Genomic DNA, 144179 nt, shown 5'->3' on the forward strand with positions numbered 1-144179 from the left:
CGATAAATTCAACTACCCGATGCAGCTGTTGCTCCGTCCCTCTTCCCTCCCGGAAACCAAACTGCTCTGGCGGGAGGATTCCTTTGTCTTCAGTGGTTTTTGAAAATATTGGCAGAATTAATCTTTCCAATATTTTCCCGAGACCACAGAGGAGTGAAATTGGTCGATACTTTTCAGCCGTTAATGGGCCTTTTCCTGGTTTCGGAATACATACTATAGCTGACTTCTTCCATGGTTTCGGGAAATGACTGTCTTACTGATGACGTGGCAATTGCAGCGAGATAACTTCCTGCGGCGTTGGGTAGGCGTTTGAGGATCTCTTTCGTTATGTTGTCATTCCCAGTGGCTTTTCTGAGCGGCAATCTTCTTATTACTGCCGCTACTTCGTCAATTTTTATTTCTGGGAAATCGTCATCCATGATTGTTTCTGGAATGCTGTTTTCTTCGTCGTCATCCTGTAAGTTTGGGGTTGTGAACACATTTTCTAGATATGCTGCCATATGATTGGCTTTCTCTTCGGCAGTAGTCAACTTCTTGTCTGGCGCTCTAAGGGTAGTAAATTTTTCTCTTCCGGATGCATTTAATTTGGCTTCTCGGACTATTTTCCATAAGCTGCCATCCTGCATATTTAAAGAGGCTAGTTTATTCTCCCATCTATTCCGCCTAAGCTCTCTTATGTCGTCTCTCACCTGGTGCCTTATTTTGTTATATTGTCGTCTCAGGATACTGGTTCCATATCGCAAGTACTGTTTCCTGAGACGATTTCTCTCTCTGATCATTTTGATTGTGTCGTGTTAGGGAGAGAAAGTCTGGGTTTCTTTTAGTTCCTCGGGGGACCGTGTCTTCTATTCCTTTCTGTATGGCGGTCGTAATAGTATCCGCCATCGCCAGCGTCTAATTCATCGGGGGTTTCCGGTTTGTCGATTTGCTCTGGAAGTATGTTTGCTACTCTTTTCCGGAAGAGATCCCAGTTAGTTATTCCATAAATCAATCTGTTAGTCGCAGGGGGTGGCATAACTGGTCCCTTCCTAGTTGCAGGATGACAGGAAGGTGGTCACTAGGAAGTGCAGTGACTGTGTAGGCCTTAGCCCTTAATACAAGGTCTTGAAGAATGGCTATATCTATGACATCACCACCTCCATTTTTTGTAGGCCTTGTACTATTTGTTGGTGCTATTATTCTTGCCCCGTTGTCCCTAGACCAAAGTCTGAGCTTCCTTCCCCTACTGTTTTCTGTCCTACAATGCCAGTCGGGGCTTTTGGCGTTAAAGTCTCCCGCTGCAATTGTAGGCTCACCGGTAAATATTTCTTTTAGGTCATTTGTCTGCAATGTTTTTGAAGGCGGAAGGTAACAGCTGTGTACCCTGCAGCCCGCAACTTTAACTCCTACGGTTTCCGTGGTCTTCGTATTTGGTTGCTCAATGTAGTCAAACTCTATTCCCTTTTTTATCAGGATGGCAACACCACCACCTTTTTCCCCTCGTCATCTCGGTCTTTTCTGATTATAGACCAGTCTGGAATGCTAAAACTGTCGGAAGCTTTGAGATGTGTTTCACTCAAGAGGCAAATTGTGCTCTTTGTTATTTAAGAAGTGTAGCAATTCTTCAATCTTGTCCATTAAACCACCGTTAGCATTCCAGATGGTCACCGTCATTGCACTATTCATTGTGGGTGTACAATCCATAATTAGTTCGTGGGTAGTAGTCTCATCAGTAGGGAAGTGATGGCAGTCATTTGTGTCTGCATCATCCGGACTAGTTCAGTTAGGGCCGTCATCATTGCCCTTAATTCCTCATTTCCCTTGTCCGTTGTTTGTCCAGGTTTTTCTGGAGTCGTCGATGCGGGTTCATTTTCTAATTCCCTCTCCCTGTTCTGGGTTTCTAAAAGTATGCTTGGTTTTTTAGTCCAAGCATTTGTTACCGGCGGTGGTGCTTCTTCGTATACGGGTATCGCCTTTGGCATTTTTGCTGCTTGATATGCTCTTATTTTTTCTTGTCTCAATGAATGAACGCACTACCAGTCATTGGCGCCCTCGATGATAAAGGGCGTGTTTAGACCGTACCGGTGAGAAAGACTCACCCTTACCGGTCAATTTACAAGAGTATTTAAAAAATGGCATTTAAGGAACATGGCGGCTGTGTGTATATGTTTGCGAGAAAGAGAAACTTAAAAACTACCCTGGGAAAGTATTTCCCCAGCTAAAGTTAATAGAGATGACTAAGACTACACATAACAGCTAAAATCCTTTTTTTTCCCTTTTGAGGAATATTTTCTTTTGTTTATTTATTATTTTTTATTTATTTTTGTTGTATTATATATTTTTTTGTTTATTTTTTCAATTTTCTTATTTTATATATATATATATATATGTTTTTTTTCTTTTTAACCGAAAAGGGTAAATGTTTTTTCATTTTTTTTGTATATATATAGTTATATTTTGTTATACTTCTATTGCTACCATTATCATTGTTTACTTAGATTCTAATTAATGGTAATTGGAAAAAGTTGCGTGAAGCGCGCCGGTAGATGACCTGGCTATCGTACCGGTTTGGAGCATATGAGCGGGAAGTTGTGAATACGATTACGCCGTGAGGCGGCACGCTAAGTAAGGGGAAAATTAGAGTTTTTATGAACAATTGTAAAAAAACAGAGGCACTGTTCAGTCGCCGCGGAAGGCTGTGAAGCGGCCTTCCCGAAATGGCGGGAGAAAGTGAGATCGGGGCGGAGAAATACTGATTTCTTAATCTACAAATGCACAAGGCCGTGAAGCGGTTACAGCTAGGATGAAACATGATATTTAAAATTAACAGACATATGATAGACTCATAGAAGAGTAATATCTTTAGGCAGTGTGTACTTTTTTTCGTGGGGGGATAATCCCAGATATTTCTTAGGAGGGGGTTACCTTTGTTCAGTAAGCGTGCGCGAAATGACGTCACTTGCTTGCGGATAAAATCCGCGACGGAAGGGAGTTTGTGGGCGCGACGGACATCGGCCATCCGGTTCAGTTTGCTGATGCGTAACATGGCCCGGATGGATTTATTCAGGAAAATTTCCAACTGGGTCCAAATCGACTTGCGGACGGCGAAAACCTCGCAGCCATAGAGGAGCTGCGGGCGGATAATCGCCGTGTATAAACGGATTCGTTGTACTGGTGAGAGGGAGGAACCACTGGCGGTAAGGCAGCCGAGTTGGTTCCTCGCTACTATTGCTTTGCGGCGGCAAAATTCAATGTGAGGCGAGAAAGAGAGCTTTGAATCTAGTACGATACCCAAAAAGCGATGCGAAGAGGCTCGTGGAATTCTGTTTGTTGAAGAGAAACGGGACGTGCGAGGGCCCCCCTGCGGGTAGGGGGTTAGAGAATACTCCCGCAGTATCCCTGCTTGTCGTAAGAGGCGACTAAAAGGGCGGGGAGAAAACCCCGAAAACAAACCCCAAGCCAGCAAGGGATGCGTCCGGACAGTGCTGTGGATCCACTGTCTGTGAGCGGCCATACCATCTGGCCTGCGATCCGCCCAGGTGTTTGCCGTGCCTGGAGACCCGTAAGGGAGAAAAGGGGATCCTGGAGGGTGAGCTTTCTGTTTCCCAGCAGGGTGTCGGATGCCCTGTATGGACCGGGGAGTGATACCCCTCTTCGGCCCCGGATTTCGTGTAAACGGGAGGCCGGGAGCTAGCCACTCCCGGTCAATCGGCTTCCGTCGCGTTTTCGCTCCGGTGGCGAGTGCCAAGGTTGTGGGGGTCTGCGTAGGGAGGTCGGAGATGTAAGGGTTTTGGTGGGCCCTTGCACCGAAGATCCACCCCGAAACAGACAACCACTCCTGAAGCGCTATATCCCTCGAGTTAGCCCTGGCGACCGCTCCGGTTTGGCGGAGTGGCGTCCCAAATGTGTGGCTCCGTGGTGGGTGGGGAGGCCGAGGGACGAATCACTTATTATTATGGAGGAAAAACCCTTTCCACCACTAAAAAGATCCCGTCCGGACACCGGCGGGGGAGAAAAGTGCATTGGCGCATGTAAGCGCTATTTAATTATGTCGTGCATAAAGGAAGGTGAAACCTTGAAAAAGGTTTCTCCTTTCTTAATTCGCAGAGTTTTGTCACAGATTGTGCCTGGGGACCCAAAGAGCGTGAAGAAGCTCAGGGATGGTACACTTCTTATAGAGACCCTGAACGATACACAAAGCGATAAACTGCTTGCTATGGGAATGCTCCATGACATTCCGATTAAGGTGGAGGTGCACCGCACTCTTAACACCTCTCCGACGCTCAGTGCGGCTTTCGGCGTGGCAGGTCCACGACAGACCATCTGGTTCGCACTGAGAACTTCATCCAGGAAGCCTTTCTCCACCGTCAACACGTCATAGCAGTCTTTTTCGACCTGGAGAAGGCCTATGATAGTGTGTGGCGATGGAGAATCCTCAACACGCTCCACAAGTGGGGATTTAGAGGCAACATGGCCCTATTTATCAGAAATTTTTTAACTAACCGCCTTTTTAAAGTAAGGACTGGGAAGCACTTATCCCGATCTTTTACACAGGAGAACGGGGTACCCCAGGGCTCAGTACTGAGCGTGACGTTATTTGCCATCGCCATCAACGACGTGGTGGAATGCATCAATGCCCCGGTGATGGCATCGCTCTATGTGGACGACTTAGCCATATTTTGCCGGTCGACACGACTGCCAAACGCTTCCAGGCAAGCCCAGGTGACTCTAAACAAACTGGGAGAGTGGTCGCGAAAGAACGGATTTCGTTTCTCCATGGAGAAAACGAAATGCGTGCACTTTCACCGTCTTCGCGGTTACCACGTTACCCCGACCCTAACCCTGTTGGGTAGGATTCTTCCATTTGTGGAGTCCGTCCGCTTTCTCGGCATGATCCTGGACCAAAAGCTGAACTGGCGGGAGCATATCCGCGTGTTACGCGAGAGGTGTCGCCAAACCCTCAACGTTTTAAAGTTTTTAACTCACTCCACTTGGGGAGCAGACCGCACCACCATGCTTTTATTGTACAGAGGCTTGGTGCGATCCAAACTGGACTATGGTTCCATAGTGTATTCCTCAGCACGAGAGTCTTACTTGAGACCACTCACATGTGTCCACAATGCTGGGATACGGTTGGCCACCGGGGCATTTAGAACAAGCCCAGTCCCAAGCTTACTTGCAGACGCAGGGGAGCCTCCGTTGGAAACCCGCAGGATGATTTTAATGGGCAACTATGCCTGTAAAATTTTGTCAGAGACAATCCACCCTTGTTTTAACAAAGTTTTTAACCAACGGTTTTTAGACTTATTTAACAGGCGGAGAAGGGCAACTAGGCCCTTTGCCGTTCGTTTTAATGATTTTATTAATGAGGTAAATTTTACATTTCCTCAAATATGCCCCGTCTCCTATGCTAAGTATCCGCCTTGGTTAACACCAATGCCGGATATTAAACTCATTGCCTGTGCACGCCGCAAAGCCAAAACGACCGATTCCGAATACCAGCAGCTCTTCAGTGCCGTCCTCAGCTCACTTTCTGACTTCGTCCCAGTCTTCACCGACGGGTCAAAGTCAGAATCTGCATGTGCCTATGCGGTCGTGTCCCACTACCATGGAGTCGTGAGGAAAAAACTGCACACTTCTTGCAGCATTTTCACAGCCGAGCTGTCAGCCATAAGGACGGCCCTAGGAGAAATAAAAGAAAGTAATGGCTCTTTCCTCATCTGCACCGACTCGTTGAGCGCCCTAAAATCTTTATCGGTCTTTGCACCTGTGCACCCGATAGTCCAGGAGATCCATTATACCCTGTTGTCCCTTCAGAGAAAGGGGAACAGGGTCTCCTTTATATGGACTCCTGGTCACGTCGGCATAAGAGGCAACGAAAAAGCTGACCAGGCAGCGAAGGATGCCCTTCGACAACCCGAGACCGACTCCACCTTGGTTCCAATGGAGGACGTAAAGGCCGCCTTGCGGAACTCGGTCCTGCATCAGTGGAAGGAGACTTGGCAGTCTCTGCAAAATAATAAACTCAGGGCAATAAAACCGGTCGTTTCCCCATGGTCCTCTTCCATCCGGAGCATTCGGAGGGAAGAGGTCATGATTACGCGCCTGAGAATAGGACACTCTGCCCTCACTCATTCGTACCTCTTTGCGGAGGTAAAAGAACAGCCCCGCTGCAATGAGTGCCTCCAACCCCTGACGATAAACCATATCCTGACGGAATGTACAACATACCAAAGGGCCAGAGACATGTTGAAGATAAGGGGAGACTTAAGAAATATTTTAGGGGATGACTCTGGGTCTATAAACCGAGTCTTAAGTTTTTTAAGGTCAACCGGTTTAATGGGGCAGCTTTAGCTTTGGAGCTCATAATTTTAATGCTTTTGATTTTAGCATTTTCCTTTTTTATCTGTTTTTTTTTGTTTATTTTATTTATTTATATATTTATTCGTATTTATTTGTTTACTTATTCCTAGTTTAAAAGGAACATAAGTTTTACGTAATGACAGTGGTGCAAAATGACCATAGCTGTCGACGCACCCTACAAACCCCTAAAACTACTACTACTACTACGTGCGAGGGAAGTTTACGAGAGCGTTCGAAGTGAACGTGTGTACTTTTTTCCGCGTTGATTTTTATTTTCCATGTTTTCGTCCATGTATGTATTTTTCGGAGTTGCGCGTTTAATTTCGTTATGTTTGTATAGTATTGTCGGGATGAAGCTGCGATCGCGGTATCGTCAGCGTACATATGAATGGATGTGAGTGGAGTAAACGGTAAATCATTCACGTAAATATTGAACAGAAGGGGGCTGAGGAGAGAGCCTTGTGGCACTCCCGCCCCCGCTTGTCGCGTCGAAGAGAGAAAGTCGCCCGATGTCACGACGAATTGCCGACTCCAAAGGAAGCTTTGGACGAGAAGGAGGGGGGGGAGGGAAAGCGGGAGAGGTGGAGTTTGTAAAGGAGGCCTTCGTGCCAGACACGGTCAAAGGCTCTGGCGACGTCTAGAAACAGCGTCTGTGACCATTTTCTGGTTGAAACCGTGCGAGATTTTTTCACAAAGGCGGAGGACTTGGTGGTTGGCCGACACGTGTTCACGAAAGCCCAGCTGTTCGGGGCGGAGGATGTTATTTTCCGAGGCGTGTTTTTGGAGACGTTCGAGAAGGATTTTTTCAAAAATATTTGAAATGTTTGAAAGTAATGTGATCGGACGGCTATTACCGGGAATGGTGGTGTCTTTTCCGGGTTTGGGCAAAAGGAAGATTTTGCCAAGTTTCCAAGGAGAAGGAAAGTAGGAACAGATACAGCAATGATTAAAGAGGTCGGAAAGGATGAGCGGGAAGGACGGGATGTTGGAAGCGAGTTTTAGTTCTCGGTTTCAAACGTCCAACCCGGGAGCTTTTCTCGCGGAAAGGGAAGAGAGGATAGACGAAATCTCCTTTGCCGAAGTGATCGGCTCGAGAGAAGACGAATTGGGAGGAATGGAATTTAGAAACTGGCGGATTTCTGGATCGAGGGGAGAAGGATCCACAGACATGGTGGACTCGAGGTGATCAGCCTGGATGTCTGCCTTGCGCTGTGGATCGAAGATAAATGTATCGCGGAATTTAATCGGGGGATTGGTTGCTTTAGGGCGGCGACGAAGAGCTTTCGACAACCGCCATAAGGAATTGTCGGCGAAGGAAAGGGATTCAATATGAGTAAGCCATTCCTGAGCGGAGTAGGCTGAAATTTTTTTTTTTTATGTTTTTATTTGCCATTAAGGGATACAACATCAAGAAATACAATACAGATATGAAAGCACATGGCAAATACCCGTTATAGGCCGGAGCCTCTTCGGGTATGAGATGGAAGACTTTTGAAGACATAAAATTGATGCGGTTGCAGAATTACAATTACAGGGTTGATCTATGTTGAAGGTGCTTATTGCATGGCATATCCGGGGTGGCGATTGGCCTGGTATTCACCCGAGGGAGTGAGGAAACCCGGAGAAACCTCACTCAGGCCGCCTTGAGTTGAACTGCATTGAATTAAGACAAAGTACCGTGAGGCGGTAAAAAGAGGGAGCCAAAACGTGAAGCGTCAGAATTATAAGTACATTGATTGGCATTTGGCGTTCCCTCGTTGTGTCCGTGAAGCGGCAAGTTTTCCTTTTTATTAAAACAAGACAGGGCAGTTGTGCATTTTTACATAAAACATAGAAATACATTCAGAAAGCGTCAGAAGTAACAAATACAGATTTAGAGTTAAGACAACAAATACAGTTTGAGTTAATAACAAATAAAATTGAAAATATGTAACAGAAGGGTTCGATCCGTGAAGCGGCAAAAGGAGCAAAATGAGTCTTTTTCTTAGATTTTCTCTTGATTTTCGGCGAAAGATCTCAGGAGACTGTCTTCTCTTGATTATCGTAGATTTTGAAGAAGATTGGTGAATTGCTGGAGGTTCTTAGTTGGTGTTTTCACAGGCGGAATGGCTGGCATGACGGGTGTTAGGCGCAGGAGCAACTGGGTCTGATGTTACTTGGAGCAAGATCTAGAAAGGAAAGAGAGAAAATGTCTTAAAAGGTGGAATATAGAGCTAAAGAAGGGGAGTGGCAAGAAGAATTTTTAGGAAATTCTCATAGTTCTGTCACAAATGGAAGGACCGTGTTCCTAGAGAACAGGCAACGGACGCTACGCTTCAGGATGTCGCTTGAAGCGGCATCCAGAAGCGAAACGACCGTCTCCCTCTGAGCCGGGTGCAAGTTGACAAGGAGGAGGGACAGCAACTTCAGGAGGTCATCCTTCGTTACGACCTCCTCCCTGCTCACCGCAGCCGAGCCTTCGGGACCTTCCTCGGGGGCCAATGAATCCTCGGGGGTTGCAGGGGGGGCGAGGACGATGGGAGCCGTTGTCGGGAGAGATGTTGGCTCCTTTGGTCGCTGAGGACAACGGTGATCCCCGGCGTGGTGGTCTCCCCCGCAGTTGGCGCAACGGAGTGTCTCAATGCTGCACTCGGCGGCCCCGTGTGCCCCTCCGCAGCGCGAGCACTTTGGAGGAGCTCGACAATTTCCCGCCACGTGCGAGAAACCTTGGCAGCGGTGACACTGCAGTGGCTGGGGGACGGGTGGTCGTGATGGCTCCACGGCGTATGTTTTCCCGTCCGCCCGTAGTCCTTCTCTCAGGAGTTCGGCCGCAGTCTCCTCGCTGTCAGTCACGAGGCGGAGGATGGTCGTCGGCTGCTGGGTGGCACGTGAGGTGATGCGCCAAATTCTAACATAAGGGAGGTCTATTTCTTTAAGGGCCTCCTCTATTTCTGACAAAGGCGTTCCTCTGTCGACTCCCTTAATTACAACTGAGTACGTTGCCTTTTTTCTGGGGCGACGTTCGGCCGGGGGTGTCGGTCTTTTAATTTTTACCATAACAGGGCCCCCTAGACGTGCCTCCAACTCCTTCTCTCCCCTCCCCTCAAATATTTTCGTCTCCGCGGAAGGGATGAAGATTTTTGCGCACTGCTGCTCAGAAAAAACAGACAGCTCAGCGCTGCACAGGTAGGCGCTAAAAGACAGGAGGATTTTAAAGAGGGAACGTTGGGTGACTCCCTTGGGCAGCATCGAGAGGAAAACCGTGGTGTCGTTATGACAGGACGTCCTCGGGGTCCGGGTAGGGGAGGAAGGGGGAGGGGGACCGGGAGACGAAACATCCTCGGGGACAGGGGATCCAAGGATCGGCGCCACGACTCGTGCCTTTCTCCCTTTTCTTTGGCGCATCCACTCAACGCCCTCGAAGTCATTGTCGCGTTCTGCCGAAGCAGAGCGCGTCAACCTTCTTGGTTCCTCCGCCATCGTTTCTCGGATCGTTTTTCCCCGGATGGGGCGATCCCTTCGGCCGCCGGGTGCACAAGGGGGTTACCGCTGGTGGGGCCCTTACTTATGTTCCGGCGACCTGTCCCTACTCCTGAAAAAAATATATATGGTCCTAAAAAGGGCCGTGAAAGAGTTCCCTCGTTGGTTCTCTTCCGATGTGCGGATCGTATTTCCCCGGCTGGGGCGATCCCTTAGGCGCAAGAGTGCGCAAGAGAGGTTACCACGGGTGGGGCCTCTCAAGCGTTTCCTACGCCCGTCCCTATCGCTCCGAGAACAGCCTTCACAAAGGCTTATTCAGGGGTTGATCCGTCCCGCGATGCTCCGGCTTTCCCTCGATGAAGGTCCCTCGGTGGCTGCTCCTCTGCTGGTCCCTCGGTGGCTGCTCCTCTGCTGATCCGCTCCCGTTGAGGTCCGAACTGCTTCTGTCCATCGACGATACAAGTTCAAGTTCAAAAGTTGTTTATTTATCCAAGTAGTTGTACAAAACAGTAACAATAATCAGTAATAACAATAATATAACAGATAATATAGGTAACAGTACAACTAACAAGGAAGCCCTGTTATAGGCACATGCCTCTTCAGGGACTAGAACCGCTGTGGAAAATGTCTTTGATCAGCGGTTGCAGAAAAGAAAAAAACACAAAATCCGGAACTCTTTTCTTCGGGGTAGCATAGGCCTGGCATTCGCCCGAGGCGAAGGGGAAACCCGAAAAACCCTCCGCAGGCCGCCAGAAGGACAGATTACAAGAAGAAGTGTGAACAACAATAACAATAATTGTCTAATGACAATAACAAAGTATAACAATAATTGTCTTATAGTCTTAGTTTTAGACGCACGTATCATATCACTGGCACTTGTTGTGAAAGAGCTTGAGGGTCCACATCTTTGTTCTTTTTCTTTCTTCGAGTCTTCTTCTCGAAGAGGGGGTAGTCTTCGCTGGGGCGTAGCGTAACCGGAACCGGCAGGAGTCTCCGTTGAGGTGGAAGTTCTGCCTCCGGGTAGTACAGACGAAGTTGCTGTCGGATGATGCATGCTGGCGAGAGAAGTTTCTGTATGGGGCGTTTCCATAGCACAGAAGGGGTGCACTGCAGAATGTCTTCCAGTAGGTCAGGATTGTACATGGCCATTCTGTTTGCAGTCCGTGCCCGAAGGCGGCATAACCTGTGGAGAGGTTCAGTATTAGCTATTTTGTGGATTTCTGAGCTGGGAGACATGGGTGGCAGAAGGTGCAGCTGCCTCAGTATCCTCCTCTCCAGGGCGGCCCAGACGTTGAGGCTGTTATTATAAGGTAAGATCGCGAGTGCGGCGTACTCCATGACAGGGCGTATAAAGGCCCTGTACAGGATCAAGCCACACTCGATTGAGACCCCTTTACCCCTTGCCCGAACCGCCCGCAAGAGGCCACTTCGACGGCTGCATCTCGCCCACACGTCTTGTATGTGTGTGTTAAATGTTAGATGTTTATCTAGGGTGACCCCTAGATATTTTACAGAAACAGATGGTTGGATCCGGTGCTGCCAAAGCTCAATTGAGGGTTGTGGCAGCCCGCGCATCCTGTGGTCCTGGTAACTTTTGAAAATGAGAAAGGTGGACTTGTTTGGGTTCGGTCTCAATCTCCATTTTTGGAACCAATCTTCTAGAAGCCTGGCCTGTTTTTGCAAGCAGGCCACCGCCCTTCCTTGGTTTCCGGCTGTCGTCCAGATAGCGGTGTCGTCTGCATATTGAGCTGTGGTGATTGTTCGCCGTTGTGCCGTATCCGATGGCATGTCCCAGCAGTATGCCGAGAAGAGCAGGGGAGACAATACAGTGCCTTGGGGCACACCAGCTGTTGGGTGGAACGGGGTGGAAGTAGATTGGCCAACTTTGACCCTGGCAATTCGATCTGAAAGAAAAGAGTTGATCAGTTGGATCAGGGATGGCGAGATCCCTGGCATCTGCGATAGCTTGTACAAAAGCCCTCTGTGCCAGACGTGGTCAAAGGCCCTTTCTATATCCAGAAAGAGGGCCGCCACGTGCTTTCTCTGGTTAATTGCCTCCGAAGCTTCCGTGGTAAGAAGTGCAAGGGGATCGATGGTGGACCTTCCAGGGCGGAAACCGTGCTGGTGCTGCGGCAGGATACCCTTGCTTTCGAAGGAGGTGGTCATTCTTCTCACTAGGATCCGCTCAAACCACTTGCCTAGGTTACTTGTTAGGCTTATGGGTCTATAATTTTCTGCCTTCTTGTGGTCCTTTCCCGCTTTCGGTAGCATGACGATGGTCATTCTTCTCCATTTTTTGGGATAGTAACCCATGGTCACCATGCCGTTGAATATCCTCAGCAATGCTGGATAGCAGGATGGGGCATGTTTTAGTTGCCGACTGGTGATCCCGTCTTCACCTGGAGCAGTGTTCTTCCATGGCCTAGCAAGTGTTAGGTCGTCGGAGTCAATGGTTCCCATTATATCATCCAGCTGTTGGTCATTGTTGAATGTGGGATGCAATGGGTAGGGTAAGGAATCCAGATGATCTTCCACCTTCCGGGCATGATCCTCGTCGAATAGGTTGTCTTCCATTGGTCGGTAAATGGTTTTCAGGACTCGGCGGAATTCTTTGGCCCTCTCTTCGGGAAGTGCAATGGGCGTTCCATCCGGTCCGATGAGGCTGACTGCTTCCCTTCTTTTTTGGCCTGATAGTACCTTGAATTTGTCCCAGAATTTTCCGCCGTCCCTGTAGTCAAGGGAATTGCATGTATTTTCCCACGCAACCTCTTTGAATTCGATGATCTTCCTCCGGATGATGGCGTTGGTCCTGTTCCACTCCGTTTTTAATGCGGGGTCCTTGGTTTTCACCCAGTCCCGATAGAGTTTGCGTTTATCTTTTATTAGTCCCACTATGTGCCGTGGTAGTGGTGGTCGTGCAGGGTTAATCTTCTTTATGGGGAAATCCTTTCTCGCCACCCTGAAGGCCTCTTCCACCGTATCTACGGCGCATCGACGATACGAAACGCGCCGGCTTATATAGCCGAAGCTATAGGCCTGCTCGCTCCTGATTGGCTCTCGCCTCGCTGGCACACTCGGCGGACGAAGACACCTCGTGCGCGATGCTCTCCTTTGCCGTTGGGTCTCGAAGCTTCTGCCTGGATGATCGGGTGCTGCTGCGCTGCTCCTACTCTGCTGCTGCTCTGCTGCCTCGTCCTCTCTCGTCGTCCTTCGTCGTCCCATCGGCCACGTGACTGTGTATTTTGGGATTACCGCCCTTGTGGCATATCCCAATGCGGGTGTTTTCGACGAGCAGTTCAGTTCAGTTCAAAAGTTGTTTATTTATCCAGGTTGTTGTACATAACATTTATAAGCAACAGATAACAGGTAACAATAGATAACAGTAAATAAAAGTGTACAACAAACAAGGAAGCCCTGTTTTAGGCTGTGCGCCTCTTCAGGGTCTAAAAGCTGTTTTATAATGTCTTTTGTTCAGCTATTGCATGTATCATTTCGCGGGGTAGCATTGGCCTGGCATTTATCCTAGGCGAAGGGGAAACCCGAAAAACCCTTCGCAGGCCGCCATAAAATAAGTCCATAACAATTGAAGTCCATTGAAACAGATAAATAAATAAATATATATGAATATAAAATATAAGTATACATAAATAATTGTCTTTGTTTGAAAACACTCTTTTCACTGGCACTTTTATCACTACTCTGTCGTTCGCAATTGCAGCTCTTCTTCAATCCCTTGTTGTTTTCTTCGTTTCTTTTTCTTTCGGAAGAGTGGGTACTCCTCGATGGGGCGTAGACTCTCGGGAACTGGTAGAAGGCTGCCAAGTCCATAAGGTTGTAGGTGTGTCTCTTCGTAATACAGGTGTAGAGTGTCGCTTATTATTCTTGCTGGGGAAATTAATTTTTTCTTTGGTCGTTTCCCCAGTACTGCGCTGGCACTCTGCATTATTTCCCCTAGGAGTGTTTCGTTGTAGGTGGCAATCCGGTTTGCAGCTCGTGCGCGGAGACGGCATAACCTGTGGAGGATAGGTTCAGTATTAGAAATTAAATATACTTCAGTACTAGGATGCATGGGTGACAAAAGATGCAGCTGTCTGAGTACTCTCCTTTCCAGGGCGGCCCATATGTTCATATGAGTGTTGTTGAAGCGAAGGATTGCTAGCGCGGCGTATTCCATAACAGGGCGAACAAAGGCCTTGTATAGGAGCAGGCCGCACTCCGCAGAGACCCCCTTCCCTCTCGCCCGGACTGCTCTCAGTAGACCACTCCGACGACTGCATCTCGACCGTACATCCCTGATATGTGCATAAAATGTAAGGTGGCTGTCCAAAGTGACCCCTAGGTATTTGACGGAGTTGGACGTCGGGATCCGTTGCTGCCAGAGCCCAAGTGTGGGTTGTCGCAGTCCCACCATCCTTCGGTCTGAGTGACTCCTAAACATGATAAGGGTGGATTTTTTGGGGTTAGGTCGTAGTCGCCACTTTCGGAACCAATCTTCCAGGTTTTTAGCTTGTTTCTGGAGGTGTGCCATTGCCGATTCTGGGGTCCGTGCCGGCGCCCAGATGGCCGTGTCATCCGCATATTGGGCAGTTGTTACGACCCGATTCCTCTTGGCATCTATTGGCATGTCCCAGCAGTAGGCTGCAAAGAGCAGCGGGGACAAGACTGTCTTGAGGCACTCCAGCTGAAGGAAAAATGGGGGTAGAAAATGTATTGCCCACTTTCGCTCTGGCTACCCTATTCGACAAAAAAGTATTAATAATTATTATTAGTGAGGGAGAAACTTCTGGCATCGTTGAGTTTGCAGAGGAGTCCGTTGTGCCATGCGTGGTCGAACGATTGATGGATTTCGATGTCCAGGAAGAGTGCTGCCATAAATTTCCTCTGATTGATGGCCTCCGCGGTCTCTGGGGTGAGGGGTGCGAGGGGGTCCACTGTGGATCTCACCGGGCGGAAACCATACTGGTGTTGTGGTAGTATGTCTTTGTTTTCGAAGACTTCATTCTGGCGACCAGTATTTTTTCGAACCATTTGCTCAGGTTGCTAGTGAGATATATGGGTCTATAGTTCTCCGCTTTCTTGGTGTCCTTTCCTGGTTTGGGCAGCATTATTGTCGTCATCTTCCGCCACTGTAGTGGGTAGTAGCCAAATGTTATTATTCCGTTGAATATTTTCATCATGGCGGCATAGCATGATGGCGCATTCTTGATATGCCGGCTGGTGATTCCATCTTCCCCTGGGGCGGTGTTTTTCCATGGGCGGGCGTAAAGTACATCGTCTTCGTCAATCTTTCCTGTGATATCTTCCTGGTCGGCGACGGGGGTTGGTTGCAAGGAGTACGGCAGGTTGGCCAGATGTGTTTCCACCATGTGTACGTTGTCTTCACGGAAAAGGTTGTCCTCCAAAGGTTGGTTAACGCCGTCAAGTACTCGGCGGAATTCTTCTGCCTTCTCCATTGGCGTGGCTATTGGTGTCCCGTCGGGTCCAATGAGGCTGGCCGTTTCCCTCCTTTTTTGTGCGGTCAGCACCTTGAACTTGTGCCAAAATTTTCCACCGTCCCTGTAATTCAAGGTTTTGCACGCGTTCTCCCAGGCCGTTTCCTTGTATTGTCTGGTAGCCCTGCGAATAATGGCGTTTGTTCTATTCCACTCGGTTTTTAGTGATGGATCCTTTGTTCTGATCCAATCGCGGTATAGTTTCCTCTTCCCTTTGATGAGGGTAACTATGTGTTGTGGCAGTGGGGGGCGTGTGGGGTTTATGGTTTTGGTGGGGAAGTCCTTCCTTGCCTCCCGAAAGGCATCTGTCACCGTGTCGACAGCAGCGTCGATGTCCTCTGTGGATGTTGGCTCCGAGATGTTTGCTGTTGCCCGGCCGATGCATTCGTCGAAGGACTTCCAAACCACCTTGGAGTAGTCTGTTCTGGTGAATGTGTGTCTTTGTGCTCTTTTCGAGAGTAAAAACGGGAAGGAAAATGGCAAGTGGTCTGATGTTATGCAGTCATCTATCGTGATGTCGCCGAGGAGGTTAAGGATGTCGCATGAGACAATTGCGTGGTCCGGGAAGGATGATCCGCGGCCGATGAAAGTCGGTGTTTGTATGTCAAGTCGGATCATATTATGTTGTTGTATGAAGTGCTCTAGCTCCTGTCCTTTCGCGGTAGTGATGGAGTCTCGGAACGACTGGCTTCTGGCATTTAAGTCCCCAAGGGTTATGTATGGTTTCTGTTGTGATGTTATGTATTTGAGGGCCTTGATTGGTAGATGATTGTGCGTTCTTGACTACAGGACCCCCACGATGATGTTTCTTTTGTCTATAGTGATTTCGGTGATGACTCCTTCGTTTTTGCCTTCCAATGGCTCTGGGTATTGCAGTCCCTTTGCTGGTATGTCATCTCTAATGAGGACAGTCACTCCGCCAGATCTGGGTTGTATTCTCGGGGTGCCGAATTCCTGAAACATGGGAATGTTGCATTTTGAGTTAGGTTTCAGGTAAGTCTCCACCAGCCCCATGATGGAGACTCCCTTAGACCTTATATGTTCTTTAAGAAGCGGCATTTTCTGCCGCACAGCACCATGTATGTTAATAAAGGACACCGTTGAATACTTAACACATGGCGTGTCACGGCGGCTTAGGAGACGCTTGGGAAGACCCTGTTCCTGGAGTACATTGGAGTGACTGTAACTCCCAGGATCGCTTCTGCAGCCTCCCGGATGATGCGGGCTGTTAGGTCTCTGTTTTCGGGATGCAGGTTGGCGTTGATCACCGTCAGCATCCTCAGGAGGTCCCCGCGCGTGACCGGTCTCTGGACTTCCTCGTCGTCTGTCACGGATCCTAGGGTGTAAGAATCGGCGTAAATTGGGGCTGTGGTTGCGAGTGGCGAAGGGAGTGCCAGTCTTTTCGGGCAAACCCAGGCACTCGCGTGGTGGCCACCTCGACAGTTGGCACAGCGCAAGGCCTCTGCGCTGCAGTCGGCGGCGCTGTGACTCCCACCGCATCGCCCGCATCTCGCATCAGCCCTGCACTGGCCCACTGTGTGGCCGAAGTCTTGGCAGCGAGGACACTGCCTCGGTTGGGCCGGAGGGGGATGGGATGGTTCGCAATGATACCAGTTACCGTTCGCCTCTACTCCCTTAAGGGCCAGGATGGTCCGTGCCGCGTGGGCGTCTTCGGTGAGGACCCGTATCACAGTTGATGGACCCCCTGCTGGTAGAGGGGTAGAGAATACTCCCGCAGTATCCCTGCTTGTCGTAAGAGGCGACTAAAAGGGCGGGGAGAAAACCCCGAAAACAAACCCCAAGCCAGCAAGGGATGCGTCCGGACAGTGCTGTGGATCCACTGTCTGTGAGCGGCCATACCATCTGGCCTGCGATCCGCCCAGGTGTTTGCCGTGCCTGGAGACCCGTAAGGGAGAGAAGGGGATCCTGGAGGGTGAGCTTTCTGGTTCCCAGCAGGGTGTCGGATGCCCTGCATGGACCGGGGAGTGATACCCCTCTTCGGCCCCGGATTTCGTGTAAACGGGAGGCCGGGAGCTAGCCACTCCCGGTCAATCGGCTTCCGTCGCGTTTTCGCTCCGGTGGCGAGTGCCAAGGTTGTGGGGGTCTGCGTAGGGAGGTCGGAGATGTAAGGGTTTTGGTGGGCCCTTGCACCGAAGATCCACCCCGAAACAGACAACCACTCCATAAGCGCTATATCCCTCGAGTTAGCCCTGGCGACCACTCCGGTTTGGCGGAGTGGCGTCCCAAATGTGTGGCTCCGTGGCGGGTGGGGAGGCCGAGGGACGAATCATTTCTTATTATGGAGGAAAAACCCTTTCCACCACTAAAAAGATCCCGTCCGGACACCGGCGGGGGAGAAAAGTGCATTGGCGCATGTAAGCGCTATTTAATTATGTCTTGTGCAAAGGAAGGTGAGACCTTGAAAAAGGTTTCTCCCTTCTTAATTCGCAGAGTGTTATCACAGATTGTGCCTGGGGACCCAAAGAGCGTGAAGAAGCTCAGGGATGGTACACTACTTATAGAGACCCTGAACGACACACAGAGCGAAAAACTACTTGCTATGGGAACGCTCCATGACATTCCGATTAAGGTGGAGGTGCACCGCACTCTTAACACCTGTCGGGGAGTTATCAGTCACTACGACCTTCTATACGTGGACATCGAAGAAATCAAGAGAGAAATGTTTTCTCAGGGAGTGACTGATTGTCGTCGACTCACCACAAGGCGCAACGGAGAAAACGTAAACAGCACCTCCGTGATCTTGACGTTTGCGCGTGATAGACTACCAGACAAGGTGTTTGTGGGCTATGAATGGGTACCAGTGAGGCCATTCATCCCAAATCCCGTGCGTTGTTTCAAATGCCAACGGTTCGGCCATGTCGCGTCGCGCTGCGAGGGCAAGGCCACCTGCCCGCGCTGTGGCAAAGACGCGCACGAGGATAAAGAGTGCTCTTCGGAAACTCTTTGTGTGAATTGCGAGGGTACAAACCCAGTGTACTCTCGTGATTGCCCGAAGATGAAAGAAGAGAGGAAAGTCATGGAGATAAAAAAAACTGGAAAAAATCCCATATGCGGAAGCGAGGAGAAAATACAGGGCGCTAATCGCTCCAACTTTCTCCCGGTCCTTTGCTTCCGTTGCAACCACGCAATGTGTAAAGTGTACCATCGCCACGCAGACAGAGATCCCGAAAGAATCCCCAATAGAAACCACGCAAGTGCCTAAACCAAAAAGGGTGAAGGATGGAAATAGTAAGGTGGACAAGGAGCCACCTACTCCTGTGGGCCCTTCAAAGAACCCCCCTGCGGGTAGGGGGTTAGAGAATACTCCCGCAGTATCCCTGCTTGTCGTAAGAGGCGACTAAAAGGGCGGGGAGAAAACCCCGAAAACAAACCCCAAGCCAGCAAGGGATGCGTCCGGACAGTGCTGTGGATCCACTGTCTGTGAGCGGCCATACCATCTGGCCTGCGATCCGCCCAGGTGTTTGCCGTGCCTGGAGACCCGTAAGGGAGAGAAGGGGATCCTGGAGGGTGAGCTTTCTGGTTCCCAGCAGGGTGTCGGATGCCCTGCCTGGACCGGGGAGTGATACCCCTCTTCGGCCCCGGATTTCGTGTAAACGGGAGGCCGGGAGCTAGCCACTCCCGGTCAATCGGCTTCCGTCGCGTTTTCGCTCCGGTGGCGAGTGCCAAGGTTGTGGGGGTCTGCGTAGGGAGGTCGGAGATGTAAGGGTTTTGGTGGGCCCTTGCACCGAAGATCCACCCCGAAACAGACAACCACTCCAGAAGCGCTATATCCCTCGAGTTAGCCCTGGCGACCACTCCGGTTTGGCGGAGTGGCGTCCCAAATGTGAGGCTCCGTGGCGGGTGGGGAGGCCAAGGGACGAATCACTTATTATTATGGAGGAAAAACCCTTTCCACCACTAAAAAGATCCCGTCCGGACACCGGCGGGGGAGAAAAGTGTATCGGCGCATGTAAGCTTTATTTAATTATGTCTTGTGCAAAGGAAGGTGAGACCTTGAAAAAGGTTTCTCCCTTCTTAATTCGCAGAGTGTTATCACAGATTGTGCCTGGGGACCCAAAGAGCGTGAAGAAGCTCAGGGATGGTACACTACTTATAGAGACCCTGAACGACACACAGAGCGAAAAACTACTTGCTATGGGAACGCTCCATGACATTCCGATTAAGGTGGAGGTGCACCGCACTCTTAACACCTGTCGGGGAGTCATCAGTCACTACGACCTTCTATACGTGGACATCGAAGAAATCAAGAGAGAAATGTTCTCTCAGGGAGTGACTGATTGTCGTCGACTCACCACAAGGCGCAACGGAGAAAACGTAAACAGCACCTCCGTGATCTTGACGTTTGCGCGTGATAGACTACCCGACAAGGTGTTTGTGGGCTATGAATCGGTACCAGTGAGGCCATTCATCCCAAATCCCGTGCGTTGTTTCAAATGCCAACGGTTCGCCCATGTCGCGTCGCGCTGCGAGGGCAAGGCCACCTGCCCGCGCTGTGGCAAAGACGCGCACGAGGATAAAGAGTGCTCTTCGGAACCTCTTTGTGTGAATTGCGAGGGTACACACCCAGTGTACTCTCGTGATTGCCCGAAGATGAAAGAAGAGAGGAAAGTCATGGAGATAAAAACACTGGAAAAAATCCCATATTCGGAAGCGAGGAGAAAATACAGGGCGCTAATCGCTCCAACTTTCTCCCGGTCCTTTGCTTCCGTTGCAACCACGCAATGTGTAAAGTGTACCATCGCCACGCAGACAGAGATCCCGAAAGAATCCCCAATAGAAACCACGCAAGTGCCTAAACCAAAAAGGGTGAAGGATGGAAAGAGTAAGGTGGACAAGGAGCCACCTACTCCTGTGGGCCCTTCAAAGAAGAGCCAACTAAAAACCACCAAGGGGAACACGCCAAAAGGGCGTGAGAATACACCTTCCCCGCCGCCTCCAGTGAAGCCAAAGAAGCCGGAGGTAATTGAAGAGGACCAGAGTATCTCTGATACTGAGGTCTTCGCAAACGAGTGGAAGAGGAAACATCGCTTCAAGCGATAACCTCAATAGAGTTGGTCATCTCCCTTTTTAGTCATCTCTTTTATTTATATATTTATTTATTTATTTTAATTTAACACTTTAAATGTGTTCCATTCTGCAGTGGAACTGCAATGGTTTTTATCGGCACAAGGAGGAGCTGGCCATTTTAATCCAAGATTTTAAACCATCTTGTATTTGTCTCCAAGAGACCCATTTTAAGGCTGAAGATAAGGGTATTCTGAAGGGGTTCACTGTTTTTAGAATGGATGACCTAAGTGGCCAACGAGCCCAAGGGGGAGTAGCAGTTGCGGCCCGTGAGGCCCTTTACACCTCGCGAGTCCAACTGAACTCTCCATTCCAGGCCGTCGCTGTCACGGTGCACACCCCTGAGAGGATGACGTTATGCAACGTGTATCTGCCAGAGGGTGCACCGGTGACCCGCCTGAACCTTGAAGCCCTTGTCCACCAGCTTCCTCAGCCGTTCATTTTGATGGGAGATTTTAATGCCCATGATCCTCTCTGGGGAGGGCCAGAAACCCAAAGCAATAGGAGAGGTCGAATTTTATCCAACTTTATTGAGGATTTTAACCTGTTTTCATTAAATAGCGGCGAAAAAACCCGGTTTAACAGCTTCAATGGGGAATTCTCAGCAATAGATCTTTGTCTATGCTCGAGAAGTCTAGCCCCAAAGCTGAAAATGTCCACCCACAACGATATCTGAGGGAGTGACCATTTTCCTCTTCTACTCGTTAAAGAAGACTCTTCGCCCACCATTTCAAAACCTCCGGAAAAGTGGCGTATTAACCGTGCGGACTGGCCACTTTTCAAGCGTACGTTTACATATAAACACGACGCAAGTTTCGACGCGTTGCACAACGTCGATAAACTAAGTTCAACGCTGTTGGCGGCAGCTACCAAAAGTATCCCTCGTACATCCGGGAACATTAATCGAGCTTCCTGTCCCTTGGTGGAACGGGGAATGCGACCGGGCGATTCGGGCGAGGAAAAAAGCATTGAATATTTTTAGAAAATATCCCACGGCAACTAATCTGGCATCGTACCGCCGCCTGAGAGCGCGAGCTCGAAGGGCCGTGAAGGAGGCCAAGAGGGCTCCCTTGATAGAATACGTCTCTACCATCAACCATCGCACGCCGCTTGGTCAGGTATGGGACAAAGTGAAGAAAATCTCCGGGTCCAAGGGCTCATTTGTCATCTCGCCATTGCTTGTTGCTGGCCGGGTGGTTAATTCACCTGCCGAAATAAGCAACATATTTGCCAGTCAGTTCGCGGCCAATAGCAGTGACGAGGGCTATGCCGCGGTCTTTGCGAACCTGAAGAGGCGATGCGAGAGCGTCCCTCTCAATTTCGGTGCAGGTCCTACAAGCGAATATTACAATGAGCCTTTCACGTCCTGGGAGCTTAAATCCGCCATCGAAGACTCCCATTACACCTCGCCAGGGGCGGACGAAATCCACAACGCATTTCTCCGGAACATTCCGGAAACTGCGATTGGGGAGGTCCTAAATACCCTCAACCAACTTTGGAACGAGGGCAGTTTTCCAAATGCCTGGCGAGAGTCCATCGTGATACCAATCCCAAAACAGGGCAAGGACAAAAATGACCCTAAAACTACCGTCCCATATCTCTCACCAGCTCCCCCCCGCGGGTAGGGGGATAGAGAATACTCCCGCAGTATCCCTGCTTGTCGTAAGAGGCGACTAAAAGGGCGGGGAGAAAACCCCGAAAACAAACCCCAAGCCAGCAAGGGATGCGTCCGGACAGTGCTGTGGATCCACTGTCTGTGAGCGGCCATACCATCTGGCCTGCGATCCGCCCAGGTGTTTGCCGTGCCTGGAGACCCGTAAGGGAGAAAAGGGGATCCTGGAGGGTGAGCTTTCTGGTTCCCAGCAGGGTGTCGGATGCCCTGTATGGACCGGGGAGTGATACCCCTCTTCGGCCCCGGATTTCGTGTAAACGGGAGGCCGGGAGCTAGCCACTCCCGGTCAATCGGCTTCCGTCGCGTTTTCGCTCCGGTGGCGAGTGCCAAGGTTGTGGGGGTCTGCGTAGGGAGGTCGGAGATGTAAGGGTTTTGGTGGGCCCTTGCACCGAAGATCCACCCCGAAACAGACAACCACTCCAGAAGCGCTATATCCCTCGAGTTAGCCCTGGCGACCGCTCCGGTTTGGCGGAGCGGCGTCCCAAATGTGTGGCTCCGTGGCGGGTGGGGAGGCCGAGGGACGAATTATTTATTATTATGGAGGAAAAACCCTTTCCACCACTAAAAAGATCCCGTCCGGACACCGGCGGGGGAGAAAAGTGCATAGGCGCATGTAAGCGCTATTTAATTATGTCGTGCATAAAGGAAGGTGAAACCTTGAAAAAGGTTTCTCCTTTCTTAATTCGCAGAGTTTTGTCACAGATTGTGCCTGGGGACCCAAAGAGCGTGAAGAAGCTCCGGGATGGTACACTTCTTATAGAGACCCTGAACGATACACAAAGCGATAAACTGCTTGCTATGGGAATGCTCCATGACATTCCGATTAAGGTGGAGGTGCACCGCACTCTTAACACCTGTCGGGGAGTCATCAGTCACTACGACCTCCTATACGTGGACATGGAAGAAATCAAGAGAGAAATGTTCTCTCAGGGAGTGACTGATTGTCGTCGACTCACCACAAGGCGCAACGGAGAAAACGTAAACAGCACCTCCGTGATCTTGACGTTTGCGCGTGATAGACTACCCGACAAGGTGTTTGTGGGCTATGAATCGGTACCAGTGAGGCCATTCATCCCAAATCCCGTGCGTTGTTTCAAATGCCAACGGTTCGGCCATGTCGCGTCGCGCTGCGAGGGTAAGGCCACCTGCCCGCGCTGTGGCAAAGACGCGCACGAGGATAAAGAGTGCTCTTCGGAACCTCTTTGTGTCAATTGCGAGGGTACACACCCAGTGTACTCTCGTGATTGCCCGAAGATGAAAGAAGAGAGGAAAGTCATGGAGATAAAAACCCTTGAAAAAATCCCATATGCGGAAGCGAGGAGAAAATACAGGGCGCTAATCGCTCCAACTTTCTCCCGGTCCTTTGCTTCCGTTGCAACCACGCAATGTGTAAAGTGTACCATCGCCACGCAGACGGAGATACCGAAAGAATCCCCAGTTGAAAACACGCAAGTGCCTAAACCCAAAAGGGTGAAGGATGGGAAGAGTAAGGTGGACAAGGAGCCACCTACTCCTGTGGGCCCTTCAAAGAAGAGCCCACAGAAAACCACCAAGGGGAACACGCCAAAAGGGCGTGAGAATACACCTTCCCCACCGCCTCCAGTGAAGCCAAAGAAGCCGGAGGTAATTGAAGAGGACCAGAGTATCTCCGATACTGAGGTCTTCGCAAACGAGTGGAAGAGGAAACATCGCTTCAAGCGATAACCTCAATAGAGTTGGTCATCTCCCTTTTTAGTCATCTTATTTATTTATATATTTATTTATTTATTTTAACTGAACACTTTAAATGTGTTCCATTCTGCAGTGGAACTGCAATGGCTTTTATCGGCACAAGGAGGAGCTGGCCATTTTAATCCAAGATTTTAAACCCTCTTGTATTTGTCTCCAAGAGACCCATTTTAAGGCTGAAGATAAGGGTATTTTGAAGGGGTTCACTGTTTTTAGAACGGATGACCTAAGTGGCCAACGAGCCCAAGGGGGAGTAGCAGTTGCGGCCCGTGAGGCCCTTTACACCTCGCGAGTCCAACTGAACTCTCCATTCCAGGCCGTCGCTGTCACGGTGCACACCCCTGAGAGGATGACGTTATGCAACGTGTATCTGCCAGAGGGTGCACCGGTGACCCGCCTGAACCTTGAAGCCCTTGTCCACCAGCTTCCTCAGCCGTTCATTTTGATGGGAGATTTTAATGCCCATGATCCTCTCTGGGGAGGGCCAGAAACCCAAAGCAATAGGAGAGGTCGAATTTTATCCAACTTTATTGAGGATTTTAACCTGTTTTTATTAAATAGCGGCGAAAAAACCCGCTTTAACAGCTTTAATGGGGAATTCTCAGCAATAGATCTTTGTCTATGCTCGAGAAGTCTAGCCCCAAAGCTGAAAATGTCCACCCACAACGATCTCTGTGGGAGTGACCATTTTCCTCTTCTACTCGTTAAAGAAGACTCTTCGCCCACCATTTCAAAACCTCCGGAAAAGTGGCGTATTAACCGTGCGGACTGGCCACTTTTCAAGCGTACGTTTACATATAAACACGACGCAAGTTTCGACGCGTTGCACAACGTCGATAAACTAAGTTCAACGCTGTTGGCGGCAGCTACGAAAAGTATCCCTCGTACGTCCGGGAACATTAATCGAGCTCCTGTCCCTTGGTGGAACGGGGAATGCGACCGGGCGATTCGGGCGAGGAAAAAAGCACTGCATATTTTTAGAAAATATCCCACGGCAACTAATCTGGCATCGTACCGCCGCCTGAGAGCGCGAGCTCGAAGGGCCGTGAAGGAGGCCAAGAGGGCTTCCTGGATAGAATACGTCTCTACCATCAACCATCGCACGCCACTTGGTCAGGTATGGGACAAAGTGAAGAAAATCTCCGGGTCAAAGGGCTCATTTGTCATCTCGCCATTGCTTGTTGCTGGCCGGGTGGTTAATTCACCTGCCGAAATAAGCAACATATTTGCCAGTCAGTTCGCGGCCAATAGCAGTGACGTGGGCTATACCGCGGACTTTGTGTACAGGAAGAGGCGATGCGAGAGAGTCCCTCTCAAATTTGGTGCAGGTCCTACACGGGAATATTACAATGAGCCTTTCACGTCCTGGGAGCTTAAATCCGCCATCGAAGACTCCCATTACACCTCGCCAGGGGCGGACGAAATCCACAACGCATTTCTCCGGAACATTCCGGAAACTGCGATTGGGGAGGTCCTAAATACCCTCAACCAACTTTGGAACGAGGGCAGTTTTCCAAATGCCTGGCGAGAGTCCATCGTGATACCAATCCCAAAACAGGGCAAGGACCAAAATGACCCGAACAACTACCGTCCCATATCTCTCACCAGCTGCCTGTGCAAGGTGATGGAACGGATGGTAAACCGACGTCTCATGTGGTGCTTGGAGAGTCGACACCTGCTCTCCGACGCTCAGTGCGGCTTTCGGCGTGGCAGGTCCACGACAGACCATCTGGTGCGCACTGAGAACTTCATCCAGGAAGCCTTTCTCCACCGTCAACACGTCATAGCAGTCTTCTTCGACCTGGAGAAGGCCTATGATAGTGTGTGGCGATGGAGAATCCTCAACACGCTCCACAAGTGGGGATTTAGAGGCAACATGGCCCTATTTATCAGAAATTTTTTAACTAGCCGCCTTTTTAAAGTAAGGACTGGGAAGCACTTATCCCGATCTTTTACACAGGAGAACGGGGTACCCCAGGGTTCAGTACTGAGCGTGACGTTATTTGCCATCGCCATCAACGACGTGGTGGAATGCATCAATGCCCCGGTGATGGCATCGCTCTATGTGGACGACCTAGCCATATTTTGCCGGTCGACACGACTGCCAAACGCTTCCAGGCAAGCCCAGGTGACTCTAAACAAACTGGGAGAGTGGTCGCGAAAGAACGGATTTCGTTTCTCCATGGAGAAAACGAAATGCGTGCACTTTCACCGTCTTCGCGGTTACCACGTTACCCCGACCCTAACCCTGTTGGGTAGGATTCTTCCATTTGTGGAGTCCGTCCGCTTTCTCGGCATGATCCTGGACCAAAAGCTGAACTGGCGGGAGCATATCCGCGTGTTACGCGAGAGGTGTCGCCAAACCCTCAACGTTTTAAAGTTTTTAACTCACTCCACTTGGGGAGCAGACCGCACCACCATGCTTTTATTGTACAGAGGCTTGGTGCGATCCAAATTGGACTATGGTTCCATAGTTTATTCCTCAGGACGAGAGTCTTACTTGAGACCACTCACATGTGTCCACAATGCTGGGATACGGTTGGCCACCGGGGCATTTAGAACAAGCCCAGTCCCAAGCCTACTTGCAGACGCAGGGGAGCCTCCGTTGGAAACCCGCAGGATGATTTTAATGGGCAACTATGCCTGTAAAATTTTATCAGAGACAATCCACCCTTGTTTTAACATAGTTTTTAACCAACGGTTTTTAGACTTATTTAACAGGCGGAGAAGGGCAACCAGACCCTTTGCCGTTCGTTTTAATGATTTTATTAATGAGGTAAATTTTACATTTCCTCAAATATGCCCCGTCTCCTATGCTAAGTATCCGCCTTGGTTAACACCAATGCCGGATATTAAACTCATTGCCAGTGCACGCCGCAAAGCCAAAACGACCGATTCCGAATACCAGCAGCTCTTCAGTGCCGTCCTCAGCTCACTTTCTGACTTTGTCCCAGTCTACACCGACGGGTCAAAGTCAGAATCTGCGTGTGCCTATGCAGTCGTGTCCCACTACCATGGAGTCGTGAGGAAAAAACTGCACACTTCTTGCAGCATTTTTACAGCCGAGCTGTCAGCCATAAGGACGGCCCTAGGAGAAATAAAAGAAAGCAATGGCTCTTTCCTCATCTGCACCGACTCGTTGAGCGCCCTAAAATCTTTATCGGTCTTTGCACCTGTGCACCCGATAGTCCAGGAGATCCATTATACCCTGTTGTCCCTTCAGAGAAAGGGGAACAGTGTCTCCTTTATATGGACTCCTGGTCACGTCGGCATAAGAGGCAACGAAAAAGCTGACCAGGCAGCGAAGGATGCCCTTCGACAACCCGAGACCGACTCCACCTTGGTCCCAATGGAGGACGTGAAGGCCGCCTTGCGGAACTCGGTCCTGCATCAGTGGAAGGAGACTTGGCAGTCTCTGCAAAATAATAAACTCAGGGCAATAAAACCGGTCGTTTCACCATGGTCCTCTTCCATCCGGAACATTCGGAGGGAAGAGGTCATGATTACGCGCCTGAGAATAGGACACTCTGCCCTCACTCATTCGTACCTCTTTGCGGAGGTAAAAGAACAGCCCCGCTGCAATGAGTGTTTCCAACCCCTTACGATAAAACATATCCTGACGGAATGTACAAGATACCAAAGGGCCAGAGACATGTTGAAGATAAGGGGAGACTTAAAAAATATTTTAGGGGATGACTCTGGGTCTATTAACCGAGTCCTAAGTTTTTTAAGGTCAACCGGTTTAATGGGGCAGCTTTAGCTTTGGAGCTCATAATTTTAATGCTTTTGATTTTAACAATTATTTATTTATTTATATTTAACCGTATTTATTTATTTATTATTCCTAAGTAAAAAGGAATTTTAGTTTTATATGTAATGAGTGGTGCAAAATGACCTTAGCTGTCGACGCACCCTAAAACCCAAAACTACTACTACATGTTGAAGATAAGGGGAGACTTAAGTTATATTTTAGGGGATGACTCTGATTTCATAAATCGAGTCTTAACTTTTTTAAGGGCAACTGGTTTAATGAGGAAGATATAGTTTTTGATCTCATAATTTTAATGCCTTTTGATTTTAACAATTATTTATTTATTTATATATTTAATCGTATTTATTTATTCCTAATTAAAAAGGAATTTTAGTTTTAATTTTAATGAGTGGTGCAAAATGACCTTAGCTGTCGACGCACCCTAAAACTCTCAAAACTACTACTACTCTCACCAGCTGCCTGTGCAAGGTGATGGAACGGATGGTAAACCGACGTCTCATGTGGTGCTTGGAGAGTCGACACCTGCTCTCCGACGCTCAGTGCGGCTTTCGGCGTGGCAGGTCCACGACAGACCATCTGGTTCGCACTGAGAACTTCATCCAGGAAGCCTTTCTCCACCGTCAACACGTCATTGCAGTCTTTTTCGACCTGGAGAAGGCCTATGATAGTGTGTGGCGATGGAGAATCCTCAACACGCTCCACAAGTGGGGATTTAGAGGCAACATGGCCCTATTTATCAGAAATTTTTTAACTAACCGCCTTTTTAAAGTAAGGACTGGGAAGCACTTTTCCCGATCTTTTACACAGGAGAACGGGGTACCCCAGGGTTCAGTACTGAGCGTGACGTTATTTGCCATCGCCATCAACGACGTGGTGGAATGCATCAATGCCCCGGTGATGGCATCGCTCTATGTGGACGACCTAGCCATATTTTGCCGGTCGACACGACTGCCAAACGCTTCCAGGCAAGCCCAGGTGACTCTAAACAAACTGGGAGAGTGGTCGCGAAGGAACGGATTTCGTTTCTCCATGGAGAAAACGAAATGCGTGCACTTTCCCCCCCTGCGGGTAGGGGGTTAGAGAATACTCCCGCAGTATCCCTGCTTGTCGTAAGAGGCGACTAAAAGGGCGGGGAGAAAACCCCGAAAACAAACCCCAAGCCAGCAAGGGATGCGTCCGGACAGTGCTGTGGATCCACTGTCTGTGAGCGGCCATACCATCTGGCCTGCGATCCGCCCAGGTGTTTGCCGTGCCTGGAGACCCGTAAGGGAGAAAAGGGGATCCTGGAGGGTGAGCTTTCTGGTTCCCAGCAGGGTGTCGGATGCCCTGTATGGACCGGGGAGTGATACCCCTCTTCGGCCCCGGATTTCGTGTAAACGGGAGGCCGGGAGCTAGCCACTCCCGGTCAATCGGCTTCCGTCGCGTTTTCGCTCCGGTGGCGAGTGCCAAGGTTGTGGGGGTCTGCGTAGGGAGGTCGGAGATGTAAGGGTTTTGGTGGGCCCTTGCACCGAAGATCCACCCCGAAACAGACAACCACTCCTGAAGCGCTATATCCCTCGAGTTAGCCCTGGCGACCGCTCCGGTTTGGCGGAGTGGCGTCCCAAATGTGTGGCTCCGTGGCGGGTGGGGAGGCCGAGGGACGAATAATTAATTATTATGGAGGAAAAACCCTTTCCACCACTAAAAAGATCCCGTCCGGACACCGGCGGGGGAGAAAAGTGCATAGGCGCATGTAAGCGCTATTTAATTATGTCGTGCATAAAGGAAGGTGAAACCTTGAAAAAGGTTTCTCCTTTCTTAATTCGCAGAGTTTTGTCACAGATTGTGCCTGGGGACCCAAAGAGCGTGAAGAAGCTCCGGGATGGTACACTTCTTATAGAGACCCTGAACGATACACAAAGCGATAAACTGCTTGCTATGGGAATGCTCCATGACATTCCGATCAAGGTGGAGGTGCACCGCACTCTTAACACCTGTCGGGGAGTCATCAGTCACTACGACCTCCTATACGTCGACATCGAAGAAATCAAGAGAGAAATGTTCTCTCAGGGAGTGACTGATTGTCGTCGACTCACCACGAGGCGCAACGGAGAAAACGTAAACAGCACCTCCGTGATCTTGACGTTTGCGCGTGATAGACTACCCGACAAGGTGTTTGTGGGCTATGAATCGGTACCAGTGAGGCCATTCATCCCAAATCCCGTGCGTTGTTTCAAATGCCAACGGTTCGGCCATGTCGCGTCGCGTTGCGAGGGTAAGGCCACCTGCCCGCGCTGTGGCAAAGACGCACACGAGGATAAAGAGTGCTCTTCGGAACCTCTTTGTGTCAATTGCGAGGGTACACACCCAGTGTACTCTCGTGATTGCCCGAAGATGAAAGAAGAGAGGAAAGTCATGGAGATAAAAACCCTTGAAAAAATCCCATATGCGGAAGCGAGGAGAAAATACAGGGCGCTAATCGCTCCAACTTTCTCCCGGTCCTTTGCTTCCGTTGCAACCACGCAATGTGTAAAGTGTACCATCGCCACGCAGACGGAGATACCGAAAGAATCCCCAGTTGAAAACACGCAAGTGCCTAAACCCAAAAGGGTGAAGGATGGGAAGAGTAAGGTGGACAAGGAGCCACCTACTCCTGTGGGCCCTTCAAAGAAGAGCCCACAGAAAACCACCAAGGGGAACACGCCAAAAGGGCGTGAGAATACACCTTCCCCGCCGCCTCCAGTGAAGCCAAAGAGGCCGGAGGTAATTGAAGAGGACCAGAGTATCTCTGATACTGAGGTCTTCGCAAACGAGTGGAAGAGGAAACATCGCTTCAAGCGATAACCTCAATAGAGTTGGTCATCTCCCTTTTTAGTCATCTTATTTATTTATATATATATTTATTTATTTTAATTTAACACTTTAAATGTGTTACATTCTGCAGTGGAACTGCAATGGCTTTTATCGGCACAAGGAGGAGCTGGCCATTTTAATCCAAGATTTTAAACCCTCTTGTATTTGTCTCCAAGAGACCCATTTTAAGGCTGAAGATAAGGGTATTCTGAAGGGATTCACTGTTTTTAGAACGGATGACCTAAGTGGCCAACGAGCCCAAGGGGGAGTAGCAGTTGCGGCCCGTGAGGCCCTTTACACCTCGCGAGTCCAACTGAACTCTCCATTCCAGGCCGTCGCTGTCACGGTGCACACCCCTGAGAGGATGACGTTATGCAACGTGTATCTGCCAGAGGGTGCACCGGTGACCCGTCTGAACCTTGAAGCCCTTGTCCACCAGCTTCCTCAGCCGTTCATTTTGATGGGAGATTTTAATGCCCATGATCCTCTCTGGGGAGGGCCAGAAACCCAAAGCAATAGGAGAGGTCGAATTTTATCCAACTTTATTGAGGATTTTAACCTGTTTTTATTAAATAGCGGCGAAAAAACCCGCTTTAACAGCTTCAATGGGGAATTCTCAGCAATAGATCTTTGTCTATGCTCGAGAAGTCTAGCCCCAAAGCTGAAAATGTCCACCCACAACGATCTCTGTGGGAGTGACCATTTTCCTCTTCTACTCGTTAAGGAAGACTCTTCGCCCACCATTTCAAAACCTCCGGAAAAGTGGCGTATTAACCGTGCGGACTGGCCACTTTTTAAGCGTACGTTTACATATAAACACGACGCAAGTTTCGACGCGTTGCACAACGTCGATAAACTAAGTTCAACGCTGTTGGCGGCAGCTACCAAAAGTATCCCTCGTACGTCCGGGAACATTAATCGAGCTCCTGTCCCTTGGTGGAACGGGGAATGCGACCGGGCGATTCGGGCGAGGAAAAAAGCATTAAATATTTTTAGAAAATATCCCACGGCAACTAATCTGGCATCGTACCGCCGCCTGAGAGCGCGAGCTCGAAGGGCCGTGAAGGAGGCCAAGAGGGCTTCCTGGATAGAATACGTCTCTACCATCAACCATCGCACGCCGCTTGGTCAGGTATGGGACAAAGTGAAGAAAATCTCCGGGTCCAAGGGCTCATTTGTCATCTCGCCATTGCTTGTTGCTGGCCGGGTGGTTAATTCACCTGCCGAAATAAGCAACATATTTGCCAGTCAGTTCGCGGCCAATAGCAGTGACGAGGGCTATGCCGCGGACTTTGCGAACCTGAAGAGGCGATGCGAGAGAGTCCCTCTCAATTTTGGTGCAGGTCCTACAAGTGAATATTACAATGAGCCTTTCACGTCCTGGGAGCTTAAATCCGCCATCGAAGACTCCCATTACACCTCGCCAGGGGCGGACGAAATCCACAACGCATTTCTCCGGAACATTCCGGAAACTGCGATTGGGGAGGTCCTAAATACCCTCAACCAACTTTGGAACGAGGGCAGTTTTCCAAATGCCTGGCGAGAGTCCATCGTGATACCAATCCCAAAACAGGGCAAGGACAAAAATGACCCGAACAACTACCGTCCCATATCTCTCACCAGCTGCCTGTGCAAGGTGATGGAACGGATGGTAAACCGACGTCTCATGTGGTGCTTGGAGAGTCGACACCTGCTCTCCGACGCTCAGTGCGGCTTTCGGCGTGGCAGGTCCACGACAGACCATCTGGTGCGCACTGAGAACTTCATCCAGGAAGCCTTTCTCCACCGTCAACACGTCATAGCAGTCTTTTTCGACCTGGAGAAGGCCTATGATAGTGTGTGGCGATGGAGAATCCTCAACACGCTCCACAAGTGGGGATTTAGAGGCAACATGGCCCTATTTATCAGAAATTTTTTAACTAACCGCCTTTTTAAAGTAAGGACTGGGAAGCACTTATCCCGATCTTTTACACAGGAGAACGGGGTACCCCAGGGTTCAGTACTGAGCGTGACGTTATTTGCCATCGCCATCAACGACGTGGTGGAATGCATCAATGCCCCGGTGATGGCATCGCTCTATGTGGACGACTTAGCCATATTTTGCCGGTCGACACGACTGCCAAACGCTTCCAGGCAAGCCCAGGTGACTCTAAACAAACTGGGAGAGTGGTCGCGAAAGAACGGATTTCGTTTCTCCATGGAGAAAACGAAATGCGTGCACTTTCACCGTCTTCGCGGTTACCACGTTACCCCGACCCTAACCCTGTTGGGTAGGATTCTTCCATTTGTGGAGTCCGTCCGCTTTCTCGGCATGATCCTGGACCAAAAGCTGAACTGGCGGGAGCATATCCGCGTGTTACGCGAGAGGTGTCGCCAAACCCTCAACGTTTTAAAGTTTTTAACTCACTCCACTTGGGGAGCAGACCGCTCCACCATGCTTTTATTGTACAGAGGCTTGGTGCGATCCAAACTGGACTATGGTTCCATAGTGTATTCCTCAGGACGAGAGTCTTACTTGAGACCACTCACATGTGTCCACAATGCTGGGATACGGTTGGCCACCGGGGCATTTAGAACAAGCCCAGTCCCAAGCTTACTTGCAGACGCAGGGGAGCCTCCGTTGGAAACCCGCAGGATGATTTTAATGGGCAACTATGCCTGTAAAATTTTATCAGAGACAATCCACCCTTGTTTTAACATAGTTTTTAACCAACGGTTTTTAGACTTATTTAACAGGCGGAGAAGGGCAACTAGGCCCTTTGCCGTTCGTTTTAATGATTTTATTAATGAGGTAAATTTTACATTTCCTCAAATATGCCCCGTCTCCTATGCTAAGTATCCGCCTTGGTTAACACCAATGCCGGATATTAAACTCATTGCCAGTGCACGCCGCAAAGCCAAAACGACCGATTCCGAATACCAGCAGCTCTTCAGTGCCGTCCTCAGCTCACTTTCTGACTTTGTCCCAGTCTACACCGACGGGTCAAAGTCAGAATCTGCATGTGCCTATGCGGTCGTGTCCCACTACCATGGAGTCGTGAGGAAAAAACTGCACACTTCTTGCAGCATTTTCACAGCCGAGCTGTCAGCCATAAGGACGGCCCTAGGAGAAATAAAAGAAAGCAATGGCTCTTTCCTCATCTGCACCGACTCGTTGAGCGCCCTAAAATCTTTATCGGCCTTTGCACCTGTGCACCCGATAGTCCAGGAGATCCATTATACCCTGTTGTCCCTTCAGAGAAAGGGGAACAGGGTCTCCTTTATATGGACTCCTGGTCACGTCGGCATAAGAGGCAACGAAAAAGCTGACCAGGCAGCGAATGATGCCCTTCGACAACCCGAGACCGACTCCACCTTGGTTCCAATGGAGGACGTGAAGGCCGCCTTGCGGAACTCGGTCCTGCATCAGTGGAAGGAGACTTGGCAGTCTCTTCAAAATAATAAACTCAGGGAAATAAAACCGGTCGTTTCACCATGGTCCTCTTCCATCCGGAACATTCGGAGGGAAGAGGTCATGATTACGCGCCTGAGAATAGGACACTCTGCCCTCACTCATTCGTACCTCTTTGCGGAGGTAAAAGAACAGCCCCGCTGCAATGAGTGTTTCCAACCCCTGACCATAAAACATATCCTGACGGAATGTACAACATACCAAAGGGCCAGAGACATGTTGAAGATAAGGGGAGACTTAAAAAATATTTTAGGGGATGACTCTGGGTCTATAAATCGAGTCTTAACTTTTTTAAGGGCAACCGGTTTAATGGGGCAGCTTTAGCTTCGGAGCGCATAATTTTAATGCTTTTGATTTTAGCACTTTCCTTTTTTTTTTGTTTATTTTATTTATTTATATATTTATTCGTATTTATCTGTTTACTTATTCCTAGTTTAAAAGGAACATAAGTTTTACGTAATGACAGTGGTGCAAAATGACCATAGCTGTCGACGCACCCTACAAACCCCTAAAACTACTACTACTGCGTGCACTTTCACCGTCTTCGCGGTTACCACGTTACCCCGACCCTAACCCTGTTGGGTAGGATTCTTCCATTTGTGGAGTCCGTCCGCTTTCTCGGCATGATCCTGGACCAAAAGCTCCCCCCCGCGGGTAGGGGGATAGAGAATACTCCCGCAGTATCCCTGCTTGTCGTAAGAGGCGACTAAAAGGGCGGGGAGAAAACCCCGAAAACAAACCCCAAGCCAGCAAGGGATGCGTCCGGACAGTTCTGTGGATCCACTTTCTGTGAGCGGCCATACCATCTGGCCTGCGATCCGCCCAGGTGTTTGCCGTGCCTGGAGACCCGTAAGGGAGAGAAGGGGATTCTGGAGGGCGATCTCTCTGGTTCCCAGCAGGGTGTCGGATGCCCTGTATGGACCGGGGAGTGATACCCCTCTTCGGCCCCGGATTTCGTGTAAACGGGTGGCCGGGAGCTAGCCACTCCCGGTCAATCGGCATCGTTGAGTTTGCAGAGGAGTCCGTTGTGCCATGCGTGGTCGAACGATTGATGGATTTCGATGTCCAGGAAGAGTGCTGCCATAAATTTCCTCTGATTGATGGCCTCCGCGGTCTCTGGGGTGAGGGGTGCGAGGGGGTCCACTGTGGATCTCACCGGGCGGAAACCATACTGGTGTTGTGGTAGTATGTCTTTGTTTTCGAAGACTTCATTCTGGCGACCAGTATTTTTTCGAACCATTTGCTCAGGTTGCTAGTGAGATATATGGGTCTATAGTTCTCCGCTTTCTTGGTGTCCTTTCCTGGTTTGGGCAGCATTATTGTCGTCATCTTCCGCCACTGTAGTGGGTAGTAGCCAAATGTTATTATTCCGTTGAATATTTTCATCATGGCGGCATAGCATGATGGCGCATTCTTGATATGCCGGCTGGTGATTCCATCTTCCCCTGGGGCGGTGTTTTTCCATGGGCGGGCGTAAAGTACATCGTCTTCGTCAATCTTTCCTGTGATATCTTCCTGGTCGGCGACGGGGGTTGGTTGCAAGGAGTACGGCAGGTTGGCCAGATGTGTTTCCACCATGTGTACGTTGTCTTCACGGAAAAGGTTGTCCTCCAAAGGTTGGTTAACGCCGTCAAGTACTCGGCGGAATTCTTCTGCCTTCTCCATTGGCGTGGCTATTGGTGTCCCGTCGGGTCCAATGAGGCTGGCCGTTTCCCTCCTTTTTTGTGCGGTCAGCACCTTGAACTTGTGCCAAAATTTTCCACCGTCCCTGTAATTCAAGGTTTTGCACGCGTTCTCCCAGGCCGTTTCCTTGTATTGTCTGGTAGCCCTGCGAATAATGGCGTTTGTTCTATTCCACTCGGTTTTTAGTGATGGATCCTTTGTTCTGATCCAATCGCGGTATAGTTTCCTCTTCCCTTTGATGAGGGTAACTATGTGTTGTGGCAGTGGGGGGCGTGTGGGGTTTATGGTTTTGGTGGGGAAGTCCTTCCTTGCCTCCCGAAAGGCATCTGTCACCGTGTCGACAGCAGCGTCGATGTCCTCTGTGGATGTTGGCTCCGAGATGTTTGCTGTTGCCCGGCCGATGCATTCGTCGAAGGACTTCCAAACCACCTTGGAGTAGTCTGTTCTGGTGAATGTGTGTCTTTGTGCTCTTTTCGAGAGTAAAAACGGGAAGGAAAATGGCAAGTGGTCTGATGTTATGCAGTCATCTATCGTGATGTCGCCGAGGAGGTTAAGGATGTCGCATGAGACAATTGCGTGGTCCGGGAAGGATGATCCGCGGCCGATGAAAGTCGGTGTTTGTATGTCAAGTCGGATCATATTATGTTGTTGTATGAAGTGCTCTAGCTCCTGTCCTTTCGCGGTAGTGATGGAGTCTCGGAACGACTGGCTTCTGGCATTTAAGTCCCCAAGGGTTATGTATGGTTTCTGTTGTGATGTTATGTATTTGAGGGCCTTGATTGGTAGATGATTGTGCGTTCTTGACTACAGGACCCCCACGATGATGTTTCTTTTGTCTATAGTGATTTCGGTGATGACTCCTTCGTTTTTGCCTTCCAATGGCTCTGGGTATTGCAGTCCCTTTGCTGGTATGTCATCTCTAATGAGGACAGTCACTCCGCCAGATCTGGGTTGTATTCTCGGGGTGCCGAATTCCTGAAACATGGGAATGTTGCATTTTGAGTTAGGTTTCAGGTAAGTCTCCACCAGCCCCATGATGGAGACTCCCTTAGACCTTATATGTTCTTTAAGAAGCGGCATTTTCTGCCGCACAGCACCATGTATGTTAATAAAGGACACCGTTGAATACTTAACACATGGCGTGTCACGGCGGCTTAGGAGACGCTTGGGAAGACCCTGTTCCTGGAGTACATTGGAGTGACTGTAACTCCCAGGATCGCTTCTGCAGCCTCCCGGATGATGCGGGCTGTTAGGTCTCTGTTTTCGGGATGCAGGTTGGCGTTGATCACCGTCAGCATCCTCAGGAGGTCCCCGCGCGTGACCGGTCTCTGGACTTCCTCGTCGTCTGTCACGGATCCTAGGGTGTAAGAATCGGCGTAAATTGGGGCTGTGGTTGCGAGTGGCGAAGGGAGTGCCAGTCTTTTCGGGCAAACCCAGGCACTCGCGTGGTGGCCACCTCGACAGTTGGCACAGCGCAAGGCCTCTGCGCTGCAGTCGGCGGCGCTGTGACTCCCACCGCATCGCCCGCATCTCGCATCAGCCCTGCACTGGCCCACTGTGTGGCCGAAGTCTTGGCAGCGAGGACACTGCCTCGGTTGGGCCGGAGGGGGATGGGATGGTTCGCAATGATACCAGTTACCGTTCGCCTCTACTCCCTTAAGGGCCAGGATGGTCCGTGCCGCGTGGGCGTCTTCGGTGAGGACCCGTATCACAGTTGATGGACCCCCTGCTGGTAGAGGGGTAGAGAATACTCCCGCAGTATCCCTGCTTGTCGTAAGAGGCGACTAAAAGGGCGGGGAGAAAACCCCGAAAACAAACCCCAAGCCAGCAAGGGATGCGTCCGGACAGTGCTGTGGATCCACTGTCTGTGAGCGGCCATACCATCTGGCCTGCGATCCGCCCAGGTGTTTGCCGTGCCTGGAGACCCGTAAGGGAGAGAAGGGGATCCTGGAGGGTGAGCTTTCTGGTTCCCAGCAGGGTGTCGGATGCCCTGCATGGACCGGGGAGTGATACCCCTCTTCGGCCCCGGATTTCGTGTAAACGGGAGGCCGGGAGCTAGCCACTCCCGGTCAATCGGCTTCCGTCGCGTTTTCGCTCCGGTGGCGAGTGCCAAGGTTGTGGGGGTCTGCGTAGGGAGGTCGGAGATGTAAGGGTTTTGGTGGGCCCTTGCACCGAAGATCCACCCCGAAACAGACAACCACTCCATAAGCGCTATATCCCTCGAGTTAGCCCTGGCGACCACTCCGGTTTGGCGGAGTGGCGTCCCAAATGTGTGGCTCCGTGGCGGGTGGGGAGGCCGAGGGACGAATCATTTCTTATTATGGAGGAAAAACCCTTTCCACCACTAAAAAGATCCCGTCCGGACACCGGCGGGGGAGAAAAGTGCATTGGCGCATGTAAGCGCTATTTAATTATGTCTTGTGCAAAGGAAGGTGAGACCTTGAAAAAGGTTTCTCCCTTCTTAATTCGCAGAGTGTTATCACAGATTGTGCCTGGGGACCCAAAGAGCGTGAAGAAGCTCAGGGATGGTACACTACTTATAGAGACCCTGAACGACACACAGAGCGAAAAACTACTTGCTATGGGAACGCTCCATGACATTCCGATTAAGGTGGAGGTGCACCGCACTCTTAACACCTGTCGGGGAGTTATCAGTCACTACGACCTTCTATACGTGGACATCGAAGAAATCAAGAGAGAAATGTTTTCTCAGGGAGTGACTGATTGTCGTCGACTCACCACAAGGCGCAACGGAGAAAACGTAAACAGCACCTCCGTGATCTTGACGTTTGCGCGTGATAGACTACCAGACAAGGTGTTTGTGGGCTATGAATGGGTACCAGTGAGGCCATTCATCCCAAATCCCGTGCGTTGTTTCAAATGCCAACGGTTCGGCCATGTCGCGTCGCGCTGCGAGGGCAAGGCCACCTGCCCGCGCTGTGGCAAAGACGCGCACGAGGATAAAGAGTGCTCTTCGGAAACTCTTTGTGTGAATTGCGAGGGTACAAACCCAGTGTACTCTCGTGATTGCCCGAAGATGAAAGAAGAGAGGAAAGTCATGGAGATAAAAAAAACTGGAAAAAATCCCATATGCGGAAGCGAGGAGAAAATACAGGGCGCTAATCGCTCCAACTTTCTCCCGGTCCTTTGCTTCCGTTGCAACCACGCAATGTGTAAAGTGTACCATCGCCACGCAGACAGAGATCCCGAAAGAATCCCCAATAGAAACCACGCAAGTGCCTAAACCAAAAAGGGTGAAGGATGGAAATAGTAAGGTGGACAAGGAGCCACCTACTCCTGTGGGCCCTTCAAAGAACCCCCCTGCGGGTAGGGGGTTAGAGAATACTCCCGCAGTATCCCTGCTTGTCGTAAGAGGCGACTAAAAGGGCGGGGAGAAAACCCCGAAAACAAACCCCAAGCCAGCAAGGGATGCGTCCGGACAGTGCTGTGGATCCACTGTCTGTGAGCGGCCATACCATCTGGCCTGCGATCCGCCCAGGTGTTTGCCGTGCCTGGAGACCCGTAAGGGAGAGAAGGGGATCCTGGAGGGTGAGCTTTCTGGTTCCCAGCAGGGTGTCGGATGCCCTGCCTGGACCGGGGAGTGATACCCCTCTTCGGCCCCGGATTTCGTGTAAACGGGAGGCCGGGAGCTAGCCACTCCCGGTCAATCGGCTTCCGTCGCGTTTTCGCTCCGGTGGCGAGTGCCAAGGTTGTGGGGGTCTGCGTAGGGAGGTCGGAGATGTAAGGGTTTTGGTGGGCCCTTGCACCGAAGATCCACCCCGAAACAGACAACCACTCCAGAAGCGCTATATCCCTCGAGTTAGCCCTGGCGACCACTCCGGTTTGGCGGAGTGGCGTCCCAAATGTGAGGCTCCGTGGCGGGTGGGGAGGCCAAGGGACGAATCACTTATTATTATGGAGGAAAAACCCTTTCCACCACTAAAAAGATCCCGTCCGGACACCGGCGGGGGAGAAAAGTGTATCGGCGCATGTAAGCTTTATTTAATTATGTCTTGTGCAAAGGAAGGTGAGACCTTGAAAAAGGTTTCTCCCTTCTTAATTCGCAGAGTGTTATCACAGATTGTGCCTGGGGACCCAAAGAGCGTGAAGAAGCTCAGGGATGGTACACTACTTATAGAGACCCTGAACGACACACAGAGCGAAAAACTACTTGCTATGGGAACGCTCCATGACATTCCGATTAAGGTGGAGGTGCACCGCACTCTTAACACCTGTCGGGGAGTCATCAGTCACTACGACCTTCTATACGTGGACATCGAAGAAATCAAGAGAGAAATGTTCTCTCAGGGAGTGACTGATTGTCGTCGACTCACCACAAGGCGCAACGGAGAAAACGTAAACAGCACCTCCGTGATCTTGACGTTTGCGCGTGATAGACTACCCGACAAGGTGTTTGTGGGCTATGAATCGGTACCAGTGAGGCCATTCATCCCAAATCCCGTGCGTTGTTTCAAATGCCAACGGTTCGCCCATGTCGCGTCGCGCTGCGAGGGCAAGGCCACCTGCCCGCGCTGTGGCAAAGACGCGCACGAGGATAAAGAGTGCTCTTCGGAACCTCTTTGTGTGAATTGCGAGGGTACACACCCAGTGTACTCTCGTGATTGCCCGAAGATGAAAGAAGAGAGGAAAGTCATGGAGATAAAAACACTGGAAAAAATCCCATATGCGGAAGCGAGGAGAAAATACAGGGCGCTAATCGCTCCAACTTTCTCCCGGTCCTTTGCTTCCGTTGCAACCACGCAATGTGTAAAGTGTACCATCGCCACGCAGACAGAGATCCCGAAAGAATCCCCAATAGAAACCACGCAAGTGCCTAAACCAAAAAGGGTGAAGGATGGAAAGAGTAAGGTGGACAAGGAGCCACCTACTCCTGTGGGCCCTTCAAAGAAGAGCCAACTAAAAACCACCAAGGGGAACACGCCAAAAGGGCGTGAGAATACACCTTCCCCGCCGCCTCCAGTGAAGCCAAAGAAGCCGGAGGTAATTGAAGAGGACCAGAGTATCTCTGATACTGAGGTCTTCGCAAACGAGTGGAAGAGGAAACATCGCTTCAAGCGATAACCTCAATAGAGTTGGTCATCTCCCTTTTTAGTCATCTCTTTTATTTATATATTTATTTATTTATTTTAATTTAACACTTTAAATGTGTTCCATTCTGCAGTGGAACTGCAATGGTTTTTATCGGCACAAGGAGGAGCTGGCCATTTTAATCCAAGATTTTAAACCATCTTGTATTTGTCTCCAAGAGACCCATTTTAAGGCTGAAGATAAGGGTATTCTGAAGGGGTTCACTGTTTTTAGAATGGATGACCTAAGTGGCCAACGAGCCCAAGGGGGAGTAGCAGTTGCGGCCCGTGAGGCCCTTTACACCTCGCGAGTCCAACTGAACTCTCCATTCCAGGCCGTCGCTGTCACGGTGCACACCCCTGAGAGGATGACGTTATGCAACGTGTATCTGCCAGAGGGTGCACCGGTGACCCGCCTGAACCTTGAAGCCCTTGTCCACCAGCTTCCTCAGCCGTTCATTTTGATGGGAGATTTTAATGCCCATGATCCTCTCTGGGGAGGGCCAGAAACCCAAAGCAATAGGAGAGGTCGAATTTTATCCAACTTTATTGAGGATTTTAACCTGTTTTCATTAAATAGCGGCGAAAAAACCCGGTTTAACAGCTTCAATGGGGAATTCTCAGCAATAGATCTTTGTCTATGCTCGAGAAGTCTAGCCCCAAAGCTGAAAATGTCCACCCACAACGATATCTGAGGGAGTGACCATTTTCCTCTTCTACTCGTTAAAGAAGACTCTTCGCCCACCATTTCAAAACCTCCGGAAAAGTGGCGTATTAACCGTGCGGACTGGCCACTTTTCAAGCGTACGTTTACATATAAACACGACGCAAGTTTCGACGCGTTGCACAACGTCGATAAACTAAGTTCAACGCTGTTGGCGGCAGCTACCAAAAGTATCCCTCGTACATCCGGGAACATTAATCGAGCTTCCTGTCCCTTGGTGGAACGGGGAATGCGACCGGGCGATTCGGGCGAGGAAAAAAGCATTGAATATTTTTAGAAAATATCCCACGGCAACTAATCTGGCATCGTACCGCCGCCTGAGAGCGCGAGCTCGAAGGGCCGTGAAGGAGGCCAAGAGGGCTCCCTTGATAGAATACGTCTCTACCATCAACCATCGCACGCCGCTTGGTCAGGTATGGGACAAAGTGAAGAAAATCTCCGGGTCCAAGGGCTCATTTGTCATCTCGCCATTGCTTGTTGCTGGCCGGGTGGTTAATTCACCTGCCGAAATAAGCAACATATTTGCCAGTCAGTTCGCGGCCAATAGCAGTGACGAGGGCTATGCCGCGGTCTTTGCGAACCTGAAGAGGCGATGCGAGAGCGTCCCTCTCAATTTCGGTGCAGGTCCTACAAGCGAATATTACAATGAGCCTTTCACGTCCTGGGAGCTTAAATCCGCCATCGAAGACTCCCATTACACCTCGCCAGGGGCGGACGAAATCCACAACGCATTTCTCCGGAACATTCCGGAAACTGCGATTGGGGAGGTCCTAAATACCCTCAACCAACTTTGGAACGAGGGCAGTTTTCCAAATGCCTGGCGAGAGTCCATCGTGATACCAATCCCAAAACAGGGCAAGGACAAAAATGACCCTAAAACTACCGTCCCATATCTCTCACCAGCTGCCTGTGCAAGGTGATGGAACGGATGGTAAACCGACGTCTCATGTGGTGCTTGGAGAGTCGACACCTGCTCTCCGACGCTCAGTGCGGCTTTCGGCGTGGCAGGTCCACGACAGACCATCTGGTTCGCACTGAGAACTTCATCCAGGAAGCCTTTCTCCACCGTCAACACGTCATTGCAGTCTTTTTCGACCTGGAGAAGGCCTATGATAGTGTGTGGCGATGGAGAATCCTCAACACGCTCCACAAGTGGGGATTTAGAGGCAACATGGCCCTATTTATCAGAAATTTTTTAACTAACCGCCTTTTTAAAGTAAGGACTGGGAAGCACTTTTCCCGATCTTTTACACAGGAGAACGGGGTACCCCAGGGTTCAGTACTGAGCGTGACGTTATTTGCCATCGCCATCAACGACGTGGTGGAATGCATCAATGCCCCGGTGATGGCATCGCTCTATGTGGACGACCTAGCCATATTTTGCCGGTCGACACGACTGCCAAACGCTTCCAGGCAAGCCCAGGTGACTCTAAACAAACTGGGAGAGTGGTCGCGAAAGAACGGATTTCGTTTCTCCATGGAGAAAACGAAATGCGTGCACTTTCCCCCCCTGCGGGTAGGGGGTTAGAGAATACTCCCGCAGTATCCCTGCTTGTCGTAAGAGGCGACTAAAAGGGCGGGGAGAAAACCCCGAAAACAAACCCCAAGCCAGCAAGGGATGCGTCCGGACAGTGCTGTGGATCCACTGTCTGTGAGCGGCCATACCATCTGGCCTGCGATCCGCCCAGGTGTTTGCCGTGCCTGGAGACCCGTAAGGGAGAAAAGGGGATCCTGGAGGGTGAGCTTTCTGGTTCCCAGCAGGGTGTCGGATGCCCTGTATGGACCGGGGAGTGATACCCCTCTTCGGCCCCGGATTTCGTGTAAACGGGAGGCCGGGAGCTAGCCACTCCCGGTCAATCGGCTTCCGTCGCGTTTTCGCTCCGGTGGCGAGTGCCAAGGTTGTGGGGGTCTGCGTAGGGAGGTCGGAGATGTAAGGGTTTTGGTGGGCCCTTGCACCGAAGATCCACCCCGAAACAGACAACCACTCCTGAAGCGCTATATCCCTCGAGTTAGCCCTGGCGACCGCTCCGGTTTGGCGGAGTGGCGTCCCAAATGTGTGGCTCCGTGGCGGGTGGGGAGGCCGAGGGACGAATAATTAATTATTATGGAGGAAAAACCCTTTCCACCACTAAAAAGATCCCGTCCGGACACCGGCGGGGGAGAAAAGTGCATAGGCGCATGTAAGCGCTATTTAATTATGTCGTGCATAAAGGAAGGTGAAACCTTGAAAAAGGTTTCTCCTTTCTTAATTCGCAGAGTTTTGTCACAGATTGTGCCTGGGGACCCAAAGAGCGTGAAGAAGCTCCGGGATGGTACACTTCTTATAGAGACCCTGAACGATACACAAAGCGATAAACTGCTTGCTATGGGAATGCTCCATGACATTCCGATCAAGGTGGAGGTGCACCGCACTCTTAACACCTGTCGGGGAGTCATCAGTCACTACGACCTCCTATACGTCGACATCGAAGAAATCAAGAGAGAAATGTTCTCTCAGGGAGTGACTGATTGTCGTCGACTCACCACGAGGCGCAACGGAGAAAACGTAAACAGCACCTCCGTGATCTTGACGTTTGCGCGTGATAGACTACCCGACAAGGTGTTTGTGGGCTATGAATCGGTACCAGTGAGGCCATTCATCCCAAATCCCGTGCGTTGTTTCAAATGCCAACGGTTCGGCCATGTCGCGTCGCGTTGCGAGGGTAAGGCCACCTGCCCGCGCTGTGGCAAAGACGCGCACGAGGATAAAGAGTGCTCTTCGGAACCTCTTTGTGTCAATTGCGAGGGTACACACCCAGTGTACTCTCGTGATTGCCCGAAGATGAAAGAAGAGAGGAAAGTCATGGAGATAAAAACCCTTGAAAAAATCCCATATGCGGAAGCGAGGAGAAAATACAGGGCGCTAATCGCTCCAACTTTCTCCCGGTCCTTTGCTTCCGTTGCAACCACGCAATGTGTAAAGTGTACCATCGCCACGCAGACGGAGATACCGAAAGAATCCCCAGTTGAAAACACGCAAGTGCCTAAACCCAAAAGGGTGAAGGATGGGAAGAGTAAGGTGGACAAGGAGCCACCTACTCCTGTGGGCCCTTCAAAGAAGAGCCCACAGAAAACCACCAAGGGGAACACGCCAAAAGGGCGTGAGAATACACCTTCCCCGCCGCCTCCAGTGAAGCCAAAGAGGCCGGAGGTAATTGAAGAGGACCAGAGTATCTCTGATACTGAGGTCTTCGCAAACGAGTGGAAGAGGAAACATCGCTTCAAGCGATAACCTCAATAGAGTTGGTCATCTCCCTTTTTAGTCATCTTATTTATTTATATATATATTTATTTATTTTAATTTAACACTTTAAATGTGTTACATTCTGCAGTGGAACTGCAATGGCTTTTATCGGCACAAGGAGGAGCTGGCCATTTTAATCCAAGATTTTAAACCCTCTTGTATTTGTCTCCAAGAGACCCATTTTAAGGCTGAAGATAAGGGTATTCTGAAGGGATTCACTGTTTTTAGAACGGATGACCTAAGTGGCCAACGAGCCCAAGGGGGAGTAGCAGTTGCGGCCCGTGAGGCCCTTTACACCTCGCGAGTCCAACTGAACTCTCCATTCCAGGCCGTCGCTGTCACGGTGCACACCCCTGAGAGGATGACGTTATGCAACGTGTATCTGCCAGAGGGTGCACCGGTGACCCGCCTGAACCTTGAAGCCCTTGTCCACCAGCTTCCTCAGCCGTTCATTTTGATGGGAGATTTTAATGCCCATGATCCTCTCTGGGGAGGGCCAGAAACCCAAAGCAATAGGAGAGGTCGAATTTTATCCAACTTTATTGAGGATTTTAACCTGTTTTTATTAAATAGCGGCGAAAAAACCCGCTTTAACAGCTTCAATGGGGAATTCTCAGCAATAGATCTTTGTCTATGCTCGAGAAGTCTAGCCCCAAAGCTGAAAATGTCCACCCACAACGATCTCTGTGGGAGTGACCATTTTCCTCTTCTACTCGTTAAGGAACTCTTCGCCCACCATTTCAAAACCTCCGGAAAAGTGGCGTATTAACCGTGCGGACTGGCCACTTTTTAAGCGTACGTTTACATATAAACACGACGCAAGTTTCGACGCGTTGCACAACGTCGATAAACTAAGTTCAACGCTGTTGGCGGCAGCTACCAAAAGTATCCCTCGTACGTCCGGGAACATTAATCGAGCTCCTGTCCCTTGGTGGAACGGGGAATGCGACCGGGCGATTCGGGCGAGGAAAAAAGCATTAAATATTTTTAGAAAATATCCCACGGCAACTAATCTGGCATCGTACCGCCGCCTGAGAGCGCGAGCTCGAAGGGCCGTGAAGGAGGCCAAGAGGGCTTCCTGGATAGAATACGTCTCTACCATCAACCATCGCACGCCGCTTGGTCAGGTATGGGACAAAGTGAAGAAAATCTCCGGGTCCAAGGGCTCATTTGTCATCTCGCCATTGCTTGTTGCTGGCCGGGTGGTTAATTCACCTGCCGAAATAAGCAACATATTTGCCAGTCAGTTCGCGGCCAATAGCAGTGACGAGGGCTATGCCGCGGACTTTGCGAACCTGAAGAGGCGATGCGAGAGAGTCCCTCTCAATTTTGGTGCAGGTCCTACAAGTGAATATTACAATGAGCCTTTCACGTCCTGGGAGCTTAAATCCGCCATCGAAGACTCCCATTACACCTCGCCAGGGGCGGACGAAATCCACAACGCATTTCTCCGGAACATTCCGGAAACTGCGATTGGGGAGGTCCTAAATACCCTCAACCAACTTTGGAACGAGGGCAGTTTTCCAAATGCCTGGCGAGAGTCCATCGTGATACCAATCCCAAAACAGGGCAAGGACAAAAATGACCCGAACAACTACCGTCCCATATCTCTCACCAGCTGCCTGTGCAAGGTGATGGAACGGATGGTAAACCGACGTCTCATGTGGTGCTTGGAGAGTCGACACCTGCTCTCCGACGCTCAGTGCGGCTTTCGGCGTGGCAGGTCCACGACAGACCATCTGGTGCGCACTGAGAACTTCATCCAGGAAGCCTTTCTCCACCGTCAACACGTCATAGCAGTCTTTTTCGACCTGGAGAAGGCCTATGATAGTGTGTGGCGATGGAGAATCCTCAACACGCTCCACAAGTGGGGATTTAGAGGCAACATGGCCCTATTTATCAGAAATTTTTTAACTAACCGCCTTTTTAAAGTAAGGACTGGGAAGCACTTATCCCGATCTTTTACACAGGAGAACGGGGTACCCCAGGGTTCAGTACTGAGCGTGACGTTATTTGCCATCGCCATCAACGACGTGGTGGAATGCATCAATGCCCCGGTGATGGCATCGCTCTATGTGGACGACTTAGCCATATTTTGCCGGTCGACACGACTGCCAAACGCTTCCAGGCAAGCCCAGGTGACTCTAAACAAACTGGGAGAGTGGTCGCGAAAGAACGGATTTCGTTTCTCCATGGAGAAAACGAAATGCGTGCACTTTCACCGTCTTCGCGGTTACCACGTTACCCCGACCCTAACCCTGTTGGGTAGGATTCTTCCATTTGTGGAGTCCGTCCGCTTTCTCGGCATGATCCTGGACCAAAAGCTGAACTGGCGGGAGCATATCCGCGTGTTACGCGAGAGGTGTCGCCAAACCCTCAACGTTTTAAAGTTTTTAACTCACTCCACTTGGGGAGCAGACCGCTCCACCATGCTTTTATTGTACAGAGGCTTGGTGCGATCCAAACTGGACTATGGTTCCATAGTGTATTCCTCAGGACGAGAGTCTTACTTGAGACCACTCACATGTGTCCACAATGCTGGGATACGGTTGGCCACCGGGGCATTTAGAACAAGCCCAGTCCCAAGCTTACTTGCAGACGCAGGGGAGCCTCCGTTGGAAACCCGCAGGATGATTTTAATGGGCAACTATGCCTGTAAAATTTTATCAGAGACAATCCACCCTTGTTTTAACATAGTTTTTAACCAACGGTTTTTAGACTTATTTAACAGGCGGAGAAGGGCAACTAGGCCCTTTGCCGTTCGTTTTAATGATTTTATTAATGAGGTAAATTTTACATTTCCTCAAATATGCCCCGTCTCCTATGCTAAGTATCCGCCTTGGTTAACACCAATGCCGGATATTAAACTCATTGCCAGTGCACGCCGCAAAGCCAAAACGACCGATTCCGAATACCAGCAGCTCTTCAGTGCCGTCCTCAGCTCACTTTCTGACTTTGTCCCAGTCTACACCGACGGGTCAAAGTCAGAATCTGCATGTGCCTATGCGGTCGTGTCCCACTACCATGGAGTCGTGAGGAAAAAACTGCACACTTCTTGCAGCATTTTCACAGCCGAGCTGTCAGCCATAAGGACGGCCCTAGGAGAAATAAAAGAAAGCAATGGCTCTTTCCTCATCTGCACCGACTCGTTGAGCGCCCTAAAATCTTTATCGGCCTTTGCACCTGTGCACCCGATAGTCCAGGAGATCCATTATACCCTGTTGTCCCTTCAGAGAAAGGGGAACAGGGTCTCCTTTATATGGACTCCTGGTCACGTCGGCATAAGAGGCAACGAAAAAGCTGACCAGGCAGCGAATGATGCCCTTCGACAACCCGAGACCGACTCCACCTTGGTTCCAATGGAGGACGTGAAGGCCGCCTTGCGGAACTCGGTCCTGCATCAGTGGAAGGAGACTTGGCAGTCTCTTCAAAATAATAAACTCAGGGAAATAAAACCGGTCGTTTCACCATGGTCCTCTTCCATCCGGAACATTCGGAGGGAAGAGGTCATGATTACGCGCCTGAGAATAGGACACTCTGCCCTCACTCATTCGTACCTCTTTGCGGAGGTAAAAGAACAGCCCCGCTGCAATGAGTGTTTCCAACCCCTGACCATAAAACATATCCTGACGGAATGTACAACATACCAAAGGGCCAGAGACATGTTGAAGATAAGGGGAGACTTAAAAAATATTTTAGGGGATGACTCTGGGTCTATAAATCGAGTCTTAACTTTTTTAAGGGCAACCGGTTTAATGGGGCAGCTTTAGCTTCGGAGCGCATAATTTTAATGCTTTTGATTTTAGCACTTTCCTTTTTTTTTTGTTTATTTTATTTATTTATATATTTATTCGTATTTATCTGTTTACTTATTCCTAGTTTAAAAGGAACATAAGTTTTACGTAATGACAGTGGTGCAAAATGACCATAGCTGTCGACGCACCCTACAAACCCCTAAAACTACTACTACTGCGTGCACTTTCACCGTCTTCGCGGTTACCACGTTACCCCGACCCTAACCCTGTTGGGTAGGATTCTTCCATTTGTGGAGTCCGTCCGCTTTCTCGGCATGATCCTGGACCAAAAGCTCCCCCCCGCGGGTAGGGGGATAGAGAATACTCCCGCAGTATCCCTGCTTGTCGTAAGAGGCGACTAAAAGGGCGGGGAGAAAACCCCGAAAACAAACCCCAAGCCAGCAAGGGATGCGTCCGGACAGTTCTGTGGATCCACTTTCTGTGAGCGGCCATACCATCTGGCCTGCGATCCGCCCAGGTGTTTGCCGTGCCTGGAGACCCGTAAGGGAGAGAAGGGGATTCTGGAGGGCGATCTCTCTGGTTCCCAGCAGGGTGTCGGATGCCCTGTATGGACCGGGGAGTGATACCCCTCTTCGGCCCCGGATTTCGTGTAAACGGGTGGCCGGGAGCTAGCCACTCCCGGTCAATCGGCTTCCGTCGCGTTTTCGCTCCGGTGGCGAGTGCCAAGGTTGTGGGGGTCTGCGTAGGGAGGTCGGAGATGTAAGGGTTTTGGTGGGCCCTTGCACCGAAGATCCACCCCGAAACAGACAACCACTCCAGAAGCGCTATATCCCTCGAGTTAGCCCTGGCGACCGCTCCGGTTTGGCGGAGTGGCGTCCCAAATGTGTTGCTCCGTGGTGGGTGGGGAGGCCGAGGGACGAATCACTTACTATTATGGAGGAAAAACCCTTTCCACCACTAAAAAGATCCCGTCCGGACACCGGCGGGGGAGAAAAGTGTATTGGCGCATGTAAGCGCTATTTAATTATGTCGTGCATAAAGGAAGATGAAACCTTGAAAAAGGTTTCTCCTTTCTTAATTCGCAGAGTGTTGTCACAGATTGTGCCTGGGGACCCAAAGAGCGTGAAGAAGCTCCGGGATGGTACACTTCTTATAGAGACCCTGAACGATACACAAAGTGAAAAACTGCTTGCCATGGGAATGCTCCATGACATTCCGATTAAGGTGGAGGTGCACCGCCCCCCCCGCGGGTAGGGGGGTAGAGAATACTCCCGCAGTATCCCTGCTTGTCGTAAGAGGCGACTAAAAGGGCGGGGAGAAAACCCCGAAAACAAACCCCAAGCCAGCAAGGGATGCGTCCGGACAGTGCTGTGGATCCACTGTCTGTGAGCGGCCATACCATCTGGCCTGCGATCCGCCCAGGTGTTTGCCGTGCCTGGAGACCCGTAAGGGAGAAAAGGGGATCCTGGAGGGTGAGCTTTCTGGTTCCCGCAGGGTGTCGGATGCCCTGTATGGACCGGGGAGTGATACCCCTCTTCGGCCCCGGATTTCGTGTAAACGGGAGGCCGGGAGCTAGCCACTCCCGGTCAATCGGCTTCCGTCGCGTTTTCGCTCCGGTGGCGAGTGCCAAGGTTGTGGGGGTCTGCGTAGGGAGGTCGGAGATGTAAGGGTTTTGGTGGGCCCTTGCACCGAAGATCCACCCCGAAACAGACAACCACTCCAGAAGCGCTATATCCCTCGAGTTAGCCCTGGCGACCGCTCCGGTTTGGCGGAGTGGCGTCCCAAATGTGTGGCTCCGTGGCGGGTGGGGAGGCCGAGGGACGAATCATTTCTTATTATGGAGGAAAAACCCTTTCCACCACTAAAAAGATCCCGTCCGGACACCGGCGGGGGAGAAAAGTGCATTGGCGCATGTAAGCGCTATTTAATTATGTCGTGCATAAAGGAAGGTGAAACCTTGAAAAAGGTTTCTCCTTTCTTAATTCGCAGAGTTTTGTCACAGATTGTGCCTGGGGACCCAAAGAGCGTGAAGAAGCTCCGGGATGGTACACTTCTTATAGAGACCCTGAACGATACACAAAGCGATAAACTGCTTGCTATGGGAATGCTCCATGACATTCCGATTAAGGTGGAGGTGCACCGCACTCTTAACACCTGTCGGGGAGTCATCAGTCACTACGACCTCCTATACGTGGACATCGAAGAAATCAAGAGAGAAATGTTCTCTCAGGGAGTGACTGATTGTCGTCGACTCACCACGAGGCGCAACGGAGAAAACGTAAACAGCACCTCCGTGATCTTGACGTTTGCGCGTGATAGACTACCCGACAAGGTGTTTGTGGGCTATGAATCGGTACCAGTGAGGCCATTCATCCCAAATCCCGTGCGTTGTTTCAAATGCCAACGGTTCGGCCATGTCGCGTCGCGTTGCGAGGGTAAGGCCACCTGCCCGCGCTGTGGCAAAGACGCGCACGAGGATAAAGAGTGCTCTTCGGAACCTCTTTGTGTCAATTGCGAGGGTACACACCCAGTGTACTCTCGTGATTGCCCGAAGATGAAAGAAGAGAGGAAAGTCATGGAGATAAAAACCCTTGAAAAAATCCCATATGCGGAAGCGAGGAGAAAATACAGGGCGCTAATCGCTCCAACTTTCTCCCGGTCCTTTGCTTCCGTTGCAACCACGCAATGTGTAAAGTGTACCATCGCCACGCAGACGGAGATACCGAAAGAATCCCCAGTTGAAAACACGCAAGTGCCTAAACCCAAAAGGGTGAAGGATGGGAAGAGTAAGGTGGACAAGGAGCCACCTACTCCTGTGGGCCCTTCAAAGAAGAGCCCACAGAAAACCACCAAGGGGAACACGCCAAAAGGGCGTGAGAATACACCTTCCCCGCCGCCTCCAGTGAAGCCAAAGAGGCCGGAGGTAATTGAAGAGGACCAGAGTATCTCTGATACTGAGGTCTTCGCAAACGAGTGGAAGAGGAAACATCGCTTCAAGCGATAACCTCAATAGAGTTGGTCATCTCCCTTTTTAGTCATCTTATTTATTTATATATTTATTTATTTATTTTAATTTAACACTTTAAATGTGTTCCATTCTGCAGTGGAACTGCAATGGCTTTTATCGGCACAAGGAGGAGCTGGCCATTTTAATCCAAGATTTTAAACCCTCTTGTATTTGTCTCCAAGAGACCCATTTTAAGGCTGAAGATAAGGGTATTCTGAAGGGATTCACTGTTTTTAGAACGGATGACCTAAGTGGCCAACGAGCCCAAGGGGGAGTAGCAGTTGCGGCCCGTGAGGCCCTTTACACCTCGCGAGTCCAACTGAACTCTCCATTCCAGGCCGTCGCTGTCACGGTGCACACCCCTGAGAGGATGACGTTATGCAACGTGTATCTGCCAGAGGGTGCACCGGTGACCCGCCTGAACCTTGAAGCCCTTGTCCACCAGCTTCCTCAGCCGTTCATTTTGATGGGAGATTTTAATGCCCATGATCCTCTCTGGGGAGGGCCAGAAACCCAAAGCAATAGGAGAGGTCGAATTTTATCCAACTTTATTGAGGATTTTAACCTGTTTTTATTAAATAGCGGCGAAAAAACCCGCTTTAACAGCTTCAATGGGGAATTCTCAGCAATAGATCTTTGTCTATGCTCGAGAAGTCTAGCCCCAAAGCTGAAAATGTCCACCCACAACGATCTCTGTGGGAGTGACCATTTTCCTCTTCTACTCGTTAAGGAAGACTCTTCGCCCACCATTTCAAAACCTCCGGAAAAGTGGCGTATTAACCGTGCGGACTGGCCACTTTTTAAGCGTACGTTTACATATAAACACGACGCAAGTTTCGACGCGTTGCACAACGTCGATAAACTAAGTTCAACGCTGTTGGCGGCAGCTACCAAAAGTATCCCTCGTACGTCCGGGAACATTAATCGAGCTCCTGTCCCTTGGTGGAACGGGGAATGCGACCGGGCGATTCGGGCGAGGAAAAAAGCATTAAATATTTTTAGAAAATATCCCACGGCAACTAATCTGGCATCGTACCGCCGCCTGAGAGCGCGAGCTCGAAGGGCCGTGAAGGAGGCCAAGAGGGCTTCCTGGATAGAATACGTCTCTACCATCAACCATCGCACGCCGCTTGGTCAGGTATGGGACAAAGTGAAGAAAATCTCCGGGTCCAAGGGCTCATTTGTCATCTCGCCATTGCTTGTTGCTGGCCGGGTGGTTAATTCACCTGCCGAAATAAGCAACATATTTGCCAGTCAGTTCGCGGCCAATAGCAGTGACGAGGGCTATGCCGCGGACTTTGCGAACCTGAAGAGGCGATGCGAGAGAGTCCCTCTCAATTTTGGTGCAGGTCCTACAAGTGAATATTACAATGAGCCTTTCACGTCCTGGGAGCTTAAATCCGCCATCGAAGACTCCCATTACACCTCGCCAGGGGCGGACGAAATCCACAACGCATTTCTCCGGAACATTCCGGAAACTGCGATTGGGGAGGTCCTAAATACCCTCAACCAACTTTGGAACGAGGGCAGTTTTCCAAATGCCTGGCGAGAGTCCATCGTGATACCAATCCCAAAACAGGGCAAGGACAAAAATGACCCGAACAACTACCGTCCCATATCTCTCACCAGCTGCCTGTGCAAGGTGATGGAACGGATGGTAAACCGACGTCTCATGTGGTGCTTGGAGAGTCGACACCTGCTCTCTGACGCTCAGTGCGGCTTTCGGCGTGGCAGGTCCACGACAGACCATCTGGTGCGCACTGAGAACTTCATCCAGGAAGCCTTTCTCCACCGTCAACACGTCATAGCAGTCTTTTTCGACCTGGAGAAGGCCTATGATAGTGTGTGGCGATGGAGAATCCTCAACACGCTCCACAAGTGGGGATTTAGAGGCAACATGGCCCTATTTATCAGAAATTTTTTAACTAACCGCCTTTTTAAAGTAAGGACTGGGAAGCACTTATCCCGATCTTTTACACAGGAGAACGGGGTACCCCAGGGTTCAGTACTGAGCGTGACGTTATTTGCCATCGCCATCAACGACGTGGTGGAATGCATCAATGGCCCGGTGATGGCATCGCTCTATGTGGACGACTTAGCCATATTTTGCCGGTCGACACGACTGCCAAACGCTTCCAGGCAAGCCCAGGTGACTCTAAACAAACTGGGAGAGTGGTCGCGAAAGAACGGATTTCGTTTCTCCATGGAGAAAACGAAATGCGTGCACTTTCACCGTCTTCGCGGTTACCACGTTACCCCGACCCTAACCCTGTTGGGTAGGATTCTTCCATTTGTGGAGTCCGTCCGCTTTCTCGGCATGATCCTGGACCAAAAGCTGAACTGGCGGGAGCATATCCGCGTGTTACGCGAGAGGTGTCGCCAAACCCTCAACGTTTTAAAGTTTTTAACTCACTCCACTTGGGGAGCAGACCGCTCCACCATGCTTTTATTGTACAGAGGCTTGGTGCGATCCAAACTGGACTATGGTTCCATAGTGTATTCCTCAGGACGAGAGTCTTACTTGAGACCACTCACATGTGTCCACAATGCTGGGATACGGTTGGCCACCGGGGCATTTAGAACAAGCCCAGTCCCAAGCTTACTTGCAGACGCAGGGGAGCCTCCGTTGGAAACCCGCAGGATGATTTTAATGGGCAACTATGCCTGTAAAATTTTATCAGAGACAATCCACCCTTGTTTTAACATAGTTTTTAACCAACGGTTTTTAGACTTATTTAACAGGCGGAGAAGGGCAACTAGGCCCTTTGCCGTTCGTTTTAATGATTTTATTAATGAGGTAAATTTTACATTTCCTCAAATATGCCCCGTCTCCTATGCTAAGTATCCGCCTTGGTTAACACCAATGCCGGATATTAAACTCATTGCCAGTGCACGCCGCAAAGCCAAAACGACCGATTCCGAATACCAGCAGCTCTTCAGTGCCGTCCTCAGCTCACTTACTGACTTTGTCCCAGTCTACACCGACGGGTCAAAGTCAGAATCTGCATGTGCCTATGCGGTCGTGTCCCACTACCATGGAGTCGTGAGGAAAAAACTGCACACTTCTTGCAGCATTTTCACAGCCGAGCTGTCAGCCATAAGGACGGCCCTAGGAGAAATAAAAGAAAGCAATGGCTCTTTCCTCATCTGCACCGACTCGTTGAGCGCCCTAAAATCTTTATCGGCCTTTGCACCTGTGCACCCGATAGTCCAGGAGATCCATTATACCCTGTTGTCCCTTCAGAGAAAGGGGAACAGGGTCTCCTTTATATGGACTCCTGGTCACGTCGGCATAAGAGGCAACGAAAAAGCTGACCAGGCAGCGAAGGATGCCCTTCGACAACCCGAGACCGACTCCACCTTGGTTCCAATGGAGGACGTGAAGGCCGCCTTGCGGAACTCGGTCCTGCATCAGTGGAAGGAGACTTGGCAGTCTCTTCAAAATAATAAACTCAGGGCAATAAAACCGGTCGTTTCACCATGGTCCTCTTCCATCCGGAAAATTCGGAGGGAAGAAGTCATGATTACGCGCCTGAGAATAGGACACTCTGCCCTCACTCATTCGTACCTCTTTGCGGAGGTAAAAGAACAGCCCCGCTGCAATGAGTGTTTCCAACCCCTGACGATAAAACATATCCTGACGGAATGTACAACATACCAAAGGGCCAGAGACATGTTGAAGATAAGGGGAGACTTAAAAAATATTTTAGGGGATGACTCTGGGTCTATAAATCGAGTCTTAACTTTTTTAAGGGCAACCGGTTTAATGGGGCAGCTTTAGCTTCGGAGCGCATAATTTTAATGCTTTTGATTTTAGCATTTTCCTTTTTTTTTTTTTTTTTTTGTTTTTTTTATTTATTTATATATTTATTCGTATTTATCTGTTTACTTATTCCTAGTTTAAAAGGAACATAAGTTTTACGTAATGACAGTGGTGCAAAATGACCATAGCTGTCGACGCACCCTACAAACCCCTAAAACTACTACTATATTTTGCCGGTCGACACGACTGCCAAACGCTTCCAGGCAAGCCCAGGTGACTCTAAACAAACTGGGAGAGTGGTCGCGAAAGAACGGATTTCGTTTCTCCATGGAGAAAACGAAATGCGTGCACTTTCCCCCCCTGCGGGTAGGGGGTTAGAGAATACTCCCGCAGTATCCCTGCTTGTCGTAAGAGGCGACTAAAAGGGCGGGGAGAAAACCCCGAAAACAAACCCCAAGCCAGCAAGGGATGCGTCCGGACAGTGCTGTGGATCCACTGTCTGTGAGCGGCCATACCATCTGGCCTGCGATCCGCCCAGGTGTTTGCCGTGCCTGGAGACCCGTAAGGGAGAAAAGGGGATCCTGGAGGGTGAGCTTTCTGGTTCCCAGCAGGGTGTCGGATGCCCTGTATGGACCGGGGAGTGATACCCCTCTTCGGCCCCGGATTTCGTGTAAACGGGAGGCCGGGAGCTAGCCACTCCCGGTCAATCGGCTTCCGTCGCGTTTTCGCTCCGGTGGCGAGTGCCAAGGTTGTGGGGGTCTGCGTAGGGAGGTCGGAGATGTAAGGGTTTTGGTGGGCCCTTGCACCGAAGATCCACCCCGAAACAGACAACCACTCCTGAAGCGCTATATCCCTCGAGTTAGCCCTGGCGACCGCTCCGGTTTGGCGGAGTGGCGTCCCAAATGTGTGGCTCCGTGGCGGGTGGGGAGGCCGAGGGACGAATAATTAATTATTATGGAGGAAAAACCCTTTCCACCACTAAAAAGATCCCGTCCGGACACCGGCGGGGGAGAAAAGTGCATAGGCGCATGTAAGCGCTATTTAATTATGTCGTGCATAAAGGAAGGTGAAACCTTGAAAAAGGTTTCTCCTTTCTTAATTCGCAGAGTTTTGTCACAGATTGTGCCTGGGGACCCAAAGAGCGTGAAGAAGCTCCGGGATGGTACACTTCTTATAGAGACCCTGAACGATACACAAAGCGATAAACTGCTTGCTATGGGAATGCTCCATGACATTCCGATCAAGGTGGAGGTGCACCGCACTCTTAACACCTGTCGGGGAGTCATCAGTCACTACGACCTCCTATACGTCGACATCGAAGAAATCAAGAGAGAAATGTTCTCTCAGGGAGTGACTGATTGTCGTCGACTCACCACGAGGCGCAACGGAGAAAACGTAAACAGCACCTCCGTGATCTTGACGTTTGCGCGTGATAGACTACCCGACAAGGTGTTTGTGGGCTATGAATCGGTACCAGTGAGGCCATTCATCCCAAATCCCGTGCGTTGTTTCAAATGCCAACGGTTCGGCCATGTCGCGTCGCGTTGCGAGGGTAAGGCCACCTGCCCGCGCTGTGGCAAAGACGCACACGAGGATAAAGAGTGCTCTTCGGAACCTCTTTGTGTCAATTGCGAGGGTACACACCCAGTGTACTCTCGTGATTGCCCGAAGATGAAAGAAGAGAGGAAAGTCATGGAGATAAAAACCCTTGAAAAAATCCCATATGCGGAAGCGAGGAGAAAATACAGGGCGCTAATCGCTCCAACTTTCTCCCGGTCCTTTGCTTCCGTTGCAACCACGCAATGTGTAAAGTGTACCATCGCCACGCAGACGGAGATACCGAAAGAATCCCCAGTTGAAAACACGCAAGTGCCTAAACCCAAAAGGGTGAAGGATGGGAAGAGTAAGGTGGACAAGGAGCCACCTACTCCTGTGGGCCCTTCAAAGAAGAGCCCACAGAAAACCACCAAGGGGAACACGCCAAAAGGGCGTGAGAATACACCTTCCCCGCCGCCTCCAGTGAAGCCAAAGAGGCCGGAGGTAATTGAAGAGGACCAGAGTATCTCTGATACTGAGGTCTTCGCAAACGAGTGGAAGAGGAAACATCGCTTCAAGCGATAACCTCAATAGAGTTGGTCATCTCCCTTTTTAGTCATCTTATTTATTTATATATATATTTATTTATTTTAATTTAACACTTTAAATGTGTTACATTCTGCAGTGGAACTGCAATGGCTTTTATCGGCACAAGGAGGAGCTGGCCATTTTAATCCAAGATTTTAAACCCTCTTGTATTTGTCTCCAAGAGACCCATTTTAAGGCTGAAGATAAGGGTATTCTGAAGGGATTCACTGTTTTTAGAACGGATGACCTAAGTGGCCAACGAGCCCAAGGGGGAGTAGCAGTTGCGGCCCGTGAGGCCCTTTACACCTCGCGAGTCCAACTGAACTCTCCATTCCAGGCCGTCGCTGTCACGGTGCACACCCCTGAGAGGATGACGTTATGCAACGTGTATCTGCCAGAGGGTGCACCGGTGACCCGCCTGAACCTTGAAGCCCTTGTCCACCAGCTTCCTCAGCCGTTCATTTTGATGGGAGATTTTAATGCCCATGATCCTCTCTGGGGAGGGCCAGAAACCCAAAGCAATAGGAGAGGTCGAATTTTATCCAACTTTATTGAGGATTTTAACCTGTTTTTATTAAATAGCGGCGAAAAAACCCGCTTTAACAGCTTCAATGGGGAATTCTCAGCAATAGATCTTTGTCTATGCTCGAGAAGTCTAGCCCCAAAGCTGAAAATGTCCACCCACAACGATCTCTGTGGGAGTGACCATTTTCCTCTTCTACTCGTTAAGGAAGACTCTTCGCCCACCATTTCAAAACCTCCGGAAAAGTGGCGTATTAACCGTGCGGACTGGCCACTTTTTAAGCGTACGTTTACATATAAACACGACGCAAGTTTCGACGCGTTGCACAACGTCGATAAACTAAGTTCAACGCTGTTGGCGGCAGCTACCAAAAGTATCCCTCGTACGTCCGGGAACATTAATCGAGCTCCTGTCCCTTGGTGGAACGGGGAATGCGACCGGGCGATTCGGGCGAGGAAAAAAGCATTAAATATTTTTAGAAAATATCCCACGGCAACTAATCTGGCATCGTACCGCCGCCTGAGAGCGCGAGCTCGAAGGGCCGTGAAGGAGGCCAAGAGGGCTTCCTGGATAGAATACGTCTCTACCATCAACCATCGCACGCCGCTTGGTCAGGTATGGGACAAAGTGAAGAAAATCTCCGGGTCCAAGGGCTCATTTGTCATCTCGCCATTGCTTGTTGCTGGCCGGGTGGTTAATTCACCTGCCGAAATAAGCAACATATTTGCCAGTCAGTTCGCGGCCAATAGCAGTGACGAGGGCTATGCCGCGGACTTTGCGAACCTGAAGAGGCGATGCGAGAGAGTCCCTCTCAATTTTGGTGCAGGTCCTACAAGTGAATATTACAATGAGCCTTTCACGTCCTGGGAGCTTAAATCCGCCATCGAAGACTCCCATTACACCTCGCCAGGGGCGGACGAAATCCACAACGCATTTCTCCGGAACATTCCGGAAACTGCGATTGGGGAGGTCCTAAATACCCTCAACCAACTTTGGAACGAGGGCAGTTTTCCAAATGCCTGGCGAGAGTCCATCGTGATACCAATCCCAAAACAGGGCAAGGACAAAAATGACCCGAACAACTACCGTCCCATATCTCTCACCAGCTGCCTGTGCAAGGTGATGGAACGGATGGTAAACCGACGTCTCATGTGGTGCTTGGAGAGTCGACACCTGCTCTCCGACGCTCAGTGCGGCTTTCGGCGTGGCAGGTCCACGACAGACCATCTGGTGCGCACTGAGAACTTCATCCAGGAAGCCTTTCTCCACCGTCAACACGTCATAGCAGTCTTTTTCGACCTGGAGAAGGCCTATGATAGTGTGTGGCGATGGAGAATCCTCAACACGCTCCACAAGTGGGGATTTAGAGGCAACATGGCCCTATTTATCAGAAATTTTTTAACTAACCGCCTTTTTAAAGTAAGGACTGGGAAGCACTTATCCCGATCTTTTACACAGGAGAACGGGGTACCCCAGGGTTCAGTACTGAGCGTGACGTTATTTGCCATCGCCATCAACGACGTGGTGGAATGCATCAATGCCCCGGTGATGGCATCGCTCTATGTGGACGACTTAGCCATATTTTGCCGGTCGACACGACTGCCAAACGCTTCCAGGCAAGCCCAGGTGACTCTAAACAAACTGGGAGAGTGGTCGCGAAAGAACGGATTTCGTTTCTCCATGGAGAAAACGAAATGCGTGCACTTTCACCGTCTTCGCGGTTACCACGTTACCCCGACCCTAACCCTGTTGGGTAGGATTCTTCCATTTGTGGAGTCCGTCCGCTTTCTCGGCATGATCCTGGACCAAAAGCTGAACTGGCGGGAGCATATCCGCGTGTTACGCGAGAGGTGTCGCCAAACCCTCAACGTTTTAAAGTTTTTAACTCACTCCACTTGGGGAGCAGACCGCTCCACCATGCTTTTATTGTACAGAGGCTTGGTGCGATCCAAACTGGACTATGGTTCCATAGTGTATTCCTCAGGACGAGAGTCTTACTTGAGACCACTCACATGTGTCCACAATGCTGGGATACGGTTGGCCACCGGGGCATTTAGAACAAGCCCAGTCCCAAGCTTACTTGCAGACGCAGGGGAGCCTCCGTTGGAAACCCGCAGGATGATTTTAATGGGCAACTATGCCTGTAAAATTTTATCAGAGACAATCCACCCTTGTTTTAACATAGTTTTTAACCAACGGTTTTTAGACTTATTTAACAGGCGGAGAAGGGCAACTAGGCCCTTTGCCGTTCGTTTTAATGATTTTATTAATGAGGTAAATTTTACATTTCCTCAAATATGCCCCGTCTCCTATGCTAAGTATCCGCCTTGGTTAACACCAATGCCGGATATTAAACTCATTGCCAGTGCACGCCGCAAAGCCAAAACGACCGATTCCGAATACCAGCAGCTCTTCAGTGCCGTCCTCAGCTCACTTTCTGACTTTGTCCCAGTCTACACCGACGGGTCAAAGTCAGAATCTGCATGTGCCTATGCGGTCGTGTCCCACTACCATGGAGTCGTGAGGAAAAAACTGCACACTTCTTGCAGCATTTTCACAGCCGAGCTGTCAGCCATAAGGACGGCCCTAGGAGAAATAAAAGAAAGCAATGGCTCTTTCCTCATCTGCACCGACTCGTTGAGCGCCCTAAAATCTTTATCGGCCTTTGCACCTGTGCACCCGATAGTCCAGGAGATCCATTATACCCTGTTGTCCCTTCAGAGAAAGGGGAACAGGGTCTCCTTTATATGGACTCCTGGTCACGTCGGCATAAGAGGCAACGAAAAAGCTGACCAGGCAGCGAATGATGCCCTTCGACAACCCGAGACCGACTCCACCTTGGTTCCAATGGAGGACGTGAAGGCCGCCTTGCGGAACTCGGTCCTGCATCAGTGGAAGGAGACTTGGCAGTCTCTTCAAAATAATAAACTCAGGGAAATAAAACCGGTCGTTTCACCATGGTCCTCTTCCATCCGGAACATTCGGAGGGAAGAGGTCATGATTACGCGCCTGAGAATAGGACACTCTGCCCTCACTCATTCGTACCTCTTTGCGGAGGTAAAAGAACAGCCCCGCTGCAATGAGTGTTTCCAACCCCTGACCATAAAACATATCCTGACGGAATGTACAACATACCAAAGGGCCAGAGACATGTTGAAGATAAGGGGAGACTTAAAAAATATTTTAGGGGATGACTCTGGGTCTATAAATCGAGTCTTAACTTTTTTAAGGGCAACCGGTTTAATGGGGCAGCTTTAGCTTCGGAGCGCATAATTTTAATGCTTTTGATTTTAGCACTTTCCTTTTTTTTTTGTTTATTTTATTTATTTATATATTTATTCGTATTTATCTGTTTACTTATTCCTAGTTTAAAAGGAACATAAGTTTTACGTAATGACAGTGGTGCAAAATGACCATAGCTGTCGACGCACCCTACAAACCCCTAAAACTACTACTACTGCGTGCACTTTCACCGTCTTCGCGGTTACCACGTTACCCCGACCCTAACCCTGTTGGGTAGGATTCTTCCATTTGTGGAGTCCGTCCGCTTTCTCGGCATGATCCTGGACCAAAAGCTCCCCCCCGCGGGTAGGGGGATAGAGAATACTCCCGCAGTATCCCTGCTTGTCGTAAGAGGCGACTAAAAGGGCGGGGAGAAAACCCCGAAAACAAACCCCAAGCCAGCAAGGGATGCGTCCGGACAGTTCTGTGGATCCACTTTCTGTGAGCGGCCATACCATCTGGCCTGCGATCCGCCCAGGTGTTTGCCGTGCCTGGAGACCCGTAAGGGAGAGAAGGGGATTCTGGAGGGCGATCTCTCTGGTTCCCAGCAGGGTGTCGGATGCCCTGTATGGACCGGGGAGTGATACCCCTCTTCGGCCCCGGATTTCGTGTAAACGGGTGGCCGGGAGCTAGCCACTCCCGGTCAATCGGCTTCCGTCGCGTTTTCGCTCCGGTGGCGAGTGCCAAGGTTGTGGGGGTCTGCGTAGGGAGGTCGGAGATGTAAGGGTTTTGGTGGGCCCTTGCACCGAAGATCCACCCCGAAACAGACAACCACTCCAGAAGCGCTATATCCCTCGAGTTAGCCCTGGCGACCGCTCCGGTTTGGCGGAGTGGCGTCCCAAATGTGTTGCTCCGTGGTGGGTGGGGAGGCCGAGGGACGAATCACTTACTATTATGGAGGAAAAACCCTTTCCACCACTAAAAAGATCCCGTCCGGACACCGGCGGGGGAGAAAAGTGTATTGGCGCATGTAAGCGCTATTTAATTATGTCGTGCATAAAGGAAGATGAAACCTTGAAAAAGGTTTCTCCTTTCTTAATTCGCAGAGTGTTGTCACAGATTGTGCCTGGGGACCCAAAGAGCGTGAAGAAGCTCCGGGATGGTACACTTCTTATAGAGACCCTGAACGATACACAAAGTGAAAAACTGCTTGCCATGGGAATGCTCCATGACATTCCGATTAAGGTGGAGGTGCACCGCCCCCCCCGCGGGTAGGGGGGTAGAGAATACTCCCGCAGTATCCCTGCTTGTCGTAAGAGGCGACTAAAAGGGCGGGGAGAAAACCCCGAAAACAAACCCCAAGCCAGCAAGGGATGCGTCCGGACAGTGCTGTGGATCCACTGTCTGTGAGCGGCCATACCATCTGGCCTGCGATCCGCCCAGGTGTTTGCCGTGCCTGGAGACCCGTAAGGGAGAAAAGGGGATCCTGGAGGGTGAGCTTTCTGGTTCCCGCAGGGTGTCGGATGCCCTGTATGGACCGGGGAGTGATACCCCTCTTCGGCCCCGGATTTCGTGTAAACGGGAGGCCGGGAGCTAGCCACTCCCGGTCAATCGGCTTCCGTCGCGTTTTCGCTCCGGTGGCGAGTGCCAAGGTTGTGGGGGTCTGCGTAGGGAGGTCGGAGATGTAAGGGTTTTGGTGGGCCCTTGCACCGAAGATCCACCCCGAAACAGACAACCACTCCAGAAGCGCTATATCCCTCGAGTTAGCCCTGGCGACCGCTCCGGTTTGGCGGAGTGGCGTCCCAAATGTGTGGCTCCGTGGCGGGTGGGGAGGCCGAGGGACGAATCATTTCTTATTATGGAGGAAAAACCCTTTCCACCACTAAAAAGATCCCGTCCGGACACCGGCGGGGGAGAAAAGTGCATTGGCGCATGTAAGCGCTATTTAATTATGTCGTGCATAAAGGAAGGTGAAACCTTGAAAAAGGTTTCTCCTTTCTTAATTCGCAGAGTTTTGTCACAGATTGTGCCTGGGGACCCAAAGAGCGTGAAGAAGCTCCGGGATGGTACACTTCTTATAGAGACCCTGAACGATACACAAAGCGATAAACTGCTTGCTATGGGAATGCTCCATGACATTCCGATTAAGGTGGAGGTGCACCGCACTCTTAACACCTGTCGGGGAGTCATCAGTCACTACGACCTCCTATATGTGGACATCGAAGAAATCAAGAGAGAAATGTTCTCTCAGGGAGTGACTGATTGTCGTCGACTCACCACGAGGCGCAACGGAGAAAACGTAAACAGCACCTCCGTGATCTTGACGTTTGCGCGTGATAGACTACCCGACAAGGTGTTTGTGGGCTATGAATCGGTACCAGTGAGGCCATTCATCCCAAATCCCGTGCGTTGTTTCAAATGCCAACGGTTCGGCCATGTCGCGTCGCGTTGCGAGGGTAAGGCCACCTGCCCGCGCTGTGGCAAAGACGCGCACGAGGATAAAGAGTGCTCTTCGGAACCTCTTTGTGTCAATTGCGAGGGTACACACCCAGTGTACTCTCGTGATTGCCCGAAGATGAAAGAAGAGAGGAAAGTCATGGAGATAAAAACCCTTGAAAAAATCCCATATGCGGAAGCGAGGAGAAAATACAGGGCGCTAATCGCTCCAACTTTCTCCCGGTCCTTTGCTTCCGTTGCAACCACGCAATGTGTAAAGTGTACCATCGCCACGCAGACGGAGATACCGAAAGAATCCCCAGTTGAAAACACGCAAGTGCCTAAACCCAAAAGGGTGAAGGATGGGAAGAGTAAGGTGGACAAGGAGCCACCTACTCCTGTGGGCCCTTCAAAGAAGAGCCCACAGAAAACCACCAAGGGGAACACGCCAAAAGGGCGTGAGAATACACCTTCCCCGCCGCCTCCAGTGAAGCCAAAGAGGCCGGAGGTAATTGAAGAGGACCAGAGTATCTCTGATACTGAGGTCTTCGCAAACGAGTGGAAGAGGAAACATCGCTTCAAGCGATAACCTCAATAGAGTTGGTCATCTCCCTTTTTAGTCATCTTATTTATTTATATATATATTTATTTATTTTAATTTAACACTTTAAATGTGTTACATTCTGCAGTGGAACTGCAATGGCTTTTATCGGCACAAGGAGGAGCTGGCCATTTTAATCCAAGATTTTAAACCCTCTTGTATTTGTCTCCAAGAGACCCATTTTAAGGCTGAAGATAAGGGTATTCTGAAGGGATTCACTGTTTTTAGAACGGATGACCTAAGTGGCCAACGAGCCCAAGGGGGAGTAGCAGTTGCGGCCCGTGAGGCCCTTTACACCTCGCGAGTCCAACTGAACTCTCCATTCCAGGCCGTCGCTGTCACGGTGCACACCCCTGAGAGGATGACGTTATGCAACGTGTATCTGCCAGAGGGTGCACCGGTGACCCGCCTGAACCTTGAAGCCCTTGTCCACCAGCTTCCTCAGCCGTTCATTTTGATGGGAGATTTTAATGCCCATGATCCTCTCTGGGGAGGGCCAGAAACCCAAAGCAATAGGAGAGGTCGAATTTTATCCAACTTTATTGAGGATTTTAACCTGTTTTTATTAAATAGCGGCGAAAAAACCCGCTTTAACAGCTTCAATGGGGAATTCTCAGCAATAGATCTTTGTCTATGCTCGAGAAGTCTAGCCCCAAAGCTGAAAATGTCCACCCACAACGATCTCTGTGGGAGTGACCATTTTCCTCTTCTACTCGTTAAAGAAGACTCTTCGCCCACCATTTCAAAACCTCCGGAAAAGTGGCGTATTAACCGTGCGGACTGGCCACTTTTCAAGCGTACGTTTACATATAAACACGACGCAAGTTTCGACGCGTTGCACAACGTCGATAAACTAAGTTCAACGCTGTTGGCGGCAGCTACCAAAAGTATCCCTCGTACGTCCGGGAATATTAATCGAGCTCCTGTCCCTTGGTGGAACGGGGAATGCGACCGGGCGATTCGGGCGAGGAAAAAAGCATTGAATATTTTTAGAAAATATCCCACGGCAACTAATCTGGCATCGTACCGCCGCCTGAGAGCGCGAGCTCGAAGGGCCGTGAAGGAGGCCAAGAGGGCTTCCTGGATAGAATACGTCTCTACCATGAACCATCGCACGCCGCTTGGTCAGGTATGGGACAAAGTGAAGAAAATCTCCGGGTCCAAGGGCTCATTTGTCTTCTCGCCATTGCTTGTTGCCGGCCGGGTGGTTAATTCACCTGCCGAAATAAGCAACATATTTGCCAGTCAGTTCGCGGCCAATAGCAGTGACGAGGGCTATGCCGCGGACTTTGCGAACCTGAAGAGGCGATGCGAGAGTGTCCCTCTCAATTTTGGTGCAGGTCCTAGAAGCGAATATTACAATGAGCCTTTCACGTCCTGGGAGCTTAAATCCGCCATCGAAGACTCCCATTACACCTCGCCAGGGGCGGACGAAATCCACAACGCATTTCTCCGGAACATTCCGGAAACTGCGATTGGGGAGGTCCTAAATACCCTCAACCAACTTTGGAACGAGGGCAGTTTTCCAAATGCCTGGCGAGAGTCCATCGTGATACCAATCCCAAAACAGGGCAAGGACAAAAATGACCCGAACAACTACCGTCCCATATCTCTCACCAGCTGCCTGTGCAAGGTGATGGAACGGATGGTAAACCGACGTCTCATGTGGTGCTTGGAGAGTCGACACCTGCTCTCCGACGCTCAGTGCGGCTTTCGGCGTGGCAGGTCCACGACAGACAATCTGGTGCGCACTGAGAACTTCATCCAGGAAGCCTTTCTCCACCGTCAACACGTCATAGCAGTCTTTTTCGACCTGGAGAAGGCCTATGATAGTGTGTGGCGATGGAGAATCCTCAACACGCTCCACAAGTGGGGATTTAGAGGCAACATGGCCCTATTTATCAGAAATTTTTTAACCAACCGCCTTTTTAAAGTAAGGACTGGGAAGCACTTTTCCCGATCTTTTACACAGGAGAACGGGGTACCCCAGGGTTCAGTACTGAGCGTGACGTTATTTGCCATCGCCATCAACGACGTGGTGGAATGCATCAATGCCCCGGTGATGGCATCGCTCTATGTGGACGACCTAGCCATATTTTGCCGGTCGACACGACTGCCAAACGCTTCCAGGCAAGCCCAGGTGACTCTAAACAAACTGGGAGAGTGGTCGCGAAAGAACGGATTTCGTTTCTCCATGGAGAAAACGAAATGCGTGCACTTTCACCGTCTTCGCGGTTACCACGTTACCCCGACCCTAACCCTGTTGGGTAGGATTCTTCCATTTGTGGAGTCCGTCCGCTTTCTCGGCATGATCCTGGACCAAAAGCTGAACTGGCGGGAGCATATCCGCGTGTTACGCGCGAGGTGTCGCCAAACCCTCAACGTTTTAAAGTTTTTAACTCACTCCACTTGGGGAGCAGACCGCACCACCGTGCTTTTATTGTACAGAGGCTTGGTGCGATCCAAACTGGACTATGGTTCCATAGTGTATTCCTCAGCACGAGAGTCTTACTTGAGACCACTCACATGTGTCCACAATGCTGGGATACGGTTGGCCACCGGGGCATTTAGAACAAGCCCAGTCCCAAGCTTACTTGCAGACGCAGGGGAGCCTCCGTTGGAAACCCGCAGGATGATTTTAATGGGCAACTATGCCTGTAAAATTTTGTCAGAGACAATCCACCCTTGTTTTAACATAGTTTTTAACCAACGGTTTTTAGACTTATTTAACAGGCGGAGAAGGGCAACTAGGCCCTTTGCCGTTCGTTTTAATGATTTTATTAATGAGGTAAATTTTACATTTCCTCAAATATGCCCCGTCTCCTATGCTAAGTATCCGCCTTGGTTAACACCAATGCCGGATATTAAACTCATTGCCAGTGCACGCCGCAAAGCCAAGACGACCGATTCCGAATACCAGCAGCTCTTTAGTGCCGTCCTCAGCTCACTTTCTGACTTCGTCCCAGTCTGCACCGACGGGTCAAATTCAGAATCTGCATGTGCCTATGCGGTCGTGTCCCACTACCATGGAGTCGTGAGGAAAAAACTGCACACTTCTTGCAGCATTTTCACAGCCGAGCTGTCAGCCATAAGGACGGCCCTAGGAGAAATAAAAGAAAGCAATGGCTCTTTCCTCATCTGCACCGACTCGTTGAGCGCCCTAAAATCTTTATCGGTCTTTGCACCTGTGCACCCGATAGTCCAGGAGATCCATTATACCCTGTTGTCCCTTCAGAGAAAGGGGAACAGGGTCTCCTTTATATGGACTCCTGGTCACGTCGGCATAAGAGGCAACGAAAAAGCTGACCAGGCAGCGAAGGATGCCCTTCGACAACCCGAGACCGACTCCACCTTGGTTCCAATGGAGGACGTGAAGGCCGCCTTGCGGAACTCGGTCCTGCATCAGTGGAAGGATACTTGGCAGTCTCTGCAAAATAATAAACTCAGGGCAATAAAACCGGTCGTTTCCCCATGGTCCTCTTCAGTCCGGAACATTCGGAGGGAAGAGGTCATGATTACGCGCATGAGAATAGGACACTCTGCCCTCACTCATTCGTACCTCTTTGCGGAGGTAAAAGAACAGCCCCGCTGCAATGAGTGTTTCCAACCCCTGACGATAAAACATATCCTGACGGAATGTACAACATACCAAAGGGCCAGAGACATGTTGAAGATAAGGGGAGACTTAAGAAATATTTTAGGGGATGACTCTGGGTCTATAAACCGAGTCTTAAGTTTTTTAAGGTCAACCGGTTTAATGGGGCAGCTTTAGCTTTGGAGCTCATAATTTTAATGCTTTTGATTTTAGCATTTTCCTTTTTTATCTCTTTTTTTTTGTTTATTTTATTTATTTATATATTTATTCGTATTTATTTGTTTACTTATTCCTAGTTTAAAAGGAACATAAGTTTTACGTTATGACAGTGGTGCAAAATGACCATAGCTGTCGACGCACCCTACAAACCCCTAAAACTACTACTACTTGCCCGTCAGTTCGCGGCCAATAGCAGTGACGAGGGCTATGCCGCGGACTTTGCGAACCTGAAGAGGCGATGCGAGAGAGTCCCTCTCAATTTTTGTGCAGGCCCTACAAGCGAATATTACAATGAGCCTTTCACGTCCTGGGAGCTTAAATCCGCCATCGAAGACTCCCCCCCCCCCCGCGGGTAGGGGGTTAGAGAATACTCCCGCAGTATCCCTGCTTGTCGTAAGAGGCGACTAAAAGGGCGGGGAGAAAACCCCGAAAACAAACCCCAAGCCAGCAAGGGATGCGTCCGGACAGTGCTGTGGATCCACTGTCTGTGAGCGGCCATACCATCTGGCCTGCGATCCGCCCAGGTGTTTGCCGTGCCTGGAGACCCGTAAGGGAGAAAAGGGGATCCTGGAGGGTGAGCTTTCTGGTTCCCGCAGGGTGTCGGATGCCCTGTATGGACCGGGGAGTGATACCCCTCTTCGGCCCCGGATTTCGTGTAAACGGGAGGCCGGGAGCTAGCCACTCCCGGTCAATCGGCTTCCGTCGCGTTTTCGCTCCGGTGGCGAGTGCCAAGGTTGTGGGGGTCTGCGTAGGGAGGTCGGAGATGTAAGGGTTTTGGTGGGCCCTTGCACCGAAGATCCACCCCGAAACAGACAACCACTCCAGAAGCGCTATATCCCTCGAGTTAGCCCTGGCGACCGCTCCGGTTTGGCGGAGTGGCGTCCCAAATGTGTGGCTCCGTGGCGGGTGGGGAGGCCGAGGGACGAATCATTTCTTATTATGGAGGAAAAACCCTTTCCACCACTAAAAAGATCCCGTCCGGACACCGGCGGGGGAGAAAATTGCATTGGCGCATGTAAGCGCTATTTAATTATGTCGTGCATAAAGGAAGGTGAAACCTTGAAAAAGGTTTCTCCTTTCTTAATTCGCAGAGTTTTGTCACAGATTGTGCCTGGGGACCCAAAGAGCGTGAAGAAGCTCCGGGATGGTACACTTCTTATAGAGACCCTGAACGATACACAAAGCGATAAACTGCTTGCTATGGGAATGCTCCATGACATTCCGATTAAGGTGGAGGTGCACCGCACTCTTAACACCTGTCGGGGAGTCATCAGTCACTACGACCTCCTATATGTGGACATCGAAGAAATCAAGAGAGAAATGTTCTCTCAGGGAGTGACTGATTGTCGTCGACTCACCACGAGGCGCAACGGAGAAAACGTAAACAGCACCTCCGTGATCTTGACGTTTGCGCGTGATAGACTACCCGACAAGGTGTTTGTGGGCTATGAATCGGTACCAGTGAGGCCATTCATCCCAAATCCCGTGCGTTGTTTCAAATGCCAACGGTTCGGCCATGTCGCGTCGCGTTGCGAGGGTAAGGCCACCTGCCCGCGCTGTGGCAAAGACGCGCACGAGGATAAAGAGTGCTCTTCGGAACCTCTTTGTGTCAATTGCGAGGGTACACACCCAGTGTACTCTCGTGATTGCCCGAAGATGAAAGAAGAGAGGAAAGTCATGGAGATAAAAACCCTTGAAAAAATCCCATATGCGGAAGCGAGGAGAAAATACAGGGCGCTAATCGCTCCAACTTTCTCCCGGTCCTTTGCTTCCGTTGCAACCACGCAATGTGTAAAGTGTACCATCGCCACGCAGACGGAGATACCGAAAGAATCCCCAGTTGAAAACACGCAAGTGCCTAAACCCAAAAGGGTGAAGGATGGGAAGAGTAAGGTGGACAAGGAGCCACCTACTCCTGTGGGCCCTTCAAAGAAGAGCCCACAGAAAACCACCAAGGGGAACACGCCAAAAGGGCGTGAGAATACACCTTCCCCGCCGCCTCCAGTGAAGCCAAAGAGGCCGGAGGTAATTGAAGAGGACCAGAGTATCTCTGATACTGAGGTCTTCGCAAACGAGTGGAAGAGGAAACATCGCTTCAAGCGATAACCTCAATAGAGTTGGTCATCTCCCTTTTTAGTCATCTTATTTATTTATATATATATTTATTTATTTTAATTTAACACTTTAAATGTGTTACATTCTGCAGTGGAACTGCAATGGCTTTTATCGGCACAAGGAGGAGCTGGCCATTTTAATCCAAGATTTTAAACCCTCTTGTATTTGTCTCCAAGAGACCCATTTTAAGGCTGAAGATAAGGGTATTCTGAAGGGATTCACTGTTTTTAGAACGGATGACCTAAGTGGCCAACGAGCCCAAGGGGGAGTAGCAGTTGCGGCCCGTGAGGCCCTTTACACCTCGCGAGTCCAACTGAACTCTCCATTCCAGGCCGTCGCTGTCACGGTGCACACCCCTGAGAGCATGACGTTATGCAACGTGTATCTGCCAGAGGGTGCACCGGTGACCCGCCTGAACCTTGAAGCCCTTGTCCACCAGCTTCCTCAGCCGTTCATTTTGATGGGAGATTTTAATGCCCATGATCCTCTCTGGGGAGGGCCAGAAACCCAAAGCAATAGGAGAGGTCGAATTTTATCCAACTTTATTGAGGGTTTTAACCTGTTTTTATTAAATAGCGGCGAAAAAACCCGCTTTAACAGCTTCAATGGGGAATTCTCAGCAATAGATCTTTGTCTATGCTCGAGAAGTCTAGCCCCAAAGCTGAAAATGTCCACCCACAACGATCTCTGTGGGAGTGACCATTTTCCTCTTCTACTCGTTAAGGAAGACTCTTCGCCCACCATTTCAAAACCTCCGGAAAAGTGGCGTATTAACCGTGCGGACTGGCCACTTTTTAAGCGTACGTTTACATATAAACACGACGCAAGTTTCGACGCGTTGCACAACGTCGATAAACTAAGTTCAACGCTGTTGGCGGCAGCTACCAAAATTATCCCTCGTACGTCCGGGAACATTAATCGAGCTCCTGTCCCTTGGTGGAACGGGGAATGCGACCGGGCGATTCGGGCGAGGAAAAAAGCATTAAATATTTTTAGAAAATATCCCACGGCAACTAATCTGGCATCGTACCGCCGCCTGAGAGCGCGAGCTCGAAGGGCCGTGAAGGAGGCCAAGAGGGCTTCCTGGATAGAATACGTCTCTACCATCAACCATCGCACGCCGCTTGGTCAGGTATGGGACAAAGTCAAGAAAATCTCCGGGTCCAAGGGCTCATTTGTCATCTCGCCATTGCTTGTTGCTGGCCGGGTGGTTAATTCACCTGCCGAAATAAGCAACATATTTGCCAGTCAGTTCGCGGCCAATAGCAGTGACGAGGGCTATGCCGCGGACTTTGCGAACCTGAAGAGGCGATGCGAGAGAGTCCCTCTCAATTTTGGTGCAGGTCCTACAAGTGAATATTACAATGAGCCTTTCACGTCCTGGGAGCTTAAATCCGCAATCGAAGACTCCCATTACACCTCGCCAGGGGCGGACGAAATCCACAACGCCCCCCCCGCGGGTAGGGGGATAGAGAATACTCCCGCAGTATCCCTGCTTGTCGTAAGAGGCGACTAAAAGGGCGGGGAGAAAACCCCGAAAACAAACCCCAAGCCAGCAAGGGATGCGTCCGGACAGTGCTGTGGATCCACTGTCTGTGAGCGGCCATACCATCTAGTCTGCGATCCGCCCAGGTGTTTGCCGTGCCTGGAGACCCGTAAGGGAGAGAAGGGGATCCTGGAGGGTGATCTCTCTGGTTCCCAGTAGGGTGTCGGATGCCCTGTATGGACCGGGGAGTGATACCCCTCTTCGGCCACGGATTTCGTGTAAACGGGAGGCCGGGAGCTAGCCACTCCCGGTCAATCGGCTTCCGTCGCGTTTTCGCTCCGGTGGCGAGTGCCAAGGTTGTGGGGGTCTGCGTAGGGAGGTCGGAGATGTAAGGGTTTTGGTGGGCCCTTGCACCGAAGATCCACCCCGAAACAGACAACCACTCCTGAAGCGCTATATCCCTCGAGTTAGCCCTGGCGACCGCTCCGGTTTGGCGGAGTGGCGTCCCAAATGTGTGGCTCCGTGGTGGGTGGGGAGGCCGAGGGACGAATCATTTACTATTATGGAGGAAAAACCCTTTCCACCACTAAAAAGATCCCGTCCGGACACCGGCGGGGGAGAAAACTGTATTGGCGCATGTAAGCGCTATTTAATTATGTCGTGCATAAAGGAAGGTGAAACCTTGAAAAAGGTTTCTCCTTTCTTAATTCGCAGAGTGTTGTCACAGATTGTGCCTGGGGACCCAAAGAGCGTGAAGAAGCTCCGGGATGGTACACTTCTTATAGAGACCCTGAACGATACACAAAGTGAAAAACTGCTTGCCATGGGAATGCTCCATGACATTCCGATTAAGGTGGAGGTGCACCGCACTCTTAACACCTGTCGGGGAGTCATCAGTCACTACGACCTCCTATACGTGGACATCGAAGAAATCAAGAGAGAAATGTTCTCTCAGGGAGTGACTGATTGTCGTCGACTCACCACAAGGCGCAACGGAGAAATCGTAAACAGCACCTCCGTGATCTTGACGTTTGCGCGTGATAGACTACCCGACAAGGTGTTTGTGGGCTATGAATCGGTACCAGTGAGGCCATTCATCCCAAATCCCGTGCGTTGTTTCAAATGCCAACGGTTCGGCCATGTCGCGTCGCGCTGCGAGGGCAAGGCCACCTGCCCGCGCTGTGGCAAAGACGCGCACGAGGATAAAGAGTGCTCTTCGGAACCTCTTTGTGTCAATTGCGAGGGTACACACCCAGTGTACTCTCGTGATTGCCCGAAGATGAAAGAAGAGAGGAAAGTCATGGAGATAAAAACCCTGGAAAAAATCCCATATGCGGAAGCGAGGAGAAAATACAGGGCGCTAATCGCCCCAACTTTCTCCCGGTCCTTTGCTTCCGTTGCAACCACGCCATGTGTAAAGTGTACCATCGCCACGCAGACGGAGATACCGAAAGAATCCCCAATGGAAAACACGCAAGTGCCTAAACCCAAAAGGGTGAAGGACGGAAAGAGTAAGGTGGACAAGGAGCCACCTACTCCTGTGGGCCCTTCAAAGAAGAGCCCACTAAAAACCACCAAGGGGAACACGCCAAAAGGGCGTGAGAATACACCTTCCCCGCCGCCTCCAGTGAAGCCAAAGAAGCTGGAGGTAATTGAAGAGGACCAGAGTATCTCTGATACAGAGGTCTTCGCAAACGAGTGGAAGAGGAAACATCGCTTCAAGCGATAACCTCAATAGAGTTGGTCATCTCCCTTTTTAGTCATCTTATTTATTTATATATTTATTTATTTATTTTAATTTAACACTTTAAATGTGTTCCATCCTGCAGTGGAACTGCAATGGCTTTTATCGGCACAAGGAGGAGCTGGCCATTTTAATCCAAGATTTTAAACCCTCTTGTATTTGTCTCCAAGAGACCCATTTTAAGGCTGAAGATAAGGGTATTCTGAAGGGATTCACTGTTTTTAGAACGGATGACCTAAGTGGCCAACGAGCCCAAGGGGGAGTAGGTGTTGCGGCCCGTGAGGCCCTTTACACCTCGCGAGTCCAACTGAACTCTCCATTCCAGGCCGTCGCTGTCACGGTGCACACCCCTGAGAGGATGACGTTATGCAACGTGTATCTGCCAGAGGGTGCACCGGTGACCCGCCTGAACCTTGAAGCCCTTGTCCACCAGCTTCCTCAGCCGTTCATTTTGATGGGAGATTTTAATGCCCATGATCCTCTCTGGGGAGGGCCAGAAACCCAAAGCAATAGGAGAGGTCGAATTTTATCCAACTTTATTGAGGATTTTAACCTGTTTTTATTAAATAGCGGCGAAAAAACCCGCTTTAACAGCTTCAATGGGGAATTCTCAGCAATAGATCTTTGTCTATGCTCGAGAAGTCTAGCCCCAAAGCTGAAAATGTCCACCCACAACCATCTCTGTGGGAGTGACCATTTTCCTCTTCTACTCGTTAAGGAAGACTCTTCGCCCACCATTTAAAAACCTCCGGAAAAGTGGCGTATTAACCGTGCGGACTGGCCACTTTTTAAGCGTACGTTTACATATAAACACGACGCAAGTTTCGACGCGTTGCACAACGCCGATAAACTAAGTTCAACGCTGTTGGCGGCAGCTACCAAAAGTATCCCTCGTACGTCCGGGAACATTAATCGAGCTCCTGTCCCTTGGTGGAACGGGGAATGCGACCGGGCGATTCGGGCGAGGAAAAAAGCATTAAATATTTTTAGAAAATATCCCACGGCAACTAATCTGGCATCGTACCGCCGCCTGAGAGCGCGAGCTCGAAGGGCCGTGAAGGAGGCCAAGAGGGCTTCCTGGATAGAATACGTCTCTACCATCAACCATCGCACGCCGCTTGGTCAGGTATGGGACAAAGTCAAGAAAATCTCCGGGTCCAAGGGCTCATTTGTCATCTCGCCATTGCTTGTTGCTGGCCGGGTGGTTAATTCACCTGCCGAAATAAGCAACATATTTGCCAGTCAGTTCGCGGCCAATAGCAGTGACGAGGGCTATGCCGCGGACTTTGCGAACCTGAAGAGGCGATGCGAGAGAGTCCCTCTCAATTTTGGTGCAGGTCCTACAAGTGAATATTACAATGAGCCTTTCACGTCCTGGGAGCTTAAATCCGCCATCGAAGACTCCCATTACACCTCGCCAGGGGCGGACGAAATCCACAACGCATTTCTCCGGAACATTCCGGAAACTGCGATTGGGGAGGTCCTAAATACCCTCAACCAACTTTGGAACGAGGGCAGTTTTCCAAATGCCTGGCGAGAGTCCATCGTGATACCAATCCCAAAACAGGGCAAGGACAAAAATGACCCGAACAACTACCGTCCCATATCTCTCACCAGCTGCCTGTGCAAGGTGATGGAACGGATGGTAAACCGACGTCTCATGTGGTGCTTGGAGAGTCGACACCTGCTCTCCGACGCTCAGTGCGGCTTTCGGCGTGGCAGGTCCACGACAGACCATCTGGTGCGCACTGAGAACTTCATCCAGGAAGCCTTTCTCCACCGTCAACACGTCATAGCAGTCTTTTTCGACCTGGAGAAGGCCTATGATAGTGTGTGGCGATGGAGAATCCTCAACACGCTCCACAAGTGGGGATTTAGAGGCAACATGGCCCTATTTATCAGAAATTTTTTAACTAACCGCCTTTTTAAAGTAAGGACTGGGAAGCACTTATCCCGATCTTTTACACAGGAGAACGGGGTACCCCAGGGTTCAGTACTGAGCGTGACGTTATTTGCCATCGCCATCAACGACGTGGTGGAATGCATCAATGCCCCGGTGATGGCATCGCTCTATGTGGACGACTTAGCCATATTTTGCCGGTCGACACGACTGCCAAACGCTTCCAGGCAAGCCCAGGTGACTCTAAACAAACTGGGAGAGTGGTCGCGAAAGAACGGATTTCGTTTCTCCATGGAGAAAACGAAATGCGTGCACTTTCACCGTCTTCGCGGTTACCACGTTACCCCGACCCTAACCCTGTTGGGTAGGATTCTTCCATTTGTGGAGTCCGTCCGCTTTCTCGGCATGATCCTGGACCAAAAGCTGAACTGGCGGGAGCATATCCGCGTGTTACGCGAGAGGTGTCGCCAAACCCTCAACGTTTTAAAGTTTTTAACTCACTCCACTTGGGGAGCAGACCGCTCCACCATGCTTTTATTGTACAGAGGCTTGGTGCGATCCAAACTGGACTATGGTTCCATAGTGTATTCCTCGGGACGAGAGTCTTACTTGAGACCACTCACATGTGTCCACAATGCTGGGATACGGTTGGCCACCGGGGCATTTAGAACAAGCCCAGTCCCAAGCTTACTTGCAGACGCAGGGGAGCCTCCGTTGGAAACCCGCAGGATGATTTTAATGGGCAACTATGCCTGTAAAATTTTATCAGAGACAATCCACCCTTGTTTTAACATAGTTTTTAACCAACGGTTTTTAGACTTATTTAACAGGCGGAGAAGGGCAACTAGGCCCTTTGCCGTTCGTTTTAATGATTTTATTAATGAGGTAAATTTTACATTTCCTCAAATATGCCCCGTCTCCTATGCTAAGTATCCGCCTTGGTTAACACCAATGCCGGATATTAAACTCATTGCCAGTGCACGCCGCAAAGCCAAAACGACCGATTCCGAATACCAGCAGCTCTTCAGTGCCGTCCTCAGCTCACTTTCTGACTTTGTCCCAGTCTACACCGACGGGTCAAAGTCAGAATCTGCATGTGCCTATGCGGTCGTGTCCCACTACCATGGAGTCGTGAGGAAAAAACTGCACACTTCTTGCAGCATTTTCACAGCCGAGCTGTCAGCCATAAGGACGGCCCTAGGAGAAATAAAAGAAAGTAATGGCTCTTTCCTCATCTGCACCGACTCGTTGAGCGCCCTAAAATCTTTATCGGCCTTTGCACCTGTGCACCCGATAGTCCAGGAGATCCATTATACCCTGTTGTCCCTTCAGAGAAAGGGGAACAGGGTCTCCTTTATATGGACTCCTGGTCACGTCGGCATAAGAGGCAACGAAAAAGCTGACCAGGCAGCGAAGGATGCCCTTCGACAACCCGAGACCGACTCCACCTTGGTTCCAATGGAGGACGTGAAGGCCGCCTTGCGGAACTCGGTCCTGCATCAGTGGAAGGAGACTTGGCAGTCTCTTCAAAATAATAAACTCAGGGCAATAAAACCGGTCGTTTCACCATGGTCCTCTTCCATCCGGAACATTCGGAGGGAAGAGGTCATGATTACGCGCCTGAGAATAGGACACTCTGCCCTCACTCATTCGTACCTCTTTGCGGAGGTAAAAGAACAGCCCCGCTGCAATGAGTGTTTCCAACCCCTGACGATAAAACATATCCTGACGGAATGTACAACATACCAAAGGGCCAGAGACATGTTGAAGATAAGGGGAGACTTAAAAAATATTTTAGGGGATGACTCTGGGTCTATAAATCGAGTCTTAACTTTTTTAAGGGCAACCGGTTTAATGGGGCAGCTTTAGCTTCGGAACGCATAATTTTAATGCTTTTGATTTTAGCATTTTCCTTTTTTTTTTTGTTTATTTTATTTATTTATATATTTATTCGTATTTATCTGTTTACTTATTCCTAGTTTAAAAGGAACATAAGTTTTACGTAATGACAGTGGTGCAAAATGACCATAGCTGTCGACGCACCCTACAAACCCCTAAAACTACTACTACTAAACCCAAAAGGGTGAAGGATGGGAAGAGTAAGGTGGACAAGGAGTCACCTACTCCTGTGGGCCCTTCAAAGAAGAGCCCACAGAAAACCACCAAGGGGAACACGCCAAAAGGGCGTGAGAATAAACCTTCCCCGCCGCCTCCAGTGAAGCCAAAGAGGCCGGAGGTAATTGAAGAGGACCAGAGTATCTCTGATACTGAGGTCTTCGCAAACGAGTGGAAGAGGAAACATCGCTTCAAGCGATAACCTCAATAGAGTTGGTCATCTCCCTTTTTAGTCATCTTATTTATTTATATATCTATTTATTTATTTTAATTTAACACTTTAAATGTGTTCCATTCTGCAGTGGAACTGCAATGGCTTTTATCGGCACAAGGAGGAGCTGGCCATTTTAATCCAAGATTTTAAACCCTCTTGTATTTGTCTCCAAGAGACCCATTTTAAGGCTGAAGATAAGGGTATTCTGAAGGGATTCACTGTTTTTAGAACGGATGACCTAAGTGGCCAACGAGCCCAAGGGGGAGTAGCAGTTGCGGCCCGTGAGGCCCTTTACACCTCGCGAGTCCAACTGAACTCTCCATTCCAGGCCGTCGCTGTCACGGTGCACACCCCTGAGAGGATGACGTTATGCAACGTGTATCTGCCAGAGGGTGCACCGGTGACCCGCCTGAACCTTGAAGCCCTTGTCCACCAGCTTCCTCAGCCGTTCATTTTGATGGGAGATTTAAATGCCCATGATCCTCTCTGGGGAGGGCCAGAAACCCAAAGCAATAGGAGAGGTCGAATTTTATCCAACTTTATTGAGGATTTTAACCTGTTTTTATTAAATAGCGGCGAAAAAACCCGCTTTAATAGCTTCAATGGGGAATTCTCAGCAATAGATCTTTGTCTATGCTCGAGAAGTCTAGCCCCAAAGCTGAAAATGTCCACCCACAACGATCTCTGTGGGAGTGACCATTTTCCTCTTCTACTCGTTAAGGAAGACTCTTCGCCCACCATTTCAAAACCTCCGGAAAAGTGGCGTATTAACCGTGCGGACTGGCCACTTTTTAAGCGTACGTTTACATATAAACACGACGCAAGTTTCGACGCGTTGCACAACGTCGATAAACTAAGTTCAACGCTGTTGGCGGCAGCTACCAAAAGTATCCCTCGTACGTCCGTGAACATTAATCGAGCTCCTGTCCCTTGGTGGAACGGGGAATGCGACCGGGCGATTCGGGCGAGGAAAAAAGCATTAAATATTTTTAGAAAATATCCCACGGCAACTAATCTGGCATCGTACCGCCGCCTGAGAGCGCGAGCTCGAAGGGCCGTGAAGGAGGGCAAGAGGGCTTCCTGGATAGAATACGTCTCTACCATCAACCATCGCACGCCGCTTGGTCAGGTATGGGACAAAGTGAAGAAAATCTCCGGGTCCAAGGGCTCATTTGTCATCTCGCCATTGCTTGTTGCTGGCCGGGTGGTTAATTCACCTGCCAAAATAAGCAACATATTTGCCAGTCAGTTCGCGGCCAATAGCAGTGACGAGGGCTATGCCGCGGACTTTGCGAACCTGAAGAGGCGATGCGAGAGAGTCCCTCTCAATTTTGGTGCAGGTCCTACAAGTGAATATTACAATGAGCCTTTCACGTCCTGGGAGCTTAAATCCGCCATCAAAGACTCCCATTACACCTCGCCAGGGGCGGACGAAATCCACAACGCATTTCTCCGGAACATTCCGGAAACTGCGATTGGGGAGGTCCTAAATACCCTCAACCAACTTTGGAACGAGGGCAGTTTTCCAAATGCCTGGCGAGAGTCCATCGTGATACCAATCCCAAAACAGGGCAAGGACAAAAATGACCCGAACAACTACCGTCCCATATCTCTCACCAGCTGCCTGTGCAAGGTGATGGAACGGATGGTAAACCGACGTCTCATGTGGTGCTTGGAGAGTCGACACCTGCTCTCCGACGCTCAGTGCGGCTTTCGGCGTGGCAGGTTCACGACAGACCATCTAGTGCGCACTGAGAACTTCATCCAGGAATCCTTTCTCCACCGTCAACACGTCATAGCAGTCTTTTTCGACCTGGAGAAAGCCTATGATAGTGTGTGGCGATGGAGAATCCTCAACACGCTCCACAAGTGGGGATTTAGAGGCAACATGGCCCTATTTATCAGAAATTTTTTAACCAACCGCCTTTTTAAAGTAAGGACTGGGAAGCACTTATCCCGATCTTTTACACAGGAGAACGGGGTACCCCAGGGTTCAGTACTGAGCGTGACGTTATTTGCCATCGCCATCAACGACGTGGTGGAATGCATCAATGCCCCGGTGATGGCATCGCTCTATGTGGACGACTTAGCCATATTTTGCCGGTCGACACGACTGCCAAACGCTTCCAGGCAAGCCCAGGTGACTCTAAACAAACTGGGAGAGTGGTCGCGAAAGAACGGATTTCGTTTCTCCATGGAGAAAACGAAATGCGTGCACTTTCACCGTCTTCGCGGTTACCACGTTACCCCGACCCTAACCCTGTTGGGTAGGATCCTTCCATTTGTGGAGTCCGTCCGCTTTCTCGGCATGATCCTGGACCAAAAGCTGAACTGGCGGGAGCATATCCGCGTGTTACGCGAGAGGTGTCGCCAAACCCTCAACGTTTTAAAGTTTTTAACTCACTCCACTTGGGGAGCAGACCGCTCCACCATGCTTTTATTGTACAGAGGCTTGGTGCGATCCAAACTGGACTATGGTTCCATAGTGTATTCCTCAGGACGAGAGTCTTACTTGAGACCACTCACATGTGTCCACAATGCTGGGATACGGTTGGCCACCGGGGCATTTAGAACAAGCCCAGTCCCAAGCTTACTTGCAGACGCAGGGGAGCCTCCGTTGGAAACCCGCAGGATGATTTTAATGGGCAACTATGCCTGTAAAATTTTATCAGAGACAATCCACCCTTGTTTTAACATAGTTTTTAACCATTGGTTTTTAGACTTATTTAACAGGCGGAGAAGGGCAACTAGGCCCTTTGCCGTTCGTTTTAATGATTTTATTAATGAGGTAAATTTTACATTTCCTCAAATATGCCCCGTCTCCTATGCTAAGTATCCGCCTTGGTTAACACCAATGCCGGATATTAAACTCATTGCCAGTGCACGCCGCAAAGCCAAAACGACCGATTCCGAATACCAGCAGCTCTTCAGTGCCGTCCTCAGCTCACTTTCTGACTTTGTCCCAGTCTACACCGACGGGTCAAAGTCAGAATCTGGATGTGCCTATGCGGTCGTGTCCCACTACCATGGAGTCGTGAGGAAAAAACTGCACACTTCTTGCAGCATTTTCACAGCCGAGCTGTCAGCCATAAGGACGGCCCTAGGAGAAATAAAAGAAAGCAATGGTTCTTTCCTCATCTGCACCGACTCGTTGAGCGCCCTAAAATCTTTATCGGCCTTTGCACCTGTGCACCCGATAGTCCAGGAGATCCATTATACCCTGTTGTCCCTTCAGAGAAAGGGGAACAGGGTCTCCTTTATATGGACTCCTGGTCACGTCGGCATAAGAGGCAACGAAAAAGCTGACCAGGCAGCGAAGGATGCCCTTCGACAACCCGAGACCGACTCCACCTTGGTTCCAATGGAGGACGTGAAGGCCGCCTTGCGGAACTCGGTCCTGCATCAGTGGAAGGAGACTTGGCAGTCTCTTCAAAATAATAAACTCAGGGCAATAAAACCGGTCGTTTCACCATGGTCCTCTTCCATCCGGAACATTCGGAGGGAAGAGGTCATGATTACGCGCCTGAGAATAGGACACTCTGCCCTCACTCATTCGTACCTCTTTGCGGAGGTAAAAGAACAGCCCCGCTTCAATGAGTGTTTCCAACCCCTGACGATAAAACATATCCTGACGGAATGTACAACATACCAAAGGGCCAGAGACATGTTGAAGATAAGGGGAGACTTAAAAAATATTTTAGGGGATGACTCTGGGTCTATAAATCGAGTCTTAACTTTTTTAAGGGCAACCGGTTTAATGGGGCAGCTTTAGCTTCGGAGCGCATAATTTTAATGCTTTTGATTTTAGCATTTTCCTTTTTTTTTTTGTTTATTTTATTTATTTATATATTTATTCGTATTTATTTGTTTACTTATTCCTAGTTTAAAAGGAACATAAGTTTTACGTTATGACAGTGGTGCAAAATGACCATAGCTGTCGACGCACCCTACAAACCCCTAAAACTACTACTACTATTTATTTATATATTTATTCGTGTTTATCCGTTTACTTATTCCTAGTTTAAAAGGAACATAAGTTTTACGCAATGACAGTGGTGCAAAATGACCATAGCTGTCGACGCACCCTACAAACCCCTAAAACTACTACTACTACTACTGCTGGCCATTTTAATCCAAGATTTTAAACCCTCTTGTATTTGTCTCCAAGAGACCCATTTTAAGGCTGAAGATAAGGGTATTCTGAAGGGATTCACTGTTTTTAGAACGGATGACCTAAGTGGCCAACGAGCCCAAGGGGGAGTAGCAGTTGCGGCCCGTGAGGCCCTTTACACCTCGCGAGTCCAACTGAACTCTCCATTCCAGGCCGTCGCTGTCACGGTGCACACCCCTGAGAGCATGACGTTATGCAACGTGTATCTGCCAGAGGGTGCACCGGTGACCCGCCTGAACCTTGAAGCCCTTGTCCACCAGCTTCCTCAGCCGTTCATTTTGATGGGAGATTTTAATGCCCATGATCCTCTCTGGGGAGGGCCAGAAACCCAAAGCAATAGGAGAGGTCGAATTTTATCCAACTTTATTGAGGATTTTAACCTGTTTTTATTAAATAGCGGCGAAAAAACCCGCTTTAACAGCTTCAATGGGGAATTCTCAGCAATAGATCTTTGTCTATGCTCGAGAAGTCTAGCCCCAAAGCTGAAAATGTCCACCCACAACGATCTCTGTGGGAGTGACCATTTTCCTCTTCTACTCGTTAAGGAAGACTCTTCGCCCACCATTTCAAAACCTCCGGAAAAGTGGCGTATTAACCGTGCGGACTGGCCACTTTTTAAGCGTACGTTTACATATAAACACGACGCAAGTTTCGACGCGTTGCACAACGTCGATAAACTAAGTTCAACGCTGTTGGCGGCAGCTACCAAAAGTATCCCTCGTACGACCGGGAACATTAATCGAGCTCCTGTCCCTTGGTGGAACGGGGAATGCGACCGGGCGATTCGGGCGAGGAAAAAAGCATTAAATATTTTTAGAAAATATCCCACGGCAACTAATCTGGCATCGTATCGCCGCCTGAGAGCGCGAGCTCGAAGGGCCGTGAAGGAGGCCAAGAGGGCTTCCTGGATAGAATACGTCTCTACCATCAACCATCGCACGCCGCTTGGTCAGGTATGGGACAAAGTCAAGAAAATCTCCGGGTCCAAGGGCTCATTTGTCATCTCGCCATTGCTTGTTGCTGGCCGGGTGGTTAATTCACCTGCCGAAATAAGCAACATATTTGCCAGTCAGTTCGCGGCCAATAGCAGTGACGAGGGCTATGCCGCGGACTTTGCGAACCTGAAGAGGCGATGCGAGAGAGTCCCTCTCAATTTTGGTGCAGGTCCTACAAGTGAATATTACAATGAGCCTTTCACGTCCTGGGAGCTTAAATCCGCCATCAAAGACTCCCATTACACCTCGCCAGGGGCGGACGAAATCCACAACGCCCCCCCCGCGGGTAGGGGGATAGAGAATACTCCCGCAGTATCCCTGCTTGTCGTAAGAGGCGACTAAAAGGGCGGGGGGAAAACCCCGAAAACAAACCCCAAGCCAGCAAGGGATGCGTCCGGACAGTGCTGTGGATCCACTGTCTGTGAGCGGCCATACCATCTGGCCTGCGATCCGCCCAGGTGTTTGCCGTGCCTGGAGACCCGTAAGGGAGAAAAGGGGATCCTGGAGGGTGAGCTTTCTGGTTCCCAGCAGGGTGTCGGATGCCCTGTATGGACCGGGGAGTGATACCCCTCTTCGGCCCCGGATTTCGTGTAAACGGGAGGCCGGGAGCTAGCCACTCCCGGTCAATCGGCTTCCGTCGCGTTTTCGCTCCGGTGGCGAGTGCCAAGGTTGTGGGGGTCTGCGTAGGGAGGTCGGAGATGTAAGGGTTTTGGTGGGCCCTTGCACCGAAGATCCACCCCGAAACAGACAACCACTCCAGAAGCGCTATATCCCTCGAGTTAGCCCTGGCGACCGCTCCGGTTTGGCGGAGTGGCGTCCCAAATGTGTGGCTCCGTGGCGGGTGGGGAGGCCGAGGGACGAATCATTTCTTATTATGGAGGAAAAACCCTTTCCACCACTAAAAAGATCCCGTCCGGACACCGGCGGGGGAGAAAAATGCATAGGCGCATGTAAGCGCTATTTAATTATGTCGTGCATATAGGAAGGTGAAACCTTGAAAAAGGTTTCTCCTTTCTTAATTCGCAGAGTTTTGTCACAGATTGTGCCTGGGGACCCAAAGAGCGTGAAGAAGCTCCGGGATGGTACACTTCTTATAGAGACCCTGAACGATACACAAAGCGATAAACTGCTTGCTATGGGAATGCTCCATGACATTCCGATTAAGGTGGAGGTGCACCGCACTCTTAACACCTGTCGGGGAGTCATCAGTCACTACGACCTCCTCTACGTGGACATCGAAGAAATCAAGAGAGAAATGTTCTCTCAGGGAATGACTGATTGTCGTCGACTCACCACGAGGCGCAACGGAGAAAACGTAAACAGCACCTCCGTGATCTTGAAGTTTGCGCGTGATAGACTACCCGACAAGGTGTTTGTGGGCTATGAATCGGTACCAGTGAGGCCATTCATCCCAAATCCCGTGCGTTGTTTCAAATGCCAACGGTTCGGCCATGTCGCGTCGCGTTGCGAGGGTAAGGCCACCTGCCCGCGCTGTGGCAAAGACGCGCACGAGGATAAAGAGTGCTCTTCGGAACCTCTTTGTGTCAATTGCGAGGGTACACACCCAGTGTACTCTCGTGATTGCCCGAAGATGAAAGAAGAGAGGAAAGTCATGGAGATAAAAACCCTTGAAAAAATCCCATATGCGGAAGCGAGGAGAAAATACAGGGCGCTAATCGCTCCAACTTTCTCCCGGTCCTTTGCTTCCGTTGCAACCACGCAATGTGTAAAGTGTACCATCGCCACGCAGACGGAGATACCGAAAGAATCCCCAGTTGAAAACACGCAAGTGCCTAAACCCAAAAGGGTGAAGGATGGGAAGAGTAAGGTGGACAAGGAGCCACCTACTCCTGTGGGCCCTTCAAAGAAGAGCCCACAGAAAACCACCAAGGGGAACACGCCAAAAGGGCGTGAGAATACACCTTCCCCGCCGCCTCCAGTGAAGCCAAAGAGGCCGGAGGTAATTGAAGAGGACCAGAGTATCTCTGATACTGAGGTCTTCGCAAACGAGTGGAAGAGGAAACATCGCTTCAAGCGATAACCTCAATAGAGTTGGTCATCTCCCTTTTTAGTCATCTTATTTATTTATATATTTATTTATTTATTTTAATTTAACACTTTAAATGTGTTACATTCTGCAGTGGAACTGCAATGGCTTTTATCGGCACAAGGAGGAGCTGGCCATTTTAATCCAAGATTTTAAACCCTCTTGTATTTGTCTCCAAGAGACCCATTTTAAGGCTGAAGATAAGGGTATTCTGAAGGGATTCACTGTTTTTAGAACGGATGACCTAAGTGGCCAACGAGCCCAAGGGGGAGTAGCAGTTGCGGCCCGTGAGGCCCTTTACACCTCGCGAGTCCAACTGAACTCTCCATTCCAGGCCGTCGCTGTCACGGTGCACACCCCTGAGAGGATGACGTTATGCAACGTGTATCTGCCAGAGGGTGCACCGGTGACCCGCCTGAACCTTGAAGCCCTTGTCCACCAGCTTCCTCAGCCGTTCATTTTGATGGGAGATTTTAATGCCCATGATCCTCTCTGGGGAGGGCCAGAAACCCAAAGCAATAGGAGAGGTCGAATTTTATCCAACTTTATTGAGGATTTTAACCTGTTTTTATTAAATAGCGGCGAAAAAACCCGCTTTAACAGCTTCAATGGGGAATTCTCAGCAATAGATCTTTGTCTATGCTCGAGAAGTCTAGCCCCAAAGCTGAAAATGTCCACCCACAACGATCTCTGTGGGAGTGACCATTTTCCTCTTCTACTCGTTAAAGAAGACTGTTCGCCCACCATTTCAAAACCTCCGGAAAAGTGGCGTATTAACCGTGCGGACTGGCCACTTTTCAAGCGTACGTTTACATATAAACACGACGCAAGTTTCGACGCGTTGCGCAACGTCGAGTAACTAAGTTCAACGCTGTTGGCGGCAGCTACCAAAAGTATCCCTCGTACGTCCGGGAATATAAATCGAGCTCCTGTCCCTTGGTGGAACGGGGAATGCGACCGGGCGATTCGGGCGAGGAAAAAAGCATTAAATATTTTTAGAAAATATCCCACGGCAACTAATCTGGCATCGTACCGCCGCCTGAGAGCGCGAGCTCGAAGGGCCGTGAAGGAGGCCAAGAGGGCTTCCTGGATAGAATACGTCTCTACCATGAACCATCGCACGCCGCTTGGTCAGGTATGGGACAAAGTGAAGAAAATCTCCGGGTCCAAGGGCTCATTTGTCTTCTCGCCATTGCTTGTTGCCGGCCGGGTGGTTAATTCACCTGCCGAAATAAGCAACATATTTGCCAGTCAGTTCGCGGCCAATAGCAGTGACGAGGGCTATGCCGCGGACTTTGCGAACCTGAAGAGGCGATGCGAGAGAGTCCCTCTCAATTTTGGTGCAGGTCCTACAAGTGAATATTACAATGAGCCTTTCAAGTCCTGGGAGCTTAAATCCGCCATCGAAGACTCCCATTACACCTCGCCAGGGGCGGACGAAATCCACAACGCATTTCTCCGGAACATTCCGGAAACTGCGATTGGGGAGGTCCTAAATACCCTCAACCAACTTTGGAACGAGGGCAGTTTTCCAAATGCCTGGGGAGAGTCCATCGTGATACCAATCCCAAAACAGGGCAAGGACAAAAATGACCCGAACAACTACCGTCCCATATCTCTCACCAGCTGCCTGTGCAAGGTGATGGAACGGATGGTAAACCGACGTCTCATGTGGTGCTTGGAGAGTCGACACCTGCTCTCCGACGCTCAGTGCGGCTTTCGGCGGGGCAGGTCCACGACAGACCATCTGGTTCGCACTGAGAACTTCATCCAGGAAGCCTTTCTCCACCGTCAACACGTCATAGCAGTCTTTTTCGACCTGGAGAAGGCCTATGATAGTGTGTGGCGATGGAGAATCCTCAACACGCTCCACAAGTGGGGATTTAGAGGCAACATGGCCCTATTTATCAGAAATTTTTTAACTAACCGCCTTTTTAAAGTAAGGACTGGGAAGCACTTATCCCGATCTTTTACACAGGAGAACGGGGTACCCCAGGGTTCAGTACTGAGCGTGACGTTATTTGCCATCGCCATCAACGACGTGGTGGAATGCATCAATGCCCCGGTGATGGCATCGCTCTATGTGGACGACTTAGCCATATTTTGCCGGTCGACACGACTGCCAAACGCTTCCAGGCAAGCCCAGGTGACTCTAAACAAACTGGGAGAGTGGTCGCGAAAGAACGGATTTCGTTTCTCCATGGAGAAAACGAAATGCGTGCACTTTCACCGTCTTCGCGGTTACCACGTTACCCCGACCCTAACCCTGTTGGGTAGGATTCTTCCATTTGTGGAGTCCGTCCGCTTTCTCGGCATGATCCTGGACCGAAAGCTGAACTGGCGGGAGCATATCCGCGTGTTCCGCGAGAGGTGTCGCCAAACCCTCAACGTTTTAAAGTTTTTAACTCACTCCACTTGGGGAGCAGACCGCTCCACCATGCTTTTATTGTACAGAGGCTTGGTGCGATCCAAACTGGACTATGGTTCCATAGTGTATTCCTCAGGACGAGAGTCTTACTTGAGACCACTCACATGTGTCCACAATGCTGGGATACGGTTGGCCACCGGGGCATTTAGAACAAGCCCAGTCCCAAGCTTACTTGCAGACGCAGGGGAGCCTCCGTTGGAAACCCGCAGGATGATTTTAATGGGCAACTATGCCTGTAAAATTTTATCAGAGACAATCCACCCTTGTTTTAACATAGTTTTTAACCAACGGTTTTTAGACTTATTTAACAGGCGGAGAAGGGCAACTAGGCCCTTTGCCGTTCGTTTTAATGATTTTATTAATGAGGTAAATTTTACATTTCCTCAAATATGCCCCGTCTCCTATGCTAAGTATCCGCCTTGGTTAACACCAATGCCGGATATTAAACTCATTGCCAGTGCACGCCGCAAAGCCAAAACGACCGATTCCGAATACCAGCAGCTCTTCAGTGCCGTCCTCAGCTCACTTTCTGACTTTGTCCCAGTCTACACCGACGGGTCAAAGTCAGAATCTGCATGTGCCTATGCGGTCGTGTCCCACTACCATGGAGTCGTGAGGAAAAAACTGCACACTTCTTGCAGCATTTTCACAGCCGAGCTGTCAGCCATAAGGACGGCCCTAGGAGAAATAAAAGAAAGCGATGGCTCTTTCCTCATCTGCACCGACTCGTTGAGCGCCCTAAAATCTTTATCGGCCTTTGCACCGGTGCACCCGATAGTCCAGGAGATCCATTATACCCTGTTGTCCCTTCAGAGAAAGGGGAACAGGGTCTCCTTTATATGGACTCCTGGGCACGTCGGCATAAGAGGCACGAAAAAGCTGACCAGGCAGCGAAGGATGCCCTTCGACAACCCGAGACCGACTCCACCTTGGTTCCAATGGAGGACGTGAAGGCCACCTTGCGGAACTCGGTCCTGCATCAGTGGAAGGAGACTTGGCAGTCTCTTCAAAATAATAAACTCAGGGCAATAAAACCGGTCGTTTCACCATGGTCCTCTTCCATCCGGAACATTCGGAGGGAAGAGGTCATGATTACGCGCCTGAGAATAGGACACTCTGCCCTCACTCATTCGTACCTCTTTGCGGAGGTAAAAGAACAGCCCCGCTGCAATGAGTGTTTCCAACCCCTGACGATAAAACATATCCTGACGGAATGTACAACATACCAAAGGGCCAGAGACATGTTGAAGATAAGGGGAGACTTAAAAAATATTTTAGGGGATGACTCTGGGTCTATAAATCGAGTCTTAACTTTTTTAAGGGCAACTGGTTTAATGGGGCAGCTTTAGCTTCGGAGCTCATAATTTTAATGCTTTTGATTTTAGCATTTTCTTTTTTTTTTTTTGTTTATTTTATTTATTTATATATTTATTCGTATTTATCTGTTTACTTATTCGTAGTTTAAAAGGAACATAAGTTTTACGTAATGACAGTGGTGCAAAATGACCATAGCTGTCGACGCACCCTACAAACCCCTAAAACTACTACTACGAAATCCACAACGCATTTCTCCGGAACATTCCGGAAACTGCGATTGGGGAGGTCCTAAATACCCTCAACCAACTTTGGAACGAGGGCAGTTTTCCAAATGCCTGGCGAGAGTCCATCGTGATACCAATCCCAAAACAGGGCAAGGACAAAAATGACCCGAACAACTACCGTCCCATATCTCTCACCAGCTGCCTGTGCAAGGTGATGGAACGGATGGTAAACCGACGTCTCATGTGGTGCTTGGAGAGTCGACACCTGCTCTCCGACGCTCAGTGCGGCTTTCGGCGTGGCAGGTCCACGACAGACCATCTGGTGCGCACTGAGAACTTCATCCAGGAAGCCTTTCTCCACCGTCAACACGTCATAGCAGTCTTTTTCGACCTGGAGAAGGCCTATGATAGTGTGTGGCGATGGAGAATCCTCAACACGCTCCACAAGTGGGGATTTAGAGGCAACATGGCCCTATTTATCAGAAATTTTTTAACTAACCGCCTTTTTAAAGTAAGGACTGGGAAGCACTTTTCCCGATCTTTTACACAGGAGAACGGGGTACCCCAGGGCTCAGTACTGAGCGTGACGTTATTTGCCATCGCCATCAACGACGTGGTGGAATGCATCAATGCCCCGGTGATGGCATCGCTCTATGTGGACGACCTAGCCATATTTTGCCGGTCGACACGACTGCCAAACGCTTCCAGGCAAGCCCAGGTGACTCTAAACAAACTGGGAGAGTGGTCGCGAAAGAACGGATTTCATTTCTCCATGGAGAAAACGAAATGCGTGCACTTTCACCGTCTTCGCGGTTACCACGTTACCCCGACCCTAACCCTGTTGGGTAGGATTCTTCCATTTGTGGAGTCCGTCCGCTTTCTCGGCATGATCCTGGACCAAAAGCTGAACTGGCGTGAGCATATCCGCGTGTTACGCGAGAGGTGTCGCCAAACCCTCAACGTTTTAAAGTTTTTAACTCACTCCACTTGGGGAGCAGACCGCTCCACCATGCTTTTATTGTACAGAGGCTTGGTGCGATCCAAACTGGACTATGGTTCCATAGTGTATTCCTCAGCACGAGAGTCTTACTTGAGACCACTCACATGTGTCCACAATGCTGGGATACGGTTGGCCACCCCCCCCGCGGGTAGGGGGGTAGAGAATACTCCCGCAGTATCCCTCCCCCCCGCGGGTAGGGGGATAGAGAATACTCCCGCAGTATCCCTGCTTGTCGTAAGAGGCGACTAAAAGGGCGGGGAGAAAACCCCGAAAACAAACCCCAAGCCAGCAAGGGATGCGTCCGGACAGTGCTGTGGCTCCACTGTCTGTGAGCGGCCATACCATCTGGCCTGCGATCCGCCCAGGTGTTTGCCGTGCCTGGAGACCCGTAAGGGAGAAAAGGGGATCCTGGAGGGTGAGCTTTCTGGTTCCCAGCAGGGTGTCGGATGCCCTGTATGGACCGGGGAGTGATACCCCTCTTCGGCCCCGGATTTCGTGTAAACGGGAGGCCGGGAGCTAGCCACTCCCGGTCAATCGGCTTCCGTCGCGTTTTCGCTCCGGTGGCGAGTGCCAAGGTTGTGGGGGTCTGCGTAGGGAGGTCGGAGATGTAAGGGTTTTGGTGGGCCCTTGCACCGAAGATCCACCCCGAAACAGACAACCACTCCAGAAGCGCTATATCCCTCGAGTTAGCCTTGGCGACCGCTCCGGTTTGGCGGAGTGGCGTCCGAAATGTGTGGCTCCGTGGCGGGTGGGGAGGCCGAGGGACGAATCATTTACTATTATGGAGGAAAAACCCTTTCCACCACTAAAAAGATCCCGTCCGGACACCGGCGGGGGAGAAAAGTGTATCGGCGCATGTAAGCGCTATTTAATTATGTCTTGTGCAAAGGAAGGTGAGACCTTGAAAAAGGTTTCTCCCTTCTTAATTCGCAGAGTGTTATCACAGATTGTGCCTGGGGACCCAAAGAGCGTGAAGAAGCTCAGGGATGGTACACTACTTATAGAGACCCTGAACGACACACAGAGCGAAAAACTACTTGCTATGGGAACGCTCCATGACATTCCGATTAAGGTGGAGGTGCACCGCACTCTTAACACCTGTCGGGGAGTTATCAGTCACTACGACCTTCTATACGTGGACATCGAAGAAATCAAGAGAGAAATGTTCTCTCAGGGAGTGACTGATTGTCGTCGACTCACCACAAGGCGCAACGGAGAAAACGTAAACAGCACCTCCGTGATCTTGACGTTTGCGCGTGATAGACTACCCGACAAGGTGTTTGTGGGCTATGAATCGGTACCAGTGAGGCCATTCATCCCAAATCCCGTGCGTTGTTTCAAATGCCAACGGTTCGGCCATGTCGCGTCGCGCTGCGAGGGCAAGGCCACCTGCCCGCGCTGTGGCAAAGACGCGCACGAGGATAAAGAGTGCTCTTCGGAAACTCTTTGTGTGAATTGCGAGGGTACACACCCAGTGTACTCTCGTGATTGCCCGAAGATGAAAGAAGAGAGGAAAGTCATGGAGATAAAAACACTGGAAAAAATCCCATATGCGGAAGCGAGGAGAAAATACAGGGCGCTAATCGCCCCAACTTTCTCCCGGTCCTTTGCTTCCGTTGCAACCACGCAATGTGTAAAGTGTACCATCGCCACGCAGACAGAGATCCCGAAAGAATCCCCAATAGAAACCACGCAAGTGCCTAAACCAAAAAGGGTGAAGGATGGAAAGAGTAAGGTGGACAAGGAGCCACCTACTCCTGTGGGCCCTTCAAAGAAGAGCCCACTAAAAACCACCAAGGGGAACACGCCAAAAGGGCGTGAGAATACACCTTCCCCGCCGCCTCCAGTGAAGCCAAAGAAGCCGGAGGTAATTGAAGAGGACCAGAGTATCTCTGATACTGAGGTCTTCGCAAACGAGTGGAAGAGGAAACATCGCTTCAAGCGATAACCTCAATAGAGTTGGTCATCTCCCTTTTTAGTCATCTTATTTATTTATATATTTATTTATTTATTTATTTTAATTTAACACTTTAAATGTGTTACATTCTGCAGTGGAACTGCAATGGTTTTTATCGGCACAAGGAGGAGCTGGCCATTTTAATCCAAGATTTTAAACCCCCTTGTATTTGTCTCCAAGAAACCCATTTTAAGGCTGAAGATAAGGGTATTCTGAAGGGGTTCACTGTTTTTAGAACGGATGACCTAAGTGGCCAACGAGCCCAAGGGGGAGTAGCAGTTGCGGCCCGTGAGGCCCTCTACACCTCGCGAGTCCAACTGAACTCTCCATTCCAGGCCGTCGCTGTCACGGTGCACACCCCTGAGAGGATGACGTTATGCAACGTGTATCTGCCAGAGGGTGCACCGGTGACCCGCCTGAACCTTGAAGCCCTTGTCCACCAGCTTTCTCAGCCGTTCATTTTGATGGGAGATTTTAATGCCCATGATCCTCTCTGGGGAGGGCCAGAAACCCAAAGCAATAGGAGAGGTCGAATTTTATCCAACTTTATTGAGGATTTTAACCTGTTTTTATTAAATAGCGGCGAAAAAACCCGCTTTAACAGCTTCAATGGGGAATTCTCAGCAATAGATCTTTGTCTATGCTCGAGAAGTCTAGCCCCAAAGCTGAAAATGTCCACCCACAACGATCTCTGTGGGAGTGACCATTTTCCTCTTCTACTCGTGAAAGAAGACTCTTCGCCCACCATTTCAAAACCTCCGGAAAAGTGGCGTATTAACCGTGCGGACTGACCACTTTTCAAGCGGACGTTTACATATAAACACGACGCAAGTTTCGACGCGTTGCACAATGTCGATAAACTAAGTTCAACGCTGTTGGCGGCAGCTACCAAAAGTATCCCTCGTACGTCCGGGAATATAAATCGAGCTCCTGTCCCTTGGTGGAACGGGGAATGCGACCGGGCGATTCGGGCGAGGAAAAAAGCATTGAATATTTTTAGAAAATATCCCACGGCAACTAATCTGGCATCGTACCGCCGCCTGAGAGCGCGAGCTCGAAGGGCCGTGAAGGAGGCCAAGAGGGCTTCCTGGATAGAATACGTCTCTACCATCAACCATCGCACGCCACTTGGTCAGGTATGGGACAAAGTCAAGAAAATCTCCGGGTCCAAGGGCTCATTTGTCATCTCGCCATTGCTTGTTGCTGGCCGGGTGGTTAATTCACCTGCCGAAATAAGCAACATATTTGCCAGTCAGTTCGCGGCCAATAGCAGTGACGAGGGCTATGCCGCGGACTTTGCGAACCTGAAGAGGCGATGCGAGAGTGTCCCTCTCAATTTCGGTGCAGGTCCTACAAGCGAATATTACAATGAGCCTTTCACGTCCTGGGAGCTTAAATCCGCCATCGAAGACTCCCATTACACCTCGCCAGGGGCGGACGAAATCCACAACGCATTTCTCCGGAACATTCCGGAAACTGCGATTGGGGAGGTCCTAAATACCCTCAACCAACTTTGGAACGAGGGCAGTTTTCCAAATGCCTGGCGAGAATCCATCGTAATACCAATCCCAAAACAGGGCAAGGACAAAAATGACCCGAACAACTACCGTCCCATATCTCTCACCAGCTGCCTGTGCAAGGTGATGGAACGGATGGTAAACCGACGTCTCATGTGGTGCTTGGAGAGTCGTCACCTGCTCTCCGACGCTCAGTGCGGCTTTCGGCGTGGCAGGTCCACGACAGACCATCTGGTGCGCACTGAGAACTTCATCCAGGAAGCCTTTCTCCACCGTCAACACGTCATAGCAGTCTTTTTCGACCTGGAGAAGGCCTATGATAGTGTGTGGCGATGGAGAATCCTCAACACGCTCCACAAGTGGGGATTTAGAGGCAACATGGCCCTATTTATCAGGAATTTTTTAACTAACCGCCTTTTTAAAGTAAGGACTGGGAAGCACTTATCCCGATCTTTTACACAGGAGAACGGGGTACCCCAGGGTTCAGTACTGAGCGTGACGTTATTTGCCATCGCCATCAACGACGAGGTGGAATGCATCAATGCCCCGGTGATGGCATCGCTCTATGTGGACGACTTAGCCATATTTTGCCGGTCGACACGACTGCCAAACGCTTCCAGGCAAGCCCAGGTGACTCTAAACAAACTGGGAGAGTGGTCGCGAAAGAACGGATTTCGTCCCCCCCGCGGGTAGGGGGATAGAGAATACTCCCGCAGTATCCCTGCTTGTCGTAAGAGGCAACTAAAAGGGCGGGGAGAAAACCCCGAAAACAAACCCCAAGCCAGCAAGGGATGCGTCCGGACAGTGCTGTGGATCCACTGTCTGTGAGCGGCCATACCATCTAGCCTGCGATCCGCCCAGGTGTGTGCCGTGCCTGGAGACCCGTAAGGGAGAGAAGGGGATCCTGGAGGGTGATCTCTCTGGTTCCCAGCAGGGTGTCGGATGCCCTGTATGGACCGGGGAGTGATACCCCTCTTCGGCCACGGATTTCGTGTAAACGGGAGGCCGGGAGCTAGCCACTCCCGGTCAATCGGCTTCCGTCGCGTTTTCGCTCCGGTGGCGAGTGCCAAGGTTGTGGGGGTCTGCGTAGGGAGGTCGGAGATGTAAGGGTTTTGGTGGGCCCTTGCACCGAAGATCCACCCCGAAACAGACAACCACTCCTGAAGCGCTATATCCCTCGAGTTAGCCCTGGCGACCGCTCCGGTTTGGCGGAGTGGCGTCCCAAATGTGTGGCTCCGTGGTGGGTGGGGAGGCCGAGGGACGAATCATTTACTATTATGGAGGAAAAACCCTTTCCACCACTAAAAAGATCCCGTCCGGACACCGGCGGGGGAGAAAAGTGTATTGGCGCATGTAAGCGCTATTTAATTATGTCGTGCATAAAGGAAGGTGAAACCTTGAAAAAGGTTTCTCCTTTCTTAATTCGCAGAGTGTTGTCACAGATTGTGCCTGGGGACCCAAAGAGCGTGAAGAAGCTCCGGGATGGTACACTTCTTATAGAGACCCTGAACGATACACAAAGTGAAAAACTGCTTGCCATGGGAATGCTCCATGACATTCCGATTAAGGTGGAGGTGCACCGCACTCTTAACACCTGTCGGGGAGTCATCAGTCACTACGACCTCCTATACGTGGACATCGAAGAAATCAAGAGAGAAATGTTCTCTCAGGGAGTGACTGATTGTCGTCGACTCACCACAAGGCGCAACGGAGAAAACGTAAACAGCACCTCCGTGATCTTGACGTTTGCGCGTGATAGACTACCCGACAAGGTGTTTGTGGGCTATGAATCGGTACCAGTGAGGCCATTCATCCCAAATCCCGTGCGTTGTTTCAAATGCCAACGGTTCGGCCATGTCGCGTCGCGCTGCGAGGGCAAGGCCACCTGCCCGCGCTGTGGCAAAGACGCGCACGAGGATAAAGAGTGCTCTTCGGAACCTCTTTGTGTCAATTGCGAGGGTACACACCCAGTGTACTCTCGTGATTGCCCGAAGATGAAAGAAGAGAGGAAAGTCATGGAGATAAAAACCCTGGAAAAAATCCCATATGCGGAAGCGAGGAGAAAATACAGGGCGCTAATCGCCCCAACTTTCTCCCGGTCCTTTGCTTCCGTTGCAACCACGCCATGTGTAAAGTGTACCATCGCCACGCAGACGGAGATACCGAAAGAATCCCCAATGGAAAACACGCAAGTGCCTAAACCCAAAAGGGTGAAGGACGGAAAGAGTAAGGTGGACAAGGAGCCACCTACTCCTGTGGGCCCTTCAAAGAAGAGCCCACTAAAAACCACCAAGGGGAACACGCCAAAAGGGCGTGAGAATACACCTTCCCCGCCGCCTCCAGTGAAGCCAAAGAAGCCGGAGGTAATTGAAGAGGACCAGAGTATCTCTGATACAGAGGTCTTCGCAAACGAGTGGAAGAGGAAACATCGCTTCAAGCGATAACCTCAATAGAGTTGGTCATCTCCCTTTTTAGTCATCTTATTTATTTATATATTTATTTATTTATTTTAATTTAACACTTTAAATGTGTTCCATCCTGCAGTGGAACTGCAATGGCTTTTATCGGCACAAGGAGGAGCTGGCCATTTTAATCCAAGATTTTAAACCCTCTTGTATTTGTCTCCAAGAGACCCATTTTAAGGCTAAAGATAAGGGTATTCTGAAGGGATTCACTGTTTTTAGAACGGATGACCTAAGTGGCCAACGAGCCCAAGGGGGAGTAGGTGTTGTGGCCCGTGAGGCCCTTTACACCTCGCGAGTCCAACTGAACTCTCCATTCCAGGCCGTCGCTGTCACGGTGCACACCCCTGAGAGGATGACGTTATGCAACGTGTATCTGCCAGAGGGTGCACCGGTGACCCGCCTGAACCTTGAAGCCCTTGTCCACCAGCTTCCTCAGCCGTTCATTTTGATGGGAGATTTTAATGCCCATGATCCTCTCTGGGGAGGGCCAGAAACCCAAAGCAATAGGAGAGGTCGAATTTTATCCAACTTTATTGAGGATTTTAACCTGTTTTTATTAAATAGCGGCGAAAAAACCCGCTTTAACAGCTTCAATGGGGAATTCTCAGCAATAGATCTTTGTCTATGCTCGAGAAGTCTAGCCCCAAAGCTGAAAATGTCCACCCACAACGATCTCTGTGGGAGTGACCATTTTCCTCTTCTACTCGTTAAGGAAGACTCTTCGCCCACCATTTCAAAACCTCCGGAAAAGTGGCGTATTAACCGTGCGGACTGGCCACTTTTTAAGCGTACGTTTACATATAAACACGACGCAAGTTTCGACGCGTTGCACAACGTCGATAAACTAAGTTCAACGCTGTTGGCGGCAGCTACCAAAAGTATCCCTCGTACGTCCGGGAACATTAATCGAGCTCCTGTCCCTAGGTGGAACGGGGAATGCGACCGGGCGATTCGGGCGAGGAAAAAAGCATTAAATATTTTTAGAAAATATCCCACGGCAACTAATCTGGCATCGTACCGCCGCCTGAGAGCGCGAGCTCGAAGGGCCGTGAAGGAGGCCAAGAGGGCTTCCTGGATAGAATACGTCTCTACCATCAACCATCGCACGCCGCTTGGTCAGGTATGGGACAAAGTCAAGAAAATCTCCGGGTCCAAGGGCTCATTTGTCATCTCGCCTTTGCTTGTTGCTGGCCGGGTGGTTAATTCACCTGCCGAAATAAGCAACATATTTGCCAGTCAGTTCGCGGCCAATAGCAGTGACGAGGGCTATGCCGCGGACTTTGCGAACCTGAAGAGGCGATGCGAGAGAGTCCCTCTCAATTTTGGTGCAGGTCCTACAAGTGAATATTACAATGAGCCTTTCACGTCCTGGGAGCTTAAATCCGCCATCGAAGACTCCCATTACACCTCGCCAGGGGCGGACGAAATCCACAACGCATTTCTCCGGAACATTCCGGAAACTGCGATTGGGGAGGTCCTAAATACCCTCAACCAACTTTGGAACGAGGGCAGTTTTCCAAATGCCTGGCGAGAGTCCATCGTGATACCAATCCCAAAACAGGGCAAGGACAAAAATGACCCGAACAACTACCGTCCCATATCTCTCACCAGCTGCCTGTGCAAGGTGATGGAACGGATGGTAAACCGACGTCTCATGTGGTGCTTGGAGAGTCGACACCTGCTCTCCGACGCTCAGTGCGGCTTTCGGCGTGGCAGGTCCACGACAGACCATCTGGTTCGCACTGAGAACTTCATCCAGGAAGCCTTTCTCCACCGTCAACACGTCATAGCAGTCTTTTTCGACCTGGAGAAGGCCTATGATAGTGTGTGGCGATGGAGAATCCTCAACACGCTCCACAAGTGGGGATTTAGAGGCAACATGGCCCTATTTATCAGAAATTTTTTAACTAACCGCCTTTTTAAAGTAAGGACTGGGAAGCACTTATCCCGATCTTTTACACAGGAGAACGGGGTACCCCAGGGTTCAGTACTGAGCGTGACGTTATTTGCCATCGCCATCAACGACGTGGTGGAATGCATCAATGCCCCGGTGATGGCATCGCTCTATGTGGACGACTTAGCCATATTTTGCCGGTCGACACGACTGCCAAACGCTTCCAGGCAAGCCCAGGTGACTCTAAACAAACTGGGAGAGTGGTCGCGAAAGAACGGATTTCGTTTCTCCATGGAGAAAACGAAATGCGTGCACTTTCACCGTCTTCGCGGTTACCACGTTACCCCGACCCTAACCCTGTTGGGTAGGATTCTTCCATTTGTGGAGTCCGTCCGCTTTCTCGGCATGATCCTGGACCAAAAGCTGAACTGGCGGGAGCATATCCGCGTGTTACGCGAGAGGTGTCGCCAAACCCTCAACGTTTTAAAGTTTTTAACTCACTCCACTTGGGGAGCAGACCGCTCCACCATGCTTTTATTGTACAGAGGCTTGGTGCGATCCAAACTGGACTATGGTTCCATAGTGTATTCCTCAGCACGAGAGTCTTACTTGAGACCACTCACATGTGTCCACAATGCTGGGATACGGTTGGCCACTGGGGCATTTAGAACAAGCCCAGTCCCAAGCTTACTTGCAGACGCAGGGGAGCCTCCGTTGGAAACCCGCAGGATGATTTTAATGGGCAACTATGCCTGTAAAATTTTATCAGAGACAATCCACCCTTGTTTTAACATAGTTTTTAACCATTGGTTTTTAGACTTATTTAACAGGCGGAGAAGGGCAACTAGGCCCTTTGCCGTTCGTTTTAATGATTTTATTAATGAGGTAAATTTTACATTTCCTCAAATATGCCCCGTCTCCTATGCTAAGTATCCGCCTTGGTTAACACCAATGCCGGATATTAAACTCATTGCCAGTGCACGCCGCAAAGCCAAAACGACCGATTCCGAATACCAGCAGCTCTTCAGTGCCGTCCTCAGCTCACTTTCTGACTTTGTCCCAGTCTACACCGACGGGTCAAAGTCAGAATCTGCATGTGCCTATGCGGTCGTGTCCCACTACCATGGAGTCGTGAGGAAAAAACTGCACACTTCTTGCAGCATTTTCACAGCCGAGCTGTCAGCCATAAGGACGGCCCTAGGAGAAATAAAAGAAAGCAATGGCTCTTTCCTCATCTGCACCGACTCGTTGAGCGCCCTAAAATCTTTATCGGCCTTTGCACCTGTGCACCCGATAGTCCAGGAGATCCATTATACCCTGTTGTCCCTTCAGAGAAAGGGGAACAGGGTCTCCTTTATATGGACTCCTGGTCACGTCGGCATAAGAGGCAACGAAAAAGCTGACCAGGCAGCGAAGGATGCCCTTCGACAACCCGAGACCGACTCCACCTTGGTTCCAATGGAGGACGTGAAGACCGCCTTGCGGAACTCGGTCCTGCATCAGTGGAAGGAGACTTGGCAGTCTCTTCAAAATAATAAACTCAGGGCAATAAAACCGGTCGTTTCACCATGGTCCTCTTCCATCCGGAACATTCGGAGGGAAGAGGTCATGATTACGCGCCTGAGAATAGGACACTCTGCCCTCACTCATTCGTACCTCTTTGCGGAGGTAAAAGAACAGCCCCGCTGCAATGAGTGTTCCCAACCCCTGACGATAAAACATATCCTGACGGAATGTACAACATACCAAAGGGCTAGAGACATGTTGAAGATAAGGGGAGACTTAAAAAATATTTTAGGGGATGACTCTGGGTCTATAAATCGAGTCTTAACTTTTTTAAGGGCAACTGGTTTAATGGGGCAGCTTTAGCTTCGGAGCGCATAATTTTAATGCTTTTGATTTTAGCATTTTCCTTTTTTTTTGTTTATTTTATTTATTTATATATTTATTCGTATTTATCTGTTTACTTATTCCTAGTTTAAAAGGAACATAAGTTTTACGTAATGACAGTGGTGCAAAATGACCATAGCTGTCGACGCACCCTACAAACCCCTAAAACTACTACTACTCGGATCGCACCCGGACCCCCCTGCGGGTAGGGGGTTAGAGAATACTCCCGCAGTATCCCTGCTTGTCGTAAGAGGCGACTAAAAGGGCGGGGAGAAAACCCCGAAAACAAACCCCAAGCCAGCAAGGGATGCGTCCGGACAGTGCTGTGGATCCACTGTCTGTGAGCGGCCATACCATCTGGCCTGCGATCCGCCCAGGTGTTTGCCGTGCCTGGAGACCCGTAAGGGAGAAAAGGGGATCCTGGAGGGTGAGCTTTCTGGTTCCCAGCAGGGTGTCGGATGCCCTGTATGGACCGGGGAGTGATACCCCTCTTCGGCCCCGGATTTCGTGTAAACGGGAGGCCGGGAGCTAGCCACTCCCGGTCAATCGGCTTCCGTCGCGTTTTCGCTCCGGTGGCGAGTGCCAAGGTTGTGGGGGTCTGCGTAGGGAGGTCGGAGATGTAAGGGTTTTGGTGGGCCCTTGCACCGAAGATCCACCCCGAAACAGACAACCACTCCAGAAGCGCTATATCCCTCGAGTTAGCCCTGGCGACCACTCCGGTTTGGCGGAGTGGCGTCCCAAATGTGTGGCTCCGTGGCGGGTGGGTAGGCCGAGGGACGAATCACTTATTATTATGGAGGAAAAACCCTTTCCACCACTAAAAAGATCCCGTCCGGACACCGGCGGGGGAGAAAAGTGTATCGGCGCATGTAAGCGCTATTTAATTATGTCTTGTGCAAACGAAGGTGAGACCTTGAAAAAGGTTTCTCCCTTCTTAATTCGCAGAGTGTTATCACAGATTGTGCCTGGGGACCCAAAGAGCGTGAAGAAGCTCAGGGATGGTACACTACTTATAGAGACCCTGAACGACACACAGAGCGAAAAAACTACTTGCTATGGGAACGCTCCATGAAATTCCGATTAAGGTGGAGGTGCACCGCACTCTTAACACCTGTCGGGGAGTCATCAGTCACTACGACCTTCTATACGTGGACATCGAAGAAATCAAGAGAGAAATGTTCTCTCAGGGAGTGACTGATTGTCGTCGACTCACCACAAGGCGCAACGGAGAAAACGTAAACAGCACCTCCGTGATCTTGACGTTTGCGCGTGATAGACTACCCGACAAGGTGTTTGTGGGCTATGAATCGGTACCAGTGAGGCCATTCATCCCGAATCCCGTGCGTTGTTTCAAATGCCAACGGTTCGGCCATGTCGCGTCGCGCTGCGAGGGCAAGGCCACCTGCCCGCGCTGTGGCAAAGACGCGCACGAGGATAAAGAGTGCTCTTCGGAAACTCTTTGTGTGAACCCCCCGCGGGTAGGGGGATAGAGAATACTCCCGCAGTATCCCTGCTTGTCGTAAGAGGCGACTAAAAGGGCGGGGAGAAAACCCCGAAAACAAACCCCAAGCCAGCAAGGGATGCGTCCGGACAGTGCTGTCGATCCACTGTCTGTGAGCGGCCATACCATCTGGCCTGCGATCCGCCCAGGTGTTTGCCGTGCCTGGAGACCCGTAAGGGAGAGAAGGGGATCCTGGAGGGTGAGCTTTCTGGTTCCCAGCAGGGTGTCGGATGCCCTGTATGGACCGGGGAGTGATACCCCTCTTCGGCCCCGGATTTCGTGAAAACGGGAGGCCGGGAGCTAGCCACTCCCGGTCAATCGGCTTCCGTCGCGTTTTCGCTCCGGTGGCGAGTGCCAAGGTTGTGGGGGTCTGCGTAGGGAGGTCGGAGATGTAAGGGTTTTGGTGGGCCCTTGCACCGAAGATCCACCCCGAAACAGACAACCACTCCTGAAGCGCTATATCCCTCGAGTTAGCCCTGGCGACCGCTCCGGTTTGGCGGAGTGGCGTCCCAAATGTGTGGCTCCGTGGTGGGTGGGGAGGCCGAGGGACGAATCATTTACCATTATGGAGGAAAAACCCTTTCCACCACTAAAAAGATCCCGTCCGGACACCGGCGGGGGAGAAAAGTGTATCGGCGCATGTAAGCGCTATTTAATTATGTCTTGTGCAAAGGAAGGTGAGACCTTGAATAAGGTTTCTCCCTTCCTAATTCGCAGAGTGTTATCACAGATTGTGCCTGGGGACCCAAAGAGCGTGAAGAAGCTCAGGGATGGTACACTACTTATAGAGACCCTGAACGACACACAGAGCGAAAAACTACTTGCTATGGGAACGCTCCATGACATTCCGATTAAGGTGGAGGTGCACCGCACTCTTAACACCTGTCGGGGAGTCATCAGTCACTACGACCTTCTATACGTGGACATCGAAGAAATCAAGAGAGAAATGTTCTCTCAGGGAGTGACTGATTGTCGTCGACTCACCACAAGGCGCAACGGAGAAAACGTAAACAGCACCTCCGTGATCTTGACGTTTGCGCGTGATAGACTACCCGACAAGGTGTTTGTGGGCTATGAATCGGTACCAGTGAGGCCATTCATCCCGAATCCCGTGCGTTGTTTCAAATGCCAACGGTTCGGCCATGTCGCGTCGCGCTGCGAGGGCAAGGCCACCTGCCCGCGCTGTGGCAAAGACGCGCACGAGGATAAAGAGTGCTCTTCGGAACCTCTTTGTGTGAATTGCGAGGGTACACACCCAGTGTACTCTCGTGATTGCCCGAAGATGAAAGAAGAGAGGAAAGTCATGGAGATAAAAACACTGGAAAAAATCCCATATGCGGAAGCGAGGAGAAAATACAGGGCGCTAATCGCTCCAACTTTCTCCCGGTCCTTTGCTTCCGTTGCAACCACGCAATGTGTAAAGTGTACCATCGCCACGCAGACAGAGATCCCGAAAGAATCCCCAATAGAAACCACGCAAGTGCCTAAACCAAAAAGGGTGAAGGATGGAAAGAGTAAGGTGGACAAGGAGCCACCTACTCCTGTGGGCCCTTCAAAGAAGAGCCCACTAAAAACCACCAAGGGGAACACGCCAAAAGGGCGTGAGAATACACCTTCCCCGCCGCCTCCAGTGAAGCCAAAGAAGCCGGAGGTAATTGAAGAGGACCAGAGTATCTCTGATACTGAGGTCTTCGCAAACGAGTGGAAGAGGAAACATCGCTTCAAGCGATAACCTCAATAGAGTTGGTCATCTCCCTTTTTAGTCATCTTATTTATTTATATATTTATTTATTTATTTTAATTTAACACTTTAAATGTGTTCCATTCTGCAGTGGAACTGCAATGGTTTTTATCGGCACAAGGAGGAGCTGGCCATTTTAATCCAAGATTTTAAACCCTCTTGTATTTGTCTCCAAGAGACCCATTTTAAGGCTGAAGATAAGGGTATTCTGAAGGGGTTCACTGTTTTTAGAATGGATGACCTAAGTGGCCAACGAGCCCAAGGGGGAGTAGCAGTTGCGGCCCGTGAGGCCCTTTACACCTCGCGAGTCCAACTGAACTCTCCATTCCAGGCCGTCGCTGTCACGGTGCACACCCCTGAGAGGATGACGTTATGCAACGTGTATCTGCCAGAGGGTGCACCGGTGACCCGCCTGATCCTTGAAGCCCTTGTCCACCAGCTTCCTCAGCCGTTCATTTTGATGGGAGATTTTAATGCCCATGATCCTCTCTGGGGAGGGCCAGAAACCCAAAGCAATAGGAGAGGTCGAATTTTATCCAACTTTATTGAGGATTTTAACCGGTTTTTATTAAATAGCGGCGAAAAAACCCGCTTTAACAGCTTCAATGGGGAATTCTCAGCAATAGATCTTTGTCTATGCTCGAGAAGTCTAGCCCCAAAGCTGAAAATGTCCACCCACAACGATCTCTGTGGGAGTGACCATTTTCCTCTTCTACTCGTGAAAGAAGACTCTTCGCCCACCATTTCAAAACCTCCGGAAAAGTGGCGTATTAACCGTGCGGACTGGCCACTTTTCAAGCGTACGTTTACATATAAACACGACGCAAGTTTCGACGCGTTGCACAACGTCGATAAACTAAGTTCAACGCTGTTGGCGGCAGCTACCAAAAGTATCCCTCGTACGTCCGGGAATATAAATCGAGCTCCTGTCCCTTGGTGGAACGGGGAATGCGACCGGGCGATTCGGGGGAGGAAAAAAGCATTAAAAATTTTTAGAAAATATCCCACGGCAACTAATCTGGCATCGTACCGCCGCCTGAGAGCGCGAGCTCGAAGGGCCGTGAAGGAGGCCAAGAGGGCTTCCTGGATAGAATACGTCTCTACCATCAACCATCGCACGCCGCTTGGTCAGGTATGGGACAAAGTGAAGAAAATCTCCGGGTCCAAGGGCTCATTTGTCGTCTCGCCATTGCTTGTTGCTGGCCGGGTGGTTAATTCACCTGCCGAAATAAGCAACATATTTGCCAGTCAGTTCGCGGCCAATAGCAGTGACGAGGGCTATGCCGCGGACTTTGCGAACCTGAAGAGGCGATGCGAGAGTGTCCCTCTCAATTTCGGTGCAGGTCCTACAAGCGGATATTACAATGAGCCTTTCACGTCCTGGGAGCTTAAATCCGCCATCGAAGACTCCCATTACACCTCGCCAGGGGCGGACGAAATCCACAACGCATTTCTCCGGAACATTCCGGAAACTGCGATTGGGGAGGTCCTAAATACCCTCAACCAACTTTGGAACGAGGGCAGTTTTCCAAATGCCTGGCGAGAGTCCATCGTGATACCAATCCCAAAACAGGGCAAGGACAAAAATGACCCGAACAACTACCGTCCCATATCTCTCACCAGCTGCCTGTGCAAGGTGATGGAACGGATGGTAAACCGACGTCTCATGTGGTGCTTGGAGAGTCGTCACCTGCTCTCCGACGCTCAGTGCGGCTTTCGGCGTGGCAGGTCCACGACAGACCATCTGGTGCGCACTGAGAACTTCATCCAGGAAGCCTTTCTCCACCGTCAACACGTCATAGCAGTCTTTTTCGACCTGGAGAAGGCCTATGATAGTGTGTGGCGATGGAGAATCCTCAACACGCTCCACAAGTGGGGATTTAGAGGCAACGTGGCCCTATTTATCAGAAATTTTTTAACTAACCGCCTTTTTAAAGTAAGGACTGGGAAGCACTTTTCCCGATCTTTTACACAGGAGAACGGGGTACCCCAGGGCTCAGTACTGAGCGTGACGTTATTTGCCATCGCCATCAACGACGTGGTGGAATGCATCAATGCCCCGGTGATGGCATCGCTCTATGTGGACGACTTAGCCATATTTTGCCGGTCGACACGACTGCCAAACGCTTCCAGGCAAGCCCAGGTGACTCTAAACAAACTGGGAGAGTGGTCGAGAAAGAACGGATTTCGTTTCTCCATGGAGAAAACGAAATGCGTGCACTTTCACCGTCTTCGCGGTTACCACGTTACCCCGACCCTAACCCTGTTGGGTAGGATTCTTCCATTTGTGGAGTCCGTCCGCTTTCTCGGCATGATCCTGGGCCAAAAGCTGAACTGGCGGGAGCATATCCGCGTGTTACGCGAGAGGTGTCGCCAAACCCTCAACGTTTTAAAGTTTTTAACTCACTCCACTTGGGGAGCAGACCGCACCACCATGCTTTTATTGTACAGAGGCTTGGTGCGATCCAAACTGGACTATGGTTCCATAGTGTATTCCTCAGCACGAGAGTCTTACTTGAGACCACTCACATGTGTCCACAATGCTGGGATACGGTTGGCCACCGGGGCATTTAGAACAAGCCCAGTCCCAAGCTTACTTGCAGACGCAGGGGAGCCTCCGTTGGAAACCCGCAGGATGATTTTAATGGGCAACTATGCCTGTAAAATTTTGTCAGAGACAATCCACCCTTGTTTTAACATAGTTTTTAACCAACGGTTTTTAGACTTATTTAACAGGCGGAGAAGGGCAACTAGGCCCTTTGCCGTTCGTTTTAATGATTTTATTAATGAGGTAAATTTTACATTTCCTCAAATATGCCCCGTCTCCTATGCTAAGTATCCGCCTTGGTTAACACCAATGCCGGATATTAAACTCATTGCCAGTGCACGCCGCAAAGCCAAGACGACCGATTCCGAATACCAGCAGCTCTTTAGTGCCGTCCTCAGCTCACTTTCTGACTTCGTCCCAGTCTACACCGACGGGTCAAAGTCAGAATCTGCATGTGCCTATGCGGTCGTGTCCCACTACCATGGAGTCGTGAGGAAAAAACTGCACACTTCTTGCAGCATTTTCACAGCCGAGCTGTCAGCCATAAGGACGGCCCTAGGAGAAATAAAAGAAAGCAATGGCTCTTTCCTCATCTGCACCGACTCGTTGAGCGCCCTAAAATCTTTATCGGTCTTTGCACCTGTGCACCCGATAGTCCAGGAGATCCATTATACCCTGTTGTCCCTTCAGAGAAAGGGGAACAGGGTCTCCTTTATATGGACTCCTGGTCACGTCGGCATAAGAGGCAATGAAAAAGCTGACCAGGCAGCGAAGGATGCCCTTCGACAACCCGAGACCGACTCCACCTTGGTTCCAATGGAGGACGTGAAGGCCGCCTTGTTGAACTCGGTCCTGCATCAGTGGAAGGAGACTTGGCAGTCTCTGCATAATAATAAACTCAGGGCAATAAAACCGGTCGTTTCCCCATGGTCCTCTTCCATCCGGAGCATTCGGAGGGAAGAGGTCATGATTACGCGCCTGAGAATAGGACACTCTGCCCTCACTCATTCGTACCTCTTTGCGGAGGTAAAAGAACAGCCCCGCTGCAATGAGTGCCTCCAACCCCTGACGATAAAACATATCCTGACGGAATGTACAACATACCAAAGGGCCAGAGACATGTTGAAGATAAGGGGAGACTTAAGAAATATTTTAGGGGATGACTCTGGGTCTATAAACCGAGTCTTAAGTTTTTTAAGGTCAACCGGTTTAATGGGGCAGCTTTAGCTTTGGAGCTCATAATTTTAATGCTTTTGATTTTAGCATTTTCCTTTTTTATCTGTTTTTTTTTATTTTATTTATTTATATATTTATTCGTATTTATTTGTTTACTTATTCCTAGTTTAAAAGGAACAAGTTTTACGTAATGACAGTGGTGCAAAATGACCATAGCTGTCGACGCACCCTACAAACCCCTAAAACTACTACTACTACTCTTTGTGTGAATTGCGAGGGTACACACCCAGTGTACTCTCGTGATTGCCCGAAGATGAAAGAAGAAAGGAAAGTCATGGAGATAAAAACCCTTGAAAAAATCCCATATGCGGAAGCGAGGAGAAAATACAGGGCGCTAATCGCTCCAACTTTCTCCCGGTCCTTTGCTTCCGTTGCAACCACGCAATGTGTAAAGTGTACCATCGCCACGCAGACGGAGACCCCGAAAGAATCCCCAATAGAAACCACGCAAGTGCCTAAACCAAAAAGGGTGAAGGATGGAAAGAGTAAGGTGGACAAGGAGCCACCTACTCCTGTGGGCCCTTCAAAGAAGAGCCCACTAAAAACCACCAAGGGGAACACGCCAAAAGGGCGTGAGAATACACCTTCCCCGCCGCCTCCAGTGAAGCCAAAGAAGCCGGAGGTAATTGAAGAGGACCAGAGTATCTCTGATACTGAGGTCTTCGCAAACGAGTGGAAGAGGAAACATCGCTTCAAGCGATAACCTCAATAGAGTTGGTCATCTCCCTTTTTAGTCATCTTATTTATTTATATATTTATTTATTTATTTATTTATTTTAATTTAACATTTTAAATGTATTCCATTCTGCAGTGGAACTGCAATGGTTTTTATCGGCACAAGGAGGAGCTGGCCATTTTAATCCAAGATTTTAAACCCTCTTGTATTTGTCTCCAAGAGACCCATTTTATGGCTGAAGATAAGGGTATTCTGAAGGGGTTCACTGTTTTTAGAACGGATGACCTAAGTGGCCAACGAGCCCAAGGGGGAGTAGCAGTTGCGGCCCGTGAGGCCCTTTACACCTCGCGAGTCCAACTGAACTCTCCATTCCAGGCCGTCGCTGTCACGGTGCACACCCCTGAGAGGATGACGTTATGCAACGTGTATCTGCCAGAGGGTGCACCGGTGACTCGCCTGAACCTTGAAGCCCTTGTCCACCAGCTTCCTCAGCCGTTCATTTTGATGGGAGATTTTAATGCCCATGATACTCTCTGGGGAGGGCCAGAAACCCAAAGCAATAGGAGAGGTCGAATTTTATCCAACTTTATTGAGGATTTTAACCTGTTTTTATTAAATAGCGGCGAAAAAACCCGCTTTAACAGCTTCAATGGGGAATTCTCAGCAATAGATCTTTGTCTATGCTCGAGAAGTCTAGCCCCAAAGCTGAAAATGTCCACCCACAACGATCTCTGTGGGAGTGACCATTTTCCTCTTCTACTCGTTAAAGAAGACTCTTCGCCCACCATTTCAAAACCTCCGGAAAAGTGGCGTATTAACCGTGCGGACTGGCCACTTTTCAAGCGCACGTTTACATATAAACACGACGCAAGTTTCGACGCGTTGCACAACGTCGATAAACTAAGTTCAACGCTGTTGGCGGCAGCTACCAAAAGTATCCCTCGGACGTCCGGGAATATAAATCGAGCTCCTGTCCCTTGGTGGAACGGGGAATGCGACCGGGCGATTCGGGCGAGGAAAAAAGCATTGAATATTTTTAGAAAATATCCCACGGCAACTAATCTGGCATCGTACCGCCGCCTGAGAGCGCGAGCTCGAAGGGCCGTGAAGGAGGCCAAGAGGGCTTCCTGGATAGAATACGTCTCTACCATCAACCATCGCACGCCACTTGGTCAGGTATGGGACAAAGTCAAGAAAATCTCCGGGTCCAAGGGCTCATTTGTCATCTCGCCATTGCTTGTTGCTGGCCGGCAGGTTAATTCACCTGCCGAAATAAGCAACATATTTGCCAGTCAGTTCGCGGCCAATAGCAGTGACGAGGGCTATGCCGCGGACTTTGCGAACCGGAAGAGGCGATGCGAGAGAGTCCCTCTCAATTTTGGTGCAGGTCCTACACGGGAATATTACAATGAGCCTTTCACGTCCTGGGAGCTTAAATCCGCCATCGAAGACTCCCATTACACCTCGCCAGGGGCGGACGAAATCCACAACGCATTTCTCCGGAACATTCCGGAAACCGCGATTGGGGAGGTCCTTAATACCCTCAACCAACTCTGGAACGAGGGCAGTTTTCCAAATGCCTGGCGAGAGTCCATCGTGATACCAATCCCAAAACAGGGCAAGGACAAAAATGACCCGAACAACTACCGTCCCATATCTCTCACCAGCTGCCTGTCCAAGGTGATGGAACGGATGGTAAACCGACGTCTCATGTGGTGCTTGGATGGTCGACACCTGCTCTCCGACGCTCAGTGCGGCTTTCGGCGTGGCAGGTCCACGACAGACCATCTGGTTCGCACTGAGAACTTCATCCAGGAAGCCTTTCTCCAACGTCAACACGTCATAGCAGTCTTCTTCGACCTGGAGAAGGCCTATGATAGTGTGTGGCGATGGAGAATCCTCAACACGCTCCACAAGTGGGGATTTAGAGGCAACATGGCCCTATTTATCAGAAATTTTTTAACCAACCGCCTTTTTAAAGTAAGGACTTGGAAGCACTTTTCCCGATCTTTTACACAGGAAAACGGGGTACCCCAGGGTTCAGTACTGAGCGTGACGTTATTTGCCATCGCCATCAACGACGTGGTGGAATGCATCAATGCCCCGGTGATGGCATCGCTCTATGTGGACGACCTAGCCATATTTTGCCGGTCGACACGACTGCCAAACGCTTCCAGGCAAGCCCAGGTGACTCTGAACAAACTGGGAGAGTGGTCGCGAAAGAACGGATTTCGGTTCTCCATGGAGAAAACGAAATGCGTGGACTTTCACCGTCTTCGCGGTTACCACGTTACCCCGACCCTAACCCTGTTGGGTAGTATTCTTCCATTTGTGGAGTCCGTCCGCTTTCTCGGCATGATCCTGGACCAAAAGCTGAACTGGCGGGAGCATATCCGCGTGTTACGTGAGAGGTGTCGCCAAACCCTCAACGTTTTAAAGTTTTTAACTCACTCCACTTGGGGAGCAGACCGCACCACCATGCTTTTATTGTACAGAGGCTTGGTGCGATCCAAACTGGACTATGGTTCCATAGTGTATTCCTCAGGACGAGAGTCTTACTTGAGGCCACTTACATGTGTCCACAATGCTGGGATACGGTTGGCCACCGCGGCATTTAGAACAAGCCCAGTCCCAAGCTTACTTGCAGACGCAGGGGAGCCTCCGTTGGAAACCCGCAGGATGATTTTAATGGGCAACTATGCCTGTAAAATTTTATCAGAGACAATCCACCCTTGTTTTAACATATTTTTTAACCAACGGTTTTTAGACTTATTTAACAGGCGGAGAAGGGCAACTAGGCCCTTTGCCGTTCGTTTTAATGATTTTATTAACGCGGTAAATTTTACATTTCCTCTAGTATGCCCCGTCTCCTATGCTAAGTACCCGCCTTGGTTAACGCCAATGCCGGATATTAAACTCATTGCCAGTGCACGCCGCAAAGCCAAGACGACCGATTCCGAATACCAGCAGCTCTTCAGTGCCGTCCTCGGCTCACTTTCTGACTTTGTCCCAGTCAACACCGACGGGTCAAAGTCAGAATCTGCATGTGCCTATGCGGTCGTGTCCCACTACCATGGAGTCGTGAGGAAAAAACTGCACACTTCTTGCAGCATTTTCACAGCCGAGCTGTCAGCCATAAGGACGGCCCTAGGAAAATATTTTAGGGGATGACTCTGGGTCTATTAACCGAGTCTTAAGTTTTTTAAGGTCAACCGGTTTAATGGGGCAGCTTTAACTTTGGAGCTCATAATTTTAATGCTTTTGATTTTAGCATTTTCCTTTTTTTTTGTTTATTTTATTTATTTATATATTTATTCGTATTTATTTGTTTACTTATTCCTAGTTTAAAAGGAACATAAGTTTTACGTTATGACAGTGGTGCAAAATGACCATAGCTGTCGACGCACCCTACAAACCCCTAAAACTACTAACTACTACTGCTGTCAGCCATAAGGACGGCCCTAGGAGAAATAAAAGAAAGCAATGGCTCTTTCCTCATCTGCACCGACTCGTTGAGCGCCCTAAAATCTTTATCGGTCTTTGCACCTGTGCACCCGATAGTCCAGGAGATCCATTATACCCTGTTGTCCCTTCAGAGAAAGGGGAACAGGGTCTCCTTTATATGGACTCCTGGTCACGTCGGCATAAGAGGCAACGAAAAAGCTGACCAGGCAGCGAAGGATGCCCTTCGACAACCCGAGACCGACTCCACCTTGGTTCCAATGGAGGACGTAAAGGCCGCCTTGCGGAACTTGGTCCTGTATCAGTGGAAGGAGACTTGGCAGTCTTTGCAAAATAATAAACTCAGGGCAATAAAACCGGTCGTTTCCCCATGGTCCTCCTCCATCCGGAGCATTCGGAGGGAAGAGGTCATGATTACGCGCCTGAGAATAGGACACTCTGCCCTCACTCATTCGTACCTCTTTGCGGAGGTAAAAGAACAGCCCCGCTGCAATGAGTGCCTCCAACCCCTGACGATAAAACATATCCTGACGGAATGTAAAACATACGAAAGGGCCAGAGACATGTTGAAGATAAGGGGAGACTTAAGAAATATTTTAGGGGATGACTCTGGGTCTATAAACCGAGTCTTAAGTTTTTTAAGGTCAACCGGTTTAATGGGGCAGCTTTAGCTTTGGAGCTCATAATTTTAATGCTTTTGATTTTAGCATTTTCCTTTTTTTTCTGTTTTGTTTGTCTATTTTATTTATTTATATATTTATTCGTATTTATTTGTTTACTTATTCCTAGTTTAAAAGGAACATAAGTTTTACGTAATGACAGTGGTGCAAAATGACCATAGCTGTCGACGCACCCTACAAACCCCTAAAACTACTACTACTAGCTACCAAAAGTATCCCTCGTACGTCCGGGAATATAAATCGAGCTCCTGTCCCTTGGTGGAACGGGGAATGCGACCGGGCGATTCGGGCGAGGAAAAAAGCATTGAATATTTTTAGAAAATATCCCACGGCAACTAATCTGGCATCGTACCGCCGCCTGAGAGCGCGAGCTCGAAGGGCCGTGAAGGAGGCCAAGAGGGCTTCCTGGATAGAATACGTCTCTACCATTACCATCGCACGCCGCTTGGTCAGGTATGGGACAAAGTGAAGAAAATCTCCGGGTCCAAGGGCTCATTCGTCATCTCGCCATTGCTTGTTGCTGGCCGGGTGGTTATTCACCTGCCGAAATAAGCATTATATTTGCCAGTCAGTTCGCGGCCAATAGCAGTGACGAGGGCTATGCCGCGGACTTTGCGAACCTGAAGAGGCGATGCGAGAGTGTCCCTCTCAATTTCGGTGCAGGTCCTACAAGCGAATATTACAATGAGCCTTTCACGTCCTGGGAGCTTAAATCCGCCATCGAAGACTCCCATTACACCTCGCCAGGGGCGGACGAAATCCACAACGCATTTCTCCGGAACATTCCGGAAACTGCGATTGGGGAGGTCCTAAATACCCTCAACCAACTTTGGAACGAGGGCAGTTTTCCAAATGCCTGGCGAGAGTCCATCGTGATACCAATCCCAAAACAGGGCAAGGACAAAAATGACCCGAACAACTACCGTCCCATATCTCTCACCAGCTGCCTGTGCAAGGTGATGGAACGGATGGTAAACCGACGTCTCATGTGGTGCTTGGAGAGTCGTCACCTGCTCTCCGACGCTCAGTGCGGCTTTCGGCGTGGCAGGTCCACGACAGACCATCTGGTGCGCACTGAGAACTTCATCCAGGAAGCCTTTCTCCACCGTCAACACGTCATAGCAGTCTTTTTCGACCTGGAGAAGGCCTATGATAGTGTGTGGCGATGGAGAATCCTCAACACGCTCCACAAGTGGGGATTTAGAGGCTACATGGCCCTATTTATCAGGAATTTTTTAACTAACCGCCTTTTTAAAGTAAGGACTGGGAAGCACTTATCCCGATCTTTTACACAGGAGAACGGGGTACCCCAGGGCTCAGTACTGAGCGTGACGTTATTTGCCATCGCCATCAATCGACGTGGTGGAATGCATCAATGCCCCGGTGATGGCATCGCTCTATGTGGACGACTTAGCCATATTTTGCCGGTCGACACGACTGCCAAACGCTTCCAGGCAAGCCCAGGTGACTCTAAACAAACTGGGAGAGTGGTCGCGAAAGAACGGATTTCGTTTCTCCATGGAGAAACGAAATCCGTTCTGACTGAGTCTTAAGTTTTTTAAGGTATACTGGTTTAATGGGGCAGCTTTAGCTTTGGAGCTCATAATTTTAATGCTTTTGATTTTAGCATTTTCCTTTTTTTTTTGTTTATTTTATTTATTTATATATTAATTCGTATTTATTTGTTTACTTATTCCTAGTTTAAAAGGAACATAAGTTTTACGTAATGACAGTGGTGCAAAATGACCATAGCTGTCGACGCACCCTACAAACCCCTAAAACTACTACTCATTCTTTGGTACCAGTGGAGGACATAAAGGCCGCTTTGCGGCACAATGTCCTAAACCAGTGGAAAGAAGCTTGGCGGTCCCTAATAAATAATAAACTTAGGGAGATAAAACCGGTTGTTTCGGCATGGCCCTCTTCAATCCGAAAGATTCGGAGGGAAGAGGTAACGATTACGCGTTTGAGGATAGGGCACTCTGCCCTCACACACTCGTACCTCTTCACGGAGGGAAAAGTGCAACCGCGCTGCAATGAGTGCGACGTGCCCAGCACAATGAAACATATTCTTACGCAGTGCCAAAAATATATAAGGGGTAGAGAAAAGTTTCATATAAGGGGAGATTTGAAACAAATATTAGGAGATGACCCCAACTCTTTAAGCAAGGTTTTATTATTTTTAAAGGAAACTGGCCTAATGAGGCAACTTTAGCCGTGGTATTTTTATTCTTGTCGATGTCATTTGTTTTTAATATTTATCTATTTATTAATTTATTTATTTATTTATTAAACCTTAACTGTGGTTTTTAAAAGTTTCGACGTGGTGCAAAATGACCTCAGCCGTCGATGCACCCCATAAACAAAAATACTACTAATACTTGAAGAGCTTAGGGCCTAGTACCGATCCCCTCGGTACGCCCGTCCCTATCTTTTTGAAGTCCGAGGTCGCATCCCTCCACCTCACTATAAAACTCCTATCCGTCAGATAAGACTGCGTCCAGTTAATTAGCCACCTAGGTAGGTTTAAATTATGAATTTTAGCGATGAGGCCCTGGTGCCAAAACCTGTCGAAGGCTTTAGAGATGTCTAAAAATACTCCTATAGAGTGCCTTTTTTTATTTTTTGCGTCTGATATAAAATCAAGGACCCGGCCTATTTGGTGAGTAGTGGACATTTCGCTACGAAACCCAAACTGTTCGGGAGGGATAATATTCCTTTCGCTTAGGGTTCTATTTATTTCTGGAAGGATGAGCCTTTCAATCACCTTGCTTAGGTTTGATAAGAGAGAGATTGGTCGAAATTCTTTCGCCTTTAGTCCTCTTCCCCCTCTCTTAGGGATGCAAGTCACCTTTGCTTTTTTCCATTGTTTTGGAAAATATCCTGCGTTTAACATTGCTTGGGCGATTTCAATTCAAGTAATCCCCTGCCGCGGTTGGTAACTTTTTGATTACTTCGTTGGGGATGCCGTCAATCCCTGGCGCTTTCCCATTTGCGAGTCCTTCAATGATGTCGACAATGTCCTCGAGTTTTAATTCAGGCGTCCTGAACTCTGCTTCCAGATTGGTTGCGTTGTCATTGATAAAATTCTCGTCTTCAGACACGGTCTCTTTTAATGTAAAAACATCTTCCAGGTATTCGGCAAAAATGTCTGCTTTCTCCTGTGCCTCATATATAGTTCTGTTGCCGTCTGTTTTCAGAGTTGGGTCTGTGGGTTCCATTCCTTGATCTCGAACCTTTTTTGCTAAGCGCCAGATTGATTGGTCTAGTGCATTTAAAGATAGTAGCTTGTCTGTCCACTTTTTCTCCTTGTGAGCCTTAATTACTTTTCTTACTTCCTTGGTTAGCTTTTGGTATCGCATTTTGTAAGCCTTCGTGCCGTACCTATGTATTCTTTTAACGCTTTGCTCTTTTCTCGGATTAGTTCTTTCACAGGCTTGGGGATTCTTAAGAAGTCTAATTGGCTTCGTTTTTTCCTGAGGGATCTCTGTTTTCATTGCATTTAATATTGCGTCTGTCAGAATTGTGACCATGTCGTCAATTTCCTCCTCACTTTCCGGGATGATTTTCGTCGGAAGTCTATCGGCGGCTGTTTTTCTGAATTGGTCCCAGTTGACCAGACCATAACAGTTTTCTACTCTTTCCCATTTGACAAGGTATTGTTCCAATGTGAGTGATGACTGGGAAATGGTCACTGCTGAGGCTTGTTAGAGTTTGTGAGAGCAGTTGCTTGCAAGGGCTCTTGCGTAGCCCTTACAGCGCGCCTTTCCAGCCTCCAAGGCTACTAAGGCGGGAAGAATTCTTCTGCGTTGTCAGTCGTTTGATTTATTCCCGCTCAGAGCAGCCTTGGCTTCTTCTTTGCCGGAAGGGTGTCTTGCTCGTCTTGGGATGCTATGGGGCGCTTGTAGCGGTCCCATGGCCAGACCCTTATGTCGCCAACCCGGCGAATCAGTTTTACTTCCGCTTCTGCCGCTTTTCTGAAGAATTTCCCAGATATTCTAGGCAGAAGGACGTCCAGGGTTTCCAGCTTTCCGTCCTCGTGCATCTCGGAAACGCGGGCGTAACGACCGCGTGACATGATGTCACGAAGAGCAGAATTCTGCACCACCTGAATTTGAGCGAGACTCGTTCGCGACATTCCTGACCATACCGGAGCAGCGTACGTGATGACAGGCAGCACGCACGCTTGGTACAGTCTACGCTTCGTGTCCATACTCAGGACCGGCGGGCGGATAATCGGCCGGAGCCGACTAAGCGCCGCGAATGCCTTTCTGCGTACACGAAGCGCTTGGGCGTTCCAAAGGAGTTTCCGGTCCATCAGCACTCCGAGGTAGATAACTTCGGATTCCCACGGTAGGGCGACTCCATTCACAGTTAGGTTCACTCCTGGCGGCCGACCATTTCCCGGATGGAAGATGATCGCCTTCGTCTTCTGTGCGTTAACAGCAAAGCGCCATCGGCGGTACCATTCTAGGAGATCCGCCACAGCGCTCTGCAGTCTTCGCACCGCGGTCACCTTCTGCCAGGAGCAGCACAAGAGGGCCGTGTCGTCGGCATAGAGAGACAGGATCTCGAGGTTCCCACGTGGAGTTGGAATGTCGTGGGAGTAGATATTGTAAAGCAGTGGTCCGAGGACTGATCCCTGGGGCACGCCGGCGGAGATCCGACGCACCCCTGAATTCGCCCCGAGCCATTGCACGGTGAATGTCCTGTCTCTCAAATAGGAGTGAACCATCCGAACATTTTAAGGTGGGAAATGGAGTCGTCTTATCTTCAACAAGAGAGCCGGATGCCAGACGCGATCGAACGCCTTACTGACGTCGAAGAAGGCCCCAGCAACCGCCCTATTCCTGTTGAAGCTGTCCGTGATGAAATCCGCCGTTCGCACCAGCTGATGGACTGTGGAATGCTGCGCACGGAAACCAAACTGCTCCTCCGGGAGGATGTCATTCTCCCGGACGAAATCAGTCAGCGGCCGTTGCAGCAGTCGCTCGAATATCTTACCGAAGCCGTCGAGCAAGGAGATAGGCCGGAATTCTCCGGGACCAGCCTCCAATTTCTGCGACTTCGGCAGGCAGACGATTCTCGCTCTTCTCCAAGTGGTCGGGAAGTAGAAAATCCTGACACAGCCATTTAGGAGCTTTGTCAGGTACTTCACCGCCGCCTTTGGAAGCTCCCGAATGACCACATTGGGAATGTTGTCGCTTCCGGGGGCCTTCCTCGTGCGGAGGCGACGTATTGCCTCTTTGACGTCCTTCTCGTCGAATCTCGGAATTTCCGAGGCGTCTTTCAGACCGGCGTCTCCGGCTCTTTCAAACGCCTCGATTTCTTCTTCAATCTCGGCAGAAGCGGAATTCGCAGGATTGGGTGAAAAGCTGCAGACCAAGTGATCAGCGAGCAGTTCCGCCTTCTCCATGGGAGATCGTGCCTCTCCCCCCCTGCGGGTAGGGGGTTAGAGAATACTCCCGCAGTATCCCTGCTTGTCGTAAGAGGCGACTAAAAGGGCGGGGAGAAAACCCCGAAAACAAACCCCAAGCCAGCAAGGGATGCGTCCGGACAGTGCTGTGGATCCACTGTCTGTGAGCGGCCATACCATCTGGCCTGCGATCCGCCCAGGTGTTTGCCGTGCCTGGAGACCCGTAAGGGAGAAAAGGGGATCCTGGAGGGTGAGCTTTCTGGTTCCCGCAGGGTGTCGGATGCCCTGTATGGACCGGGGAGTGATACCCCTCTTCGGCCCCGGATTTCGTGTAAACGGGAGGCCGGGAGCTAGCCACTCCCGGTCAATCGGCTTCCGTCGCGTTTTCGCTCCGGTGGCGAGTGCCAAGGTTGTGGGGGTCTGCGTAGGGAGGTCGGAGATGTAAGGGTTTTGGTGGGCGCTTGCACCGAAGATCCACCCCGAAACAGACAACCACTCCAGAAGCGCTATATCCCTCGAGTTAGCCCTGGCGACCGCTCCGGTTTGGCGGAGTGGCGTCCCAAATGTGTGGCTCCGTGGCGGGTGGGGAGGCCGAGGGACGAATCATTTCTTATTATGGAGGAAAAACCCTTTCCACCACTAAAAAGATCCCGTCCGGACACCGGCGGGGGAGAAACGTGTATCGGCGCATGTAAGCGCTATTTAATTATGTTTTGTGCAAAGGAAGGTGAGACCTTGAAAAAGGTTTCTCCCTTCTTAATTCGCAGAGTGTTGTCACAGATTGTGCCTGGGGACCCAAAGAGCGTGAAGAAGCTCAGGGATGGTACACTACTTATAGAGACCCTGAACGACACACAGAGCGAAAAACTGCTAGCTATGGGAATGCTCCATGACATTCCGATTAAGGTGGAGGTGCACCGCACTCTTAACACCTGTCGGGGAGTCATCAGTCACTACGACCTCCTATACGTGGACATCGAAGAAATCAAGAGAGAAATGTTCTCTCAGGGAGTGACTGATTGTCGTCGACTCACCACGAGGCGCAACGGAGAAAACGTGAACAGCACCTCCGTGATCTTGACGTTTGCGCGCGATAGACTACCCGACAAGGTGTTTGTGGGCTATGAATCGGTACCAGTGAGGCCATTCATCCCGAATCCCGTGCGTTGTTTCAAATGCCAACGGTTCGGCCATGTCGCGTCGCGCTGCGAGGGCAAGGCCACCTGCCCGCGCTGTGGCAAAGACGCGCACGAGGATAAAGAGTGCTCTTCGGAACCTCTTTGTGTCAATTGCGAGGGTACACACCCAGTGTACTCTCGTGATTGCCCGAAGATGAAAGAAGAGAGGAAAGTCATGGAGATAAAAACCCTTGAAAAAATCCCATATGCGGAAGCGAGGAGAAAATACAGGGCGCTAATCGCTCCAACTTTCTCCCGGTCCTTCGCTTCCGTTGCAACCACGCAATGTGTAAAGTGTACCATCGCCACGCAGACGGAGATACCGAAAGAATCCCCAGTTGAAAACACGCAAGTGCCTAAACCCAAAAGGGTGAAGGATGGGAAGAGTAAGGTGGACAAGGAGCCACCTACTCCTGTGGGCCCTTCAAAGAAGAGCCCACAGAAAACCACCAAGGGGAACACGCCAAAAGGGCGTGAGAATACACCTTCCCCGCCGCCTCCAGTGAAGCCAAAGAAGCCGGAGGTAATTGAAGAGGACCAGAGTATCTCTGATACTGAGGTCTTCGCAAACGAGTGGAAGAGGAAACATCGCTTCAAGCGATAACCTCAATAGAGTTGGTCATCTCCCTTTTTAGTCAACTTATTTATTTATATATTTATTTATTTATTTATTTATTTATTTATTTATTTATTTTAATTTAACATTTTAAATGTGTTCCATTCTGCAGTGGAACTGCAATGGTTTTTATCGGCACAAGGAGGAGCTGGCCATTTTAATCCAAGATTTTAAACCCTCTTGTATTTGTCTCCAAGAGACCCATTTTAAGGCTGAAGATAAGGGTATTCTGAAGGGGTTCACTGTTTTTAGAACGGATGACCTAAGTGGCCAACGAGCCCAAGGGGGAGTAGCAGTTGCGGCCCGTGAGGCCCTTTACACCTCGCGAGTCCAACTGAACTCTCCATTCCAGGCCGTCGCTGTCACGGTGCACACCCCTGAGAGGATGACGTTATGCAACGTGTATCTGCCAGAGGGTGCACCGGTGACTCGCCTGAACCTTGAAGCCCTTGTCCACCAGCTTCCTCAGCCGTTCATTTTGATGGGAGATTTTAATGCCCATGATCCTCTCTGGGGAGGGCCAGAAACCCAAAGTAATAGGAGAGGTCGAATCTTATCCAACTTTATTGAGGATTTTAACCTGTTTTTATTAAATAGCGGCGAAAAAACCCGCTTTAACAGCTTCAATGGGGAATTCTCAGCAATAGATCTTTGTCTATGCTCGAGAAGTCTAGCCCCAAAGCTGAAAATGTCCACCCACAACGATCTCTGTGGGAGTGACCATTTTCCTCTTCTACTCGTTAAAGAAGACTCTTCGCCCACCATTTCAAAACCTCCGGAAAAGTGGCGTATTAACCGTGCGGACTGGCCACTTTTCAAGCGTACGTTTACATATAAACACGACGCAAGTTTCGACGCGTTGCACAACGTCGATAAACTACGTTCAACGCTGTTGGCGGCAGCTACCAAAAGTATCCCTCGTACGTCCGGGAATATAAATCGAGCTCCTGTCCCTTGGTGGAACGGGGAATGCGACCGGGCGATTCGGGCGAGGAAAAAAGCATTGAATATTTTTAGAAAATATCCCACGGCAACTAATCTGGCATCGTACCGCCGCCTGAGAGCGCGAGCTCGAAGGGCCGTGAAGGAGGCCAAGAGGGCTTCCTGGATAGAATACGTCTCTACCATCAACCATCGCACGCCACTTGGTCAGGTATGGGACAAAGTCAAGAAAATCTCCGGGTCCAAGGGCTCATTTGTCATCTCGCCATTGCTTGTTGCTGGCCGGGTGGTTAATTCACCTGCCGAAATAAGCAACATATTTGCCAGTCAGTTCGCGGCCAATAGCAGTGACGAGGGCTATGCCGCGGACTTTGCGAACCGGAAGAGGCGATGCGAGAGAGTCCCTCTCAATTTTGGTGCAGGTCCTACACGGGAATATTACAATGAGCCTTTCACGTCCTGGGAGCTTAAATCCGCCATCGAAGACTCCCATTACACCTCGCCAGGGGCGGACGAAATCCACAACGCATTTCTCCGGAACATTCCGGAAACTGCGATTGGGGAGGTCCTAAATACCCTCAACCAACTCTGGAACGAGGGCAGTTTTCCAAATGCCTGGCGAGAGTCCATCGTGATACCAATCCCAAAACAGGGCAAGGACAAAAATGACCCGAACAACTACCGTCCCATATCTCTCACCAGCTGCCTGTGCAAGGTGATGGAACGGATGGTAAACCGACGTCTCATGTGGTGCTTGGAGAGTCGACACCTGCTCTCCGACGCTCCGTGCGGCTTTCGGCGTGGCAGGTCCACGACAGACCATCTGGTTCGCACTGAGAACTTCATCCAGGAAGCCTTTCTCCAACGTCAACACGTCATAGCAGTCTTCTTCGACCTGGAGAAGGCCTATGATAGTGTGTGGCGATGGAGAATCCTCAACACGCTCCACAAGTGGGGATTTAGAGGCAACATGGCCCTATTTATCAGAAATTTTTTAACCAACCGCCTTTTTAAAGTAAGGACTGGGAAGCACTTTTCCCGATCCTTTACACAGGAGAACGGGGTACCCCAGGGTTCAGTACTGAGCGTGACGTTATTTGCCATCGCCATCAACGACGTGGTGGAATGCATCAATGCCCCGGTGATGGCATCGCTCTATGTGGACGACCTAGCCATATTTTGCCGGTCGACACGACTGCCAAACGCTTCCAGGCAAGCCCAGGTGACTCTAAACAAACTGGGAGAGTGGTCGCGAAAGAACGGATTTCGTTTCTCCATGGAGAAAACGAAATGCGTGCACTTTCACCGTCTTCGCGGTTACCACGTTACCCCGACCCTAACCCTGTTGGGTAGGATTCTTCCATTTGTGGAGTCCGTCCGCTTTCTCGGCATGATCCTGGACCAAAAGCTGAACTGGCGGGAGCATATCCGCGTGTTACGTGAGAGGTGTCGCCAAACCCTCAACGTTTTAAAGTTTTTAACTCACTCCACTTGGGGAGCAGACCGCACCAGCATGCTTTTATTGTACAGAGGCTTGGTGCGATCCAAACTGGACTATGGTTCCATAGTGTATTCCTCAGGACGAGAGTCTCACTTGAGACCACTTACATGTGTCCACAATGCTGGGATACGATTGGCCACCGGGGCATTTAGAACAAGCCCAGTCCCAAGCTTACTTGCAGACGCAGGGGAGCCTCCGTTGGAAACCCGCAGGATGATTTTAATGGGCAACTATGCCTGTAAAATTTTATCAGAGACAATCCACCCTTGTTTTAACATAGTTTTTAACCAACGGTTTTTAGACTTATTTAACAGGCGGAGAAGGGCAACTAGGCCCTTTGCCGTTCGTTTTAATGATTTTATTAACGCGGTAAATTTTACACTTCCTCAAGTATGCCCCGTCTCCTATGCTAAGTACCCGCCTTGGTTAACGCCAATGCCGGATATTAAACTCATTGCCAGTGCACGCCGCAAAGCCAAGACGACCGACTCCGAATACCAGCAGCTCTTCAGTGCCGTCCTCGGCTCACTTTCTGACTTTGTCCCAGTCTACACCGACGGGTCAAAGTCAGAATCTGCATGTGCCTATGCGGTCGTGTCCCACTACCATGGAGTCGTGAGGAAAAAACTGCACACTTCTTGCAGCATTTTCACAGCCGAGCTTCAGCCATAAGGACGGCCCTAGGAGAAATAAAAGAAAGCAATGGCTCTTTCCTCATCTGCACAGACTCGTTGAGCGCCCTAAAATCTATATCGGTCTTTGCACCCGTGCACCCGATAGTCCAGGAGATCCATTATACCCTATTGTCCCTTCAGAGAAAGGGGAACAGGGTCTCCTTTATATGGACTCCTGGTCACGTCGGCATAAGAGGTAACGAGAAAGCTGACCAGGCAGCGAAGGATGCCCTTCGACAACCCGAGACCGACTCCACCTTGGTTCCAATGGAGGACGTAAAGGCCGCCTTGCGGAACTTGGTCCTGTATCAGTGGAAGGAGACTTGGCAGTCTTTGCAAAATAATAAACTCAGGGCAATAAAACCGGTCGTTTCCCCATGGTCCTCCTCCATCCGGAGCATTCGGAGGGAAGAGGTCATGATTACGCGCCTGAGAATAGGACACTCTGCCCTCACTCATTCGTACCTCTTTGCGGAGGTAAAAGAACAGCCCCGCTGCAATGAGTGCCTCCAACCCCTGACGATAAAACATATCCTGACGGAATGTAAAACATACGAAAGGGCCAGAGACATGTTGAAGATAAGGGGAGACTTAAGAAATATTATAGGGGATGACTCTGGGTCTATAAACCGAGTCTTAAGTTTTTTAAGGTCAACCGGTTTAATGGGGCAGCTTTAGCTTTGGAGCTCATAATTTTAATGCTTTTGATTTTAGCATTTTCCCTTTTTTTTTTTTTTTGTTTATTTTATTTATTTATATATTTATTCGTATTTATTTGTTTACTTATTCCTAGTTTAAAAGGAACATAAGTTTTACGTGATGACAGTGGTGCAAAATGACCATAGCTGTCGACGCCCCCCCCGCGGGTAGGGGGATAGAGAATACTCCCGCAGTATCCCTGCTTGTCGTAAGAGGCGACTAAAAGGGCGGGGAGAAAACCCCGAAAACAAACCCCAAGCCAGCAAGGGATGCGTCCGGACAGTGCTGTGGATCCACTGTCTGTGAGCGGCCATACCATCTGGCCTGCGATCCGCCCAGGTGTTTGCCGTGCCTGGAGACCCGTAAGGGAGAAAAGGGGATCCTGGAGGGTGAGCTTTCTGGTTCCCAGCAGGGTGTCGGATGCCCTGTATGGACCGGGGAGTGATACCCCTCTTCGGCCCCGGATTTCGTGTAAACGGGAGGCCGGGAGCTAGCCACTCCCGGTCAATCGGCTTCCGTCGCGTTTTCGCTCCGGTGGCGAGTGCCAAGGTTGTGGGGGTCTGCGTAGGGAGGTCGGAGATGTAAGGGTTTTGGTGGGCCCTTGCACCGAAGATCCACCCCGAAACAGACAACCACTCCAGAAGCGCTATATCCCTCGAGTTAGCCCTGGCGACCGCTCCGGTTTGGCGGAGCGGCGTCCCAAATGTGTGGCTCCGTGGCGGGTGGGGAGGCCGAGGGACGAATTATTTATTATTATGGAGGAAAAACCCTTTCCACCACTAAAAAGATCCCGTCCGGACACCGGCGGGGGAGAAAAGTGCATAGGCGCATGTAAGCGCTATTTAATTATGTCGTGCATAAAGGAAGGTGAAACCTTGAAAAAGGTTTCTCCTTTCTTAATTCGCAGAGTTTTGTCACAGATTGTGCCTGGGGACCCAAAGAGCGTGAAGAAGCTCCGGGATGGTACACTTCTTATAGAGACCCTGAACGATACACAAAGCGATAAACTGCTTGCTATGGGAATGCTCCATGACATTCCGATCAAGGTGGAGGTGCACCGCACTCTTAACACCTGTCGGGGAGTCATCAGTCACTACGACCTCCTATACGTGGACATGGAAGAAATCAAGAGAGAAATGTTCTCTCAGGGAGTGACTGATTGTCGTCGACTCACCACAAGGCGCAACGGAGAAAACGTAAACAGCACCTCCGTGATCTTGACGTTTGCGCGTGATAGACTACCCGACAAGGTGTTTGTGGGCTATGAATCGGTACCAGTGAGGCCATTCATCCCAAATCCCGTGCGTTGTTTCAAATGCCAACGGTTCGGCCATGTCGCGTCGCGCTGCGAGGGTAAGGCCACCTGCCCGCGCTGTGGCAAAGACGCGCACGAGGATAAAGAGTGCTCTTCGGAACCTCTTTGTGTCAATTGCGAGGGTACACACCCAGTGTACTCTCGTGATTGCCCGAAGATGAAAGAAGAGAGGAAAGTCATGGAGATAAAAACCCTTGAAAAAATCCCATATGCGGAAGCGAGGAGAAAATACAGGGCGCTAATCGCTCCAACTTTCTCCCGGTCCTTTGCTTCCGTTGCAACCACGCAATGTGTAAAGTGTACCATCGCCACGCAGACGGAGATACCGAAAGAATCCCCAGTTGAAAACACGCAAGTGCCTAAACCCAAAAGGGTGAAGGATGGGAAGAGTAAGGTGGACAAGGAGCCACCTACTCCTGTGGGCCCTTCAAAGAAGAGCCCACAGAAAACCACCAAGGGGAACACGCCAAAAGGGCGTGAGAATACACCTTCCCCGCCGCCTCCAGTGAAGCCAAAGAAGCCGGAGGTAATTGAAGAGGACCAGAGTATCTCCGATACTGAGGTCTTCGCAAACGAGTGGAAGAGGAAACATCGCTTCAAGCGATAACCTCAATAGAGTTGGTCATCTCCCTTTTTAGTCATCTTATTTATTTATATATTTATTTATTTATTTTAACTGAACACTTTAAATGTGTTCCATTCTGCAGTGGAACTGCAATGGCTTTTATCGGCACAAGGAGGAGCTGGCCATTTTAATCCAAGATTTTAAACCCTCTTGTATTTGTCTCCAAGAGACCCATTTTAAGGCTGAAGATAAGGGTATTTTGAAGGGGTTCACTGTTTTTAGAACGGATGACCTAAGTGGCCAACGAGCCCAAGGGGGAGTAGCAGTTGCGGCCCGTGAGGCCCTTTACACCTCGCGAGTCCAACTGAACTCTCCATTCCAGGCCGTCGCTGTCACGGTGCACACCCCTGAGAGGATGACGTTATGCAACGTGTATCTGCCAGAGGGTGCACCGGTGACCCGCCTGAACCTTGAAGCCCTTGTCCACCAGCTTCCTCAGCCGTTCATTTTGATGGGAGATTTTAATGCCCATGATCCTCTCTGGGGAGGGCCAGAAACCCAAAGCAATAGGAGAGGTCGAATTTTATCCAACTTTATTGAGGATTTTAACCTGTTTTTATTAAATAGCGGCGAAAAAACCCGCTTTAACAGCTTTAATGGGGAATTCTCAGCAATAGATCTTTGTCTATGCTCGAGAAGTCTAGCCCCAAAGCTGAAAATGTCCACCCACAACGATCTCTGTGGGAGTGACCATTTTCCTCTTCTACTCGTTAAAGAAGACTCTTCGCCCACCATTTCAAAACCTCCGGAAAAGTGGCGTATTAACCGTGCGGACTGGCCACTTTTCAAGCGTACGTTTACATATAAACACGACGCAAGTTTCGACGCGTTGCACAACGTCGATAAACTAAGTTCAACGCTGTTGGCGGCAGCTACGAAAAGTATCCCTCGTACGTCCGGGAACATTAATCGAGCTCCTGTCCCTTGGTGGAACGGGGAATGCGACCGGGCGATTCGGGCGAGGAAAAAAGCACTGCATATTTTTAGAAAATATCCCACGGCAACTAATCTGGCATCGTACCGCCGCCTGAGAGCGCGAGCTCGAAGGGCCGTGAAGGAGGCCAAGAGGGCTTCCTGGATAGAATACGTCTCTACCATCAACCATCGCACGCCACTTGGTCAGGTATGGGACAAAGTGAAGAAAATCTCCGGGTCAAAGGGCTCATTTGTCATCTCGCCATTGCTTGTTGCTGGCCGGGTGGTTAATTCACCTGCCGAAATAAGCAACATATTTGCCAGTCAGTTCGCGGCCAATAGCAGTGACGTGGGCTATACCGCGGACTTTGTGTACAGGAAGAGGCGATGCGAGAGAGTCCCTCTCAAATTTGGTGCAGGTCCTACACGGGAATATTACAATGAGCCTTTCACGTCCTGGGAGCTTAAATCCGCCATCGAAGACTCCCATTACACCTCGCCAGGGGCGGACGAAATCCACAACGCATTTCTCCGGAACATTCCGGAAACTGCGATTGGGGAGGTCCTAAATACCCTCAACCAACTTTGGAACGAGGGCAGTTTTCCAAATGCCTGGCGAGAGTCCATCGTGATACCAATCCCAAAACAGGGCAAGGACCAAAATGACCCGAACAACTACCGTCCCATATCTCTCACCAGCTGCCTGTGCAAGGTGATGGAACGGATGGTAAACCGACGTCTCATGTGGTGCTTGGAGAGTCGACACCTGCTCTCCGACGCTCAGTGCGGCTTTCGGCGTGGCAGGTCCACGACAGACCATCTGGTGCGCACTGAGAACTTCATCCAGGAAGCCTTTCTCCACCGTCAACACGTCATAGCAGTCTTCTTCGACCTGGAGAAGGCCTATGATAGTGTGTGGCGATGGAGAATCCTCAACACGCTCCACAAGTGGGGATTTAGAGGCAACATGGCCCTATTTATCAGAAATTTTTTAACTAACCGCCTTTTTAAAGTAAGGACTGGGAAGCACTTATCCCGATCTTTTACACAGGAGAACGGGGTACCCCAGGGTTCAGTACTGAGCGTGACGTTATTTGCCATCGCCATCAACGACGTGGTGGAATGCATCAATGCCCCGGTGATGGCATCGCTCTATGTGGACGACCTAGCCATATTTTGCCGGTCGACACGACTGCCAAACGCTTCCAGGCAAGCCCAGGTGACTCTAAACAAACTGGGAGAGTGGTCGCGAAAGAACGGATTTCGTTTCTCCATGGAGAAAACGAAATGCGTGCACTTTCACCGTCTTCGCGGTTACCACGTTACCCCGACCCTAACCCTGTTGGGTAGGATTCTTCCATTTGTGGAGTCCGTCCGCTTTCTCGGCATGATCCTGGACCAAAAGCTGAACTGGCGGGAGCATATCCGCGTGTTACGCGAGAGGTGTCGCCAAACCCTCAACGTTTTAAAGTTTTTATCTCACTCCACTTGGGGAGCAGACCGCACCACCATGCTTTTATTGTACAGAGGCTTGGTGCGATCCAAATTGGACTATGGTTCCATAGTTTATTCCTCAGGACGAGAGTCTTACTTGAGACCACTCACATGTGTCCACAATGCTGGGATACGGTTGGCCACCGGGGCATTTAGAACAAGCCCAGTCCCAAGCCTACTTGCAGACGCAGGGGAGCCTCCGTTGGAAACCCGCAGGATGATTTTAATGGGCAACTATGCCTGTAAAATTTTATCAGAGACAATCCACCCTTGTTTTAACATAGTTTTTAACCAACGGTTTTTAGACTTATTTAACAGGCGGAGAAGGGCAACTAGACCCTTTGCCGTTCGTTTTAATGATTTTATTAATGAGGTAAATTTTACATTTCCTCAAATATGCCCCGTCTCCTATGCTAAGTATCCGCCTTGGTTAACACCAATGCCGGATATTAAACTCATTGCCAGTGCACGCCGCAAAGCCAAAACGACCGATTCCGAATACCAGCAGCTCTTCAGTGCCGTCCTCAGCTCACTTTCTGACTTTGTCCCAGTCTACACCGACGGGTCAAAGTCAGAATCTGCGTGTGCCTATGCAGTCGTGTCCCACTACCATGGAGTCGTGAGGAAAAAACTGCACACTTCTTGCAGCATTTTTACAGCCGAGCTGTCAGCCATAAGGACGGCCCTAGGAGAAATAAAAGAAAGCAATGGCTCTTTCCTCATCTGCACCGACTCGTTGAGCGCCCTAAAATCTTTATCGGTCTTTGCACCTGTGCACCCGATAGTCCAGGAGATCCATTATACCCTGTTGTCCCTTCAGAGAAAGGGGAACAGGGTCTCCTTTATATGGACTCCTGGTCACGTCGGCATAAGAGGCAACGAAAAAGCTGACCAGGCAGCGAAGGATGCCCTTCGACAACCCGAGACCGACTCCACCTTGGTCCCAATGGAGGACGTGAAGGCCGCCTTGCGGAACTCGGTCCTGCATCAGTGGAAGGAGACTTGGCAGTCTCTGCAAAATAATAAACTCAGGGCAATAAAACCGGTCGTTTCACCATGGTCCTCTTCCATCCGGAACATTCGGAGGGAAGAGGTCATGATTACGCGCCTGAGAATAGGACACTCTGCCCTCACTCATTCGTACCTCTTTGCGGAGGTAAAAGAACAGCCCCGCTGCAATGAGTGTTTCCAACCCCTTACGATAAAACATATCCTGACGGAATGTACAAGATACCAAAGGGCCAGAGACATGTTGAAGATAAGGGGAGACTTAAAAAATATTTTAGGGGATGACTCTGGGTCTATTAACCGAGTCCTAAGTTTTTTAAGGTCAACCGGTTTAATGGGGCAGCTTTAGCTTTGGAGCTCATAATTTTAATGCTTTTGATTTTAACAATTATTTATTTATTTATATTTAACCGTATTTATTTATTTATTATTCCTAAGTAAAAAGGAATTTTAGTTTTATATGTAATGAGTGGTGCAAAATGACCTTAGCTGTCGACGCACCCTAAAACCCAAAACTACTACTACTCCGCTGTCGACGCACCCTACAAACCCCTAAAACTACTACTACTTATTTGTTTACTTATTCCTAGTTTAAAAGGAACATAAGTTTTACGTAATGACAGTGGTGCAAAATGACCATAGCTGTCGACGCACCCTACAAACCCCTAAAACTACTACTACCCCCCCCAAAGCTGAAAATGTCCACCCACAACGATCTCTGTGGGAGTGACCATTTTCCTCTTCTACTCGTTAAAGAAGACTCTTCGCCCACCATTTCAAAACCTCCGGAAAAGTGGCGTATTAACCGTGCGGACTGGCCACTTTTCAAGCGTACGTTTACATATAAACACGACGCAAGTTTCGACGCGTTGCACAACGTCGATAAACTAAGTTCAACGCTGTTGGCGGCAGCTACCAAAAGTATCCCTCGTACGTCCGGGAATATAAATCGAGCTCCTGTCCCTTGGTGGAACGGGGAATGCGACCGGGCGATTCGGGCGAGGAAAAAAGCATTGAAAATATTTAGAAAATATCCCACGGCAACTAATCTGGCATCGCACCGCCGCCTGAGAGCGCGAGCTCGAAGGGCCGTGAAGGATGCCAAGAGGGCTTCCTGGATAGAATACGTCTCTACCATCAACCATCGCACGCCGCTTGGTCAGGTATGGGACAAAGTGAAGAAAATCTCCGGGTCCAAGGGCTCATTTGTCATCTCGCCATTGCTTGTTGCCGGCCGGGTGGTTAATTCACCTGCCGAAATAAGCAACATATTTGCCAGTCAGTTCGCGGCCAATAGCAGTGACGAGGGCTATGCCGCGGACTTTGCGAACCTGAAGAGGCGATGCGAGAGTGTCCCTCTCAATTTCGGTGCAGGTCCTACAAGCGAATATTACAATGAGCCTTTCACGTCCTGGGAGCTTAAATCCGCCATCGAAGACTCCCATTACACCTCGCCAGGGGCGGACGAAATCCACAACGCATTTCTTCGGAACATTCCGGAAACTGCGATTGGGGAGGTCCTAAATACCCTCAACCAACTTTGGAACGAGGGCAGTTTTCCAAATGCCTGGCGAGAGTCCATCGTGATACCAATCCCAAAACAGGGCAAGGACAAAAATGACCCGAACAACTACCGTCCCATATCTCTCACCAGCTGCCTGTGCAAGGTGATGGAACGGATGGTAAACCGACGTCTCACGTGGTGCTTGGAGAGTCGTCACCTGCTCTCCGACGCTCAGTGCGGCTTTCGGCGTGGCAGGTCCACGACAGACCATCTGGTGCGCACTGAGAACTTCATCCAGGAAGCCTTTCTCCACCGTCAACACGTCATAGCAGTCTTTTTCGACCTGGAGAAGGCCTATGATAGTGTGTGGCGATGGAGAATCCTCAACACGCTCCACAAGTGGGGATTTAGAGGCAACATGGCCCTATTTATCAGAAATTTTTTAACTAACCGCCTTTTTAAAGTAAGGACTGGGAAGCACTTATCCCGATCTTTTACACAGGAGAACGGGGTACCCCAGGCTTCAGTACTGAGCGTGACGTTATTTGCCATCGCCATCAACGACGTGGTGGAATGCATCAATGCCCCGGTGATGGCATCGCTCTATGTGGACGACTTAGCCATATTTTGCCGGTCGACACGACTGTCAAACGCTTCCAGGCAAGCCCAGGTGACTCTAAACAAACTGGGAGAGTGGTCGCGAAAGAACGGATTTCGTTTCTCCATGGAGAAAACGAAATGCGTGCACTTTCACCGTCTTCGCGGTTACCACGTCACCCCGACCCTAACCCTGTTGGGTAGGATTCTTCCATTTGTGGAGTCCGTCCGCTTTCTCGGCATGATCCTGGACCAAAAGCTGAACTGGCGGGAGCATATCCGCGTGTTACGCGAGAGGTGTCGCCAAACCCTCAACGTTTTAAAGTTTTTAACTCACTCCACTTGGGGAGCAGACCGCACCACCGTGCTTTTATTGTACAGAGGCTTGGTGCGATCCAAACTGGACTATGGTTCCATAGTGTATTCCTCAGCACGAGAGTCTTACTTGAGACCACTCACATGTGTCCACAATGCTGGGATACGGTTGGCCACCGGGGCATTTAGAACAAGCCCAGTCCCAAGCTTACTTGCAGACGCAGGGGAGCCTCCGTTGGAAACCCGCAGGATGATTTTAATGGGCAACTATGCCTGTAAAATTTTGTCAGAGACAATCCACCCTTGTTTTAACATAGTTTTTAACCAACGGTTTTTAGACTTATTTAACAGGCGGAGAAGGGCAACTAGGCCCTTTGCCGTTCGTTTTAATGATTTTATTAATGAGGTAAATTTTACATTTCCTCAAATATGCCCCGTCTCCTATGCTAAGTATCCGCCTTGGTTAACACCAATGCCGGATATTAAACTCATTGCCAGTGCACGCCGCAAAGCCAAGACGACCGATCTTGAATACCAGCAGCTCTTTAGTGCCGTCCTCAGCTCACTTTCTGACTTCGTCCCAGTCTACACCGACGGGTCAAAGTCAGAATCTGCATGTGCCTATGCGGTCGTGTCCCACTACCATGGAGTCGTGAGGAAAAAACTGCACACTTCTTGCAGCATTTTCACAGCCGAGCTGTCAGCCATAAGGACGGCCCTAGGAGAAATAAAAGAAAGCAATGGCTCTTTCCTCATCTGCACCGACTCGTTGAGCGCCCTAAAATCTTTATCGGTCTTTGCACCTGTGCACCCGATAGTCCAGGAGATCCATTATACCCTGTTGTCCCTTCAGAGAAAGGGGAACAGGGTCTCCTTTATATGGACTCCTGGTCACGTCGGCATAAGAGGCAACGAAAAAGCTGACCAGGCAGCGAAGGATGCCCTTCGACAACCCGAGACCGACTCCACTTTGGTTCCAATGGAGGACGTGAAGGCCGCCTTGCGGAACTCGGTCCTGCATCAGTGGAAGGAGACTTGGCAGTCTCTGCAAAATAATAAACTCAGGGCAATAAAACCGGTCGTTTCCCCATGGTCCTCTTCCATCCGGAGCATTCGGAGGGAAGAGGTCATGATTACGCGCATGAGAATAGGACACTCTGCCCTCACTCATTCGTACCTCTTTGCGGAGGTAAAAGAACAGCCCCGCTGCAATGAGTGCCTCCAACCCCTGACGATAAAACATATCCTGACGGAATGTACAACACACCAAAGGGCCAGAGACATGTTGAAGATAAGGGGAGACTTAAGAAATATTTTAGGGGATGACTCTGGGTCTATAAACCGAGTCTTAAGTTTTTTAAGGTCAACCGGTTTAATGGGGCAGCTTTAGCTTTGGAGCTCATAATTTTAATGCTTTTGATTTTAGCATTTTCCTTTTTTTTTTTTTTAATTTATTTATTTATATATTTATTCGTATTTATTTGTTTACTTATTCCTAGTTTAAAAGGAACATAAGTTTTACGTAATGACAGTGGTGCAAAATGACCATAGCTGTCGACGCACCCTACAAACCCCTAAAACTACTACTACGAGGCTTGGCGGTCTTTGCAAAATAATAAACTCAGGGCAATAAAACTGGTCGTTTCACCATGGTCCTCTTCCATCCGGAAAACTAGGAGGGAAGTGGTCATGATTACGCGCCTGAGAATAGGGCACTCTGCCCTCACTCAATCATATCTCATAGCGGAGGTAGAAGAACAGCCCCGCTGCAATGAGTGCTTCCAACCCCTGACAATAAAACATATCCTGACTGAATGTAGAAAATACCAAAGGGCCAGAGACATGCCTAATATAAGGGGAAACTTAAGTAATGTTTTAGGGGATGACTCTGGTTTTATATCAAGTTTAATCAAGTCTTAATTTTTTTAAGGGCAACTGGTTTAATGAGGCAGCAATAGTTTTGGACTTCATAATTATGATGCCTTTTGATTTTTACAATTATTTAATTATATATTTATTCGTATTTATTTAATTATTCCTAATTAAAAAGGAATTGCAATTTTGGTCGTCATGACAGAAGTGCAAAATGACCTTAGCTGTCGATGCACCCTTAAAACTACTACTACTTGGGCGTAAGTAAGTAAGTAAAAGTAAGAGACCTAGACTGAAGTCGCCTTAATAAGGCGACTTCAGTCTAGGTCTCTTACTTTTTAATACTTTTTATTTTAATCATTTGTGTATTTATTTATTTTGATATTTAAAAGTTAATTAAATCGGTCCCCCCGCGGGTAGGGGGATAGAGAATACTCCCGCAGTATCCCTGCTTGTCGTAAGAGGCGACTAAAAGGGCGGGGAGAAAACCCCGAAAACAAACCCCAAGCCAGCAAGGGATACGTCCGGACAGTGCTGTGGATCCACTGTCTGTGAGCGGCCATACCATCTGGCCTGCGATCCGCCCAGGTGTTTGCCGTGCCTGGAGACCCGTAAGGGAGAGAAGGGGATCCTGGAGGGTGATCTTTCTGGTTCCCAGCAGGGTTTCGGATGCCCTGCATGGACCGGAGAGCGATATCCCTCTTCGGCCCCGGATTTCGCGTAAACGGGAGGCCGGGAGCTAGCCACTCCCGGTCAATCGGCTTCCGTCGCGTTTTTGCTCCGGTGGCGAGTGCCAAGGTTGTGGGGGTCTGCGTAGGGAGGTCGGAGATGTAAGGGTTTTGGTGGGCCCTTGCACCGAAGATCAACCCCGAAACAGACAACCACTCCTGAAGCGCTATATCCCTCGAGTTAGCCCTGGCGACCGCTCCGGTTTGGCGGAGTGGCGTCCCAAATGTGTGGCTCCGTGGTGGGTGGGGAGGCCGAGGGACGAATCACTTATTATTATGGAGGAAAAACCCTTTCCACCACTAAAAAGATCCCGTCCGGACACCGGCGGGGGAGAAAAGTGTATCGGCGCATGTAAGCGCTATTTAATTATGTCTTGTGCAAAGGAAGGTGAGACCTTGAAAAAGGTTTCTCCCTTCTTAATTTGCAGAGTGTTGTCACAGATTGTGCCTGGGGACCCAAAGAGCGTGAAGAAGCTCAGGGATGGTACACTACTTATAGAGACCCTGAACGACACACAGAGCGAAAAATTGCTTGCTATGGGAATGCTCCATGACATTCCGATTAAGGTGGAGGTGCACCGCACTCTTAACACCTGTCGGGGAGTCATCAGTCACTACGACCTCCTATACGTGGACATCGAAGAAATCAAGAGAGAAATGTTTTCTCAGGGAGTGACTGATTGTCGTCGACTCACCACGAGGCGCAACGGAGAAAACGTGAACAGCACCTCCGTGATCTTGACGTTCGCGCGTGATAGACTACCCGACAAGGTGTTTGTGGGCTATGAATCGGTACCAGTGAGGCCGTTCATCCCGAATCCCGTGCGTTGTTTCAAATGCCAACGGTTCGGCCATGTCGCGTCGCGCTGCGAGGGCAAGGCCACCTGCCCGCGCTGTGGCAAAGACGCGCACGAGGATAAAGAGTGCTCTTCGGAACCTCTTTGTGTCAATTGCGAGGGTACACACCCAGTGTACTCTCGTGATTGCCCGAAGATGAAAGAAGAAAGGAAAGTCATGGAGATTAAAACACTGGAAAAAATCCCATATGCGGAAGCGAGGAGAAAATACAGGGCGCTAATCGCTCCAACTTTCTCCCGGTCCTTTGCTTCCGTTGCAACCACGCAATGTGTAAAGTGTACCATCGCCACGCAGACAGAGATCCCGAAAGAATCCCCAATAGAAACCACGCAAGTGCCTAAACCAAAAAGGGTGAAGGATGGAAAGAGTAAGGTGGACAAGGAGCCACCTACTCCTGTGGGCCCTTCAAAGAAGAGCCCACTAAAAACCACCAAGGGGAACACGCCAAAAGGGCGTGAGAATACACCTTCCCCGCCGCCTCCAGTCAAGCCAAAGAAGCCGGAGGTAATTGAAGAGGACCAGAGTATCTCTGATACTGAGGTCTTCGCAAACGAGTGGAAGAGGAAACATCGCTTCAAGCGATAACCTCAATAGAGTTGGTCATCTCCCTTTTTAGTCATCTTATTTATTTATATATTTATTTATTTATTTATTTTAATTTAACACTTTAAATGTGTTCCATTCTGCAGTGGAACTGCAATGGCTTTTATCGGCACAAGGAGGAGCTGGCCATTTTAATCCAAGATTTTAAACCCTCTTGTATTTGTCTCCAAGAGACCCATTTTAAGGCAGAAGATAAGGGTATTCTGAAGGGGTTCACTGTTTTTAGAACGGATGACCTAAGTGGCCAACGAGCCCAAGGGGGAGTAGCAGTTGCGGCCCGTGAGGCCCTTTACACCTCGCGAGTCCAACTGAACTCTCCATTCCAGGCCGTCGCTGTCACGGTGCACACCCCTGAGAGGATGACGTTATGCAACGTGTATCTGCCGGAGGGTGCACCGGTGACCCGCCTGAACCTTGAAGCCCTTGTCCACCAGCTTCCTCCACCAGCTTCCTCAGCCGTTCATTTTGATGGGAGATTTTAATGCCCATGATCCTCTCTGGGGAGGGCCAGAAACCCAAAGCAATAGGAGAGGTCGAATTTTATCCAACTTTATTGAGGATTTTAACCTGTTTTTATTAAATAGCGGCGAAAAAACCCGCTTTAACAGCTTCAATGGGGAATTCTCAGCAATAGATCTTTGTCTATGCTCGAGAAGTCTACCCCCCTGCGGGTAGGGGGTTAGAGAATACTCCCGCAGTATCCCTGCTTGTCGTAAGAGGCGACTAAAAGGGCGGGGAGAAAACCCCGAAAACAAACCCCAAGCCAGCAAGGGATGCGTCCGGACAGTGCTGTGGATCCACTGTCTGTGAGCGGCCATACCATCTGGCCTGCGATCCGCCCAGGTGTTTGCCGTGCCTGGAGACCCGTAAGGGAGAAAAGGGGATCCTGGAGGGTGAGCTTTCTGGTTCCCAGCAGGGTGTCGGATGCCCTGTATGGACCGGGGAGTGATACCCCTCTTCGGCCCCGGATTTCGTGTAAACGGGAGGCCGGGAGCTAGCCACTCCCGGTCAATCGGCTTCCGTCGCGTTTTCGCTCCGGTGGCGAGTGCCAAGGTTGTGGGGGTCTGCGTAGGGAGGTCGGAGATGTAAGGGTTTTGGTGGGCCCTTGCACCGAAGATCCACCCCGAAACAGACAACCACTCCTGAAGCGCTATATCCCTCGAGTTAGCCCTGGCGACCGCTCCGGTTTGGCGGAGTGGCGTCCCAAATGTGTGGCTCCGTGGTGGGTGGGGAGGCCGAGGGACGAATATTTAATTATTATGGAGGAAAAACCCTTTCCACCACTAAAAAGATCCCGTCCGGACACCGGCGGGGGAGAAAAGTGCATAGGCGCATGTAAGCGCTATTTAATTATGTCGTGCATAAAGGAAGGTGAAACCTTGAAAAAGGTTTCTCCTTTCTTAATTCGCAGAGTTTTGTCACAGATTGTGCCTGGGGACCCAAAGAGCGTGAAGAAGCTCCGGGATGGTACACTACTTATAGAGACCCTGAACGATACACAAAGCGATAAACTGCTTGCTATGGGAATGCTCCATGACATTCCGATTAAGGTGGAGGTGCACCGCACTCTTAACACCTGTCGGGGAGTCATCAGTCACTACGACCTCCTATACGTGGACATCGAAGAAATCAAGAGAGAAATGTTCTCTCAGGGAGTGACTGATTGTCGTCGACTCACCACGAGGCGCAACGGAGAAAACGTAAACAGCACCTCCGTGATCTTGACGTTTGCGCGTGATAGACTACCCGACAAGGTGTTTGTGGGCTATGAATCGGTACCAGTGAGGCCATTCATCCCAAATCCCGTGCGTTGTTTCAAATGCCAACGGTTCGGCCATGTCGCGTCGCGTTGCGAGGGTAAGGCCACCTGCCCGCGCTGTGGCAAAGACGCGCACGAGGATAAAGAGTGCTCTTCGGAACCTCTTTGTGTCAATTGCGAGGGTACACACCCAGTGTACTCTCGTGATTGCCCGAAGATGAAAGAAGAGAGGAAAGTCATGGAGATAAAAACCCTTGAAAAAATCCCATATGCGGAAGCGAGGAGAAAATACAGGGCGCTAATCGCTCCAACTTTCTCCCGGTCCTTTGCTTCCGTTGCAACCACGCAATGTGTAAAGTGTACCATCGCCACGCAGACGGAGATACCGAAAGAATCCCCAGTTGAAAACACGCAAGTGCCTAAACCCAAAAGGGTGAAGGATGGGAAGAGTAAGGTGGACAAGGAGCCACCTACTCCTGTGGGCCCTTCAAAGAAGAGCCCACAGAAAACCACCAAGGGGAACACGCCAAAAGGGCGTGAGAATACACCTTCCCCGCCGCCTCCAGTGAAGTCAAAGAGGCCGGAGGTAATTGAAGAGGACCAGAGTATCTCTGATACTGAGGTCTTCGCAAACGAGTGGAAGAGGAAACATCGCTTCAAGCGATAACCTCAATAGAGTTGGTCATCTCCCTTTTTAGTCATCTTATTTATTTATATATTTATTTATTTATTTTAATTTAACACTTTAAATGTGTTCCATTCTGCAGTGGAACTGCAATGGCTTTTATCGGCACAAGGAGGAGCTGGCCATTTTAATCCAAGATTTTAAACCCTCTTGTATTTGTCTCCAAGAGACCCATTTTAAGGCTGAAGATAAGGGTATTCTGAAGGGATTCACTGTTTTTAGAACGGATGACCTAAGTGGCCAACGAGCCCAAGGGGGAGTAGCAGTTGCGGCCCGTGAGGCCCTTTACACCTCGCGAGTCCAACTGAACTCTCCATTCCAGGCCGTCGCTGTCACGGTGCACACCCCTGAGAGGATGACGTTATGCAACGTGTATCTGCCAGAGGGTGCACCGGTGACCCGCCTGAACCTTGAAGCCCTTGTCCACCAGCTTCCTCAGCCGTTCATTTTGATGGGAGATTTTAATGCCCATGATCCTCTCTGGGGAGGGCCAGAAACCCAAAGCAATAGGAGAGGTCGAATTTTATCCAACTTTATTGAGGATTTTAACCTGTTTTTATTAAATAGCGGCGAAAAAACCCGCTTTAACAGCTTCAATGGGGAATTCTCAGCAATAGATCTTTGTCTATGCTCGAGAAGTCTAGCCCCAAAGCTGAAAATGTCCACCCACAACGATCTCTGTGGGAGTGACCATTTTCCTCTTCTACTCGTTAAGGAAGACTCTTCGCCCACCATTTCAAAACCTCCGGAAAAGTGGCGTATTAACCGTGCGGACTGGCCACTTTTTAAGCGTACGTTTACATATAAACACGACGCAAGTTTCGACGCGTTGCACAACGTCGATAAACTAAGTTCAACGCTGTTGGCGGCAGCTACCAAAAGTATCCCTCGTACGTCCGGGAACATTAATCGAGCTCCTGTCCCTTGGTGGAACGGGGAATGCGACCGGGCGATTCGGGCGAGGAAAAAAGCATTAAATATTTTTAGAAAATATCCCACGGCAACTAATCTGGCATCGTACCGCCGCCTGAGAGCGCGAGCTCGAAGGGCCGTGAAGGAGGCCAAGAGGGCTTCCTGGATAGAATACGTCTCTACCATCAACCATCGCACGCCGCTTGGTCAGGTATGGGACAAAGTCAAGAAAATCTCCGGGTCCAAGGGCTCATTTGTCATCTCGCCATTGCTTGTTGCTGGCCGGGTGGTTAATTCACCTGCCGAAATAAGCAACATATTTGCCAGTCAGTTCGCGGCCAATAGCAGTGACGAGGGCTATGCCGCGGACTTTGCGAACCTGAAGAGGCGATGCGAGAGAGTCCCTCTCAATTTTGGTGCAGGTCCTACAAGTGAATATTACAATGAGCCTTTCACGTCCTGGGAGCTTAAATCTGCCATCGAAGACTCCCATTACACCTCGCCAGGGGCGGACGAAATCCACAACGCATTTCTCCGGAACATTCCGGAAACTGCGATTGGGGAGGTCCTAAATACCCTCAACCAACTTTGGAACGAGGGCAGTTTTCCAAATGCCTGGCGAGAGTCCATCGTGATACCAATCCCAAAACAGGGCAAGGACAAAAATGACCCGAACAACTACCGTCCCATATCTCTCACCAGCTGCCTGTGCAAGGTGATGGAACGGATGGTAAACCGACGTCTCATGTGGTGCTTGGAGAGTCGACACCTGCTCTCCGACGCTCAGTGCGGCTTTCGGCGTGGCAGGTCCACGACAGACCATCTGGTGCGCACTGAGAACTTCATCCAGGAAGCCTTTCTCCACCGTCAACACGTCATAGCAGTCTTTTTCGACCTGGAGAAGGCCTATGATAGTGTGTGGCGATGGAGAATCCTCAACACGCTCCACAAGTGGGGATTTAGAGGCAACATGGCCCTATTTATCAGAAATTTTTTAACTAACCGCCTTTTTAAAGTAAGGACTGGGAAGCACTTATCCCGATCTTTTACACAGGAGAACGGGGTACCCCAGGGTTCAGTACTGAGCGTGACGTTATTTGCCATCGCCATCAACGACGTGGTGGAATGCATCAATGCCCCGGTGATGGCATCGCTCTATGTGGACGACTTAGCCATATTTTGCCGGTCGACACGACTGCCAAACGCTTCCAGGCAAGCCCAGGTGACTCTAAACAAACTGGGAGAGTGGTCGCGAAAGAACGGATTTCGTTTCTCCATGGAGAAAACGAAATGCGTGCACTTTCACCGTCTTCGCGGTTACCACGTTACCCCGACCCTAACCCTGTTGGGTAGGATTCTTCCATTTGTGGAGTCCGTCCGCTTTCTCGGCATGATCCTGGACCAAAAGCTGAACTGGCGGGAGCATATCCGCGTGTTACGCGAGAGGTGTCGCCAAACCCTCAACGTTTTAAAGTTTTTAACTCACTCCACTTGGGGAGCAGACCGCTCCACCATGCTTTTATTGTACAGAGGCTTGGTGCGATCCAAACTGGACTATGGTTCCATAGTGTATTCCTCAGGACGAGAGTCTTACTTGAGACCACTCACATGTGTCCACAATGCTGGGATACGGTTGGCCACCGGGGCATTTAGAACAAGCCCAGTCCCAAGCTTACTTGCAGACGCAGGGGAGCCTCCGTTGGAAACCCGCAGGATGATTTTAATGGGCAACTATGCCTGTAAAATTTTATCAGAGACAATCCACCCTTGTTTTAACATAGTTTTTAACCAACGGTTTTTAGACTTATTTAACAGGCGGAGAAGGGCAACTAGGCCCTTTGCCGTTCGTTTTAATGATTTTATTAATGAGGTAAATTTTACATTTCCTCAAATATGCCCCGTCTCCTATGCTAAGTATCCGCCTTGGTTAACACCAATGCCGGATATTAAACTCATTGCCAGTGCACGCTGCAAAGCCAAAACGACCGATTCCGAATACCAGCAGCTCTTCAGTGCCGTCCTCAGCTCACTTTCTGACTTTGTCCCAGTCTACACCGACGGGTCAAAGTCAGAATCTGCATGTGCCTATGCGGTCGTGTCCCACTACCATGGAGTCGTGAGGAAAAAACTGCACACTTCTTGCAGCATTTTCACAGCCGAGCTGTCAGCCATAAGGACGGCCCTAGGAGAAATAAAAGAAAGCAATGGCTCTTTCCTCATCTGCACCGACTCGTTGAGCGCCCTAAAATCTTTATCGGCCTTTGCACCTGTGCACCCGATAGTCCAGGAGATCCATTATACCCTGTTGTCCCTTCAGAGAAAGGGGAACAGGGTCTCCTTTATATGGACTCCTGGTCACGTCGGCATAAGAGGCAACGAAAAAGCTGACCAGGCAGCGAAGGATGCCCTTCGACAACCCGAGACCGACTCCACCTTGGTTCCAATGGAGGACGTGAAGGCCGCCTTGCGGAACTCGGTCCTGCATCAGTGGAAGGAGACTTGGCAGTCTCTTCAAAATAATAAACTCAGGGCAATAAAACCGGTCGTTTCACCATGGTCCTCTTCCATCCGGAACATTCGGAGGGAAGAGGTCATGATTACGCGCCTGAGAATAGGACACTCTGCCCTCACTCATTCGTACCTCTTTGCGGAGGTAAAAGAACAGCCCCGCTGCAATGAGTGTTTCCAACCCCTGACGATAAAACATATCCTGACGGAATGTACAACATACCAAAGGGCCAGAGACATGTTGAAGATAAGGGGAGACTTAAAAAATATTTTAGGGGATGACTCTGGGTCTATAAATCGAGTCTTAACTTTTTTAAGGGCAACCGGTTTAATGGGGCAGCTTTAGCTTCGGAGCGCATAATTTTAATGCTTCTTGATTTTAGCATTTTCCTTTTTTTTTGTTTATTTTATTTATTTATATATTTATTCGTATTTATCTGTTTACTTATTCCTAGTTTAAAAGGAACATAAGGTGTACGTAATGACAGTGGTGCAAAATGACCATAGCTGCCGACGCACCCTACAAACCCCTAAAACTACTACTCGAGAAGTCTAGCCCCAAAGCTGAAAATGTCCACCCACAACGATCTCTGTGGGAGTGACCATTTTCCTCTTCTACTAGTTAAAGGAGACTCTTCGCCCACCATTTCAAAACCTCCGGAAAAGTGGCGTATTAACCGTGCGGACTGGCCACTTTTCAAGCGTACGTTTACATATAAACACGACGCAAGTTTCGACGCGTTGCACAACGTCGATAAACTAAGTTCAACGCTGTTGGCGGCAGCTACCAAAAGTATCCCTCGTACGTCCGGGAATATAAATCGAGCTCCTGTCCCTTGGTGGAACGGGGAATGCGACCGGGCGATTCGGGCGAGGAAAAAAGCATTGAATATTTTTAGAAAATATCCCACGGCAACTAATCTGGCATCGTACCGCCGCCTGAGAGCGCGAGCTCGAAGGGCCGTGAAGGAGGCCAAGAGGGCTTCCTGGATAGAATACGTCTCTACCATCAACCATCGCACGCCGCTTGGTCAGGTATGGGACAAAGTGAAGAAAATCTCCGGGTCCAAGGGCTCATTTGTCATCTCGCCATTGCTTGTTGCTGGCCGGGTGGTTAATTCACCTGCCGAAATAAGCAACATATTTGCCAGTCAGTTCGCGGCCAATAGCAGTGACGAGGGCTATGCCGCGGACTTTGCGAACCTGAAGAGGCGATGCGAGAGAGTCCCTCTCAATTTCGGTGCAGGTCCTACAAGCGAATATTACAATGAGCCTTTCACGTCCTGGGAGCTTAAATCCGCCATCGAAGACTCCCATTACACCTCGCCAGGGGCGGACGAAATCCACAACGCATTTCTCCGGAACATTCCGGAAACTGCGATTGGGGAGGTCCTAAATACCCTCAACCAACTTTGGAACGAGGGCAGTTTTCCAAATGCCTGGCGAGAGTCCATCGTGATACCAATCCCAAAACAGGGCAAGGACAAAAATGACCCGAACAACTACCGTCCCATATCTCTCACCAGCTGCCTGTGCAAGGTGATGGAACGGATGGTAAACCGACGTCTCATGTGGTGCTTGGAGAGTCGTCACCTGCTCTCCGACGCTCAGTGCGGCTTTCGGCGTGGCAGGTCCACGACAGACCATCTGGTGCGCACTGAGAACTTCATCCAGGAAGCCTTTCTCCACCGTCAACACGTCATAGCAGTCTTTTTCGACCTGGAGAAGGCCTATGATAGTGTGTGGCGATGGAGAATCCTCAACACGCTCCACAAGTGGGGATTTAGAGGCAACATGGCCCTATTTATCAGAAATTTCTTAACTAACCGCCTTTTTAAAGTAAGGACTGGGAAGCACTTATCCCGATCTTTTACACAGGAGAACGGGGTACCCCAGGGCTCAGTACTTAGCGTGACGTTATTTGCCATCGCCATCAACGACGTGGTGGAATGCATCAATGCCCCGGTGATGGCATCGCTCTATGTGGACGACTTAGCCATATTTTGCCGGTCGACACGACTGCCAAACGCTTCCAGGCAAGCCCAGGTGACTCTAAACAAACTGGGAGAGTGGTCGCGAAAGAACGGATTTCGTTTCTCCATGGAGAAAACGAAATGCGTGCACTTTCACCGTCTTCGCGGTTACCACGTTACCCCGACCCTAACCCTGTTGGGTAGGCTTCTTCCATTTGTGGAGTCCGTCCGCTTTCTCGGCATGATCCTGGACCAAAAGCTGAACTGGCGGGAGCATATCCGCGTGTTACGCGAGAGGTGTCGCCAAACCCTCAACGTTTTAAAGTTTTTAACTCACTCCACTTGGGGAGCAGACCGCACCACCGTGCTTTTATTGTACAGAGGCTTGGTGCGATCCAAACTGGACTATGGTTCCATAGTGTATTCCTCAGCACGAGAGTCTTACTTGAGACCACTCACATGTGTCCACAATGCTGGGATACGGTTGGCCACCGGGGCATTTAGAACAAGCCCAGTCCCAAGCTTACTTGCAGACGCAGGGGAGCCTCCGTTGGAAACCCGCAGGATGATTTTAATGGGCAACTATGCCTGTAAAATTTTGTCAGAGACAATCCACCCTTGTTTTAACAAAGTTTTTAACCAACGGTTTTTAGACTTATTTAACAGGCGGAGAAGGGCAACTAGGCCCTTTGCCGTTCGTTTTAATGATTTTATTAATGAGGTAAATTTTACATTTCCTCAAATATGCCCCGTCTCCTATGCTAAGTATCCGCCTTGGTTAACACCAATGCCGGATATTAAACTCATTGCCTGTGCACGCCGCAAAGCCAAAACGACCGATTCCGAATACCAGCAGCTCTTCAGTGCCGTCCTCAGCTCACTTTCTGACTTCGTCCCAGTCTTCACCGACGGGTCAAAGTCAGAATCTGCATGTGCCTATGCGGTCGTGTCCCACTACCATGGAGTCGTGAGGAAAAAACTGCACACTTCTTGCAGCATTTTCACAGCCGAGCTGTCAGCCATAAGGACGGCCCTAGGAGAAATAAAAGAAAGTAATGGCTCTTTCCTCATCTGCACCGACTCGTTGAGCGCCCTAAAATCTTTATCGGTCTTTGCACCTGTGCACCCGATAGTCCAGGAGATCCATTATACCCTGTTGTCCCTTCAGAGAAAGGGGAACAGGGTCTCCTTTATATGGACTCCTGGTCACGTCGGCATAAGAGGCAACGAAAAAGCTGACCAGGCAGCGAAGGATGCCCTTCGACAACCCGAGACCGACTCCACCTTGGTTCCAATGGAGGACGTAAAGGCCGCCTTGCGGAACTCGGTCCTGCATCAGTGGAAGGAGACTTGGCAGTCTCTGCAAAATAATAAACTCAGGGCAATAAAACCGGTCGTTTCCCCATGGTCCTCTTCCATCCGGAGCATTCGGAGGGAAGAGGTCATGATTACGCGCCTGAGAATAGGACACTCTGCCCTCACTCATTCGTACCTCTTTGCGGAGGTAAAAGAACAGCCCCGCTGCAATGAGTGCCTCCAACCCCTGACGATAAAACATATCCTGACGGAATGTACAACATACCAAAGGGCCAGAGACATGTTGAAGATAAGGGGAGACTTAAGAAATATTTTAGGGGATGACTCTGGGTCTATAAACCGAGTCTTAAGTTTTTTAAGGTCAACCGGTTTAATGGGGCAGCTTTAGCTTTGGAGCTCATAATTTTAATGCTTTTGATTTTAGCATTTTCCTTTTTTATCTGTTTTTTTTTGTTTATTTTATTTATTTATATATTTATTCGTATTTATTTGTTTACTTATTCCTAGTTTAAAAGGAACATAAGTTTTACGTAATGACAGTGGTGCAAAATGACCATAGCTGTCGACGCACCCTACAAACCCCTAAAACTACTACTACTACTACGTGCGAGGGAAGTTTACGAGAGCGTTCGAAGTGAACGTGTGTACTTTTTTCCGCGTTGATTTTTATTTTCCATGTTTTCGTCCATGTATGTATTTTTCGGAGTTGCGCGTTTAATTTCGTTATGTTTGTATAGTATTGTCGGGATGAAGCTGCGATCGCGGTATCGTCAGCGTACATATGAATGGATGTGAGTGGAGTAAACGGTAAATCATTCACGTAAATATTGAACAGAAGGGGGCTGAGGAGAGAGCCTTGTGGCACTCCCGCCCCCGCTTGTCGCGTCGAAGAGAGAAAGTCGCCCGATGTCACGACGAATTGCCGACTCCAAAGGAAGCTTTGGACGAGAAGGAGGGGGGGGAGGGAAAGCGGGAGAGGTGGAGTTT

This window comes from Hetaerina americana, unplaced genomic scaffold (genome assembly GCF_022747635.1).
Source record: "Hetaerina americana unplaced genomic scaffold, ioHetAmer1.1.p SCAF_1, whole genome shotgun sequence".
Lineage (NCBI taxonomy): Eukaryota > Metazoa > Arthropoda > Insecta > Odonata > Calopterygidae > Hetaerina > Hetaerina americana.